The sequence below is a fragment of the Uloborus diversus genome, chromosome 2 (genome assembly GCF_026930045.1).
Source record: "Uloborus diversus isolate 005 chromosome 2, Udiv.v.3.1, whole genome shotgun sequence".
Taxonomy (NCBI): Eukaryota; Metazoa; Arthropoda; class Arachnida; order Araneae; family Uloboridae; genus Uloborus; species Uloborus diversus.
The window spans coordinates 163,615,400-163,754,105 of record NC_072732.1 but is presented as its reverse complement, the minus strand read 5'-3'; the positions used below and the strand labels follow the sequence as shown (position 1 = coordinate 163,754,105).

General features: G+C 33.7%; 1 protein-coding gene across 1 annotated transcript; it reads right to left on the bottom strand.

The window, feature by feature from the left end:
- Positions 1-24,165: 24,165 nt before the first annotated feature.
- On the bottom strand, positions 24,166-117,138 carry LOC129216640 (microtubule-associated protein futsch-like). Its single transcript, XM_054850857.1, has 3 exons — positions 116,918-117,138; positions 53,967-54,062; positions 24,166-47,390 (listed from the first exon to the last, which is right to left on the bottom strand). Exons 1-3 carry the CDS (start codon positions 117,012-117,014, stop codon positions 24,166-24,168), a joined length of 23,418 nt encoding a protein of 7,805 aa, XP_054706832.1. The 5' UTR covers positions 117,015-117,138.
- Positions 117,139-138,706: the final 21,568 nt, after the last annotated feature.

The window sequence follows — 138,706 nt, the reverse complement described above, 5'->3', positions numbered from 1 at the left end:
CAAACATAGATAATTTTTTAAAGCAAATAAAATCTTTAAAAGCACAAATGTGCAGGAACACTGCAGACACGTGTTTCTGTGTTGTGAGGAATGTCTTTTTCAGTGCATAAAGTGTAAGCTAATGAATGTAAAGACATACTACAAAAATGTCAGACTTTTGTTGGATGTCTTTAAATTCATAGGCTCACATTTTGTGCATTGAAAAAGACGTTCCTTGTAATGCCAAAACACGTGTCTGCAGCATTCCTGCACATTTGTAATTTTTAATGTTTTGTTTGCTTTTAATTTTTAAGCAAAGGTATTTTTATATTTCTTACAAATAATTTTGGTTTGCAGCAAAAATCCATTTAAAAATATAAAAAAATCATATTTTCTATGCTTACCTTTTTGTCCTATTTTTAATAAATAAGTTTTATTGACTTTGGTGACATTAAAATACTTACTCCATTGAAGCATAACAAACTTCATTATTCTCAAAATTTATATTTGACTTGTAAATGATTGCAGTATATTTCGTGCTTGCACTTTTTTATAAATTGTAAAATCTGTCTTGAACAATATTCCATTTTTTACAACTACTCGGTATTGGCCGAGTAGCTGATCAAAATTTGGCGGAGTACTGAGTACTCGGTAAATTGGTCGAGTACCTGAGTAGTTACCGAGTACTTGGTACGTCTCTAAATCAAAACATAGGGAACTTGTTTTTTTTTATGCATTTTTCACTTTTATTCACTACTTGATATCACTGGTCTAAATATTTATTATTAATTTAGTTTGTATGTGTATATATATACCAAAACTGTCAACCTGTGAGAAATAAAGTGTAACACTCTATATATGTGGATAATGAATTGTGTAAAATAATGTGCAAGTTTCATAATATCTAACTCTTATTTGTTATAAGAAACATTTATAACATTTACCTTAGTGCCATTAGCATGAAGATACTAATGTTATCTAAACCAGGGATGCAGAGTGGAGCAAAACTGACAGATTCCGACTCTGGGAATTTCAGATGCCTCGATTCTATCTCCTTTACCCCTGAATCAGTCGAACTCAAACTCTGCAAGCACCGGCAGAGTGGCGTACTTTGGAAAAATAAGCCTTTGACCTCCAACTTCAACCCCTTTATTTCCAAATCAGTCAGACTCCACAGCCTTGTTCTAAACTATGTTATAAATTATTTTTAATTAGATGAAAAATAAATTGTACAAGTGTTAAAGAAATTGTGAAAAAGGAAAAAAAGGGGGGGGGGGGGTAGTAGATGAATGATATTCTACAGTAATAAATTTCAAGTAGTTATAACTGGGATACGGTTAGGGTTCATTTTTTTCAGCATGACAATACTCCCTGGTATTGTTTGGCATGGCAGGGTTACTATAGGCCCTCAAAAGCCCATAATTAGGCCCTATTTTCAAGTAATGTTTCTAGAAACAATAATTAGTAGTTAAAAACCCTAAAAATTAATCATAGGCCCCGCGTGGTCACTAAGTCCTCCAAGTGAAGCAATACCTCTGGGGATGCTGGACCAGGGATTGCTCGGTTTCTGGTCTGGTTCAAAAAATCAGAGCTGTCTTTAGGGTCCCGTCCAACTGGTTAGGCCACAAATAGTGACAGGTACGGGGGACTCTGGAGTGAAAAGTGTGTGCTCTGGTGGATAGGAGGACACATAGGATCGAATTTTTCTTTTCAGTTGAGATATTTTCTACAAAATAATGAAAGCAGCTGGAAAAGATTGTTGTAGGAATTTCTGGCTCTGGCAAGACCTGTATTATTATAGACCATGCATGCCACCTTAAGAATGTCGGGGAGCAAATAAGAAGTTTTGAAAGCTACAGATTTCACACTGAGAAGAAGGACAATTGAAAGGAATGCTAAGCAGGTGGATCAAAATACTGGACTAGGGAAGCAATTGGAAAAGAGAAAGACCATAGCTGTAGGGATAACTGCAAGCTTCTCCCATGAGTGAAGAAGAGATAAGGGCCCCTCAATACATTGAAAAGGAACACACAACTTGTAAAATGGAGAAAAGAATTAGAAAGCGTTTTTCCACTATCAAAAAGTGGGGTTTGGCCATCAAAATCTGATCAAGTTCTGTCCAAATGTGAAGATTTCTTCTTGGTTTATTTCTTGCTGATAATTAAAGGAAACCCTTTATTTTATTTACTTAATAATCAAATATGGAAAGTAGGAGTGTTAAAAATGTTATTTAACAAGAAGTTCTGTCTAGAACTAGACGAGCCTACTTTCCCGTATACCCATACTACTTTCTAGTACCTGATAAATATTCTCAAAAATAGCTAAAATCACAAATATTTTCAAACATATTTTTAAAATACTTTAAGCTGATTTCTAGGAATAAAATATTCCTCACTCATCTAAAAAAATTAGATGCGTTAAAAAAAAAGGAACAAATAAAATAGCAGCAACTTTTAAAGCAGCTAATACACTTTTTTCCATTAAAAAAATCTTTAACAGCTTTCAAAACGAAAAAATAATAATTAAAATTAATAAGCTCATTAAAATAAATACATCATATCAAAAAAATCGTTTCTTTTTCCCCTGTTGCCAAAAACATTTTTTTAAATGAATTAATGCACTTACCAAAATAAATAAAAACAATAAAATGTCAACTTAAAGAAATACTTCTCATTTTCAAAAAAAAAAATCGTCTGTGCATATCTTTATGTAGAAACATAAATGACTTCGAGTTTATTCGCCGAAAACTGAATACCTAAATTAAAACTTTAGCATAAAAATAAAAACAAATCAGATCAACAATAATTGTTTCACAGTCAAAACCATAGCTGCGGAGTCTGAGTCAATCTCATTTTGGGGTAAAGGAGTCGGAGTCGAATATCTAAGAATTGGAGTCAGTCATTTGTCCTCCGTATATAAATTTTTGCCAAAGCTATGAAGTCGGGGAGTCGGAGTTTGATTAATTGTCGGGCACCAGAGTCGGAGTCAAGTGCCCCTAAATTCTCAGAGTCGAAGTCTGGAGTTTGGCGTCAAGAGCTATTTCCAAGAAAATTTGTTAGAAGTAAATTCGCCTTCAAGTACGGAATCTACATTGACTTTCAGTTTTCCCGTACGCGCTAATGTTAAGGGATTTGAACTGTTCACAATTGAATGGAAAATTGTTCAAATCAAAAAGATATTTTTATATACAAGTTTTTCATAAAAAACTTTTTCCTACAAAGTTTGTTTGAAGCAAATTCGCCTCACAGTTCGGAATTGCCTTGAATTTCCCCGTAGGTGCTAATGTTAAGTTTTTTTGAACTGTTCAAAATTGAACGAAAAATTGTTCAAATCAAAAAATGAATTATGGGAATGAGATGTCCTCGCCGAGATCTTTCTAACAAAAAAAAAAATTTGTTCGAATCGGACTATTCATTCAAAAGTTATTAGGGGGGGGGGGGGGGGGGACAGACAGACCGACAGACATTTTTTCCCATCTCAATACCCTACTTTGCAATTTTTAATTTTTCAATATTTATCTAACTATTTTATTTATTTTTGATTTTTTTGTTTTTCGGGATATTTTTAAGATGCATTAAGCCTTCTTTCATGCTTTTTTCTTCTTTCTCTGACTTTTACTGGGAAAGTAGGCTAAAAACTAAGTAAACTCTTATTAGAAAGTATTTAAGAATTTAAAAAAAAATTAAGTATTTACTTATGATTGTACTTTTACCCTTCAGTAATTCAGAACTACATTAGTTGAATCAAATTAAAAACATGAAACTATTGTATTCTTTATTAAAACTGAGAATTTTATTTCAAACTAATGTTTAATTACAAATTTTTTAAACTATTCCGGTTAGTAGGTTGCACTGGTTGTGATGACACTTTGTTGACACTCCCAAAGTTGACATGATAACAAGATTCGACTGTATTATACATAAAAACATATCATTTGTAATTAATGAGCAATTAATTTTTGAAATTCTTTTGAAAGCTCTTTGTTTACATGCTGGCAGTTTTTTAAAATAATGTTAACTCAAGTTGTATGATGCTACACAGAATTGTATGATAGCTTTTTTTGAAGACAATATGTACTCTTATTGGATATATGTATTTTAATGATTACATCCAAAATTTTTCAGTGTAGGACCATGAATTAATCAACAGTTATGGTAAATAATGTGGGAAAACATTTGCAATTTTTCTAAAAAAAATTTAAAACTATGTGTACCTAAAATACCATTCAAGAAAAAATTTCTTCCCGAAATTTTTAAACAAAATTTATGTTGCCCATTTCATACGTTTTCCTGCTTTCAATGTCTTTTTCCGCTGGTCTCTGAAAAAGGCTATAGTGGTAATATTGAGATATTCCAGATTTCATGTTATTTCAGAATGTCCCCTTGACACACACACACACACACACGTTTTTCTTTTTACAGATAACTAATTTTTCATCTACAAGACTCGCACAAACTTTTTTCTAGACTTCTATTTTTTTTAAAAATAAATTTGTTTTATAGCTGTTCGAAGCCACTTTAGCATTCTTTTTGTTCTGTGTAATTGACCGTGACTTGTCTGTGAGAGGGATTTCTCTGATTGTCCAATCTTCCTTCATGAAAATTGAGGGACTACAGCTGCTGACACTCTTCTTGAAATTTTTCCAGAAGTTTGGTAACGCAAGTATTGTCTCATCACTCATGAATTCCTTCAATGTCAGATTTGCTGCTAGTTTCGATGGTAATGATGAAGACAAAGAAGATTAATCGAGAGTGTACCCACAGCTGATCAAGCGATTCTAAGCATAAAAACTCTAAGACTATTTTTATTTATACCTATACAACAATTGTTGATTGATAAACTTTGCATTCTTTTATTCAATATTAGTAGCTATTTTCATCATATTTCATGATAATTGGTTTCAGTCATTTTAACTGAATATCTTTCAATATTTTTTCTCTTGCAAAACAAAATACTTAATTTTACTTTCTTTTTCACTACAGAATAGCCGACCCTGTTTAGAGAACACAAGAAATTTCATTTGTTTTTCTTTTTTAACAAAAAAGGTAATTTTTCACTCTTACATTTTACAATGTGAAGTACTTCATTTAACATTCAAAGACTTGAAGATTTTTTTTTTAATTCTGCATACTAAAACTAGACGTATCATCCCTCTAGAATATCCCTGTAGAATTTCATTGTTTTTTTTTTTTTTCATTTTAACACATATTTTTGTTTCCAATATGCTGTACATGTATTAAATCTACTATTTTTCTCTGTAATTATTATTGAATTCAAATTTAGTTTTCAAAAACTTAAGTGATGTATAGTTTCAGTATTTTTTTGAAATAAAATTGTACTTTTTTAAAGGTCCAAGAATAATTTGTATATATATATATTTAAAATCTGTAACAGAAAATAAAATTATTTTACTTCTATCTTGGCATTAAATAATGTCTGTTAATGTAACAAGCTTTTTAAAAATCTTTTTTTTTTTTTTTTTTTAAATCTTATTGCTACTATCAATTGTCTAAATTTAGGCTGGGAAAACTCTAGAAATACAACTGTGCGTTTTGAAAAAAACGTTCACACACATACAGACATTTTCCAAAAATGGTCGAAATGGATTCAGCACACCTCAAAATGTTCAAATTCATCAAAAGTTGAAAACCAAAAACTTGCCCAAAATCAATACTTTCTTCTAGAGATAAGATATAGAAGAAAGTAAAAAAAAAAAATTGTTAAATGAAATTAAACATGATGAGCAATTACAGATCACATCATTAATCAGAATTGAATTCATATACAGTAGAAGACCGCTTTAGTGCGCCTTGAGGCCAGAGGTTTAGGCTCATTTTATAATTTAGAAAATGTTTAAAATATATCAATATACACTGCTCGACATTGAAAATGCAACACCAAGAAGGAGTGTTCAGAGCTTTATGCAAATTTTAGAGTAGACATACATCACTGAGTTATGTAAATGATATGAAATGCGCAGCTCTCCGACGCACGTGAAGTAAGATATAAGGCATACAAACGTTGAAGAAACGATGTTATAAAGTACAAGTTAACTCTTATTTATTCTTAAAAATAAATAAATAAAACAGTAGTATATTGATGAGCATGTGATAGTGATGCCACATGATGCTGACAGTCTCATCAATATCCTACTGTTTTATTTAAATTTTCAAGTCATGTAATACTGATTTATTTTTCTCAAACTAGCCTGAACATCTGTGATAGCTAATTTTTTCAATCTTCACTTCATATTTTGAGATAGTGAAACTCGCAAAAAATGTTATCACTGCATCAGAGCTCATCCAGTGGGAAGACCCAAACCCCCTCTCGCCTAGAACTTTGAGTTGAATGTTTTTTAAAAATATTCTAGCTAACTGAAAAAAGAAAAGAATGCGTCATGTGAAAACGATGTTATTTCAATAATTTCTTACGTTTGGGAAAATATTTAAATTTAAAATTTTCAACAGCTTTAGATTAATGCTCAGCTAATTACATCCCATTTCCTCTTTTCTTTATCCCTCCACCCTTTTTTTTTTTCTTGTCCGTCTGAAAGTAAGGAAATCTAAGTGCTGTACCCCAAAGCCCACATTCCAAAAGTATTACACAGCGTTTCAAATTTTGTTTCAGTGTTACAATTTCAAAAAACTTTCCGGAAGCGAGGACCCAAAACACCTCGTTCTCTTAAAAACATTGTAAATTCTCGTATCAGTTCATTTTTTAAGCTTCAATTTTAAAACACTGCTTCGCCTTAACGATACTAAATACGCTCAGCAATCGCGTTTTTTAGACTAATTTCGAAAAATTGGGGGGGGGGGGGGGGGGGTCACCTACAAAAAACCTGTCATATCGTCAAAGGTAATAAAAACTGAACTTTCAAAACCCCAATTTCAAATTTTAGGGGTAGAGCCTCTGAACCAATCCTCCTAACATCACTGAAGATAATCCAAAACTTCAATTTTGAAAAAGTCATGTATGTACTGTGGATGTCAAACTTTGCACCAAATTACGATGCAGTTGAAAAAGTGAAGCAGCGTACCCCAAATTGCCAGCCTAGCTGGCACAAGACAACAACAACTCATTCGTGTTTGGAGGGGCTGTCATTAATTTCTTCAATACACAAGTTTGCGATCGGAAGTGTCTGGTTTTTGAAAGACTTAAGTTTTTGCGGTCGTGAATTTTTGTAAAGAATTCAAAAATGCCAAAAAACATCCTTACGTAATTAATGAATGGCTCCGTACTAGTTGTTACCTCTTCCGATTTCGACCGCGATCGACTACCGCTTTTTAGCCAAATTACCCGCTCGTCCGCTTCACAGTTTATTTCTCTCATGTTTTCTTCCCCCTCTGAATAATTTCCTGGCGTTTAACTATTTAGCTCTATGTTGACGTTGGAGTAAAATTTTTGACGGCTAAATTTATACTTTTACGATCGTTCATTGCGGTATTTAAGTGTGTGAGTTGAGATTAATGCAGTTATAGTCACCGATTATTGCATTAATCAAATTTCATGTCTCGTAAGATTTCCCTTAATTTGCACCATGAAATCAGCAGCAAATTCGGCCGATTGAAGGCATAGACAATCCATCGGCTGATCATAGACAATTATTCTAAAACCTCCTCTGAATTTACAAACTCCCTTGTTGTTTTTAAACGTTTAAAAAAATTATCTTCAATCAGCTGAGCATAGACAATTATCAATTTTTGATGCAAAAACACGTGCATCGCAAGAAATTTATTTCTCCTCATACAATTTTTTTTTAAATATTTTTGATAACCCTTAAATATTAAGAAGATTTGTACGAATTCTTTAAAGGAGATCGCTAACTTATGAAATAATTTTCTAAATTTCTACCTCGTGTAAAAAACACCTATATTTTAGAAGCATTTCAACATGAAATACATACTTCACCGATAGCTCCTGTCGTGTCTAAAGTTTTAATCCTATTGATCTAAAATATTTCAATTTTTTGGAGGTTGGAAGTAATTTTTAAGCGCGCTACTTTAAATCAGTTTATTTTATGCTAATTTACTCAGTGGTTTATTAATATAATCAGTGGTGAAATAAATGTCGAAATGAGAACTACATTTTAATACCTTGTAAATCAGTTTTTAATAAATAAAACAAATGTTTCCTATTATTTCTCTTACAATATGTTGAGTCTACGAAAGGTTTTTCGACTCTCAAATGATAACACGAAAGATGACAGTGAAAGAAGATGTGTGTACCATAGTATGAGATCCCAAATCCGGAATGCTCGAGACCGCGACGTTTCGGATTTTGGATTCTGACGCAAAGTTGTCACATTTTTCCTGGCTTCGTTAAATTTCTTTTATTTATTGATCAATCTGAATGATAGCACATTTCATAATGCTAAAACAAAAGTCGGAGATAATTTGCAGCGGCATTTAGTCCGTGGATATCGCTTTTTATTGTAATACGATGTGTCGATCGATTCAATAAATAAATCATATTTTTACTAAAAATAATTTTGTATTCTTGTTCAATAGGCTTTTCAATGCATACTAATGAGAAGAAAAAAAGAAGCATCGTTTGCCGAAAGTGGATGTTAAAAGATTGCTGCATAATTACAGTAAAACGCTTATTTACGCATAACACGTGGCATCAAAAAAATGATTTATTTTATTTATTTATTTTTTTTTTAAGGCTGATTTGAAAAGACTGTGTTTTTAACAACAAACGCTATCAATTTTGAACTTTTAAAACTGAAAAAATGTGGGATTTTTTGTTTAATATTTAAGGGAAAAAAGTTCCGATTTGGGGGTCTCATGTTTTTAACGTTTAGAATGCTTGATATATTGACAAATAAAAAAAAAACACCAAAATATTCAACTTCAATGCTTCAAAAATCTTAACTCCTTTTTTGAATTTCAATCCTTTTCCACCATGCTAAATTTTTAGTCAAAATTCTAAACGTGAAAATGTGCTCGTCAAAGCTTTTGAGGCCTATTTCTAATTTTCAATGTGTGAATGCGCTACTAGAGACGTTTAATACCACTGCATTAGTGATGGAGGTTTCAATTCTGCTTTATCTACATATTTGAAAACTTAAAAGTTATACTGAAGCTTAATTCGAGTTGTCTTATTCAGTTTTTATCTTAATATGTATTTATTTAAGTATGACGCAAGTTATTAAATTATTAATTGTAAATTCACATAGTGTCTTATTTTTTCTTTTTAAAGTATGACTTCATTCTATATACACTCCTGTTTGTGAAAATTGCAACACCATGAAGGAAGCCTCGTAGTTGAATGAAATTTAATACACAGTTGAGTGGTAATGGTACAAATAAATGATTAAATTTTCAAACCAAACAAACAATAAAAAGAGATAGAAATTAGTATTTTGTGTGGCCACCACGCGCCGCAATAAGAACTGCTACACGACTCGGCATGGTGTGAAACAAAGTTTGAATATCTGTCTGCGGAAGAGAATTCCATATTATTTGTGTGCGCAACCAAAGTTCGTCTGTCGAAGCAACAGGACGAGGATCACGAGCGAGACGCCGCCCAACGAAATCCCACACACGTTCAATCGGTGACATATCTGGGGAATATGCAGGCCAGGGAAGAAGTTGTACCTGCTGCGAATCAAGGTAGGATTTGACAGACATGTGGACGGTCATTATCCCGCTGGGATAGAGTCCCTGGCAACCCTCGCAGGAAAGGAATAGCTTGGGGCTGTAAAACTTCGTTTATGTATCGGGTGCTGTTCAAATTGCCCACAATTCGTAGCAATTGTGATCGTCTATGATATGCTATGGCACACCCCAGACCATAACTCCGACTGTTCGTCCACTGTGGCGTTCGATAATGCACTCCGGAATATGCCGTTCACCGGCATAGCGTCTGACACGAATTCAGCCATCATGGTGCCAGAAATTAAAGCGGGTTCGTCAGAAAAGATGACCTGCTGCCAATCAGCACGCCAGCTCCTATGTACATTGGCCCATTGTAGCCGCAATCGGCGATGGTTTTGCGTGAGAGGAATCCTTGCGCGGCAGTCCACGCTGCAGCAGACGTCTCCGAATTGATGAAGCTCACAATGAAACACCTGTAGCTGTTGACCATTGTGGTGCCAATTGTCTAGAAGAAGCTGTGCGATCCGTCAGCGCCATACGCACCAGGTGTCTGTCATTGCGAGCTACTGCACTATAAGACAATCCAACTTCACGAAAGCCGACGATTCTGCCCCGTTCAAACTATGAAATTTGCTCGAATTTCGCTTTCTTTCGTCGAAGAGGCATAGTAAAGATTCAATTAAACGTTTACTCTAGCATATAACCACCGATAATCATACACGCCTCGCTACAACCGTCTATTTATATTCGGTTCGATCCGCCGTTCAGAGGGCACTGCTCAGCATGCGCAACCGGTTTGCAATCCTAATCATTTGCATATCATGCCCTACTTTACATTTCCTGCATTTTTCAGCTCACTCGCATAAGCCCTTCGTGGTGTTGCAATTTTCACAAACTGGAGTGTATATATATATAATACTGGTAAAATATTAATTTTATTTCCTGCTAAATTCTGAAAGATTGGGAAATACTTGCATACGTAAATCAATGCAAAATAGAAAAAAAAGTTTGCATGCTTTCATATGCTTAACGTGTGCAGATTGTAGCAACGAAGAAAAAAATTATTTCCCTAAAAAATGCATCCATTAAGACTATATTAACGGATAGTTTCTCACCTCCGTGATAGCCCTTGTCGATGTCATTATTTCGAGGTGAAATACATCAATTTTAGACAGTCTGCCAAAGTTATAAATTACCAGTATATTTTCTAATTTACTGATTAGAAAATATATCGATATTATACTATTTTTAAACATGAATTTGAAGTTTACTAAAAGGATAACTAAAATGTGAGCTGTATTTTATCTAGAGAGCTTGATGTTTGATTCACACTAATCATAAAAATTACTCAATGTTTACATAGTTAACATAATTAATTCCTTATTATTAAATAGGCATTTATTTTCACTCAAGGGTTTTTTTTCTTTTAGAAAGGCAAAGGGAAAGAAAAATGTCTTTAAATTAGTGGTCAATGCATTTAAAAAAAAAATGGAATCGAATTAATTACAGTCAAATAAGGGCAAGAAATGAGAACTAAAAATGCAATTATGTGAGTCAATTACGAATGATCCACAAAAATATGAGGAACAGAAGCGTCACGAGAGAGAAAGACATTATGCCAGGAAAAGACTAATCAAGTTTCAGGAATACATTAAATGAATGACCGAGACCAAAGGAAAATCAAGAAAAAAAAAAAAAAATGAAGAGAATAATGCAAAAAATATTATCTTAAGAATAAGCGTGATGAATAATTTGAACTGACTGAAAGAAGTTAAGAGAAAAAAGAGAAAGAATGCACATTTCTTAAAAACTAAGATGGAATGGAAAACAAAACTTTAGACTGCAAAAATATTCATAAGTAAATATTGACAAAAACTTCTTAGAAGAGACAAAAAACACGGAATCGCTTTTACCACGAAAAAAATAGCAAACTAATAACTGATGGTCAATAAGTTTCTCCGATAGTTAGAAGGAAATTATTTTTCTGTGAAGTTAGTTGCTCAACTTAAAGAGAAATTCAAAAAAGGCAAAGATCATCTTTGTAAGCATAATTTGGCAGCAGGTGTTTGTGGGAAAATTGTAAAAAAAATATAGACAGTGTTATTGCATTAAAAAACTACTTTCTCATGGGACACTCAAAGTTATCTAGGATCTAAAAGGAAACAGTCAAGCCTAAAGGCCTATTGAAACAGTAAGAGCTACAGTACGATATTTTTTACAAGATGAATCCAGTCGTTTGTGATTTTTGTCCCGGAAAGAACGATACAGTAACATTTAGATATATTTGACGATTTGGTGTTGAATTAAATTATTTTTGTTCGATTAATTTTCATTTTATTTTGTATCTAACCTGATTAATAGTTTCCTTTTTTTTGGCTGTAATTATTAATTTGCTTATTATATCACCTTCGTGAACAAGGTAATTTTTATTTTTTTTTTTAAATTTATGAGTAAAATAATAGGAATTTACAGGGTGTCCTAAAATAGACTGGTTGTTTTCAAAAATTTATAAGAAGAACATATTAAAATATACGATAAGAGGGATCATCATATTTTAATCATAAAAAAATAATTCTTGCAGAAAATTCATATGGTGGGCTGTTAGTTTTTACTACACAGAGTTGCAAAATTTAGTTCAAAAGTTTTCCAACAGATGGCGTTGCAGATAGTAAGCCATTAAATGAAGGAAAGATAGAAAATATTATCATACTTTTTCAAAAAATGTATAAATGAACAAAATTACATAACAACATTTTCAAAATTTCTACCGTCGGCTACAATCACATGTCGTAAACGGAGAAAAATTCGGTGAATTTCAATTCCTTCTTTTTGATTTATGGGCTTACTATCTAAAGCACCATCTTGTGTAAAAATTTTGAACTAAAATTTGAAACTTATGGGGGGGAATTTATGGCCCATCATCATTTTCTGCAGGAATTTTTTTATTTATTTTTTATTTATATCATTAACCGTTTTCCTGTTATAAATTTTTGAAAACAGTCTATTTCAGGATACCCCGTAGTTGGGCCATTGTTTGTGGTTACAACTAGTACGTAACAGTTTCACGTAAGAATGAAGGAAAAAAAGAAAGAAAACAAAAGCTTTTGATCTTGAAAAATATTTTCATTCATAAGTTACTCGTTCTAGAGAATGAATGACAAACTCGCGTCGTAGTAGGTTTTTAGGCTTAGTTTTTTCGTCTTGTCAGAATGTGACTGAATTCTCTGAATTGAGCCGGTTTATTGATACTGCGTTCTCGAGGCTTTACAGTATAGTCGAATCGCTTATAACGAGCCCTGATTTAGCGAGAAAACGGATTTAGCGAGGAAAGCAGGAAAACTTGTAAATGTTCTTTAACATTCCAAAGTGTAGTGATAAATCATAAGTTCTGAGAACAAGTGCTGACAGCACTTTTTTTAATTTGGGAAGTAAAGAAACATTTAAAAATTATATATGTGTACATATGTGTATTTCTCAAAAACAATGACATGAGAAATAGACATCCAGACAGTTCAAAGCAAAGTAACGAACTTTTTTGGCCACTGTCAGTGATTAAAAAGAAGCTACTAAGATGAACTTTTATGAGTTTTTTCTCGAGTTCACTTTTTACGAGCACTCGGTTATAACGAACAGATATCACGGTCTCCTTGCGCACGTTATAAACGAGTTCGACTGTAGAATGCATGTTTATTATACAAGATAATAAAAAAACTGACTTTTAGTGAAGCAACAAGCAAGCTTTATTAACAGTCTTCAATAATATACAAGTAACAATCTGTAAAACAATTTATCACATAACCGCAAGCTTGAAAACAACGAGCACAGAAGAAAATGGACATCAATGTAGTTATTTCAACTATTTGGCACTAAATAAATTCTTTGATTTAAATAAAGCTAACAGGTACGGAACAGCCGAAAAGAATATCCTATGAAATGGAACAGTATATTATCACAAGCAACAAGCAGGAGCATGTGTAAGTCGAACCAAAATAAATATCGCATGAAGCATTAATTTGATAAAGCAACTTCTTACACCGGATCAGAAATTTCTTCCTCGTTATATAAGTATTTATGAAGAATAAAGGGAAGGAAGCTGGGCACCTCAGTCTCTGAGGTAAACATTGTTTCTTGCGTTTCTCCTCGATGAAGGTCAGAGGTCGGCACTCGGACAACGATAAATTCCTTTATTTAAAATGAAGTGGACGAAACATATAAGAGGCGTAGACTTTTTCATGGAAAGCTGATAAAACTGTGATATAGTTTTCAGTTTTTCCTTACCACGTTATGTTCCGCGGCAAAGTTTGATACAAGAAGTGCAAAACTTCGCTAAAGATGACTATTTCTAAGTAACATCCTTGTTTAATACTGCTTAAATATTAAAGGTACTATCAGTTTTTTACCAACTGAATCAAAGCAATAAAAATTACTTTGTTGCATAAAATGCATAGCTTGATGAAGTATCCGTCGACTTTTTGCTTTAATTACCGACCTCTGGATAAATCGTTAGCACTGAGTTTCGAGCTTTAGTCGTATTCTTCTTAGCATTCTTTTGCTCTTTCACAAGTTACTTCACTGGAAAACGATTGGGCCAAAGTTAGCAAATGTTTAATCGGTTAGGTGTTTTTTCTCAATTTTTCCTACATGATTCGATTCTGATTGTCAGTTAAGTAGCTACTTGGGGAAGAAAAATCAAGTTCAAAGCACCATGCTTTATATACACGCATGTATGAGGAGCTATTTTTAAAGTTAGGCTTTAGCATTTACAGTAGGAAAAAAACAGACACTTTTCAGTAAAAAACTATATTTTTTATATTTACTTCTATATGGATTTAGAAGTCATGCCTTCAGATCCTATCATTTTTTGTCACACTAACTAGAACTTATATATATATATATATAGGGGCATTCCAAGGTATTTTTGACATAATGTAGAGTCCGTAACGTGACCTTTTTTTGCCATAACTTTTTAATTTACCGTTTGATTTGCAAATTATTTTAATTTGAGCTGGTATGTTGGTTGGTAAAGATCAAAATAAAATAATATGCTAATCAAACAGTAAATTAAAAAGTTATGGCAAAAAAGGTCACGTTACGGACTCTACATAAATGTCAAAAATACCTTGGAATGCCCCTATAACTTTTTAGATGAATTCGAAACTATATTTGTTTTTAATTTGCGAAATTAATTCGCAGCTCACTGGAAACTAGAAAAAAATTCATTTTCAAAGCATATATTTTTCATAAACAGTAAAGAAAAAGAAATTCACTAATAGGCCGAACCTTCCTAGCCTTGACATTATCACAGTCTGGTGTACATCATTGGCAATGTAGTCTCACAAATTACAAGTTTCTTCGTAAAAGAATACGTTTAAAAATATAAGATTAAAAATTTTTCAGAGCTTTGAGTAACTGATTTTTTTTATGCTGTTTCTTTGAAATGAAATAAAATATTGATATTTTCAAAATTTTTAAGGGGGCACTAAAAATAAAGCATCATTCAGTGAATTTTCTGTCCACCTGAAAATATCACTTTAGATATACTTCCTAAAATTATGTAATATAAAAAACTAACCTAGATTGGTGAGATGAATGTTTAAGAGATTGAAAGATGCTAAATGAATTACAATTTATGTGTAAAAAGTAAAATCAAGTTACTTAAATCAGAGTTTTTCAACCAAACTTCTTTGATACATTGGTAAGGATTCCACAAAAAATAAAGAATGATTGAACTAATTTTTCTTAAAATTTCAAATCAAACTTTTGGTTAATTTAATTGGAGTTAACAACGGGGGTTGTGGCAATGCTCATTTTTATACCATATTCTGTTAACTTTAAGTGGGAAGACATTTCGATATTTTATTCATACACATTTAAACGTCTCCAGTTGAGTGATTCAAACGTGCAGAATAAACTGTGGGTTACCGCCTTTAAGACAGGGCTAAGGCAGAACTACATGCAATATACCGACAGCCTGGTTTTTCCATCCATAGACTGCACTTTCGTCCTTGTTATGGACTCATCAGTCTGGAACAGGGAGTAATCGAGTTGGACGCAGATGTCATCTCATTGAAGCTGAGAGTGATGTAGTGACATCTGCCTCCAGCTCGGTTATTCCCTATTCCAAACTATTCCAAACTGATGAGTCCACAACAAAGACGAAACTGCAACTTCTTGATGGAATAGCCAGACTGAACAAACCTCCGATTTTTTTAAATAAATTTTATCATCTTAATACTGCTTTCAAACTGCTTCGCTATACACCCTTGTGCGAATAGAATGAAGTTCGGAATATTTTAATTTTCGAAATTTTTAGGTTGTTCAATCTTTGTTTATGACAACGGTTTAGCCTACCAGTTAATTGATTGGGCGCTATAACCTCTCGTTTTTTTTTGTCATGAATATTGTGTTTTGTTTAAGTGTTATAAATTTCTACATATTTTTGCTGTTTTTTCTCAATCCAATCACTTTTTATCTTTTTGTTAGCCATGCGTATTTCTCCACGGAAGAGGCATACACTGACATTGAGTAAAAATCTGATTGAACAACAAAAGAAAAAATGATTTGTGCTTTGCTAAAAACATGGTTTTGAGATCAAGAACTCAAAGAAAAGTGCAAAACTTAAGTTGACTCTTTGCCCAGTAGAGTGAAAATGGTGCTAGACAAAAAAAAAAAAAAAAAGGTAGGGGGGAGGAGAGGGAATACTAAGTAGTAATTTTGAAATTATAATTAAATGATGTAAATAAAGGCAAGTTTGTAAAAAAATTGGCTTGATTCCATTAATTCGCACAAGGGTGTAGTGGTTTTTTTTTTTTGCTTATTATCATGAAATAGATTGACCTTAAAAAATATTTTGAAGGAATATTAGTCCATGGACGTTTTGATTCCCCGAAAATTGAACATTACCAGAAGGGTACCTTAAGAATGAAAAGGTTAGGAAACAGTGACCTAAATATGATATTCATTAAGGTTTCCAAACTTGATACTTCTGCGTCTATGTTTTTATGAAATAATGTGTAATTATTACTATTATTGACTCTTATTCCAGTGGCAACCCTAGATGCAATTGAAACTCGCGACTTTTTGTGGCAGAATATAATGCTTCCTGGGAAAAAGTCATTAGAAAACAGTAGCCACGATTGAGTTTCAGATTAAGGTCAAGAAAATAATAATAAAAAAATCTTAGAGCAGATGGCGGGACGTTATTGGCAAGATAAACTGATATTGAGCAATGTTACGCCGAGAATGGCTTATATATTCCTTTTCCATTAGTTGTAATGAGACGTAATTTTTTTAAGGCGCGTTATTCAGTTTAAGTAAACGCAGTTTTGGCTTCTTCAATACCGCCTGCTCTTAAAAATATTGATAATAATTTATTTTATATTTTAGTGATTAAAAATTCAAAAAAAAAAAAAAAAGTTTTTGAGTATGAGATTTTTTGTTTTCAGACAGATTTGATTTTAAAAAGCCTGTTAAAGCTATAAAAGGTGGAAGAAAATTCACTGGAATAAAATAAACGAAAATTTGCTTCCGTACGAATGCAAATTTTACATTCCCTAACGAATTAGTTTTGAATTATCTGAAAAAATAAAACAATAAATATACGTCCTCAAAAGTAAATAAATAAATTAAATAATAATAATAACAAAGGAAAATGTTAGACCAATGATTTACTGCTGAAATTGTAAAAATATAATTTTTTAAAAAAAGGACGCGCTAAACTAATTACTTACTGCTGAAATTGCAATGACAGACGTTAAACTAATCATTGCTGCTTACATTAATTTAAAAAAACTTAAGGTGAAATGTTAAGCTAATTGTATTTTCTCTTAAAATTCTTTTAATTTCTTACACTCAATTTTAAGACGATGCATATTATTAAGAACAAGTAACATTTAAAATAAATGTGCATTTATTTAATAATATAATGAAAATTAAGTGCAATGATACAATAGTAATTAAGTATTTAGGCATAAATTTACTTAATTGAAGCTCAAAGGAACTTAAAAACATAAAGGAACGAGAATGACAGTTAAAACTTAAAATAGGAACTGAATTCTAGCTTAACCATCTGAACATTGTTCAGTCATGTGATGGAAGACTACATAATATCTGTACAGGTCTTTGATATACCATGCCTCCATTTTGGTAAACGGTAATAAAACAGTTGTGAGCAAAGAAACAGGAAAATTTTACCGAATGTTTACAATTAGTGAGCTTTTATTGTGGTTCAAAAAATATTTTTTACTCAAATAAATTATCAGAAAATTCATTCAAATACTTGAAACTTAAATTTAGATTCCATCCACATACTTTTTAATTTATATTCTGTTTCACCGAGAACTAATCGCCGCACTTCAGTTATAAGATCTACATTTCAGGCTATTCCCTCTCGCAGTAAGTGCACTTATATATTAGCAACCACACGAAATCTTTAGCTTCAGTTTGTTCAGTTATTTGATTTAGTAATTTACTGATTGGTAACAACTACTATTTGAATGTCTTTCACATGCCAACACAAATATGATTCGAGGTTCGATTTAATTCTAGATGCGTTCAAGCGAGATCAAACATTGGTAAAAAAATTATAAACAATATTTCTCTGCATATCAAGTGTGTCCATTGCTCCCAAGCCAGAGATTATTACAAAGCTCCCCCATCCCAAAAATATAGAGGTAAGCATAAATACGTCATACAACAGTAAAACAGTTATGCAAATCAATTATTATACGTAAAAAATTGTGTCCTTTAAGTTGGCTAATTACAGACAATTAAAATTACCAAAGTGGAAGAACGAATAAAAAACAGAGTTCCAATCATTTGCATCTATATCGCGATTATTGCCTCCCCCCCCTTTTTCACATACACTAAGTTTTTTGCTATTACTCTTTATTAAAAAAAAAATCGTAAATTTTCCGTAGGAATACTTTTTTGTGTGAGGTTAATTTGGAAGCTTTTTTTTCTCTCTCTCTCATTTTTGAACCAAATCAGAAGAGATGTATCTCAACAGATTTCCAATACTGAATATCAGTAACAGTTATTAGAAATAACAATTTGTAAACTTGAGTCTCGCGTAAGGTGTATAGGATAGTTTCCTCATTCTAAGTTCAAGATTTTCTATGAGTAAAAAATAAATAAATAAAATAAAATAAAAACTACTGTCGTTCATAATAATGGAATTTCGTACGACACCTTGTACGGCACCTTGTTTCGTACGGCACCAATACTTTTTTGTGTGGGGTTAATTTGGAAGCTTTTTTTTTCTCTCTCTCTCTCATTTTTGAACCAAATCAGAAGAGATGCATCTCAACAGATTTCCAATACTGAATATCAGTAACACTTATTAGAAATAACAATAGGTACGCAAACTTGAGTCTCGCGTAAGGTGTATAGGATATTTTCCTCATTCTAAGTTCAAGATTTTCTATGAGTAAAAACTAAATAAATAAAATAAAATACAAACTAGTGTCGTTCACAGTAATGGAATTTCGTACGGCACCCCTTTGATGCAAGAGAAAAAAGGATAAAGTCACAGAAGTTTGTTAGTAAGAAGTTCTTGTCAGTATCAGCGACATCTAGGGCTGCCTAACTTTGTTTCGGAAGGTAGCTGAAAAACATCAAAGTAATTTTTGCAGCTATCACACTGTATCCTGCCAACTGTTACTTCAGTTTGCTCATGACTTGGTGGGAAATGGTCCTTTTCAAGTTGTCCACAGAGAGAAAACGCCTGATGTGAGATCCGGCGCTCGGGGAATCCGGTCATCGGGAAACGACAATCTTTTAAGGAGTACGCTGATGTGGCAATTGGAAGAAAAGAACGATTAGTATGCAACTGCATTGAGATTTGTTGGCAAAGTCTTTTATTATCTGCTCTAATTTGTGTCAATAAGAATTTCTTGTCGATATAGTATCGAGGGCTGTCTCACTTTTTTTCGGAAGGTAGCTGAAACACATCAAAGTCATTTGTGCATCGCACTGTTTATTCTGCCAACAGTTTTCTTTAAGTTTGTTCTTGACTTAATGGGAAATTGTCCTCTTCAAGATGTCCGCAGAAAGAAAGCGTGTGATGTAAGATCCAGTCCTTGGGAAACGACACAATCTTAGAAGGAGTACGCTGATGTGGCGATTGTGAGAAAAGAGCGATTAGTGTGTAACTGCGTTTTTGCTCTCGTTGAAATTTGTTTGTAGAACTTTTGTTTCCAGCTCTAGTTTACGTAAGATCTTCGCTGATGAGGTGATTAAGCTGTTAATTATTTTGTGCAGTTTTATCAGAAAGTTTTCAAACTTCCTCTATTATGCACACCTAATAGGGACTGTTCCAAAGTCCTCATGCAGTTGGTTTACGTACATGTCCCACTTTTTTCTCATGCAGCAAGATAAGTCCGTACAAATTCCATTACATAGTGGCGAATTATCTTTCTTCCATAGACCAAAAATTAAGAGCAGAACGCATAAAACACCGAGTGTGTGAAAAATTATTGTGGTTCGATATTCTCTTTTTATGAAGATAAAAAATGTATATATAAATATATGTATAACATTTAAGTGGAAACAAAAACGGAATGTTTATGTACCTATTACTTGAAGTATGATGTATAGGGACCCTTACGCACTTAAATACAATTTATGTGTAGAAACTATGAATTGTTAAACACGAGTTGCCATCAACTGTTTGATACCCGAGTCACCAAAGAGAAAACGGACATTAGAGTAATGCTTTCCTAAATATTTGTATTATCAACCCCGAGATTCTGCGGTTAAGGGTCACCGAAGAAGTATTAACTTAGTGAATCTCTGGTGATCTGGGAGCAGTATTGGACAACCCTGTTATGCAACATGACCCCCTTGAACTTTTGCATTTCAATAACATGCAATGGTATGACATTTCAATAGCAACACACTTTGCAGAAAAAGTATAACAATCTGCCAAAATGAAATACATATATATTATATTGTGCCAATTTCAATTCTGTTTATATGAGACATCTATAATTGAAAGCGTACAGAAAATAATTTTAAGCTGGAAAATGCTTAAGTATGTAATTGTAAGCAGGATATTTTTTTCGCCAATTTCAGGCCGTCAGGCTGATGCTTTCCTTTTGCTATTTTGAAGATTCGAATGTATCGATTATTTTATGCCCTATTTGTGCAGACGTATTTGCTAAAGCTTGACCACTGAAAGATGGCGGCTAACCTTGAAGCAGAAACATCATTTGTAATAGGTAGAATCGGCCAGAAAAGTGGCGAGTTCTCGCTGATCCTATCTGTTACAAAATAATAACAAAAAGCCAATCATCATATTACAAATGATGCTTCCGCTTCAATTTCACCCGCCATCTGTCCATGATCAAGTTTTACCACTACAAAAGAGTTTCAGATGTAGGTAACACAAAAAACGATTCAGAATTGTATATAAGAGGACGAAAATGCCTTCTTCGTGAAATAGAGAGAGAGAGTGTATATTCTCCACAAGATTTCGGGTACTCAAAATTTTTCCTTTTATATAATGAATGCATTAAAATAGCAGTAGGCTATGAATGCGTTAAAACAAACTGTTTGAATGCATTCATTACCATATTTCCATTTGTCAATAGTACTTTAGTACCCAAATTTCCCTCTGCACCATATAAAGAAGGCATTTCCACTCCCGCAGTGCTATTTATTTCCAAATCGTCTTTCTGTGCTCCAAACCTCCTGCAAATGCACGGGCAACAAATCCGTCTTCTTTCAAATAAATATCATTATGCAGTGAATGGTTTTTGGATAAATTATTTACTAATGAAGTAATTACATCAATGAAAAGTAAGGTCAAAATTTAAGGCAGATGAGAGGGCACATACCATTTGTGTTTTCTCTTTTCTCTTCTTCTATTTTTCTTCTTTTAATTCATTGTTGTGAATTAAAATGAGGAAATTTAACAGGCCAACTTTAAAATGTAACCCTTTTTTATTTGGATGACAAAAATTTTTTCATAAAATGATTTATTTCAGCATTTAAATTAGAAATCTAATAGTAATAACTTGAGTTATGTGACCCTTGAGTGAGTTGAAAGCACAATAATAAATATTTCATATAAAATTTACGTGTAACAGTTTTTCAAAAAATCAGTCTTACTGCAATGCTGACATAATTATTGGAAAGCGTAATTTAAAGAAGTATTTCTTTTCTTAAGGGCGTAATATGAAAAAAGAAAAACATACAACGGCTCTGTTGTTTATTAATTAGTTCTACTCAACGTAATGATATACCGTTTGATAAAATATATTTATGTTAGTTTTATTTATCATAAGGTCACATGAAAATAGGGCTGAAATTTTATAGTTAAACAGGGAAAAAATTATCCCCCAAATGTAACAAATGACACTACATAAGATTAACTAGAACTTTAAGCTTATAATTGGAAAACAACAAACGAATTTAAGAATTTTCATAAGCTTTCAACTATAGATAACATTCAGTTATCCTCTGTTTTAGTAATATTTAATTGAACAATCGTTTTAGATGCAGCATAAATCACAGATACATTTTTCTACATTTTAACTAGTTTTTTAGCAACAGAAAAATTTCTTTTCGAAATCAACCTCTTGGCACTTTCTAATTCGACAATTCATAGTAATGTAAGTGGCTTAGTTAACATGTGAAAAATGTGTATGCATAATAGAAGTCATCTGTTATTAGCAACCATAGAAAAGGAAAGAACACAGTATACATAGAATCAGAGCATATGTAAATAATAAAAAATATACATTTAAAACTTCGTAAAAAATGTAATAGTGTTTTTTTCTAAATATATCTAGGTCGAAGTAGATATATTAGGCATAGTTTTTTTCTTCTGATGATAGACACACAGATTAATAGATATATTTTAAAATATAAAAAACTAACTAATATTTCTGTCGATTTCAACTTGGAATGCACTAAATACATTTTTTTTTTAAATATATATACGAGGATGAATCGAAAAATAAATTTCCCCTGGTGACTGTGGACAGAGATATGCATGAAGGTCAAACAATAAAGAGACATGAAAGGTACGACACAACTTTATTTGTTAACATAAGCAACAAACACGTTGAGACGTTTGTCATACCGCTTGGTACGCTTCAAAAAGCCATCCGGGAAAACATCAGGGCTTTGCATACGGAAGATGCTACGCGATACTGTGACACCCTGGCGAAATTGAAACAGGTGATTCGGAAAAAGAGACCTGACTTGATCTCGCACCAAATTACTTTTATCTATTTCCGGCTTGGAAGCAGAGTCTTGGCGGAGGAAGCTGTGGAAACAATGTTGAAGACAAACAAGCAGTTAAACGCTTCTTCCGTATGCAAAGCCCTGAGCTTTTTGAAGCCTGGAACGCTTTTTGAAACTTGTCAAGCGGTATGACAAATGTCTCAGTGTCCTTGGTATTAATGGGGCAAAATAAAGTTACGCCTTGTCTTTAATGTCGCGTTCTATTTTTTGACCATATACAATGACCACAGTCAGCAGAAGAAACTTGATTTTCTACTCTCCCTTGAGCTATATATTTGTACAAATGTATTTATATATGGCTCGCACCGATTACCGCTTTAAATGCGCATCGTCGACCTCTTTTGAGCATTCGCATATATTGAAGATTTACTGCCAAAATACTTTGCTTACAAAAATGCATTTTTAGAAATCAGTAAAATCTGCATCAAAAAAAGAAAAAGAAAAAAAAAAGCCAAAGTTTTTTTTGACGACATATATAAATACACTTAATTGTCAATTCATACTTTTTGATGCTGTAACATTTACTAATAAAATAAATAAACAAATAAAAGAAGGGAGCAATGAAAACCCCTGACATATGTTGCGGCATCGTTTAAAAATATTTTTTTTGTAGATAAGATTCTTTAACAGTTAACTCTTTATATATTACTGTTACTTTGAAACTTGTACATTGAGCTCTTTCCTTTTTTTTAAAGTACATTTCCCCATCATAACGAGATATATTTTTTAAAGTAGGTGATACATTTAAGGTATTGATATAGAAAGTATGATAAAAAAAGTTTTAAAATTTACATAATTCTCATTTTATTTCGCGGCATTTGTGTGCATTTTGTTTTCTCGTCATAACGGAGGAATGCAAATACGTCTACTTTATTCGAAGGAAGGCATTTGCAGATATCTTTAGATCACTTTCCTGAGAAACTTTCAGTCATGATTTTTTTCTATTACGAAACATTATCTCGCCGCCATCATCATTTCCAGTAGTAGGCTCTTTGAATTCATACCGTTTTCTGATATCACGTTTGCTTTAGGCACTAAGGGACATGTCACATATTCTAGATTCAACCGTCGCCTTCGTCTCTTCTCATTTAGGCATCTTTTCGATAATTTATATTAAATTATAAGCGCTAAATGTTAAAGCATCTAAGATAAATCTTTCAAATTTCGTGAGTATAAGTCAGTTTGTTTTCAGTATAAGTTTTGTGTCTTTTCTCACAGTGTTGTATAATTCGAAGATAAAACTAATTATGGCAGTTTCAGTAGTTCCAGAAACATCCATCCATCCGCTGACATCATATGTTTAAATTCCAGCCAGTTTGTTTCAGAAAAAGTACTTTTACAACTCCAACCGATAAGCTGAGCAACTAGTTTCATGGTCTTGCAAATTGATGGTACACCGGCTTGCTGATGGAGCAACATCGATGTTATTATCTATCAACGCATCGTGGTTAACAGCCATCCAATATCCTAACGTATCAGTTTCATATGTTGGTATAATTGTCACTTTAGCATCTTTGTCTTTCCATTCTTGCTTGGCCTCTAATAAAGCATTGAAAACTTCTTTACTTGGCTTTGTTCCACTGAAAACATAATAACGAGATCTAATGCGTCTGAAGAAATCCGCATTACAATAATGTGGGTCTCCGAAGTGAGGAACATAGGTTAAATCTATATAAACAGGTTCTGTACTTTTTTCTTCGCTTTTATTACTTGATTTCCACTGACTTTCTCCATCTTTTCCTGTTACGGAATCCGAATCCTTGTTAGATTTGATTTCTTCATCTGACTCCCTTGAAGATATGTCTTTAATACCGTTTCCGGTTTTCTGAGATTTATTTTCTACGTAGCTACCGTTTTGTTTGTTGGTTTTCGTTGTGCTTTCTCTAATGTGGAAATCTGTGTTTTGACCAATTTCTATAGGGTCAGGTGGGGATGGGAGGCCCATTGGTTTGTCCCAATCGTCAAGATTAAAGGAAGTTTTCACACGCTTTTGTTCAGTTTCATCAGATTCTGAGTCATCTGAATCGCCTTGATGCCTAACTGATCCCGATGTCCGCCTCTCAACGCTGTCTGTTGACATGCTGTGAGTTTCACTTTGTTGAGAAGCTGTAGCACCAGACGGCTCACCCTTTTCCGTTGTTGACCTCATCATTTCCATAGCTAATTTCTTTGCATCCGTCGCCACTTTTTTCTCTTTGAAGTCCAAACTGCTGGTATCAGTATCTTTTTCTTTTATGGATTCTTGAAGTCTTTCTTTTGAATATTCTCCTACTTCTTTTGCATCTGTCGATCTAGATTCAGTGATTTGTTCACTAAATTGTTGATCCAGCATTTTCTTTCTAAATGTTTCCTCAAGAGGTCTGGTTATTAGGGAAAATGGATCGATTTCTAACTGTTCTAATTTTTCACAGGATGATTCGACTTTCGTTGATGAACTTTGACTTGAATACACATCACTAACAGAAAAAATTTCACTAGTATCTTTTACTTCGATAACATTTTCGTCTCCAGCAAAACTATCGAAATCTTCTGTTGTTCCGGATGATAAAATTCGCGTTACAGATGTTGATGATGCTTTCACGCCTGCCCCAATAATAGCTTCTCGAATTTTGTCTTCTGTGAGGAATTCTTCAGCTGATGTTTCAGGACCTGTGTGGTACACTATGATTTTCTTCTTAACAATTTTTTTCTTCCGCCTTGGTGATTCTTCTATTTCAATGCCATCCGAAGTAAACGAAGATCTAATTGGACTTTCACCATGATCATCTGTTGTTGAGCTGTGTATATCTTTTAGAACTTTAGTGCTCTTATCCTTTACAGTCGTTTCATCCTTTACTACGGAAAATACTTCCGTTTCTCTTTCACCTTCTTTATGTTCTTCTGAATCATCATCGCATATTTTCGTTACAGAAGGAAAATCGGACTCCTTACCATCCAGTTTAACTTCCACATCTTTTGATATTGCTTTAGAAACAGATTCAGAAATGTTTGACCCGTCTTTAGTAACTGTGTATGTTACAGTGACAACTGAACTATCTCCAGCATCTTGCTGACTGGGCACAACTTCTGTATCACCAGAGAATGTTCTAATCGTTTCAGTTTTCGTGGTTGTTATTATTTTTCTTGTCGTAAAATCTTCATCTTCTTCAGGTGTAGATTTTATTTGTGACGTGAAAATCTCCAGATCACCATCGTCTTTAGTAACCGGGTCGATGAAGTTCACTTCATATTGCTTGGAAGTATATTTTCGTATTTCTGAGCTCGTTTCACTTACTTCTTTCGATACCATTTCTTCTGTCTTCTCATCTGAAGATGTACTTCGTTTGATTAATGTGCATTCCGTATGCATTTCATCTGAGTATTCCTCAGGTACCACTTCTCTTGTAGATGAAACTACAATTGCTTCAGAAAACTGAATTGGATCTTTTGTTTGAGATTTTAAGTCCTGTTGCTCATGTTGCTTCGTCGCGACCGTTGAGCTAACTGTTCCTGATATCGAGTCTCTAACATCCTCTGTTATAACTTCAGCAAACTCATTTTCTTTAGGGTCACACTGAGTTCTGGTTGAATCAGCTTGAATAGGTTGTATGTCGGTTTCTTTCAGTGTTATAATTTCTGTTGCTTTTTCGATTTTGCGTGATCCATCAGCTGTCACAACAGTTTTTGTTGAGATGGAGGATTTAGATGTACTTTCTTCAGACGTACTTTCCATCATTTCCATGTCTGCGTTTTCCTTTTCCGCGGTAAGTATTTCTGAGATTGTAATTGTTCTTACCGTTTCAGAGCTTTTGGAATCAGTTCTAGAATCAGCATGTTCTAGGTGTTCCTCACTACTCATCATGAATTCATCAGTATCTGAGGTACACTTTCCTACAGCTATTTCCTCGTTTTCTGATGATTTCATAACCACTTCTTTGATTTCAGTTTTGGTGGAGAATTGATCTACTTTGGTATCTTCAAGTATTTCTATGGTCTTTTCTAAGTCTGAACTAATTTCGCTTGAAATTTTATAACTTACAATTTCAGCAGACTCAGTCTTTGAATCTATTTGGGATCTCTGTCTTTCTTCAGGAGTGGATTCACACGTGTCCTCAAACTTTAATTTGGAGTCATCTTCAATTTTTTCTTTACGTTCTTCAGCTCCCAATTCCAAAGAAATATGCTTGGCTTCAATTTCATCTTGTAAAACTAACTCGGTCTTCGATTTTAGAATCACCGGTGACGTTTCAGCAAGTTTAAGATTTTCTTCAGAAGAAGCATCGGATTTCACTCCCGTCGTTTCTTCAGAATGCTGAACAGCCGAAGTTGGCTGACTCTGCTTAATTTCATCTGAATCACCATCTGCTTCATGCATTATCACTTTCGTTGTGGTTCTTGTTATAACAGTTTCTGTAATTGTTTTTCCATCGTCACTCATGGTAACTTTCTCAGTAACAACAGATTCTTTGCTCGAGTCTGGTAAATTATAATCAGTAAATTCTTTACTAATTGTTTCTGGTGAGGAAACTATCGTTTTGGTTGTAGTTTTAGTTATTTTAGTAACTTGGGACCCATCATCCAGGAAACTAACTTCAGATGTGACATGAGATTGATCGTGACCGTCGTCAAAATCTCTTACTTCATCTTCACTTTGTTTGACTTCTGTAGCTATTTGAACAACTTTGGAACTAACGTACTCCTGTACTTTTTCAGCAACTTGATCTTCGGTACATTTCAGCAATTTACTTAAAGTTCGATCTTCAGAATCAACTGTCTTGGTAGGAGTTACAGTGTCGATAACTTCTTTCACAGGTTCAGAAATTTCATCAGCAACAATAGAACCTCCTACTTCCTCTTGTACAATTTTACTATCTTCCTCATCTGATGCGAATGAAACAGGTGAAATACTAGCATCATGTGAAGTAGTTTTTAGGACAGTTGTAACTATTTCATCATATGTTTCCTCTTCTGCGCATTTAGCTTCTTCGGTTTCTTTGTCAAGGGTAACAGATGAAATACTTTCATCGTGTGAAGTAGTTTTTATAATAGAAGTAATTGTTTCAGATATTTCTTCTGAAACTTTATCTTCTGCAATAATAGCACTTTTCGTATTACTGGCTGTCTCAGAGTCAGAGCTTTCATATGCGAAGTCAGTTTCTTGTGTATGCATGGTTACAAAAATAGTGGGAGATTTTGATCTTTCTATAACTGATTTTTGTTCAGTTGTTAAGCTAATGGATGCACTTATTGCTTCTTTACCCGTTGATATGTCTCGTACTAAATCATCAAGTTCATCAGTCGGCGCTTCCTTTCCTTCTGTTGTTTTTGTTTCCACAACAGTTTCAATTATTTCAAAATCGTCATCTGTTTTTGACTTTGTTTTCGTTACGACTTCGCAGTGCGCATCACCAGATGAAATGAAAGATTCCTTTACTTTATCTTCTTCACAAAAAATTTCACTAAGTGTCGTGACTTTAATTTGAGAACTTGAATCTGAAGATATCTGTTCAGTTATTTCTAACGTTTCTTTACTTGACATTGTACTTGAAGTTGGGGTAGTAAACTCTCGTGTTTCTGATTTTGTTTCTTTAGAATCTTGCCTATCAGTTTTCTTGCTTACCATAGAACTTTCTGAAGTGACTTTGCCTTCACTTATAGTTTTTGACACCGTTTCCTCTCTTATTTCTTCCGTTGTGTCTGCTACTAAAACTTCTGTCACTTTCGATGTTTTTGTTACAGATTCTTCATCCCCATGTACTTTTATAGTTTCCTCGTGCATGCTTGCTCCTTTTTCCAATGTTTCCGTTTGACTACTTGAAAGCTCTGATTGAATAGTCGTCTGAACGGAAGTTCTTTCAGTTGAAACTTTTTGCTGCACTTCATAGTCTTTATGTGTTCGGTCTGTTTGGATCTCAGATGACTCGATAACGATGCTTTTGACAGTGTCCGTTTTTCTTTCATCGGGGGATTTTTCGCTTTCACCTGATGCACTGGAAGATGTGGCAGATTCTTCTATCTCAACTTCTACGTATGTGGCCTTCGTTTTCGCATCCGTCTCCAAAGTTACAGTTTCTTTTTTGATTTCCGTTTGTGAAAACTCCCTAAATGTTTGTTTTTCAATTGTTTCTGTATACATTCGTCCTCCAACTTCAGAATCCTCAATTTCATCTTCTTTTTCCTTATTCTCTTCTTCATATGGTATTTCAGGAAAATCAGAATCTGGTGATGCATCTGCACTCAAACTTGCCGATTCCTCCACTTCAACTTCTACATACATAAGTTTTCGTTTTCCAGTGGGAGAGATCTCTTCATCAATTTCTTCTTTTTCCCCAGAACCTTCTTTCCTACTGAAAGTGTCAGATCCAGTGGCTTCTTCAGATATGGAACTAGATTCAGGAACTGTATCTGTTTCGTCTTCTACTACAGTTTCGGCAAAGATATGTCTAAATACTTGTACAGCTTCAGGTTTTTCATAAACGTTCTTACGCGTTGTGGTATCAATTTTTTCTTCGCTAACGATCCTCTCATCCAAAACTGTTTGTGTTGAAGATACTTTTGGAAGATCAACTCGTTCTACTGTATGCTTCGTTATACTATCTTTTGTCATTTTCTTAAAAAGTATATCGTCTGTTGTTTCTTCATCAGACGGAGATGCGTCTGGAATTGAAGCTTCTTCCCCAATAACACTTTCTGCAATTGGCGAAATTTCTTCTTCTTCATATTGAACTTTATAAAATGTTTCTGTTTTAGAAATTATTTCTGATTTCCTCTCAGTTTCATATGATGATTTAGAACTTTTCTTTGCAATAGAAATAATTTCTGAATACCTCTCACATGCAATTTTAATAATTTCAATCCTGTACTCGATAACAAATTTCAGAATAGTAATTTTATCAGGGACAACATTTTTTCTTTTCATTTCTTCGTAAATAATTTGATAAATGACAAATCTACATTCTTCCACGGGAATGCCTTCAACTCCTATTTCTTGAATCATTGAATCAATTTCTTCCGAAATTTCTTGAGTCAAATGTTCCTCAATTATGTTAGAACTTTCTGTTAATTCATCATCTATTTCTTTTTCTTCCTCTGAGAATGTTGCTGTCAAATGTTTTTCTATATCAGTTGCATTAGTTTTAACGTAATTCAAAACTTTCTCTTTCGTTACTAATACTTCCGTTCTATACAGTTGTTCACAGACATATTCTATGATAAATATGAAAATTTCTTGAATAGTTGATTGACTAGAAACAAATCTCTGTGATATATTGTATATTAACTTCTCAGTTTCGGGCATTAAATACTTCTTAAGTTTACCCACGTCCACTTCTTGAGCTTCTGGCGTAGAAGCTGTTATAGATTTGGAAACTACAGCTTGATCTGATACTGATACTTTGGAGGAAGTTTCAGTTTGCTTCATGACTTTAGCCTCAATATGTTTTTCCCCGTCTAATTCAGAAGCATAAGTTTCTTTCTTTTCAGGTGAGAGATCTTTACTAGCACTAATTGGGCTCGTTTCTGAGGAAGGTTGTGCTTCAGATGGCGATTCTTTTTCTATTTCTTTTGTGAAATATTTCACCAAATCTTTCACAGGGGATATTTTTTCCTCCTCTTCTGTTACTTCTTTTGTTGAAAATGATTCTTTGGCCGATTTTATAGACGAGCTTGCAGATTTATTCTTAATTGAAGTGTCTTTTGCACTTGTTTCCACAATCAAATCAACAGCTGGAGAAATTTTACTGTCTAATCTGGAATCAACAATTTCTGCTTTTTCTTGAAGGGCAGAAATCTCCGTTTCTTTTTCTGATGAAATTGAAGCTTTTCTGTTGGTTTTAGACTGTGTAGTTTCAGTTTCATCAGGTGTTATCCCTTCGACAGTAGAAATGGTAACTTTTTCTAGCGTTATTATTTCCTCCACTCTTTCAAGTTGACGAAGCTTTTCATCCTGCTCTTCATGCTCATCTGTAGGAAGTTTCTCATGTTCTTTCTCTGTGTCCACTGATGGGGTTGGAATTTTTTCCGATACCTTTTCCATCGTTGTCGAAGGCTGGTATTTATCATCATCCTCTTTTCCTTTTGCTTTTATTAATTCTTTCTCTTCATCCTTCTTTTCTGTCTCTAATAATAAACTTTTTTCAGAAATTTCAAAAACTGCTCTTTTTTCTGATATACTTTGCGATGAAGTTGCGTCAGAAAATATTTGCACATCATCCATTTCATCCTTTAAAGGGGATAATAAATTTTCTTCAATCTTTTGTTCTAATGGCAATGCTTCTTTTGCGGAATCTTTTTCTTCTGTTTTCTCTTTCTTTACAGAAAGATCTTCCTTTATTTTCAGTTTTTTCTCTTTTTCGTCTGTATCGGTTTTGATTTCTTTCTCTATTTGAGTCTCGGTTTTTACTTCAATACCAGGAGCAACTTTGGTTTCAATTTCAGAAACACATGGCATTTGTCCCTCATCTTGTTCCAATGCGTGAGAACTTCCACTTCCTAGACTATTTTCTTCACAAGTAAGAATTTTTTCTGTAAGAAGATTTATGATGGTCTTCCGGTACTCAATAACAAAATGAAGGATTGATTCTCTTGTTATACTCAATCCTTTTTTATGCATTTCTTCCTCTATAATTTTAAGAATTAAATTCTCTTTTTTCGATGAAGAAATGGTTTCAGTTGTCACTTCAGATAAAATACCAGAAACAATGTTTTTCACTTGCAAAGTATAGAACTTTTTGACTTTACTGCCGTCACATAACTCTTCAGCTATACCTTCCGTTGCTTCGACTGGTGAAATTTCACCTTTCTTTCCTGGTGTTGTAGTTTCTAATTTTTTGCTAAAATCTGTCTTTTCATCTGTGACTGGAGTTTTTTCTTGAGGTTTTCGTTCAGTTTCGATCACCACAGATGTTTTTTCTAATGAGAAATCTTTTCCTTCTTCCAATTCTTCAGAAAAGTCTTCAGGTGGTTGTTTAACATCCAATTCTGTTACGCTTGTCGAAGTTGTTTCGTCACCGAATTTGTCTACCTGTTTTTGAAGCGTTTCTTTTTCCTTTTCAGTTTTTATGTCTTCCATACCTTCCTTTGACGCAACAGGGCTGATTGGCTTCGTTTCAGCTACAGATGCTTCTAATTCATCACCTTTTTGGGCGAGGAGTACTTCATGTGGAATTTCTACTTTGGATGATTCAGTTGATTCAGTTACTTCCTGTTCTACCTTTTCGATTATTTTTTGATCAGATAGACCAATCTTGCCTACAGTATCTATTTTTTGTAGTTCGTCAACGTCATCTGTTCTGAGATCTTTTGTTTTTTGCTCGGCAAGTGTTACTTTTTCTGTTTCTTGAGAAACTGGATATTTTACATCTAAACTTGTCTCTTCAATAGTTTTCCTTTCCTTACTTTCAGTTTGTGTCAAAATGATAGTACTTTTTTGGCTATCTATTGATTCAAAGACATCTTTTATTGGTGATGACTCGGGTTTTTCTGCTGTCATTTCTTTCGGAATAAGAATTTTCTCTTCGTCTTTAATTTTAAGCTCTTTTTCTTCTGTTTCTACTAATTCGCAATTTAGTTTCTTACAAATAATTTGCATTATATACATGCGATACTCAATAATGTACTGAATTATAGTTTCTTTGCTTAATATAATTCCTTTCTTCGGCATTTCTTCTTGAAGTACTTGAATCACAGATTCTGTCAATAAATCATTGTTAATGTGTTCTGAGCTCATTTCGTTTATTAAACTCTGCACTAGTTCATAAGTTTCCGTTGAGAAGTGCTTTAAAACTTCAGCCTTAGTGAAGAATGGGACCAATATATCTCCTTCAGCTTCATCACTTTTCTCCATCACCTCTAAATCCCGCTTATGCTCTATTTTACCAGTTGATTCATCTTCAGGAGTAACTACTTCCGAAACTCTTTGCTTTTCTTCGACATCGTCATGAGTCTCACTTATTTTTTCCTGTTGTATTAGGTCTTTGCACATTTCTTCTGACTCAGATTTATCAAGTTCTGCTAGGCATCTTTCGTGCACCAACTCATTAATTTGCACACGATATTGAATAATATATTTGGAAACAGACTCTTTTGTTAAGTCAACCTCATCTGCTTTTATTTTATCGTACACAGTTTCTAGCACAATATTTTCAACATTCTCGCTCACATCTAGTAACTTAATTTCTTTAATCAAAGTACAAATTACGTTTAGAGCTTCAGGAGACATGTATTCGTTTATGTTATCAAAAGTCAAAATGTCTTGTGGTTTTTCCTTTTTGCCTCCTGTTTGTACTTTGCTCTTACCTTCTTCTTTAGTTGTCATTATTTTTTTCCTAATAATTACAAGAAGTTCTTCTCTGTATTCAATAATGTATTTAATGATTATCTTTACAGACAATTCTACCCGCTTTTTCTTCAGCTCCTCAGCTATTAATTGAAGTATGATATCTTCATTAATGATACCAAAATAAACTTCTTCGCTGCTTAACTGTTTTACTATTCTATCAATTTCAAGTTTTGCTTCTGGAGAATAAAGCATGTTTAACAACTCTTCATGTAGTTTTGCGTCATCTGCTTGTTCTGATTCTTTTTCTGAAGTAGGTTCTGTCTTTTCAATTTCTTTAAGCGGTGGTGTTTCTCTGTCTATTTCATCCCCATAAGCTATCACTTTTTTCACCTCTGTTTCTTTTTCAGGAGAGATGTCTTTTGCTATTTCGCTTTCTCGAGATGATCCTTTCCCAATTTCTTCAACAATGGATAATTCTTTTTTAATTTCCTCTTCATGAGTTGTTTGTTTTCTTATTGCCGTTTCAGGAAATAGTTCTTCTGCTTTTCTTATTTCGACAGCTATTCCTTCTCCAATTTCTCCCACAGGTGACACTTCTTTTTCTATTTCCTTTTCGGGAATAACTTCTTTTGGTATTTCCTTTTCGGGAGTTACCTCTTTTGATTTCCCCTTTTCCGGAGTGACTTCTTTTGGTACTTCCTTTTCGAATGTGATTTCTTTAGCTATTTTCTTTTGCGGAGTAACTTCGTTTGCTATTTCATTTTCAGAAGCAATATCTTTGGCTGTTTCTTTTCCGGATGGGACTTCTTTTGCTGTTTCTTTTTCGGATGCGACTTCTATTGGTGTTTCTTTTTCGGATGCGACTTCTTTTGCTGTTTCTTTTTCGGATGCGACTTCTTTTGCTGTTTCTTTTTCGGATGCGACTTCTTTTGCTCTTTCTTTCTCGGATGCGACTTCTTTTGCTGTTTCTTTTTCCGGGGTTACTTCTTTTGGTAGTTCATTTTCGGAAGTAACTTCTTTTGATATCCCCTTTTCTGGAGTGACTTTAGATAATTCCATTTCGGGTGCGACTCCTTTTGCAATTTCCTTTTCGGGAGTGACCTCCTTTACTATTTCCTTTTCAGGAGTGACCTCCTTCACTATTTCCGTTTCAGGAGTAACTTCTTTTGCTATTTCTTTTTCGGGAGATACTTCTTTTACGATTTCCTTTTCAAGAGTAACTTCTTTTGCTATTTCTTTCTCAGGAGAGATTTCTTTTAGTACTTTCTTTTCAGCAGTCACTTCTGCTCTTTCTTTTTCAGGAGAGACCTCTTTTACCATTTCAATTTCGGACGTGATTTCTTTTGTCATTTCCTTTTCGAGAGTAACTTCTTTTGATGTCTCCTTTTCCGGATTGACTTCTTCAGATATATCCTTCTCGGGTGTGACTCCTTTTGCGATTTCCTTTTCGAGAGTGACATCTTTCGCCGCTTCCTTTTTGGGGGTGACTTCTTTTGCTATTTCCTTTTCGGGAGTCACTTCTTTGTCTATTTCCTTTTCAGGCGAGACTTGTTTCGGTACTTTCTTTTCGGTAGTCACTTCTGCTTTTTCCTTTACGGTAGAGACCTCTTTTACCATTTCAATTTCTGGTGTGATTTCTTTTGTCATTTCCATTTCGAGAGTAACTTCTTTTGACGTCTCCTTTTCCGGAGTGACTTTTTCAGATATTTCCTTCTCAGGTGTGATTCCTCTTGCGATTTCCTTCTCGAGAGTGACATCTTTTGTCGCTTCCTTTTCAGGAGTGTCTTCTTTTGCCGCTTCCTTTTCGGGAGCGACTTCTTTAGCCGCTTGCTTTTCGGGAGTGACTTCTTTTGCTATTTCCTTTTCTGGAGAGACTCCTTTTGCCATTTCCTTTTCGGGAGTGATTTCTTTTGTCGCTTCCTTTTCGGTAGTGACTTCTTTCGCTATTTCCTTTTCTAGAGAGACTCCTTTTGCCATTTCCTTTTCGGGAGTGACTTCTTTTGTCGCTTCCTTTTCAGGAGTGACTTCTATTGCCGCTTCCTTTTCGGGAGTGACTTCTTTTGCCGCTTGCTTTTCGGGAGTGACTTCTTTTGCTATTTCCTTTTCTGGAGAGACTCCTTTTGCCATTTCCTTTTCGGGAGTGACTTCTTTTGTCGCTTCCTTTTCGGGAGTGACTTCTTTCGCCGCATCCTTTTCGGAATTGACTTCTTTTGCTATTTCCTTTTCTGAAAAGACTCCTTTTGCCATTTCCTTTTCGGGAGTGACTTCTTTTGTCGCTTCCTTTTCGGAAGTCACTTCTTTTGCCGCTTCCTTTTCGGGAATGACTTCTTTTGTTATTTCCTTTTCTGAAAAGACTCCTTTTTCCATTTCCTTTTCGGGAGTGACTTCTTTTGTCGCTTCCTTTTCGGTAGTGACTTCTTTCGCTATTTCCTTTTCTAGAAAGACTCCTTTTGCCATTTCCTTTTCGGGAGTGACTTCTTTTGTCGCTTCCTTTTCAGGAGTGACTTCTATTGCCGCTTCCTTTTCGGGAGTGACTTCTTTTGTCGCTTCCTTTTCGGGAGTGACTTCTTTTGCCGCTTGCTTTTCGGGAGTGACTTCTTTTGCTATTTCCTTTTCTGGAGAGACTCCTTTTGCCATTTCCTTTTCGGGAGTGACTTCTTTTGTCGCTTCCTTTTCGGGAGTGACTTCTTTTGCCGCTTCCTTTTCGGGAATGACTTCTTTTGCTATTTCCTTTTCTGAAAAGACTCCTTTTGCCATTTCCTTTTCGGGAGTGACTTCTTTTGTCGCTTCCTTTTCGGTAGTGACTTCTTTCGCTATTTCCTTTCCTAGAGAGACTCCTTTTGCCATTTCCTTTTCGGGAGTGACTTCTTTTGTCGCTTCCTTTTCGGGAGTGACTTCTTTTGCTATTTCCTTTTCTGGAGAGACTCCTTTTGCCATTTCCTTTTCGGGAGTGACTTCTTTTGTCACTTCCTTTTCGGGAGTGAATTCTTTTGCCGCTTCCTTTTCGGGAGTGACTTCTTTTGCTATTTCCTTTTCTGGAGAGACTCCTTTTTCCATTTCCTTTTTGGGAGTGACTTCTTTTGTCGCTTCCTTTTCGGTAGTGACTTCTTTCGTTATTTCCTTTTCTGGAGAGACTCCTTTTGCCATTTCCTTTTCGGGAGTGACTTCTTTTGCCGCTTCCTTTTCGGAAGTGATTTCTTTTGCTTTTTCCTTCTCGGGAGTGTCTTCTTTTGCTATTTCGTTTTCGGGAGTCACTTTGTCTATATCTTTTTCGAGAATGACTTCTTTCGCTATTTCCTTTTCTGGAGTGACTTCTTTTGCTATTTCCTTTTCGAGCGAAATGTCTTTTGCCATTTTCTTTTCTGGTGTAACTTCTTTTGCTTCTTCCTTTTCGGGAGTGAGTTTTTTTGCTATTTCCTTTTCGGGAGAAACTTCTTTTGCCATTTTCTTTTCGGGTGTGACTTCTTTTGCTTCTTCCTTTTCGGGAGTGAGTTCTTTTACTATTTCCTTTTCAGGAGCTTCTTCTTTTGCCACTTCCTTTTCGAGAGACTCTTCTTTCAATATTTCATTTTCGGGAGTAACTTCTTTCGGTATTTCCTTTTCAGGAGTGCCTTCTTGTACGATTTCCTTCTCGGGACAGACTTCTTTTGCAAATCCCTTTTCGGGAGGGATATCTTCTGCTTCTTTCATTTTGAGTGTTATTTCTTTTGCCATTTCCTTTTTGGGAGAGACTTCTTTTGCTATTTCCTTTGCGGGAGAGGCTTCTTTTGTTGCTGATTTTTCAGGAGTAACGTCTTTTGCAATTTCTGTTTCAGGAGTATCTTCCTTTGGTATTATCTGTTCGGTTATCATTTCTTTTTCCGGAGTTACGTCTTTTGTTTTTTCCTTTTCAGAAGATACTTTTTTTACTATTCCCTTTTCTGGAGCAACTTCTTTTGAAATCTCCTTTTCGAGAGACACTTTTACTATTTCCTTTTCAATAGTGACTTCTTTGTCTATTTCCATTTCTTGCGAGACTGCTTTCGCTATTTCTTTTCCTGGAGTGACTTCTTTTGCTATTTCCTTTTCAGGAGAGATTCCTTTTGCCGTTTCCTTTTCGGGAGTGACTTCTTTTCCTATTTCTTTTTCGGGAGTCACTTCTTTGTCTATTTCCTTTTCTTGCGAGACTGTTTGTGCTATTTCTTTTTCGGGAGTGACTCCTTTTGCTATTTCCTTTCCGGAAGTGACTTCTTTTGGTACTTCCTTTTCCAATGTGAATTCCTTATCTATTTCTTTTTGAGGAGTAACTTCTTTTGCTATTTCATTTTCAGGAGTAATATCTTTTACTATTTCCTTTTCAGATGGGACTTCTTTCACCTTTTCTTTTTCTGGAGTTACTTCTTTGGTTATTTCCTTTTCAAGTGATACTTCTATAGCAATTTGTTTTTCGGGAGTGACTTCTTTTACTATTTCCTTTTCAGGCGCAGCTTCTTTTGCTATTTCCTTTTCGGAGGACATTTCTTTTGGTATTTCTTTCTTAGGAGAGACTTCTTTTGCTACTTTCTTTTCTGGGGTTACTTCTGCTGCTATTTCCTTTTCAAGAAAGACCTCCTTTTCCGTTTCATTTTCGGGTGCGATTCTTCTTGTCTTATCCTTTTCCGGAGTGACTTCTTTTGCCGTTTCTTTTTGGGGAGTGACTTCCTTTGATGTCCCCCTTTCTGGTGTAGCTTCTTCGGCTGTTTCCTTTTCAGGTGTGAATCCTTTTGCTATTTCCTTTTCAGGAGTAAGTTCTTCTGCCATTTTCCTTTCGGATGTAACTTCTTTTGCTACTTCTTTTTCGGGAGTGTCTTCTTCCGCTATTTCCTCTTCAGGAGCTAATTCTTTTCCGGTTTCTTTTTCGAGAGAAACTTCTTTTGATTTTTCCCTTTCAGGAGTTACTTCTTTTGGTATTTCCTTCTCAGGAGAGACTTCTTTTGGTATTTCCTTTTCAGGAGTGACTTCTTTTGGTGTCCCCTTTTCAGGAGTGACTTCTTTTGGTGTCCCTTTTTCCGGAGAGACTTCTTCAGATATTTCCTTTTCTGGGATGACTTCTTTTGTTATTTTCTTTCCAGGTGTGACTTCTTTTAATATCTCTCTTTCCGGAGTTACTTCTTTAGATATTTTCTTTTCTGTTGTGTCTTCCTTTTCTATATCGTTTTCTGGTGTGACTTCTTTTACTATTTCCTTTTCGGGACTGACTTTTTTTTGTACTTCCTTTTCGGATTTGACTTCTTTTATTATTTCCTTTTCGGGAGTTATCTCTTTTCCTATTTTCACTTTGGAAGTTACCTCTTTTTCTATTTCCATTCCGAGTGTGATTTCTTTTTCTTTTTCCTTTTCGGGTGAGACTTCTATTGCTACGTATTTTTCGAAAGAGTCATCTTTTGATATTTCCTTTTCGGGTGGGACTTCTTTAGCTATTTCCTTTTCGGGGGTGCCTTCTTTTGCTATTTCCTTTTCAGGAGTGACTTCTTTTGCTATTTCCTTTTCAGGGGTGACTTCTTTTGCTATTTCCTTTTCGGGAGTGACTTCTTTTGCTACTTCCATTTCAGGATATCCTTCCCTTGGTACTTCTTTTTCGGATGTCATTTCTTTCGCTATTTCTTTTCCGGCAGTCGCTTCAGTTGTTTTTTCCTTTTCAGGCGATGCTTTTACTATTTTCTCTTCGTGAGAGACTTCTTTTGCTATTTCTTTTTCCGGTGTGATTTGTTTTACTATTTCCTTTTCCGCTGGGATTTCTTTTAGTATTTTCTTTTCTGAAGTGACATCTCTTGATATTTCCTTTCCTGGTGTGATTTCCTTTTCCATTTGCTTTTCGGGAGAAACTTCTTTTGGTATTTCTTTTTCGGAAGTGAATTCTTTTGGTGTTTCCTCTTCAGGAGGGACTTCCTTCGCTGTTTTGATTTTAGAAAAGTCTTCCTTTAGTATTTCCTTTCCGAAAGTGATTTCCATTTTGGTAGTGACTTCTGTTGCTACTTCCTCTTGAGGTGTGACTTCTGCTATTCCCTTTTCTTGCGGGACTTTTTTTACTATTTCTTTTTCGGGAGTGAATTGTATTTCTATTTCTTTTTCGGGAGAGAATTCTTTTGATATTTCCTTCTCGGGTGGAATTTCCTTTTCTCTTTCCTTTTTGGAATCGACTCCTGTTGCCATTTCCTTTTCTGGTGTGACTTCTTTTGCTATATCTTTTTCGAGTGTTATTTCTTTTACTATTTCCTTTTCGGAAGTGACTTCTTTTGTTATTTCCTTTTCTGGTGTAACTACTTGAGATGTCCCCCTTTCCCGGGTGACTTCTTTATATATTTTCTTTTCTGGAGTGTCTTCTTTTTCTATATCCTTTTCAGGTGTGACTTCTTTTGCTATTTCCTTTCCGGGAGAAACTTCTTTTGCTACATCCTTTTTGGGAGAAACTTGTTTTGCTATTTCCTTTTCGGGAGAGATTTGTTTGTCTATTTCCTTTTCAGTAGTGACTTCTTTTGGTATACCCTTTTCGGAAGAGACTTCTTTTGCTATTTCCTTTTCTGGTGTGACTTCCTTTTCTATTTTCTTTTCGGTAGTTACTCCTTTTGCCATTTCCTTTTCGGAAACTACTTCTTTTGATGTCCTTTTCTCCGGTGTGACTTTTGTAGATTCATTCTTTTTGGGAAAGACTTCTTTTGCGATTTCCATTTCCGGAGGGACTTCTTTTTGTATTTCCATTTCGGTTATGATTTCTTTTTCTGGAGTGATTATTTTTGCTTTTTTCTTTTCTGGAGTGGCTTCTTTTGCTATTTCCTTTTCTGGAGTGCGTTCCTTTGCTACTTCCTTTTCGGAAGATACTTCTTTGGCTATTGCCACTTCGACCGATACTTCTTTTCTGGTTTCTTCGACAGGTGATGTTTCATTTTCCATATCAATTTCAAGTGACATCGGTCTTTCAATTTTTTCTTCAGGTGATATTTCTTTCCCTATTTCTTTGACAGGAGATATTTTTTTTCCCATTTCTTTTTGAGAAGATATTTCTGTTTCTTTTTTCTCCTGAAAAGATTCTTCTACGTGTTGTATCTTTTCAAGAGCTTCTTTCTTTGCTGTTTCTAATTCTGGAGATAGTTCTTTTTGAATTTCATCGAAAGGTGGTTTTCCGTTCGCTTTTTCAAGCAGCATTTCTTTTTCTGTCTCCTTTTCGGGGGATACTTCTTTTGCTTTTTCTGTTTCGGGAATTGCTTCTTTTCCGGTTTCTTTCACAGGTGATACTTCCCTTTCAGGAGATAATTCTCTTGCTATTTCTCTTTCAAGAGGTAATTCTTTTGCTATTTCTTTTTCGGAAGATACTTCTTTTGCTACTTTCGTTTCCGGAGGTATTACTTTTTCTGCTTCTTTTTCGGGAGATTCCCCTTTGGTGATTTCTTTTACTGATGATGCGTCTTTTTCAGTTTCCTTTTTCGGTGCTATCTGTATCTCTTTTTCCTTTTCAAGAGCTACGTCTGTTTCTTTTTCGTTTTTGATTTCTCCCTCGTCTAATGCTTCGTCTTTAATTTCCTTTCCGAGATCTTCTTTTTTTACTGTTTCCGTTTTGAGAGCTATTTCTTTTCCTATATCCGCTACGGAAGTTTCTTCTTTTTTTATCTCTGTGACAGGGGATGCCTCTTTTTCCTTTTCTTTTTCGAGAGATAGGTCTCCTACGACTTCCTTTTCAGGAGGTGTCTCCTTTGATATTCCAATTTTGGCAGATACCTCTATTTTGTCTTCTATGTCAGGTGATACTTCTTTTTCTATTTTCTTTTCAATTGATGTTTCTTTTTCTAATTCCTTTTCGGAAGGCGCATTTTTTGTTTCTTCGATTACGGTAGATACTTCGTGCGCTATTTCTATTTCAATAGTTTCTTCTTTACTAATTGTTTTGACATCTTTTTTTTCTTCCTCTATTTCCTTCACGAGAAGCATTTCTGTTTCTATAACTTTTTTATGAGATACTTGTTCTGATATTTCCATATCGCGAGGTATTTCTTCGGCAATTTCTTTTACAGGTGATACTTCTCCTGCAGTCTTCTCGAGAGGTACTTCTTTCTCTGTATCCCGCACGGGAGATGTTTCTTTTTCTATTTTTGTTTTCAATAACTCTGTTTCTTTTTCGTCATCTGACAACCTTTCCTTCTCTTCTCCATCTACTGTAGGTTTTTCTGTCTCTGCCTCTTCAGAACCCACTTTTTCTTCCCTTTCTTCTAGCTGAGTTCCTTGTCTCTCCTTCTCACTTATTGCTTCCCGTTGCAGCTCTTCCACTTCATACGAAGATATTTCTTCTGCTTTTTCTTGTGCATAATCTATTCCCTTTTCTTCTGCTTCTTGATCTGGTCTGAGTGTGTCTCTGTCTTCTGGAGAGCGTTTTCCATCCTGAGTGCCGATTTTGGTGGATGAAATTAAATTTCCCTTTTCTTCTTTAGTAGCTTCTGTCATTTCTTTCTCTAGAATCGTTTCTTTTTCATCTACCAAAGGTTGTTCTTTCTCTTTTACTGAATCTGCTTCCTTTTCGTCCTCTGAAGATTTTTCTTCTATTTCTTCCTTAGTCACCTCCAGTTCTTTTTCCCGATCTTCTTCTTTCATAAGGGATTTTTTCTCATCTTGAGCCTCTATGTGTTCTTTTCCAGAAACTATAGATCCTGTCTTCTTTTCTATAGAAACATCTTCTGCTTCAATGACATCTCTTCTCTCTATTTTCCCCTCCGGATAGAACTTCTCAAAAAGAATGTTGATTAAAATTATTCTGTATTCAATAAGGTAATGTGTTATAGATTCTTTAGTGACTAATAACTTATTTTTCTTCATTTCCTCTATAACAATTTCCATAATTGATTCTTCATTCACATCAGCTGAAATTTCATGCTGATACAGTTCATCTAAAATTGATGAAACTGTTTTCATTGCTTCAGACGAAAACATATCCTTTGTTTCTGCAGATACGATTTCTGGCATTTTCTCATCTAACAGTTCTTTCTCATTTTCTTTCGGAGAAATTTCTTTGTCTTCCTTTTCATCCACTAGCAATGATTCCTGTTCTTTTTCCACACCTTTAACGGCAGTTGCTTCTTGCAGGTCTTCCACTGTTTGGAAACTTTCAAGAATAATTGTGAGTATGACAATTCTGTTTGTAACGATAAATTGTGTTACAGATTCCTTAGTTATTGAGAGTTTAGATTTCCTCATTTCTTCAATTACAATTTCTATAATAGCTTCTTCATTTATATCTTTTGAAACACCTTGTTTGTAGACTTCCTCTAAAATTGATATCATTTCTTTTCTAGATTCCGAAGAAAATAATGCTTTTAAGTTTTCTTCGGGAAGTGTTTCCTCTACATCTACTTCTGTGGCAATAACGTCTTTCAATGATTTTTGCAATGCTTTTTGTTCTTTTTCCACACTTTTAACTGGAGTTGCTTCTTTTTCTTGCAAGTCTTCTACTGTTTGGAAACATTCAAGAATAATTGTGAGTATGACAATTCTGTTTGTAACGATGAATTTTGTTACAAATTCCTTAGTTATTGAGAGTTTAGACTTCTTCATTTCTTCAATTACAATTTCTATAATAGTTTCTTCATTTATATCTTTTGAAACACCTTGTTTGTAGGCTTCCTCTAAAATTGATGTAATTTCTTTTCTAGATTCTGAAGAAAATAACTCTTTTAAGTCTTTGGGAAGTGTTTCCTCTGCATCTACTTCTGTGGCCGTAACGTCTTTCATTTCTTTTTCTTTCAAGGATATTCTCCTTTCCTCCTCTTCTACGAGTGACACTTCTTCTTTTTCTTCTTTTAATGAAACCTCCTCTTCTCCTTTTTTACTTATCATTTTCTCTTCATCTTGAGGTAATGAGAGTTCCTGTTTTTCAAGAATTTCCCGCTGTTCTTTGTCTTCATCTGCAGTAGTTTCTTCTAAAGTTGTCGCTTCTTCTTTTTCAACTTGTATAGAGTATTTTTGGAGTAAAACATTGATTATAGCAGTTCTATGTTCAATAACATATTTTGATATAGAGTCTTTTGAAACGATGGAATTTGCTTTTTTTAACTCATCAATTATGATTTCTATTATAAGTTCTTCGTAATCTCGATCAGCTTCTACGAGAGAAATTCTTTTGTTATATATCTCTTTTAAAATGTCCGAAACTTGATTCATCATTTCCTTATCAAAAAGCTCTCTCTCTTTCAGCTTTTCTTCAGCTGACTCAATTTTATGAGCGTCAGTAATTTCTTCTTCATCTGTTCTTTTAGGTACTTGGTCTTTTTGTTTTATTTCCTCAGATATCTGTTCTTTCACTTGTAAAGGTGGTAACTCCTGTTCTTTTGATGCAACCATTTCTTTTTCAGTAACCGATTGCTCTTCATAAATTTTTATTAATATGCTTATTATATATATCTTATGTTCAATTATATAGCTTGTTATTGATTCTTCAGTGATTATGACATTTTTCTTCTTTAATTCATCGCATACAATTCTAACAACAATGTTTTCACCATCTTCAATCACAGCCCCTTTTTCGTTCAATTCTTTCAAAATAACAGATATATTTTCCTTAGTTTCAGCCGAAATCAATTCTTTGACTTCTTCGCCAGTTGGTTCCTCTACGCTTAGTTCATCTTCAGAGTATTCTGCTGTTTCTTTCTCAATTTTCTTGCTAATAATGTACTTTTTATGTATAATAGTAATGAGTTCTATTCTTTTTTCTGAAATATATTTCACAAGGAACTCTACTGTTAATGATATTCCTTTTGCATGAAGTTCTTCACATATCGTTTCGACTATGACATCTTCATAATCTTCTAATTCTACTCCTTTCAGCTTTAGTTCTTTTATGAGAAGCTCTATTTCAGTTTCTGCTTCAGGAGTTAAACATTCTTTCATTTGCTTAATTATTAACCCCTCATCCAATGAACTTTCCATTTCTTCTGCTTTACCAACGGGAAGTTCTTCCGCCAGGGAAGTAGATTTTTCAGACAAGGTCTCATCTCTTTCTGATGGTGCTTTTGTTTCATCAAATAATTCTGGTTTTCTTAGAATTTCTTCAGCTGGTTCGCCGGGTAAACTTTCTTTTAGGTCTACCATCGCCTTAGCTTTGTCTTGAATTTCTGTCCTCATACCTTCAATGAGTTCATCAACTGCAGCCTCCACCGCTTCAATTTCTTTCACAACCATTTGTTCGTCAAATACAGGTTTGTCTTCATCTGTTTTAGGAGATATTTGTTTTTCTTCAGTGCCAATTTCGGTTTCAGTCATTTTCTCTTCTGAAATTCGTTCTTTATCAACAAAAGCCTCAGCGGACGGAATATTTTCTTCCTCGGCAATCTTTTCGCTTTCTTCTCTTGGACTGGATGGAGATTCTGCATGAACAATATCTTCTTTGGTGGTTTCTTCATTCGGACTGGATTTTTCGGACGGAATGTAATCTTTTTCTATTTTAATTGGTCCCTCTGCTTCTTGTATTTCAGCTTTGGGTTCTTCTTCGGACGGAATGATTTCTTTCAATTTTTCGGGTCTCTTTACAGGTTTAGGCTTTGTTTTATCCTTGGATGGTTTGGATGGTCGGGAAGATAGAGCAACAGGCGCCTTAGGTTTCTTTTTAGGTGATATTAATGGCGACTTTTCTTTTGGCTTTTTGGTAGGGCTCTTCGGAAGAGTAGACGGAGGCTTTGCTTTTGTTGCATCGGACTGTTTTGAGAGCAGTAAACTTTCTGCCATTTTTTTATTCGCAACATCCTTTACACCTTTTGTTTTAATTTCAGCCACTGCTTTTGATGCTTTAGTTTCAACACGAGCAGATATTTTTACTACTTCTGGAGGTTTTACTTCTTTACTTGCTCGTGAAATCTTTGAGTCAGTAGGTTTTATCAAACTTTTTGTAACTGGTGATGCAGGTTTGGCAGTGTACTCAGTCGGACTGGCAGGACTGGTTTTTGATGTAGGCTTCGGTAATTTTGCTGGCGCTTTTATTTTTGGCTCTTTTTCAGATTGCTTCTTTATTAAAGGTTTGCGTTCTTCGGATTCCCTCCGAGGTTTAGTTTTGGGTACCCTAACTCCAGTAGTTATCAATGATGATTTTGCAGTTATTGAGCTTTTTGAAGTAGATTTTACTTTTTTTGAAACTTTTTCTGTTGTTTTTTCTTTTTTTACAGTTTTTACCTTCGGTTTCTTTTCATCGACAGCTGATTGTTGCACCGGAGACACAATTTTGCTTTCAGCAGTAGAAATAATATCTTCTGTCGTCTCAGGTTTCAGTTCTTCTATTTTTGGTTCTTCACTAGTTGCATCTTTTTCCTCTATATCAGGTCTATCGAGTTCCAGAACTACACCTCCCTCATCTTTAGTTTCGTCTTCCGTCAGAGCAGCTGATTCTACTATTTCCGCTTTTTTACCAGTGTCAGATATTTCTTTTGCTATTTTCTCTTCACTTAAATTTGGATCAGCTAAATCATCTTCTATCTTTTCCCCAGAAGGTTCTTCAGCCTGTATGCTTTCAGAGCTAATTTTTTCTAATTTTTCATCAATAGTACTTTTCTCTTTTGCATCTTCTGTTATTGAATCCTCTTGATAGTCTTTTAATTCTCCCGAATCCTTTACCTCTTCACGATATTTTTCTTCTTTTTCAACAGCACTTATTTTTGCATCGGTGTCAGCTTTTGGATGAACGTGTAAGGTTTCTTCGTCTACAGAAATAATTTCAATTTCTCTTTCTTTTGATTCATCAGTTTTTTCTTCTTCAGCAACAACCTGCTGCTCTTTTACCTTCTTTTTTGAGACTTTCTTGGAAACAATTTTGACTTCTTTCACAGTTTTTTTCGTCACTTCGTCAACAAACGTACTCTTTTTTTCATCTACTTTTTTAGTCGTCTTTTTCAATTTCCTTATGGGAGATCCGAAACTTTTAATCGGAGACTCAGCTCTTTTCTTTAACGCTTTTAAATCCTCTGCGTCCCTTATCGCCTTGACTGGTGAGGACGGTCGAAGAACTTCTGTTTTTCTCTTAGCTACAGATGCTTTTATAATTTGTTTCCTACTAGTTTTTACCTTTACTCGTTCTTCGTATTTTATACCTAATGAAACTTGACTACAAGTCCGGAATTTTAATTCATCTAAGTGCCTTAAATGTTCTAAACCTTCAAAAATTTTATTTTGAGGAGCACTTCCTGGCAGAAGAACTCTTGTTATCGTATCAGCGGGGTTTGCTGGCTTCCAAACCAGCAACGCACATATTGACATGGCATGAGAAAGAGGAATTGGAAATTCACTATCAGTCCTTTTTACACTAAAGTGTTCTTTGTAAGAAGTCCATTGTTGAAAAAACATTTTCATTTCTTTACTGTCTTTTGGAGGGCTTAAGACATACATTTCTAATGTTCCATGCCCAACTTTGTGGAAAAGTGTTAAAGGCTCAACAAGGGAATCACGAAGACATCGATGTGGTTTTAGACCCAGTTGGTGGAGATTCTCGCTAAACTCGTGACCTTCGCGAATAACACTCACGAGTAAAGGATCTCTTTCTGAAGTTGAAGCTCCTGGACTGATGGGACTCTGCTTACCCTCAGCAACATTACAGAACACATAACCAACCTGTGGATAAACTCGTTTCCCTTCTTTTTTACGACGAATGACGTTAGTTATACCACATACGTTATTCTCGTTAAGTCGGGTGATCATAATGGCGTCTAAACGATCTAAATGTCTGATGAACTCCCAAAAGCAAGGTTTGCGATTAAAACCGCCATCAATGAGCATAGTAAATCCACTGACTCCAAACAAAGCACAATCTCCTTGACCACCTGGGAATATGTACAAAGTCGGTCGGTTAAAACGAATGTTCCCCACCACTGGCGACGACTTCATCATTTCAGTGAGAGGTTGAAATCGAAGAACACAGTTCAAGTAATCCAGGAATGCTTGGGAACCAGGAACTTCAGATGCTGTACTAGGAGGGTTGAAGTGAAGTGATTCGTGTAGTTGAGTTGTTGTGCCACAATCGTCGTCTTGCGACGCCCATGGTCCTTCAGGAATACAATGAATGTGAATGGTGCAACCAGGGTGCCGCCGAAGCTCTTTTTGGACTTCCGCATCTTGTAAAGTGTCCAGGAAGTCATCGTAAGAAAAACTTCCATCTTGTAGGATCCAAGATCCAGAACCAGTGAATGCATACCCGGCATGGATCACATGTTTATGCCCAACGTTGGCAGCTAGCAAGTTCTTTAGGCATTGCTTCAGAGTATTTACTTGCGGATTGAGAAGTACTTCAACTGCTAGGTTTTCTGTTGAGTGCTGAATGAGAAGTTCTGAAAAATAAAGAAATGTTTTTTAGAAACTTTATTTAAATAACAATCCTACAAGATTTAGACTTATGGGAGCAATTTTCAACATTTAACAAGCATTTAGGGGCATAAATAATGAAAAAACAAAACAAAAAACATTAAGTGCATGTTTAAAATGCAAATATCGATAAAGCAGCGGATACAGATTTCAGAGTTGCATGGAACCCCCTTTTTCAACCTGAGCTTTTGGATGAAAACACAACAGCTGGAAGGTTTTTTTTTCTTCCATAAGCTCATTTCTTGATCTTGAAAAGCGGATTCCCTGTGACTCAGAAATTTGCGTCTAAAATTTGATTGTTACTTATGTGTTTTAAACGTTCTTTTAACGTTTTCTACTTTTCTACATAAATAAGCATTTTAACCACTACTGCAGTGCTTTGGTTTTCTCCCAAAGTCTTAGAGTTTCATCACTGTAAAAAATTTGTGTAAGGTTACCAGTATTAATGGGTGTAACGTTACACGAGTTCTGAAGTGTGTAGTATATCATTGATTTAAAAACTCAAATTGTTGGAATAACCTTGCACTATGGTTTGTGTAGAATTCAAAGCGCATGCGAAAAGATCATCATTAACGGATAAAAGAGCTGGTAAACTCATATTAGCGAAACGTAAACCGGCCTTAGTGGCCGAGCGGTAAAAACACAGTGCTGCGACCTGTCTGTGAGACTCGCGTTGTGAGTTCGGACACCGATCTTGGGATTTTACAATCTCGCAGTTTTTGACAAATTTGTAACTTTTTTTAATGAGTTTATAATTTATTGCATTGTTGAAAAACAGGGTTTGTTTTAAAACATGTGAAATAAAAATATGTACTCATAATCGTTCAAGTTACATAAAAAAGTGGCGTATTAGATTCATATAAAGTTAATAGAAATCTTTCGTACATTAATGAAATTAATTTTCGTACATTATGCAAATGACTAGAAATAAACAAGGGCAACTCAGCAATTTCGGAATGTTTAACACAGATAAACAGAAGGTTTTGGAGGAATGCCAAATTACAGTACAGTAAATGGAATTAATGAAAATGGAAATAGCGTTAAGTGCTAGTTAGTTGCTGAAAGGAATGATTACGTATTCTTCCAAGTCTTGCTTTTGGGAAAATTTCCAAGCACTTTCGTTAACTAGGGTTACTTCCAAGGCTACGGATTCGAAATCGGACTGATTTTGGGGTAAAGGAGTCGGGAGTTGAAGGTTTAAACTTCCAAGAATTGGAGTCAGTCATTTTCCCTCAAAATCCGCAACTCTGCCAGTACTTGCGGAGTCAGAGTCTGAGTCGAAGTCAATCAGTTTCTTCCAAAGTCCGCAACTCTGCCAGTGCTTACGGAGTCGGAGTCGGATTGATTTTGGGGCAAAGGGAGTCAGAGTCGGAGTCAGTCACTTTCCCTCAAAGTCCGCATGTGTGCCAGTGCTTGCGAAGTCGGAGTCAGGGTAGGAAACGTACTGATTTTGGGGTAAAAGAGTCGAACTCGGGCTGATTTTCGGGTACAGGAGTCGGTGTCGGGATTCGAAGGTTTAAGTTCCAAGAGTCGGAGTCCGACTGATTTTGGGACAAAGGAGTCAGAGTCGCAGTTGGAGTCAGTTATTTTTCCTCAGAGTCCGCAACCCTGTCAGAACTTGTAGAGTCGGAGTCGGACTAATATTGGGGCAATGGAGTCGAAGGAGTTAAAATTTCCGGAGGTGGATTCGGAGCTTTAGTCGATCATTTTCCTTCCGACTCCGCAGCCCTGGTTATTTCCACTGTAAGAATTACAGTCGGATCTCGATAACTCGAAGTCTCAAGCGACCGGCTTAAGCGTTCGAGTTATTTGTCGTTCGAGTTAGGAGAAGTTTCCACAACAGTCTCAAGAGTTTGGGACCCATTCGAGATAAAGAAATATTCCATTTATCAGCTTCGAGTTATCGAGATCCGACTGTAAATATTGGTTCAAAATATTTTTGAGCAAGATTTGAAACATTGATAGCTGTACGCACATGCCCACATTCATTTTTAACCAGCTGAATCTTAAAAAATGGGTTAGCATCATCAGAATTTTAAAAAATTGAGGAAATTTACACAAATGTTAAAGAGTAATACAAATAATGCACATAATTCGTATTTTTATTGTCGTATGCGTCGTTTGATGAAAAGAAGTCGAATCTAAACAATACCTTTTACAGAGTTAGCGTAATATAAAGCTTTTGAGAGTTTGTAAAAAAATCATTTGGCGAAAATTCTCCTGCAATTTTCAATTCAAGAAAAATTCAAAAGTCGAGTCTGGATCCTGTTTTACTGTTTCCCTTTATAAGGGACAGTTTTGACTTCATTTTTTAAGTCTTGGAACTTTTGACTTTTGAAGCGCCCTCTCGCGGAAAAGCTTTACAAAAATTCAGTTGGGAACTTGATTTCACGAGATAAAGACACCAGTCTGGAACTTGATTCACATCTGTTTTACACTGTGCTTCTGTTTGAGTTTGGGATGTTTTTGGATGAGTGTTGTGTATTTCATAGTTGATAATCGTGCATTAAAATATGTTTTAGAAGAAAATTAGTTTCGTTATTAGACTTTCTCTCACGGAACATATATAGGATTACTATCCAGAACAATCACACCCCCCTTTCCCCTCAGGAAAAGAAAATTAACGGTAGAAGTACGCGGCTATAAGAGGTAAGAATTTTTTTATCTGACTTTTTTATTATCCAGTGCCTTACGTATATTGTAAACGTTAAATAGATTTTAGGATGTTTCTATAAACTTCGGGTGTGCAGAGCTATAAATTTCGAAGACAAATGCTTTGCACGGATCAGCCAGAGTATATTAATGTTTTTTAAACAAAGGGGGGGGGGGGGACATTTGTCAATAATACTTCAAAATTCATATATAAGGCAAGATCTTAAAAGTTTTTTTCATCGCTTCCGGCGAAAAATAAAAAGAAAACTTACATTGAAATGTATTTAAAAAAAAGAAAAGTTTATCCTGTTTCTATTCTAAGCATTTCCTTGGTGTATAGATACCGTACGAGTAGTATTGCGTAGTAGTACGAGTTCAGGTTGTTAGAGCATCGTGTTAGAAACGTGAACGTTGTTGGTTCTATCCTACAGCGGGTTTTGTCGTTTTCTAATGCATTTTTTTCTTCGGCTTAATCTTGATCCAAATTTGTGAGAATATGTAATCTAAGTTTTCCCTGCAGGAGTCTGAACCATAATCGTGAACCATAAAAATAATGGGGTTGTTTCCTTCAGTCAGAAGTAGTACTTTTAGTCACTGAAATTGACAGAATAAGCAAAAAAAAAAAAAAAAACTTGGACCCAGAAAATTCTTTTATTTTCCCAACAGTTATTTTTTAATTAATTTTTTTAAAATGTCCGATTTTGCAAACAAGGTGTGATCTTAATGACGTCACAAATGATGCTCTTTGGCTCATTTTGTACCGCGTTTCCACGTCATGATAATCAAGAAACGAATTAAAATTGCGCTCTACGCTTGCTATCAACCGTATCGTTGCCAATACACGTGAGTAATGATGCGATTTAAATATTTTGCTTTGGGAATGGCAACACAGAATGGCATTTTATCATTTGTGATGTCATCGACAAGAAATGTAAACAATGAAAGCGCACCGATTTAAGTAATTTTTTAAACATAATAAACTTAAACAAATTGTTTAAAAAATGGTTAGATCCTATGTTTTTAAGCATGTTTTTTCAGAAAAAAATGCTCTTAAAATTTTGGAAGCGACCCCATTGTGGTATCATAAATAAAACTTTATAATTTTTTTTGGCGCTTTCTTAACACTTCATAGAACTACAAATGTAAGGCATTATAATATTTTATTTTTCCCCACTATCTGAAAAATAGAAAACAATTCACATTGTGACTATTTTTGAAAAATTACCATTAAAAAATCGTATTTTAGAATTACCGCTGTCAAATGCGAATGCTTCGCGCTGGTTAGCTCTTAGATTTGTTATTCTTACGGTTATTTTCACGCCCTTGTTATACTTTACGAGTGCTTTATGATTCACACACACTTTTAAGGGTTTAAAGTATTTTCAGGATAGTTTAACAAGATAATCAAAAGTAAATTTTCTATATTTTATTTTAAATGCCTTTAATGTAAGTCAGCGGTTAGCAACCCGTCGATCGCGATCGACCGGTCGATCTCGAGCCTATTTTAAGTCGATCGCGGCAATATTTTTTCCTTGGTTTCTTTCAGAGTATCATTTTCTGAAACAAAATTAGGCTGAACGTCCAATTTATTTGAAAAATTTCCAAACTTTTTATGTTCATCGGAACTTTTTACGGTCGCTATTTTATCAATTTTAAAACAAGCAATATAATTATGGGGAAAAATATTTCTATGTGAGTTAATAGGTGTTCATATAATTTTATTTTATCAAATTAAAGCAACTATTTAATAAGTATTAGAGTCTATTTTGAAATGATTTGGCCTATAATTTGAAGTCAGCATTATCTCAACTTAACCACGAATACAACACGACCGTTTAACCGCTCCCCCCCCCCCTCCAAGTCGATCTTCGTATTCACCGAACTTGGAAAGCAAATCTTCAGTCAATTTAGGTTGCCGGCCACTGATGTAAGTCTTAATTACCCAAATGTGATTCCCTCACTTGCCCCCACAGTTAGTAAAAAATAAACAAAAAATATTTCTACGCAAACAATAAGTTCACATTTTTGTAGGTTATTTTTTTCAAAATAATAATAATAATAATAATAAAAAAACTGTTGAGGTTTTGGACGTTTGAAACTGGTTTTGGACAGGACAGGTCGTTTTTGCCGTTCAAAATTGGCGGAAAGGGTCTCAAACTGTCCAAAAGTGTACTAAAGCGAGAGAGGTCTAATCTGATCATTTCATATTTACTGAAATGTCTTATATTAAGGATAAATATAAATATTAATTAGTTTTGATAAATGAATATTTCATACCGTTTTTCTCTGAAATGTTGATAGAAAAAAAATATTTTATGTATTTTTTCCCACCCCTCAATCGTTTAAAAACTTCCCAAAATAAGAGTTGTCGTGTTATGAAAATAAAATTGGAAACACTAGTTACCAAAGTAATTAATTTCAATTATGTTTATGGAGTTCAAAGGAATGCTATTAATGCAATTTTTAAAAAATGTTTTCTGCATAGTACTTTTGCACGATGATTTAACATTTTTTTTTTAAATCACAGAATGAAAAATAATGAATTGATGATAAAATGTAAGCACTTATAATTTAAAACCAGCGCAATTTTTATTTTCAATTTATATTTTTAATTTAATGCATTCTGTAAGTAAAAGAAACAAGTAGCTTGATAAATTTTAGAAAAATTGGCAGTATCTTCCTAGAGTAGATCGTGGTAATTTAATTTCAGATATTTTCACTATAAGTGAAAATATCTGAAATTGAAAACCACGATCTACTCTACTATTCACCACTATAGTTAAGAAAAGAAAAACTACTCGAAAGCTGTAAAATAGTCTCAAATATTTTTTTTTCTTCAGATGATAAATTATCATTTATTGAATTTGAAGCAGTTATTGCACTATATTTTGCACCTCACCCCCTTCTACCCTCATTTTCACACATACATATATACGTAGAAAATTTGGCTATTGTAATTAAAAAACAATCCTGTGCACTAATTGAAAATTTTAATGAAGAATTTGCAACTTCTATGTATTATGTAGATTGTAGATTAGAATCAACAATTTTACATACGTTCAAATATATGTACTTCAAGGTTCACATTCAATTAGTTTTTAATGTGAAATATTATTCTGTCTTTAATATTTTAGTTTTTATTACGTCTTTGATATTTTCTCACAAAATACAATTTTACAAACCACATAGTTTTGGACAGTTTTGGACACAAGGGTTTTGGTCAGGAAAGTAAAAACCAAGGTATTCACTGTGGTTTTTACCGTAGTGTACAAAACCTTGCCAACGCTGAAAAAAAAAAAAAAAAACATTTAAAATTGAAGTTTTATTAAAAATAGGTTCTGCAATAATTTTTAAATTTGTCTCCAGCAGTTAGTGTCATTCCCTCACAACAGTCAATTTCCTCTCCAAAATCGCAACGAAATAAATTTGTTTTGTAAAAAGTGCTTTAAGTAAAAGTAAACTTTACAGATAGAAGAGTAGCAAAATATTGCAGCATTTTTGCGTCTTTAATTTGTCGAAAAATTTTACTTGGAATCTATGTGAAAGCATAAAACCAGGTAAGGTTTTATGCATCCGTCATTATTTCACGTCTGTTTTTATAGAAAAAAAAAATCATGCATGGAAACTGAAAAATCATAAGTTACTTCCTCGTTTGAAATTATTTGAAGGCAAATAAACTCGAATATCAGTTAGGCATAACGACTAAGAATACAATTTTAATGAATTCGTCGTTCAGTGAAGGAAAGACTAATCTTGGTTTTCAATTTGTAATACTGAACAAAACCACTGGACTCGCAGGTCAGTTTCGCGGGTCACATGTAGGACGCGGGCCATAAATTGGGCACCAGTGGTTTATTCAAACACAATATTTAATCTTAAAATTGACTCACCACTTTCAATATCCTTTGAGGCCTGAAGACCAGAACATACTGCTTCAAGGGCTTGCAGGTCGCACCTGGTGCTTGCCACATCCCACGACAAGAGACCTGGAAAAGATTTAAAATAGAAATTATTTCATACTTGCGGCTCTTGGAAACAAGCAGAAAAAACGAAACATACACATTTTATTATTTTTATATTATATAACCCATACATTTTCGTCTTTAAAAAAATTATTCGACAAAAATTAAAATAAAAGTTGCCTCTAAAAAAACTATTCGAGTCTACTTCGTAATATATAAAGAATAGGAAGTGAAGAAACAAGTGTTAATAACTATTGAAGGCATGGTATGGTAATCAGATTTAATCTAAAGTAAAAATAAGGATAGAAATTTGAAAAAGAACATCTGGAGCAGTGGCGTATATAGCACCCCCTCTACTCCCGCAGCGCGGGGGGGGGGGGGGGTGGCACAAGAGATAGGAAGGCGCACTATCTGAAAAAATAACGCTATGTTGGAATTAAAACAAATAATTCTTTTGGGGGTCGCACTTATAAAATTTTGCGGGGGCGGGGAGGCGGGGTACGCTACTAAGCTACTAGTCTAGAGATTTTTTAAAAAATTCAATGAATACTTTTGAAAAATGTTAGTTTATCATGAGATTAGAGAACTATGCATTTTCGGGATTTTTTGGTAAGATTTGTGAAATTAGCTAAGTCGCAGAGTTAAGAAGTAGGAATTTGAGATGAAAATTGAGCGAATTTTTAAGCATTCCATTTTTTAGTTGGGTAAAATGTGGTCAATGATCTTATGGAGGTACATGTTCCCGCTCCAAGGCGAACTTTTTAAAAAGTAAGTTTTAAGTAAGTGGATTTCAAAAGTGTGTGGCTTTGCATTGAACGTTTTCTAGAGAACACTAGCCGCAAAGATAAATTATCACATTCGCCTCAATGGATTTATTTTGATTATTTTGGTGGTTACCTGGCTTTCTTAGGGGGGAATTACGGATATTTTTATTTCAAGTCTTACATTCAAGTTCAAACCAACACTGTTATTCATCGTATTTGAAAAAGAAAACTATTAAATCAATTTTATTTTCACTGAATTTACAGTCCAATTTTCTCAGGGAAAACCTCGACTACTTTGCGGATGCCTCATGTCTGATTTGATTTTATCAAAATAGGGATGGTCGGTGATTATTATTTATTTTGAAAATCAGGATTGATTTCTATAGCAAAGTTTATAACCGTACTGAACGAAGTAGAAAGATGAAAGCTGGAAATGCGAATCAACATCGACAGAGACAAAGAGACAGCAAGTACCTGGTTGAAATTGAAAATATCGGAAAATGCTCACCTTCAACCTATCCCCCTTGAAAATCAAAATTGATTTCTATAGCGAAGTTTATAACCACACTAAACAAAGTAGAAGGATGAAAGCTGGAAATGAGAATCAACATCGACAAAGACAAAGAGACAGCAAGTACATGGTTGAAATTGAAAATATTGGAATGTGCTCATCCTCAACCTATCCCCCTTGAAAATCAGGATTGATTTCTATAGCGAAGTTTATAACCACACTAAACAAAGTAGAAGGATGAAAGCTGGAAATGCGAATCAACATCGACAAAGACAAAGAGACAGCAAGTACATGGTTGAAATTGAAAATATTGGAAAGTGCTCATCCCCTCAGCCTATCAACCCTTTTCAAAGTAGAATAGTTTGAGGGTGTTGAGAGCTGCTTTCAAGAACTGACAGTACACAAAACATATATTTACTTTTTACGTGTTAAATTCCTCAGTAGTGTCAACGATCTCATCTTCTATACTGCCGTGGTTAAGTAAAGGGCAGTTTCTGCAAATTTTACATTCTTTGTCTTTTTGCATTTTTGTCATCCATTGTGCGTTAGCTTTATTGTACACTAGTGGTACCCGCATGGCTTTTCCTGTAGTAGAAAAATTAAAAGGTTTTTTAGTTCGTCTGTATATTTACAAATAATGTATGGTGATTTTCTCGCCAATTGGCTAGCCCATGTTACGGTTCCACGTTATGATAACTTGGTAATTTACTCGTGCATCTTATGATAGTTTTGGTCTTGAAAATGCTCTTAAAATTGGAATAAAAAAAGAACAAAATCGAATTTTCGAAAAATCGCTTCGAGGTGCACGCTACAAACTAACTTTGTGCCAAATTTCATGAAAATCGGCCGAACGGTTTAGGCGCTATGCGCGTCACTGAGATCCAGACATCCCGACAGAGAAACTTTCAGCTTTATTATTAGTAAAGAAGCTTACTTATTTGGTTTCCGCTGAAAAAAAAGCGCGGAAAAAAAATTAATTTGACTTTTGACATCTTAAATTCAAATTATGTTTTCGCAATCACGAGTGTGTGTATATAGGCCTCCGTGTTTATGTGTGTGTGTGCGTGGGGGGGGGGATGTTTCTTTGTGTGTGGGGGGTATTTTTGTTTGTGTGTGTGGGTATGTGTATGTGTGTGTAGGCATGTGTGTTTGTGTGTAGGGGAGGGTAGTTGTGTGTTTGTGTGGGGGGGGGTATGTTTAGGTGTGGGTAGTTGTGTGTTTGTGTGTATGTGTAGGTGTGTATGTGTTTGTATGTGTGTGTTTGTTAGTGTGCGTGTATATGTGTGTGCATATGTGTATGTAGGTGTGTGTGCGTGCGTATGTGTGTGTGTAGGCAAGTGGCGCAATCTGGAGACGGTTTTGGGCTAGAGGAGCAACATCGTGAGGCGATCGGCCGACGCGACGGTGGTGCTGCAGAGGCAGGAGGGAGGAAAATAAAATCATAGGACATCAAAACAGTCAAGTGAGAACAATAAGCAATGTGATTGCTCAAAAAAAAATCCGTCAAATTCCAGCATTTTTCTTCGGTTAGTATTGAATCCAAAACGCGTTTCTTCAAATATCTCGAAAAATCTTACAGAACTGCCGTTTACCTGCCCACAGCAGAATAACGCAAAAGCCGAGCCTGATTTCGTGATTGTTTCGCTCTACTGTACCTCCAATAAAGACCACCTCCCAGAAGGATTTCTGAAAGTGGTTGGGCCGCGTTTGGATGTCTGTTGTATTTCTACGAACGCTACAAGTGAGTGGCAACACATCAAACTGGGCACCGACTCATGCAATCAATCTAACAATGGATTCACTCCATCAACCATCGAATCTATGCTGTGCTGCATGGGAGCTCTATCGAATTGTTATCGAATTGTAGTATTTACTCAAAGTTAATTGTTTCTTATGTGTGCTAAATGTTAGTAATAAACGTGTTTCTTGTGCTACCTTGGAATTATCTAATCAATACGCGGAACTCGGACACTTACGTCACAACAATGTCTGGCTTAGGGAACAACTAAGAAAGCCAGGTAAGTTGTTAACAACGTGCCACAACTACTACCTCACCCCTTGTTATCATAGCAATGACTGCAGCACCGATATTAGAATTCTGGATCTTCTCGTTCCTCGTCAAATATGTTACCCCGGCGTTACATTTTATTAAAAACTGGTTCTTAATTTATAATAGAGTACTACCTTTAAAAGAAAAAGCTAATATTGTTGCATATCCTCTGTGTTTATCAAACCTTCAATCATATTTGTTCTAAATATAAAAATTTTTTTTTGCCATCTTTGAAGGATCTTCAGTGGGACACACACCATCCCAAATTATTCCTTTTACTTCAAAGGATAAGGCTTCTGTTTCTAACTAAGTGTCCTGTGGTTTTAATTACGTTTCACAATTGTTTTTAAATTAATATTTTAATCTTATTCAAAACTAGTTTCACTATATTGTCTCGGCCGGCTATTTAAAACTTGTAATTGTTCATGTCGGCAATGGTTTCAAAATTTTAGAAACTTTATTTCTCCAAGCTCCTTTACCATTTTAGTAAATCTTTTCTTCCTTTTATCTTCTTCAAACTATTATTTTGCTCAGCAAGGCCGTCCGTATGGAAGGGAAAGTTTAGAAACTATCTTAAAATTCTTTATGCTGAAAACGAAATTTAATATGCTTACACATTTGACATTATTCCTCATCAGATATACATTTGAAGCATCCCCCCCCCGTCCTTCTTCCCTTTAAATAAGCTGTAGATGACTAGATACACAAATTAAATTTGATTGATCATAATCATAAGTTTATCAAAAAATGTTTGATATAGCTCTTTCCGAAATAAAAGTTTGGTTGGGGCCTTGTTTCTCAGTATTGCCAAGAGGACCATTAAAATCAATGAAACCAATCAAATCAAATTCAACGAAAATTATTTTCGTTCCGAAAAACGAAAGCGGCAAAAGTAATAATGAGAAAGAAATAGAGTTAAAAAAAGACAGAAATCCTCTGAATCCAACTAACTCGATTCAATTCTAAAAATTCAACTTGATGCCCAGTCAGCGTAACGGCAAAGTTCTATTAAAAGCAGGGGAATAAAACTTTCTGACCGTTTGGGCCGTCCCATAAATCGTCGGGACATGGAATTTTTGAAGAATACTAAAAGCCAAGCACACAGAGAGAATATCTAAAACGAAATCTTTTGCTTAGCTGGGCCATGAATGACGATGACTGACTCTGCTTCTGTTGTGAAAAGGCTATTTGAGCGTGGATGACTGAGCGTTCTGCTCGCACGAAGCTCTGCGAACGTGGAAATAATGTTTCAGCGATCGTGTTTCTTCGGGTTGAGCAATCTCCCTGTAATTTCTATTCTATTCTATTCAAGAGTCACAACTGACTTCAACTGTATTTTATGTCGAGGTCTGCATACTAGTGCCTTGCCTCCATTATTTTATATACCGATAGATGGCAGCACCATCACCGGATCGAACAGTTAATGAGAATTTAGAACTAGTCCAAGAGCTAATAGCTACCTGGTACTAGCACCCCCAGAGGTATCGTTTCACTTGGAGGACATTGAGACCACGAGCATATTTAACGTCGCCCAGTCCCCTTTAATGACGACGGTGGGTCTTCGACCAGCGGGGATCGAACCCGAGCCCCTCCGGCCCCGAGTCCAATGCCCTACCGATCAGGCTACCACGGCCCCTCCCTGTAATTTATAATTGCTCAGAAGCGTGAAGTGTTCGGACAAGTTACCGCTGCCATGAGTGAAATGAAGTAATTATTTCTTCATTTATTTCGTTTTTCATGCTCTTTGAAAAATGCTGTCTTTCTGATTTTCCGAAAGGGGGCGTTCAAAAATGATGTCGCGCTTTGAGGGGGAGCGAGTTTCATGAAATTGTGAGTTTGTGACAAGGAGGAGGGTGGGGGTAGAAAAAATGTGACATATATTACACTTTTTTCAGAACAATATGCTCATGTGACATGTGACCGAGGAGAGAGGGTAAGGTGGAGCTTGACACTTTGTGACAAAAGAGGGGGAGGGAGAGGGTCACATTTGTAGAGAAAAAGTGTGACATCTTTTCTGTACCTCAGAGCTAGACTGACGTAAGTCAAAAAATTGCGATTTTCCGTTTATTAGTGCATTGTAAGTACGAGTAGTAGCCTATTCCGCATCAATCTATGTGAACGTAATTCATAAATAAAGATCCTTTTAAATTTTTCTGCCGGATTAAAAGAGCGCACGTCTCTTCTTTTGCAGAAAAAAAGTTTTCCTTTCTCCTGTAAAATTACCATAGCGTGACATGCGTCCTTCTGGCTCTGAGGTACCGATTTACTGACAGCCCCAAAGTTAGCGAGGAAGCTATTGTTTAACACGGTGGTGCTCAACCGTTTTCTACAGAAGAGCTGAACCGCTTCGCATATTAAAATGACTCTCACGGCCCAGAACACATATGAAGTTTCAAAATATTTGTAAATTTTCTAAGTAACACGAGAAAGCACGGAATTGGAAAGAAATTTGTAAGTCAAGAACTGTTGTTCTCGTTACTTGATGTTAGCGAAACCTGTGTGAGTTGATTACCTGCGGTGCACTACTTAAGTGGTCAACTTAAACAGGTGATCAACTTACAGAGGTTGATTTATATGAAAAGGATTAATTCCGTGTCTGAAAAAAAAAGGTCAACTTTGACAGGTGGTCAACTTTACAGGTTTCACTGTACTCTGTTTTCCAGAGACTAATTTCTGAATATATGGCCCACTGAAGAGTGTTTATTCGTAACTTCCGTTCGTGAATCCTTTATATTTAACTAGCAAAAATACCCGGCGTTGCCTGGGTCAGTAATAATTGTGAGAAACAATCGCTACTTTCTTTCGTTTTCTGTTTTAACTGAAAAAACTCAACACACCGCTATGACGTGATTAAAAATCGAGCTTCTTCCTTACCCATAAAAGTAAAATAGCAATAAGTATAAAGAACGAATGAGTATTCATTTAGAAACGAAAGCACGAATTGAAGCAGATAAAAATGTGAAGAATTTCCAAAATATGAACTGACAAAAACAAAGATCACTAAAAAACCGTGCGCTTTATTTAATTAAGTAGTACACACACACACACACACACACACACACACAAAAAGCTCTCTACTATGTTTTTTTAAGTGTGCAAAAAGTAGAATTTCCAAATGCTTAAATGACTTCAAACTCATGTTTGCTCCGGAGAAGCCTTGATTCAAAATTTTCATTATGATTACTTTTAATATTGCTGTTGTAAGGCAACGATTTTTCGTAACAATGTGTTTTATATTTAATCATTAAATGGGGAAATTACATGACATTTACTGTTTTCCATCATAACGTTTCTAAACAAAGTTTTTTTAGGAATAACTTATAGCCTAAGTTGCTCCCTGATAATGTAGCTATCTATGATGAAAAAATAGTTTAAATCGGTTTAGTGGTTTTGAAGATTACCCCGGACATACATACATAATTACACACAGAAGTAGCCATCTATGTATAAAGATATGAAATGATGCATAGTAAACTTAGTAATGCTATATTTCATATTTTGTCTTTCAAATCGCTCTATGCGTCAGCAAGTAAATATGAAAACTTGCCATCAACTGTCTTCTAATTTAGTATTTTCTTTTGAGCAGTGTTGATGAGAAAATCAAGATAACTGTTTTCATTTTTAAAAACATAGCATCTTTCAAAATCTAGCTCAATAATTCATTTTAATGCAAACTCTAAATTTCGACTGGCAGCTGCAAATGTACAAAAGTTAATCCAACTTAAAGAATTTTTATAATTGCTAGAATCAGAAGCAGAATTTTCAAACATGAAAACAATCAAACACACAAAAAATTATGTACATTTTAATAGTAAGAGAGGCACAACTAAAGAAATATTCGTTGCAGAATTCAAATTAAATAATGTCCGAGCCATAACTAAAACAATGCTTTTCCAAATTCAACTGAATTACTTTCAATAAAATTTACCCAAAATTCTCAAATATCTATTGAAGAAGATAAGGTCGAAACGTGCAAACAAATCTTTGATTCGAAAGAAGTCGCCTTTAAAACATAGCTTTAAAGACGAAATAAAAGAATAAAAACTCTTTATGCAACAGAAGAACTCTTTTACCAAATGCCATTAAAGCAAGAACTAATTTCAACTCAATTAGAACATTGCGGAAAATAAACAAATATTCCATTTTATCTTATCCAATTTTCCTTTTACAAAACCATGCTGTTGCATTATAAATTTTTCATTCTTAGCCTTCAAAATGTTCTTTCGCCGTTTGGATTTCCAAAAGTTGATTCAATCAACTAATGGGCTTGTTGCCGCCAGTGGTCTACATTTACCCACATCAAGACCAAGAGAGAAATCCTACCAGACTATATTTGATCAAATCATAATCAAGTTTCGGATTCTGTTGGCACGTGTCCCGCTTCCATTAAAAGCATGGGTTTATTGTGTTAAAAGATGTACATTAAGTTCGAAGTCAATTAAGTGCAGGGCTGATTAATTCTTGTCAGATGCAACCATCAACTTCTGTAATTAAATGCTGTTGGAGAAAATGATCGATAAATGGCTGGTATCAATATTCTTCAGTCTCCTAGTGAGGGGTTCTATATATAGAAAGCAGACTCGGCCACCGAATAGATAATTACTTCATTGCGAAAACGATCATTTTTTTTTTTGTAACAACTGTTATTGAACCAATTGCAACGTTTTTGTGTCTTACTCTTTCGTCAGTTGTCGTAATTAGGGACTGTAAGTAACAATTATTTTTCAACATATTTGACCCATCCCCCATTGTCGCAAAGTGTCACATTTCATCATACCCCCTCCCCTTGTCTCACGTTATTCTATGTTTTACAAAAATATTTTCATTTCAATCAAAATGTGTGATGTCACACTTTTTATCTCCCCAAATCCTCCGCTTTGTCACAAGTTGTCGCAAATTCATGACTTCCCTCCAACGCAGAGACTGACATAATTTGTGGATCAATCCTTAGTTGTTATTCTTTTGACTTTTTGGCTTCATTTAAACCTTGAACAGTGCTTGAACTATTCTTAAAAGAAATATGTGTTACCTGCGGAATAGCTGTCAAGTCAAAAATCATAGTTCTTAGAAAAAAGCAATTGAAAAATGCCGACTTTTGGAAAATCAGATGTTTACACTCAAAATAAGTAGCTCAGTGCTCTATTACGTACATTTTTGGAATTTTCTATTGTTGAATATGAAGCATTAAGTGCTTGATTGTGATGTTGTTGTTTTGTGCCAACTAGGCTGGCAATTTGGGGTGCAGTGCTTCACTTTTTCAACCGTACCGTAATTTGGTGTTAAGTTTGACTTCTACAGAACACACACGCCATTAGGACCCGTTTTGTAGGGTAGGCAACCATTCGCAGCTCAACTGCACATTAGTCGCATTTACATGAGACTTTTGTACCTCGCATTTCCTCGCTCCAACTCCGAGAAAAGAACCGGTCGAAAAGTATACCGTTCACATGCAAAAAGAGTTTGTACCCTGTTTCCGAGAAAGCGGGTTTACCCGGCATCCTTAGCGGCTATGCCCAGCTAATAAAAAACTCGTTTCGCGATCTGCATTCTGGGTAAAAACCCCACATTTAATTCAGTCGATAGCAAGAGGAAGAAAGATCCACATTTACCCCGGAAATAACCGGCATACGGTTAAAAGCAAGTTTTTTTCCTGGGTAGGAAAGGTCCATGCAAACGTTGCTATTCATGTAAAGAAAGAACAGGAGAGAGAAATGGCATCCATGCCCGAGCATGAGGGTTCAAACCCGAGAACTCTCCATCACAGTTAGACTTTCCTGACCACTAGACAAGAGGGCGGATTCTGATTATGATAAAACGCGTATTACCACAAATATATGAATGGGGCAGTCTGATCATTAAATGACATTTAAGCGCTTTCATTTCGAGAAATTTCTAAAATTGTTAAATTTTGTACGCGGCCTTAAAATGTTTTCATTAATATGCGTTGATGGTTAAAAATAATTAAATAAATGGGAAAACTTTTACGGTTATTCTTCAAGTTTCCTTTATGATGGAAGAAGTATGGGTAGGATAAAAATGAAAAGTGGTGCAGAGACAACGCGTCTAACCAGTGAAGAACTCAAAGTTTTCTAGTTGTTTCTTTTTAGGAATTGCAAAAAAGAAAGTTATTGTTCCAGTTTATCAAAAAAAAAAAAAACCTTTTTTTTTTACTGAGGTGTGTTAGTTTATTGGTCGGACATCTCAATTCGCTTTACAGATCTAAACTGCTTTCTAATAAATAAATATACTCTCAGGACGAAATTTGGATTTAGTTCTCTCTACATCAAGAAAAAATTTACACTGTTGAGGGTAAAATTAAATTATGAATTCCTGGATTAGGATTACTGAATGTAAAAGTTTAAACTAGTAATTTTAGTTATAAGTTTTATTTGTTTACATTGCGTGACTCCTATTACTGTTAGTATTTCATAAATCAATTATTTACACTTCAAACAAATGATATTACTTTTCGATTATTACAAGCACAGCCTATATGAGCCTATTTGTGGCGATTGTGATACCGAACCCACTAATCGCATGTATTAATTATGCTTGAAAAATCTGTACTTAACGTTAATACAGAGGGATTACTTATGAAGTTATAATTTTTAACGCTTAAGAAGAACTCTCCAACCTGATAACTATGGCACAGTAAAAAAAAAAAAAAAAAAAAATCGAACTGGAAACCCCTATAACCACCACAATTCCAACTTCTGCCACTTTCTGTAATATGTATCATAACTTTATATGTTTCGAAGCCTTAATATAGTTTTCTATTTTGCTACCAAGGCGATGAAACATAAACTAGATGTTATTTAAACCAGTGATTCTCAACCTTTTTTTTTTTTTTTTTTTTATCCGCGGACCAGCTATAGCTTATGAAAGAAATTCGCGGTCCGGTGATATTCTATTTTCTTCGTATTTTCCTATCTTTCTTTCTATTTTTTCTCTCCACCAGCCTCATCGCTTATTGTTAAAAACCTGATTCTCTCCCCCCCCCCCCTCCGGATCAGTAAGGATATTTTCTTTTTTTATTTTTATTATTATTATTTTATTTTTTTTTGCGAAAAAAAAATAAATAAAAATTCGAGGACTGTTAAAGACTCGTGAAATTTTTTTGCAAACGACTGATTTTTTTCCCATCTTTACAATGTACTATAATAATAACAAATGAATTAATAAACATGTAAATAAAATACTAAGCGTTGCTGAAAAATCATTGAAAAGTTTAAAAGTAATAAAAAATTCAAGTTAAAATGAATAGGATATTTGTTTTCCATTATCATAGTGCTTTCTTTTTTTGAAAAAGGATTTTTTTTAACGTGGACGAGCAAAAATCTTTGTGGACCAGCAAAATTTTTCTGCCGACCGTCGGAAAATCGCTGAATTAAGCTACTTTTTTCTAAAAAAAAAAAAAAAAACCCATACACACACACAAGCCCCTTAGTGCTGCACAAATGTATTTTTAACGTTGTTTTATCTAATTATACTTTCGCTTTACTTAAAATTTTAAGTTTTACTTAAACAATAATTTAACTTCCTTATATATACAGTGGCTCCCAAAAAAGTGTTCGTACACCTACGACTTTCAATGAAATAAGCCCCTATCCAATGGTAAGAATTAATTTTTTGGAATAGGTTTTTAATTATAAGATCTATGACTAATTTTTAAAAAACTACATGAAAAATTTTAATGAAATATTTAAATTAATTTTTTTTAAAAACCAAAAAGTGAAGGAAATTATGTCTCACAAAAGTCTTCGTACACTTTAAAAAATGTCTATAATATAAACTAACTATAATCTAACTTTTTATTAAGTTATTATTTAGTAAAATGTCATTCAACATCCACAACAGTTTTTGAATGCGTGCGAATAGATTCAAAGTTTTTTTCCTTTATTTTTTGGGTAATTTCTGAGTAAATGTTCAATCCCACTTCGAGTCTTATTGTTTCTAGCTCTCTTTTCGTTTAAAAGCCGTATTTTCGTAATCTAGACTCCTGATATCTCTAAATATGTTACATTAGGTTCAAATCTGGAGATTGAGGGAATTTTTTCTAAACTTTAGAGACTAAACTTATTTTCGAGACACTAGACACGAACGTTAAAAACCGTGTGCTTGTTATCGTTATCTTAATAAAAAGCAAAGTTGTTTGCGATAACCAAATTTTTGGCTAAGAGTTTAAAATTGTTTTTTTTTTCTTAATATATAAATAAACAGCATGATTCATTATTTCATCAAAGAATTTCAAATTACCAAGTCCTGATGCTGATATGCACCCTCACACAAAAACACTTTCACCGCCCTGATTAACTGATTCAACTAAGTTCTTAAGATTAAGTTTCCTCATTTTTTCTTGTATTTACAATTATACAAAAATTCAACCAAAAAGGTAGAATTTTTTCATCTGTAAGTAAGACGTTATTCCAAAACGTTTTGAGCTTATTTATCAGTGATTTTGCTACGAAAAGCGTAAGATTTCTGTTTTTCGCACGAACAAGGAAATTTCTGCGGGATGAGGTCCCATTTAATCCATCTAATCAGACAACTTAGCGAAAAGGTGAAAATTTAATGTAAAATGTTTCATTAAATTCTGCAGAAACTTTTACAGCACTGAAATGCATATTTTTCATAAATTTTTTAACTGTACATCTCCGGTCACGCTTTGTTAACTATGCCGGTTGACCTTTTCTTACCTTGTTTTCGATCCGATTTCTTACTTTAAAGTATTTTACCAATCACTTTACTATAGAATAGAATAAATTAACTAATTTAGAGACATTTCAAACCAATTTACCGCTACTGTGAGGAAAAAATTCGAATTTCGAATGGTGTTTGTTGTTTTTTTTACGAATACCAGCCATTTTAAAGCAATAAGCAAAATACTGAAGAATAAATAAACAAAAAATTAAAGCCAAATGACTTTTAAGTACCGACACAATGCAAAAATAATAAAAAACTACAGATATGATAATTTTAATCATGAATTTATTCGAAAATGTTTGAGTGTGCGATAATTTTTGTGGCGTGTTATTTCCCTGTTTTTCGGCTCATTTCAAAAAGATGATCCTTCAGTATTTTGAAAAAAGTACAGGGTTCTATTTAGAATGAGATAGGAATGATGAGAAAAAATATTGAACTTCATATTCGAATTCAGCTTCGCGTACTTTGGTTTTGCTAAAAAATTTCAAAGTGTGCGAACACTTTTGGGAGCCACTGTAGCTGAGGACCATACCAAAACCTTGAGGAACAAACAGCAGGGGTGCCCATCCTCCCCCCCCCCAAGTTCGATGGCACTAATCCCCCCTCCCCAACAAATTTTTATCAACCAACTTTCCCTTTTTATTTTTTCAGTTTTTAGCTCTCTTTTTTATTTTATTTATTTTTAAAAAATATTTTTTAGTTGCTTATTTATAAATTTTTTAAAAATTATTATTATTATTTTACAAAGGTTCTGTTCTACGCCAATGACATGCACACACACACACACATACAAACTAAATAAATGAAATGAAATATAAACAGAATAAAATAAAATAAATAGTTTAAATCAAAAATAAATCAATAAATATATTTAAATAAATAAATAAATAAAATTTTTTAAAATCCCCCCACCCCAAATTTTGATGGCGCAACTGAAGCAATAATCCCTCCCTGTGGGCATCCCTGACAAACAGAGAAGCAGTGTAATAGGAAAACACACACACACACAAAAAAAAAAAAAAAAAAAAAAAAAACTGAAAGAAAATCGGCCGTAAAAGAACCTATCTATGAAATATTAAGAATAATCCACTACAAAAATCTTTTCGCAGACAGCAAATTCTTCTACTGGTGTATTACGCCGCCCGCTACCATAAGAACACGTAGCAAGTATTTATGAGCCTTATCCCTTTGTTCTGCTACCCAACGGGTTCTGTTGATATAAAATCCTGTTTCTTGGTCTATAAAAGTGACTCACACAGGCATTGTACTTGCAAATACATGTTTTTCGTCGTCTGAGGAATGAGGATTTCCTTTTTCGAAGCTTGCCTGGTTGATTATGCTGCATCCCCAAATGCGTATAATGAACGTCTCTTGAGCGTCTATTCCAGATTTCTTTTTTATATAGGAAAAGGTAAGAGGTGGTTTTGAGTGCACTGGTGTGGTCAAGCCCGTATTTAGACTGCTCAGGCAGAGGGTGATTTTTTCTTTCTTTCCGTTTTTTACCACTGTAGATTTGCAGTGAGGCTAATGCGATGCAGGAAATCATTTTTTCTGCGTCCAGCAGGGGAGCTCTGTCCTAAAGTTTTTTTGTTAGATGAAACATTTTCAATTGGACGAATGAAATTCTGATTTTAACCGAATGATAAAATATGATCATGCACAGTGTACATATTACCAAATACACAACACCTAATGAGAAGAAATTTTAAGCATCATTGAAAAACAATTTAAAAAATTGAAAAAAAAAAAAAAAAAACAATGTTTCAATATCTATCTCCAAGTTTGCCAAATCGTCAGCAAAAATTGTCGAATAAGAATGTTTCTTGGGAGGTCATAGTGACCTCCCGTGACTTTCCCTAGTGTTCGAGGGAGAATCCACAAATCATTTTTAAAGGTGGAATCTTGCATTTGAAACAAGTGAGTTAAGCGAGCGAAGTAGAGTTCGACTCATATTAATCGTACAACTCCACTACTGTAAATTTCTGTCAAAAAAGGTTTTATTCAAAAATGTTTTTGTTTATTGATTCTTTCTTTCTTAATTTTTTTACCCATAAGTTAAAAGATTTTTTCTTTGACTTTTAAGAAAACAATGAAAAAATATTTCATGAGACAGTTACAAATCTATTTTATCCCTTTATTGATGGTATTACGCCCCCCCCCCCAAACCATGCTTATGCGAGATAGCTATTTGTTTTGCTTTTCTTTTTTGTAATTTATGTTTATCTTGAGGGAGGAATAACGGACTTAATGTTTTATTTTTTTTTAATTACCTTCTTTTCGCACGTTAGAGTCGGGAGTGAACTTGAAAATAACGACATAAAAAAATGTTCCACCAGCTACCTTCAAAGTCAACTCATTTCGCAATCGGCAATCGCGGTCGGCTGTTAACTGAAAGGTTGATGGTTCAAACACACTCGGAAAAATAGCATTCTTTTATACTTCCTTTTACAAAAATGGAAGCATTGTATTCGCGAAAAAATTTTCACTCAAAAATCGACCTTAATATCCATTTTGCTCACCTTCGAATGAATGACGAGTTTTTTTTTTCGACTCGACCACACGTGGATAAGTGCCTAAGAACGTATAGACACGCGAAATATCATTTTGATAATTTCTGAGTAAACTACATCGAGTTTTCTCGTGACATCTGTATGTACGTATATGTATGAATGTGCGTATATGTATATGTGCGGATGTGCGTATGTATGTTTCATAACTCAAGAACGATATGTCCTAGAAAATTGAAATTTGCTACGTAGACTCCTAGTGGGATCTAGTTGTGCACCTCCCTTTTTGGTTGCATTCGAGTGTTTTTAAAGGGGTCTTTTGTTCCTTTTTGGGGGGAAATCATTGTCAATTTTGATGTAAACTCAAGTGGTGTTATAATTTGGCGGACACTTGGCAATATATAGCCAGTCTTTTGGTCGCCAAGTTTTGTCGCCAACTTGGCGACAAATTTGGCGATTTTTTTTTAAAAATCTGATCTTAATTTGGCCACTGTTGGTGATATTTAGAGAGTAAACTATTGAATCACATTAAAATGGCCAGTAATGGGGAAATGACATTAAATTGGGGTAAAAGGAAGTCATGTGATGCGCACAATAGCTCGTTTCATTTTAAGAGAAAGGCAGTGGCGAGACTGGCCAACAGAAGCTATGCTTTTGTTGGAGAACATAAGTTTATAATGTTGAAGGTGCGCTGAAACAAAAGAAAAAAAAGCAACTTACTTCTATTGAAATGTTTTATCCACAAATAAGTGACTAACACCTATTTTCGTACCTTTTTTCGATTACAGCGGTCAATCTATCAGTTATTTTACTTACCTTTCTCATGAGTTTTTTTTTTTCAGAACTTCCTTAATACTTAATCAAATGAATAACACATCAATTAAAGATTTTTTTCGCCGCTATCGGCGAATAATATATAAACTATTCAAGTTTTGCCAATTTTTAGGAAAAAATACACTCAAAAAGTTGAATTTTTGGATTTCCGCTGCTGACCTAGAAACAACGGGCGCCATCCATTTAAAAGAAAGTGAGTTGTTGATTTGACCTTTTGTTGATTGATCGAAAAAATCTTCTCAAGTTTTCTTTTTCTTCACAAGGGCAGAAAATAATTATAAAAACTGGAGAAAAATATGAAAAACGAGAAACCGAGAGACAGAAGTCATGTTAAAAAACAATCGATCACTTATCAAGAAACACTGAAATCGAATCAATATCGATTTGATGCGTTTAATATTTTATTTCGTATTTAATAATGATTTAACGATACACTGACTCTGCTAACTAATCACTGACTACTACTTGGAGTCTGTTCGAGCGCGAATCCTTCTCCGGGTCAGCTAATTTTACTTTAAAGGTCTTTTCATCGAAAAGATCCTTCAATTGTAACATAAAAAGCTTTAAAATCTATATCTATCATTAAAGTTTTATTCAAGACTTGATTAGCAGATACTGTGACTAACGGTCTGCGTTCGGAATGAAAATGTAATCTTTCCATCAAACAGACCATGCCCGCGTGCAAATGGCGACCGCTAATCGACTCCCACGAGTTGTTTCAAAAATAGAAACCGATGAATCGTTACAACCGAAGCAATTGCAAAGCGATACGTCTAGGTTGGACAGCCAGGTGTCTGCTGTCCTTTCTCTGATCGATCAAAAAACAATTAGGGATCCAATAAAATCTGAAGTTATGTTGAGAACTATTGTCAAACTGAGAATGGCAGGCTTTTCAAATTAATGATTTTTCTTCTAGAATGTATTACTTTACCGTGGGCAAGTAAACCGCACTACATGCAGAAATGAGTTTTTGAGATATTTTCAGAAATGTTTGTTAAGCAAGTTTGTATACTTTTAAGTTAACGTAATATAGATGACAAAATGCAAAACAATGAAAAATAAAAAAATTGCAGTAACTATCCTTTACGGCAGTATTCAACTGAGTTTGAGCGCAGAAAGAAAATAATTTCAAACCAGCGTAATTTTGTCTAATAAATATTTTATATTTGAATATTATGTAAAATTATATAATAAAAAGTATACTCAGGCTTTAAAAACAGAGAAAAAAAAAAAAAACTTGCAGTTGACAGTATGTAATAAGTATTACTGACTCAACTTGGGTGTAAAATAAAACAAATGTAATGCTACATTATGCATGAATTTGTATTTGTACAAGAAATATGTGTTGCAGTAGCAGTGGTGAGTAAAAAGTGATTTGAAACATGTAGTAAAGCAGTGGCTGTTTAAAATTATTAAAATTATTTTTCAAAAAAAAAGATAAATAATCAAATAAAAATAATGATTAAATAAATAAACAAAAATACTTGCCAGAAAAAATCACGAGGAAAGATGAATCCAAGAATAACAGAAGATACATCAAATTAACTTTTAATCGCTTAGTAAAATTTATTGATGTAATTAAAATACAAACGTACGATTTCATTCACAAAATAATGTAACTTGATAAATAAAACTGAATGCAAATTTTACGAAGGTTATAGTAATTTGCAACATTTGCATGCATATTGTATTGTATTACTGTTTTTTTTTACATTGTATAAGAGCTACTACTACAGCGAAAACTATAATTACGATGCTTTTTCTTAATTTGCAACTTGTAATCTGGGCAAAAGAAATTTTCTAGAGTCGTATTTTGCTAGCATTTTGGTTTAATTTGAGTTGGTTTGAAACAATTTAACTGAAAATTTTCTTTACTCAAAATATGTAATATAAACAAATTTCGTAAGCTGTTTTTTAAGGAATTGAATAATGATTTGTAAATTCTAGCAAACTCAGGCAATAACATCTTTGTTGAGACAGCATTTTTTACTAGTAAAAATAACCACCTGATTACCACTGACGGTAGTATGTGACATTAATATTTTTTCCCCGCCCAGAGCGAATTTAACTTCTATCTCAATTTTAAGCAAACAATTAGCTTTTGCAGAGAGCATAAATTTATGAGTTGCTATTAAACAAAATGTTTTTTTTTTTTACAACAAGTCTTCGTTATTCACTGTAAAGCGTCCAGATTCTTCTGAGAAAACGAAAATTGGTAAAAATTATGTGTCATACTGCCCCATGGGTAATAAATCGTTTTGAGATTATTTTTTCTCAGAAAAAGCTTATGTAAAAGTAAAAATACTAAGCGTGTGCGAAAAAAGGAACTTTAAGCGATTTTCACAACAGCTAATCTACATTTAAATTATAGAAGCAATTTATACCGTATACAGAGTGAAAACCTTAATGCTGCTGAGATTAAAAATCCATTCACTAGGTTAGCTTAGAATAAGTTTTAAGTGTGCATTTTTGTCGTGTAAGAACTTAACTCTTTATACTCGAACTCATTTCGAACATGAGAAACTTGAAAGAAACTGAGAATAAAACATGAGAAAGGGAGATCACAATCTGGGGAGAGGTAAATAAAAAGTTCAAAGGGGTAAAATATCGCAAATTGCACACAAAAACAAAACAAAAAAAAAAACCGCACAAATTTCGAGCGACTAAGCTAACTTTTAGTTTAAGATTTCACATCTTTTGCCTCGGAAAAAAAAAAAGGATTTTTTTAAAATCCCAAATACTAGTTTGTGCAAAATTTATTGCTCTATATGTTTCCATGATAGATTTTCCCCCCATTTCATTTTAAGGTTAAAATTTTTAATGGTGTTAAAAAATAAATAAAATGTGAATGAATTTTAGAATTGCTGTTTCTGTTATTTAAATACTCATGTTTTTTTGAAGAAAAATAATAAATTTTGAAGCAATTTTTACTATTAAAAATCATTTATTTTCTATTATTATTATTATTATTATTCTTATTATTATTATTTTTCTTTTTGACTTCGAGGTTTGTTAGTATTACAAGAACCTGCTGTATTTCTTGCAGTACATTTTTTTCCTTTAGTGTCGTATACAATAAAAGAATTAAAAAAATTTTTTATTGGAAACTTGTAGCCTGTTTGAACTTTTATTAGATTGATAAATAAAACAGCATGAATATCTTTTTTTTTCGTATTGTTGTCACTTAATTACATCAGATTCTATAAGCATCTTAAAGTGGTATTTCTTCTTCTTCATCTTCTTTTTTTTTTGTAAAATATTACATTTTTGCGAAATAAATAAAACATTGCCAGTACCTTAAAAAATAGTCCTAGAAAATTTAGGCTGAATTGTGAACTTGTGTGAACTTCTTATGATGATTTTTAATGATATATATATATATATATATATATATATATATATATATATATATATATATATATATATATATATATATATACAGTGGTGGACAAAATTATAGACTCATTTTTTTTTCTTTTGTTTCAATTACAACATGACTCAGTTTAAATTATTTTCATTGAAGTAAAGATGAATAGTTGAAGAAATAGTTCTAAAATTAGTACATCTTATCAATTAAATTAAAAAATTCATAAAGTTAGAAAATTTGCAAATTTAATATTTTATCATTACGTGAAACCTGGACAAAAGTATAAACTCAGAGGTAAAAAGTCCTGGATTACGAGAAAGTTTCGTTCCAAAATGTTAATTTAACTCCATAGAATGAATAAATGTTGCCATCAGTGATTGCTAAAAGTTTCGTTTTTTGGAAATTTATGAGAAACATACAAATGCACCGCTGGACAAAATTATAAACTCATTTTTCTTTCTCATTTTTTCAAATATAATTTAACTCAGTTAAAAAACGTTTTGTTCCAGTAAAGATAAATAACTGACTAAATAGTCCTAAATTCAGTATAACTCATAAACTTTATAAAATAAATAATTTAATTAAAAAAATCTCAACTTTAATATCTTTATAATACATGAACCTGGACAAAAGTATCAACTCAAAAGTAAGAAACTCTGAAGTTTGGTAGAATTTTATTCAAATACTTAATCATTTAATATCCAAAAATGAACCAATGCTAAATTACAAACTTGCAATACTGCGTAAACACAATTATAAGATGACAAAATTTTATTTATTTATTTATTTATTTTTATTTTTTTTAATTTATTTATTTATTTATTTATTGAGTTCAGTTAAGTTACATTTGCAATTACTTCAGTAAAACAAAAACATAGATTTAGGAAAATGTAATTTTACTATTAAAATGGATAAATTGAAAAAAAAAATCAATATTTGAAATGTTTTAAAAATTAACACTGCATTAAATCTAGCCATTAGTGTAAACTACAAACTTTTAAAAACGAGTTGGGTCCTCAGTTTTCTGAATTACCTCGAACATGCGGCTGGGCATGTAGATTTCACAAGAGTTTCCAACAGCTGCAGTGGCATATGGTTCCATGCTGAAAGTATTGCCCTTTTTAATTCCTCTGTGGTTTGGTACTGGTGCCGATCATAATAAAATTTGCGAACCGTGGTCCTCCAAAGATTTTCAATCGGATTAAGATCCGGACTACGAGCTGGCCATTTGATAACTTTGATACCCCACGCTTGAACCATGTACTTTTGTGCTTTTCGCTGTGTGTACACTCGCGTTATCTTGTTGAAATAACCAGTTACCTTCAGGAATCAGATGAGCAAAAGATAAGAGATGATCTTCCATTATTAATTGGTAATCTTCAGCGTTCTATCTTCAATTAAGAAATGCCAATCCTGCTTTACCATGCTGAGAGAGTTATTTATCTTTACTGAAACAATTTTTTTTTAACTGAGTTAAATTATGATTGAAAAAATGAGAAAGAAAAATGAGTTTATAATTTTGTCCAGCGGTGCATTTATATGTTTCTCATAAATTTCCAAAACCGAAACTTTTAGCAATCACTGATGGCAAAATTTATTCATTCTATAGCGCAAAATTAACATTTTCAAACGAAACTTCCTCGTAATCCAGGATTTTTTACTTTCGAGTTTATACTTTTGTCCAGATTTCACGTAATGATAAAATATTAAATTTGCAAATTTTCTAATTTTATGAATTTTTTAATTTAATTGATAAGATATATTAATTTTAGAACTATTTCTTCAACTATTCATCTTTACTTCAATGAAAATAATTTAAACTGAGTCATGTTGTAATTGAAACAAAATAAAAAAAAATTGAGTCTATAATTTTGTCCACCACTGTATATATATATATATATATATATATATATATATCATTAAAAATCATCGTATGATCAAACCCTCCACTTGGAAAAATCCTGAATACGCCACTGGAGGGGGGGGGGGGGGCCTCATTGCTCTATATGGATCAGTTTGGCGTGCAACTGCCTTTCTAATAGTAATATCCTGAAAACGGAACTAAATAAATTAAGCTCGCTATTAATTGTGAAAATAATATTGTATAGGAGGAAGGTGTCAGACAGGCCCAAAAGTATAGGAAAAATATCCGGTTTTGTACTTTTACCTAATACAGATTAAATTAATTGGTCAACTATTATTACTACAAAAGTACAACAAACAGGGAATTTGGGTTAAAATTCGAATCGATTTTTTCTTCGAAACGCATTTTACTTTATTCAAATACATGCTCAAAAGAAAGAATGCTTCTTCAATTTTATATTTTAGATTTATTTATGTAAAAGAAATGGTATTGAAGGTTATTGCCATGGCCATAAAATCAAGTCGCATCTTAACTATTTCCTTGAAATCCGCCATAATAGTTTCAACGAAAATTATTGAAGCATATTGTTTAACAGAAAAGCGGATGTAATCAAACTTCTTTCACTTCATGGTGTCACGGGTGACTGATTTCATTCCATTTCTTTTCTATTAAGCTGAATTTTCTGTTACATAAATAAAATATTTAAGAAAGAGTTAAAATCCACGGTTTTGGGCAAAGACACTTCCTTGTTGTTCTTCTTTTTTTCTAATAATAATAATAATAATAATAATATTAATAATAATAATAATAATAATAATAAACCCTTCGGTTGTGAAAAGGTGGAACGTTATTTTGTTTGATAATATTTTGTTAACTAAAAGTTTTCAGTACTAGGTCATTCCGTTTTGTGGAACAGGACATTTTTCGGTATATTTTGTGTTATGAATGCAAGTAAAAGAAGCTGGAAAGTTTATTTTTGATAGCAACAGTAAGGATTTGTCATAAGAATTCCGTAGATCATTAAACTTACCGTTTCTAAATAAAATAACTATTATTTGTATTTATGAAACAAAATCTTGTGGCAAAACTACCCAAAATGTCCCGTTCCGTCACATGGCATGGTTCTACTATAGTAACTAAAATAAATAAATATTATATTCAAATATATTGCATTAAAATCATGAAAGCATTTGAAGAAGAATATTTTTTTTTTTCGACATCTTGTGGTGTACTGTAGTAAACAATTGATGATGTTCTGTCTCCAATATTCATTCTATCTTTCAAACTAAAACTAAAATACTGTAACAAAAGACTACAAAGACACCTGTGATAATATTTTAGTTCCGTTTCTAATTTCACTTTATCAACTTATGACTGAAGACGAATATTTTTTAACAACTGGATGCTTTACTTAAATTTAATACTTACATAAATATTTTTAAAAATTTGTTAATCTATCTAAGCAATGTAGTGCAAATGATGGATTAAGAAAACATACTTGAATGTTATAATAGCAAAATTATGTAAAAAAAGTTTGCTGATGAAAAAAAAAAAAAAAAAAATAGTTTTTTTAAAAATTATATTTATAAAATATTTATATCCAATTCAGTCACATACAGAAGGCAGATGCATTTTATTTGTTGGTTAAGGCAATTATGCTACCAGAACGTTATCCTGGGGTATTTGGTTCATAGTCTGTATAATTATATATGTCAGTGCACTAGTAGTACTGACAATTTGGTATAAAACGAAGGTTTCTGGAGGAAAGGTAAATTTCCAAACCCCCTTCCTGGTTGCCCTTGGTTTAAAAAATACAAATAACTTGATGCGCGGTCTTTTTTAATGTAAAGAAAATTTTAAAACAAATAAAAAATATAACGAACAAAATTATGTAAAAATGTGTCTGATGATATCGGTGGCAGAGGCAGCGCTGCGACATGTGTCACAGATTCCTGAAATAGTCTGTCGTCTATCTCTTAGTTGAGGGAGGAAAAAAAAAAAGAAAGAAAAGAAACGTTTAAATTTTAGCTAATGAAAATGTGTACCATATTTTTGGGACATTAATTGTTTGGGGTTCACAAAATTGGTTGAAAAATGTGTCTAAAGATCTCGGTAGCACATCGTCTCGGTAGTCTGATGATCTCGGTAGCTCGGCGGCAGTAGCAGAGTTCGCTGCGACGTACATCGTACATACCTAAAATAGTCTGCCGACTATTTCTTAGTTGTGGGAGAGAAAAAAAACTTTAACTTTCAGTTAATGAAGATTAGTACCATATTTTTGGGGGGATATAATTCACAGGTAGAATGTAGTTTTGTTAGCATTTTTCTTTATAGCATTTATCAGTACCGATTTAGGTTTTTCAGTTAATCAAAGGTAGTTTTATCTTGCAGATTATTTTTGATTTTTAATCTGCGTCGCATACTGCTGAAAAAAATCTGCTATTAGGCCGATGATAAACGAAATTCTACAACAAACCGGTGATTAAATTTCATTTTGATGATAGAAATCAATGAGTTGCTTTATTATCAGGCGTTTGGCCATATACTGTACCGATTGTTCGTATGATAAGAGAATTTTGTGATAGAATACGATGCAAGTATTTGTCAAAACGTTGCTGTGATGTTTTGCCATATGCACCTGTGTTACACTTGCGTTAACTGTGCTGTTTTCAACTTGTATTCTAACGAAGTTGAGCTGTACACTTTTTGATATTTCTGCTTCGTGAGCTTAATTTGTTGACAAAGTGTTCTTTCTAATAATTGCTCATTAGGCTTGTGACCCCTTTTTCTATGGTAGAAAATAACATGTTTTCGTATGACTGACTTCAACGTTTATTTTACGGACTTCTGAATAACATTGTCCTGGGAAACATTCTGTACAATTTATGACCTCTCAACTTTCGGCAAGGCTGTGACCATTTCGAGGTTGAACGTACCAAAGCGGTTTCAAAGTTTTTTAAAAGCTTTTTCCCAATAGCGGATAATTTGTATGATGGCACCTGTCACGGCTTTATATAAAAAAAGTTCTTATAAATTTATTAATGTACAGTAGACCCTCGTTTTACGCGGGTTTATTTTACGCGGTTTCGAGTATACGCGGTTTAAGATTTGACACCTTTGTTTTATTTTACGCGGATGAGTTTCGGTTTCATACAGATGTGGCAATGCAAACAGATAAAATTTTTCCCTCTTTCAAAATCCAAACTTCTAAAGGTTGCAGATTACGCGTAATCAACTGCATTTTCGCGTGCTAATAATCGAGACTGGGCCACAGGAGACATTTTATGCGATTTATTCCAGAGCTCTTACCGGAAGTAAAGTTATTAAACCCACACAGTTCGGAACTCACCGGAAGAAGAGCTTTAAGGAGAGACAAAGAGCCAAACCCAACGAGGATACCGACGTCGGTGACGCACAACCTAAAACGTTCACATTGAAAATTTTGAGCCATTCCTATAGATAATAGAAATTATCTTTCTGATTTGTTAGTGAAGGAAGATTCTATCATGGAAATGACGCAAGTGATCATGAATGCGTTAATGCTCTGCAAAGAATTACAGAGAAAAATTTTTAATGACTGCCAAAAAACTATCCGAGTCGGCTACTCTTTATAAACAGAACACGAAATTAATTTATGGTTCTTTATGCATGTTGTGCATGAAAGTCGATACAAGTACACATTAAATTTATTATACAATTACTCATCACTAGAATAAAGTATTTTGTTATCTGCGGAACCAAACCCCTATTTTAAAAGTAGTATTAGGTCTCAATTTACGCGGTTTCGATTTCCGCGGCATTTCCATGGAACGTAACTTCCGCGTAAAACGAGGGTCTGCTGTGTTAACATTACACTATTTAAACACTATCAATCACAACCATTTAACTAGGTAACCTTAAACTAAGAGAGATAATTTATCTTTTCATTTCGAACATATCATTGAAGTATTGATTAAAGTATTGAAAAATCAGTTGAAAAAATATGTAGCAAAAAAAAAAAAAAAAAAAAAACACTTTAGTGTTTCCAAATAAATAAAGAGGCAGTAACAACTGTTAACAAAGAAATTTAATTTCCGATCAAGCACAAGTTCATTATAAAAATGAGAAGACGAAACTATAAAAGAATGAAAAAAAAAAGAGAAAATAAAGTATAGAAAAAAGAAATTGGGGGCTGTCCATTAATGATGTCGCACTTCCACCCTTGTCACAAAGTGTCAAACTGCACCGAACCCCCTCCTTCACCTTGTCACATGTGACGCAATACTACATTAAAATGTTGTAATAACAATGCTTTTATTTCCCCCAAAGGTGCGATGTCCTACTTCCTGTCACTTTGTTACTAGGGTTTCCAATCCCGCGCCGAATTCAGTCCCGCGGGATTTCGGGATTGTAAAGAGCAAATCCCGCGGGATCCTGGGATCTCGCAGGATTGACTTTATTCTTACAAAAATTTAAAAAAAAATATGACAAAGAGAAAAAGTTGTGCTTTTTAAGATGGAGTGATTTTATTACTTGATTTCCGTATAGCAATTGTAAAGCACTATAAAGTCAGGACAGTAAAAGATTTTTACTCTAAAAATAATGTGCTTGATGAAAACACGTGCCGTGGCTCCACTGCAATTGGCTTTACTAAAATTAAATAATTGTGGACAGTTAGAAAAAGATCCGCATTAGCTTCATCACTTTCTGAAATAGAGTTTTCTTTTCTATTGCTGAGTTTTTGCTTAAGAACCTCAAATTTCGAGCAAAAACCATCTCTAAATTAAAATAATCAATTATCCAACGTTTTGAAGCACAGAAAGTGCCAATTACAGCAGACACGTGTTTCGGTGTTATAAGGAACACCTTTTTCAATGCAAAGAAGTATGAGCTTCTGGATGAAAAGTTATCCGAAAAAAGAAATCACTTTTCTAAATGTTATTCACTAAATGTTAGGAATACAAATTATAAAAACAAAAATACTTGAAGGAACTTTTGATTCAGATATTTTGTCCGAGAAATGTTTTGCTTATCTTACAGCACATTCATTATTCATCGAATCTTATGCTGCATTTTGTAGAAAATGTCAAAGTAAAAATGTCTCCCTTAAGCTTCACAGTGAAATATGTCATATCTTTGAAGTGTCTCATTATACGCGTTACCCATTGTTTTATTTAAAAGACTGTTTTATATTCATTCAAAAAAGAGGATTTAAAAAACAACAACAAAAACAACTTCATTAATTGGCGGAAAAGAATCCAGACTATACTTATAAACTATGTCTAAAAAAAAGAAAGATCAAAGCAAAATGTTAATAAATATATTGTAGTTGTCACAAAATTTTGAGAAACTAAAAATCTGAAGGAAAAGAAGAAAAAACAACACTTCACTAATGATATTGCACTTATTAATATGTAAGAGAAGCTGAAAATTTTAACTGTCGTGATACGCAAAAAACAATTGATTTGCTCTTTACTTTGCTGTGTCAAGTGCATTTCGTTTTGTAAGTATGATTTTCTTCCTTTTGACGACATAACACAAGCCGAAAAATAAATGTTTTGCTCTATGTGATTTAAGATTGCGTTGTAAAATAAAAATTCGTTACAATGAAAACTGAAATATTTTGAACATTCCTGAAAGTATCATATTTATTAGTTTAAAGAACTTTTGAAAGAATGTCGCGAAAGAAAACCATTCTTATACAGGACATAAAAAGGCTGTTTGTGACGTTTTGCATTCCAGGTTTATGTTGTGGGAAATATAAGGAATATAAATTACGATATTTACTTTTCAACTTTCGTTCTTAAATAATTCATAAACAGCTCTTATTCTTCCAAATTCTTTTAGAAGCGCCATTTCTTGAATCAAAATAAATTTTGAAACATAACAGACTCTTTTCGACGCAAACCAGTTTAAAGAATGCTTACTAAATCAAGAAATTCAACGGTTATTAACATTTTATTTAAAGTTTTTTCATCGTGCTGAACTTGAATGTTCAATTCTACACTCAAAATTTCGAAGAATACTGAACCATAATATCAAAAGCTCATATAAGTGCTTCGAACTTCATTAATATTTCCTGAAGTGAAGTGCTCTTGAGTTTACATAACTCGACGATCTTGCTACGAAGTGTTTATTTTTTCAAAAAATGAGCTTCAACGTCATTGAAATTTGAATAGACGCATCGATTCGTATGCGTTGTGCAATTTAGTTTTAAATATTTATCAGCATAATATAGATATATTTAATCGAAATCCACGAATTAAAACATATTTGTACCCAAAGAACTAACTTAAAATGAAATGTAATACTTATTTTTTCTCTTAATCCCATGTTTCTTTCAAGCACAACTGCATAACCTTGATACAAAAAAAAAAAAAAAATTCATCATTTTATATCGTTTTTTCCGATTACATTACAAAGTCCTCCATACTTATCACTACACGTGGTTTAACTGATTGGATGGGGTCCTGAAAAAAGCTCCGTTTTTTGTTCTAGCCCAAGAGCCGAACAACTCTTGATCCAGAATCTCTTGAGGTATTGATTCAGGAACTTGGAGAACATTTTCGCCTCGTCAGTCCTAATGTGCACCAATAACCATTATCGTACAGGGAGGATTCGTTTGACACGCATCGGGCCCGCAACTCTTCAGTTAAAAATAGACATCTTACTGGTCAGTACACCACGGCCATTCCGGGCACACTGCCGGGGATTCTTGTGAGACCAGTCGAACATTTTTCGAAAGCTAGTACAGTAGAATCGAAAGATTTTTGCGCTTTCAACGCATTGACGTCTATGTAAATCAAAAACATTTTAACTTTCACTATAGTACCAAGTTTTAAAAATAATTAAAACGAAAATGTGTCAGTATTCTATGGATGACTTGACCAACAGAGTTGAGTGTAATATAATAACAAAAATTGTTCTCTTTCAAAAACATTAAAAAAATATATAAAAATTCGGGGAGGCGGGGGGGGGGGGGGTTGTTCGTCAAAGGTTTGTTTTGGAAATTCGATTTAAATACATATTCTACCGTAAGCAAAGCTTGGCTCAAATTGGTAGCAAGTGAGAAGGAAAAATTCTTTTCAATTTTAAACTTTTATACAATTTGAAAAACTGAATTTTTCTGCTTAAAATAAAAGTTGTTTAATTCTAAATAATTCACATTGACAGCTGTATCGTCACAGTAAGAAAAACAAATTTTTACAGTGATGATACATCAGTCTTTTTTTTTTCCTCCTTTTCTCCCCCCCCCCTTTTTTTTACAATGACGTAAAAAATTCTTAAATCTATGAAGTATCATGGCGCAAACTGCACGACAACTATTTTCTTTTCTGTGAGTTTTAAAAATGCGTCAATGAATTTTCGAACACCCTGAAAAAATTAAGATAAATTATATTTCATTTCTAAAATCAAAAATGAAAAGTTTACATATATGGCGATATTGAACTGCAAGTACGAACTATACGGTTTTGTTCATTTATCACACACACACACAATAAAAAAAAAAAAAAAAAAAAAAAAAAAAAACATTTTATGAGGTGTGAAGTGAGCTTTACCTTTGAACAATTCTATCTCGTAACGACATTTTACCTTCAATTCATCTCATAAAACAACAAGAAATTTTCATTCCTAAAAAGAAAACGTTGTTCTTTCTATGGAAGCTGATTAATGCATTGCTTGCTTTTTACTTTTCTATTAGATGTACGTTTCTCATTTGTGTTCACGTCTCTGCATTTAAATAAGAGACACAGAAAATAACAAATCTTTTTACACTTCTCATTGTTGGACTTGCTGGAAGTATCCTTGGAAAACAATTCACTCGAAGGAGAGAAAAAGAACGCTTTCTCTTCTCTAATTGAAGTCATGAAAGGGAAAAAAATAAATATATTGCTATTGTGTCGCGGTAGCAACAAAATTCTGGAGTACGTGTTTCGTTTGCAGTTAAAGTTTTGTCATTAAACCTAGAATTTCTTTTCTAGCTGATTTTTTTTTTTTAAGTTTATACACTGCTCGACATTGAAAATGCAACACCAAAGAAGGAGTGTTCAGAAATTTATGCAAATTTTACAGTAGACGTACATCACTGAGTTATGTAAATGATGTGAAATGCGCAGCTCTCCGACGCACGTGAAGTAAGATATAAGGGAAGGAACTTGCAGAATGGGCAATATTCGTGTCGTTATTTCTGACTGGAGAATCATCGAAGAAATTTTGTTTTTGTCTTGGAGGATACCTGTAACACGAGATAATGCCAGGCCGACGTCAATGAAGGCACTTCCAGCAGATAGACGATTTTACGAGGGGTATGGTGATCGGACTGAGAAGGGGTGGTTGGTCCGTACGTCAAATCGCAACTGATGCGAGCACGGTGCATCGGCTGTGCTGAAGATAGTTGGAACAACGAAATGAGGCAATATTGAGGGGTGCAGGGGCAGCCAGAGTGACGTCAGAACGCGTGGATCGACGCATCCACCGACAAGCTGTAGAAGACCCACAACTCACTTGTTCCTCGATTCTGCAGCAGGTGCAAGATACCCTGAATGTTGCCGTGTCAACCAGAACCATTTCCCGTCGTTCGGTCGCGCGTGGTCTGCAATCACGGCTCCTGCTAAGAAGACTACCATTGACCCCACAACATAGACCGCAACGTTTAGTATGGTGACGAACTAGAGCGACGTGGATAAGAGAATGGCGAAATGTCGTGTTCTCAGATGAATCCCGCTTCTGTTTATCCTGTGATAGTCGCCGCATACGTGTGTGGCGTCGACATGGAGACAGATCTAATCCGGCAGTAACTGTGGAACGTCCCACCGCACGACAACGTGGCATAATGTTTTGGGGCGCAATTGTGTACAATTCCATATCACCTCTAGTTCGTACTCAGGGCACTATGACGGCCCAACGATACTTGGATAATGTGCTGCGGCCGGTCGCAATCCCTTACCTTCAAGGGCTACCTAATGCAATTTTTCAGCAGGATAACTCTTGACCACACAGTGCTCGCACTGCCAACATCCTCTCCAAGGCACACAGCTGTTTCCCTGGCCACCATACTCTCCTGATTTGTCACCAATCGAACATGTGTGGGATGTGATTGGACGCCGTTTGCAGACTCTATTCCCGCCTCGTTCAGAAGACGAACTGTGGCAAATGGTTAAAAGGGAATGGAGAGTCATCCCTCTGGACACCATCCGCACCCTTATTGACTCTATGCCTAGACGTGTTTCTTCGTGTATCGCTGTCCGCGGTGGTCCTACATCCTACTGAGCCGACGCCGTTCTCGCTATGCATTCTGCCAATCATTTTGAAATGAAGATCATTTATTATTCCTTGTTGTCTCTGTCTTTTTTCCAAACTTCATCACTTTCTGACCACTCCTTCTCGGTGTTGCATTTTCAATGTCGAGAAGTGTAATACAGTAAACTTCCGATTATCTTAGGAATAAGTTGGCACGGTAAACGTGGATAAGCGAAAACCGCAGATAATCCTTAAAAAACGATACTTTTGTAAACAATAGAAAAAAATATGAATAACACTCACACCTACATTTAAATTATAGCTAAAAACATTGATACACTGTATCTGCTAAGATCCAACGTAAAAAAAAATAATTTAAAAAATAATAACGAACAATAGCATAATCATAAGTTAAAAACACATTTACTGACAGTTTAAACAGAAAAATGTAAAAAGACCCGCGGATTATCGATAATCCGAACCGCGGATAATGCGACCCGTATATTTTGATATTTAAAAATTAACGCGGACGAAAACAGAAAGACGTTTTATACGATTTAATAGAAACAGCTGATATATTAAACATTTTTTAAAAATTTACTGCTGTTGTAATTTTTGTGGTTTTACCAATTAAAGGAAAGAAATATCACTAGCATTTCTTAAATCGAATCAAAGCGAATGGCTTTTCCTGCATTAAAATGTTTATTCCTCGAAACCCTGAAACAGTGTATGCCGTGTGTTGAAAATTTGTAGTATTGGCTTTGTTTTTCTTAATATTATTTTTCAGCACTAAGTTATTTATTTCGCATTGAACAATCTATTTAATACACATATGCATAGTAAAAGAATATAAAAGAAAGTAAAAAGCACGAGCATGCAAGAAACCTCATACACGAGTTTCGGGATTTGAAGTAGCCCCTTTTCAATGCAAAAAAAGTGAGATCATGGAGGAAAAGGTATCCGACAGAAATTAAAATACTTTTGCTGAATGTCTTTTTATCGATACGCTCATTTCTTTTTCAGTGAAAATGGGTACCTTGTAACTCCAAAACAAGTGTATACATTTTCTTAAAAATACGGACCTTTTGCGTTGTTTATATTCTTTTACTATTTGTACTTTAAAAGTACAATTCAATTTGTATAAATACATCTTCGAGCGTTGCAGAAAATGCTTTGGTTGCTTTGAAACGACTTTTTTTTTGGTTTATACGTAAGGTTTTTCGTTGAATGCATCTGCAAACAAATTAGAAAAACAATAATAACATACTACTATAAAGCCTATAAAATACAAGAAGCATTTCTAAAAATAACCGAGAATTATATCTCCGGCTTAATATTTGTATTTCAATCAATGAAAGTGCTACGTGTGGGATTTGTCAAAAAGAAATATCATTAATATCTCCTAGTGGGATTTGGACAGTGTTAAATTCTTTGTTTGCTACGTCCATTTCCTTCCTTTTCATGAAATCCACCCCCTAGCTGTGTTTCAAAGCCAAACCAATTCTACTAATAGCTTAATTCACTGCCAGAATAATAAGCGCGCATTAATTCTTCCTCGTATATGACGGATCAATCCTTTCTTGGCAAAGCTGGAACTCTTTACTATTCTTTTCCCCATTAACTATAAATACTAAAAGTGAAATAAAAATAAATGTGTTTTCCGTTGCCGGGGCGTGGGGTGTCGTAGGGGGGTGCTGACGCATGGGCGTGGTTTTGTCTTAGCACAGTGGCGCAGTCCGGTCTTCCCCACTGACCCAGTAAAAGAGTCTAGGTCAGTGTTTTGCGCCTAAAAAGTTTTCTAAAGGGAATACGTCACCGAGAATTTGACTTGGTGCCAGTGGGGAAAAAATGTCGAGTGAAAAATGGTCCTTATATGTAAGATATATTATTTTATTAAAAATCGGTTTGAAGTCAATCATTGTGAGAAATGCTCCGTCATGTACGAATTAAGAAAGTAGTTCTAGAAGTTTCATTTGAAAGTTATATCGATAAAATAGATTTTTTTTTTTTTTTTGAAAATTATGGAGAAGAGAGGGCAGAGTTACAGGAAAAAATAACTCTGTTGAAACAAAATGTCACGCATAAACTTTTTGCAGTTTTTTCCCACATGTTGTTTGTTTTAGCGATATTTCTCTCCAATTCACGCTTACTGGCTGCTTGAGCGATCTTACTTTTAATTTTTCATACCTTCACTACAGAGCAATAGTAGGATATCTTAGTGTTATTCCTGGGATTAGAAGTTTTAATGTTGCTCTGAGGCGACAATATCTCGTATTTGCGTAAAGACGCTTGTAAAAGACAAAGAAATGAAGGTTAAATCTTTTCAAGTTCTATGCGTCCCGAGAGTGTTTATTGCTCTTTTTTTCCCTAAATATTTTCTTTTCTCCTGGCAATTTACTTTTGAAAAATTGGTACTTTTTAAAACTCGAAAATAAACGCATTGCTCAAATAACTCAATTGTATTGTAAAATTCCCATCAAATTATGACATTGAATCATATTACTTTATTCGAATGAGAAGCTTTCTACGAATGTCTCCAAATACAATGATTCAAATGAGGGTTTTAAAAATGTTTGATATAAAAGAGAGCTCAGAGATTCTCCTTCCTCTGAATGAGTACATTTTTATGCAGATTTAAGATTTCATACATGAGACTATTGAAGATATTTAGGATAATATTGAAGATTACTCTTTACTGACTGCTTTATTTTTAGGCTTTTGAATTTTGTATCAATTATTTAAATCTCTAATTTAGCCGAAAACCAAGCACTCTGTATCAAAATTTCATTTTTTACCCGTCACTAAATTCACCAACGTACAAATGTACTACGAAATTCGTCTCGGTTTAAAATATACACAAGCTATATAAAATTAAAAATTAAAAAAAAACTCCGACTGATTCGCAAGTGTAGAATCAAGAGGAAAAATTGAAAATCCTTTTAAATGCCTTATATTATTAAAAATCAATGTCAAGTATTTTATTTGCTATTAAATAGAAACTGGCAACAGATTAAAAATTTTAAATTGGTGCGTTTGATTTCCTTGTCGGCCAACAATGAATTCGGTGATCAATCGCGTGAATAAAGGCTAAGCCGTTATTAAAATCTGCTTTTAAAAAACGTTATAATTCGAATTCTATGTAACATGGAAGTTCCAAACATATTCTATCAGACGCGGAAAAAAATTCTCTTTGTTTTGGTATTAAATTTGAAATTGTTTAAACTATGTTTTCGCTGTAAAAGTCACGAAAAACCTTTTAGAGGCTTTTAATTAATATCTTCGTTGATTAATGTCATCCAAAGACGCAATCTAGCTAAGAACATTCTCGATCAACTCTCTTTTCGAACAATTTTTTTTCTTTCAAAATCGGTCCATTCGTTTAGGCTCTAGAGTGCCACAGACAGATACATATACACACACATACATAAACGCGTCAAACTTATAACCCCTTTCCTTTGTGTGTCGCTGGTTAAAAATAATAAAGTTAGTAAAGCCTTAACAGAAAACGACTAAAAAATTTGTGCACAGATTTATCAGACAAGAGTTAACTAAAATAATACAGCCGAATCATCATGTTTCATTACTTCTTGAGGTTTTAGAATCTGAGGGTTTATCACTGTTCCTTATAATGCCAGTAATGAGATGAAATTCAGCATTCTGGTGAACAGCAGTATCTTTAATTATACGGAATTCTTTATCCAAAACAATTTGATTACAATTGATTGCTAAAAATATTGTCGCAAAAAAAGAAAAAAGAAAAGAAAATAATCTTAATAAATGATGATCGAAAATCTTTATTGAAGCAAGTGGTAAAAAACATGAAAGTAGGACTCATAAAATAAAATAGTTTTTGAAAACTCGATTTAAAGAGGCAGAATCAAGCTCCAACTAATCCGAGAATGCCAACTTTCTATCCTTTTCAAGCTCAGCCATAAACTTAATATGAGAATCAATCTCTTTTGATAACTTCTAGCAGTTTACCTAAGTCGAGCTCATAACCATGCTATAAAAGAAATTGTGTCTTCAACAGAATCTCAGACGAAAAGATTGTGGGAAGTAATTTACAAACAATTTAGTTTCGAAAACATCTCTAAAAATATCTCAATGAATTGATAATAGTAGATGCTAAACCATCTGTTTTAACGAAGAATCTATTTTGAAATGAAAACTCTTTTTGTGACATGTAAGTCAATCGACAAATATCTTCAACTTTAACTCAGAAGTAATAAAACATTCGACGCGTCACTATTAAACCCCCAATCGGAATATCTTTCAATAGGAACCTCCAATAATCCGAATACTACAACTAAGAAACTGCAAAAAGTTTTTTTCGAGAAGTGCTGAGCAAGTCAAGGTGGTTTTTTTTCTTCTTTTTTTGACAATTTTTGGAAAATGATTTGATTGAATGTCATTTTACAACTACAGTGCAGGTTAAAAAAAATTGCATCACCCTCGCACTTTCACAACAATGGGATTATGTGAGAAGTTTTTGTTGACCGATTAACGATGAATATATGTGAAATTCTGCAAAACTTATGAAATAAACATTTAATAGCAGGAATCCGATAATTGGTTACATAGATCGGGGCTGTTTCCGGGCCAAGGCAAACTGCTGACCCGAGGCTCATTTTTCCATTTCTGAACCTGCGTATGAGTTTTGAAAAAAAAAATTACTTAACTCCATGTTAATTTAACATAAGGCAGGATAAAGGTTCTTAAATTGTTACTAACTAGTTTTGCCCTATGGCACGGAGCAGAATCATCCTGGAAAATGACGTTTGAAACTGAAGTAAAGTGATCCCGGATAGTAGGAAGCAATTTCTCTTCCAAAATGCCAATATACACCTGAGCGTTTAGTGTTCCTTGCACAAAGTGAAGCCGACCAACTCCTTCATCAGAAATACATCCCCAAATCATCTGGGATACGGGATGCTTGACTGTGGGTTGAATGCAGTCGGGATGATATTCCTCTTCTTTGTGGCGCGGGTGATGCAATTTTTTTTTTTACCACCACTGTATGTACTTCTAAATATTTAATTTAGTTGGAAGTGGCTGTGCGGTAGAAGCTTCGTGTTTCAAGCCGGAGGTCGTGAGCTCGATTCTCGCCCGTGCCCTGGGTGTTATTTCCTTTTCTCGTGTTGTAACTATTTCCTGTGTATTTTTGGAGACAAGGCACTTTGTAAGCAGTCCTCTATGGATGTGGAGCTGTTTTACTTCAGAATAAATAAAATATTTATGTGTTCTGTCGAACAAATATTTCAACAAAAGCAAAAACGTCTTTTTTCCCACTAAATTTGTAGTATTTCTCTTCACTTGTCCTAATTGTTTCTTACAACTTTTAGCTATAAGATTGCTTACAGATTTGACTTTATGGTGTCTTGGTACTACTTAAGTGCAATTCGTGATTGGTGGATAGCGAGTAATATGATCCATTGCTTTATGTGTCGAGAATACTTTAGGTAAAAGGATGTCGTATCATTTACCCAAGGTCCTTAGATACGGATATTATAAATTCCTACTCTTTAAAGTATTAAACTTAAGAATTTCCTATACGAGATTCATTTAATGAATTCTTTTAGAATATATTCACATCTTTTTTTCTGCTCTAAAATAAATATTTTTTTTTCTTTATATTACAATCCAATGCGGTATCTTTTATTCGTCGTAGTGGCGGCCTCATTTGTAATGCGTCGGTCTCGTAATTGAACGGTTCGATGACAGCCGGTCGAAGTTCCTCCGTGCTCGTTAATAGTGAATGGGGGCACGTTAAATATGCCGTGGTCACAAAGTTCCCCAAGCGAATCAATACCTCTATGGGTGCCAAAAAACCAAGTTGTCTTCTGGGCACCCTTATTGCATAGATACTTAATTTTTTGATGATAACTTAATGTATTATGGTTATAGTTTATGGAATTTTAAGATTTATTACTACTACTCTTTCTGCACAGTATTTAATATGAATAAAACATCTGAAAAAGTGAACTGAAATGTATGCTAAATTGTTACTCTTATAACTACAGAGTTATAAATTGTAAAAAATGGAAATTCTAAAAGAAAAAGAGTAGCGTTTATGATAAAAATAAAATAAGTAAATTAATGCCACCTGCCTAGTCTAGAGGTCAGAGAAGTCTGACTGAGACAGGAAGGTCCGGGTTTGAATCCCGGGCATGGACGTACTTTCATTCTCTTGTCCTTTCTTTGTGCGAATTTGTTCTTGTGCTGTGAATGGTTGCCTACCCAATAAACGGGTCCTTTTGGCAAGTGTGTACTGTAGAAGTCGAACTTTACATCCAATTACGGTACAGTTGGAAAAATGAAGCAGCTCACCTCAAATTGCCTTCCTAGCTGGCACGCAACAACAAGTAAATTAATAAAATTGGAAAAAAATACAGTAAAAGGCAATACTATTTCAAAACCCAGTTGCCATCCTCAAGCGTCAGAAACAAATTATTATTTTTCTTTTTATGATGTTAAAAGTATTTTGAATATTAGCTATTAATTGCGTACTAGAAAACATACTCATATTCTCATAATAAAAGATACTTTGATTATTTTGTATATATTTTTTTTAAACAAAAATAGCATTAACACTGTCATTTTAACTAGGAAGCATTCACTACATTCCCGCATGACTAAACTGATGCATCTAAAGTCAAAGACATGCTCCGAAAATATTTTACCCTGAACGAGTTCAATGATATGAATAATCATTTGTGCTACTTCATCCCATAAGGAATCGCTCAAATCTTCTTTTTAAAACATTTATTGATTTTGTGATTAGCTTTGACGTATGCCAAAAAAATTGATTTTGAATCTAAAAGCGTTGAAACGCTATCTTGTGAAGAAGCGTTCTAAAGCTTAAAAAAAAGAGAATTTTATGGTAATGTTGTCGGATTTAATGTATCAGCTGGTTAAGCATGGAGTTATATTTTCGTCAAAAAAGCAGTAATAAAAATTATCGAGGGAAAATATAGTTTAAAAAAGAAAGAAAAAGTTCATTGCTTCTGATTCGAAAATGGATTTGAAAATCTCTTTTCGCTCTATAATTGATTTCAGGAGTGTCACAGATAGTTGTTTTATCTTTAAAATATTGTCACATTTTGTATGATTTAAATTACTAATCTTCTACATTTGTTTCATGCTGCAATTGAGCTTGGTAAATATAACACAGATTTTTTTTTTCGTTTATCGTTATGTTTTTTTGTAGCACGATGGATTGTTTTCGTGTGTTCTGTGATCTGCTTCATTGGAAGTTTGTTGGAAGTTACACTTATCAATTTATTCAGGAGGGAATGCGAACTTAAATATTCATTCTGATTGACTACTTTGTCCCCAAAACAGTTTATAAACCTGTATAAGACATGTTTTTGTGCCAAATAACACATTAGAATGAAAAGTATCATTAAGTAAAAAATGTATTGTTATAAGCAGATGCATAAAAAGTTTTCAGGGGGGTGATTTTGAGGATTACTTCTAAGAAAATCTCATAGCAAATTTCGATTTAAAAAAAATGAAAAACAACCATAAACACTGGGGGGGGGGGGGGGGCAACCCGCTGAACTGCTCTCATAAGACTTAAAATATCAACCTATAGTAATCACAAAACTTCTTTTGATAATTTCTCAAAAATTACTCCGAGCGAAAAGTTTCAAGATTTACGAAAAGGGGCATTTTGAAATGGTACACAGAGCAGACACTAATGCATTACACTAAGAACATTGCAGACACTAATACATTATACTTAGGACAATGCAGACACTAATGCATTACATTAAGGACAATGCAAACACTAATGCATTACACTAATGGCAATACAAACACTAATACATTACACTAAGGACAATGCAAACACTAATACAGTACACTAAGGACAATGTAGACACTAATGCATTACAATAAGGACAATGCAGACTCTAATGCATTACACTAAGGACAATGCAGACTCTAATGCATTACACTAAGAACAATGCGGACACTAATGCATTAAGGACAATTCAGACACTAAAACATTAGAATAAGGACATTGCAGACATTAAATGCAATTGCTGTTTCACTATTATTGAATCAGCTGGTAGCTAAGTCACGAGTCTTGGAAATCTTCATCACTTTCATGAACTGTGTGCTAGCAGTTTTTTTAACTTACGATCTAAAGTATTCCCTTATCCAATACGTTTTAATAAAAAAAGAGTTCTTAAAAAACACCATTGCATGCTCATATAACTCGGAATGTTTTATTATGATCATTTCTTCTCTTTCAAAATAAATAAATACTTTTCTGCTGTAAAGTAACAGTATGAAACACAATGTTGACAAAGCACAAATTAGTAACAGAATGCAGACAATTGTTTCGGGTTTTAGAAATTGCTTTTATCGGAGGACATTACATCCAAAACTCATATGGGGGAGGGGGGGGGTTGCATTGAAAAATGGGTTTCTTGAAACTTCGAAAGACGTGCTCTAATCGACTCATATTTTCTGTACATCAGAGCCAGAAGGACGTAAGTCACATTATGATAATTTTACAGGACAGAGGAAAAACTTTTTTCTGGCGCATGCAAAGGAAGGGACGCACCCATTTTTAACCCTGGTAAAAAATTGAAATTAATTTTTGAAAAAGAATTACGTTCACATGGCTCGAAGCAGAATAGGCTTCTTCATACAATGCATTAATAAACGGAAAATAGCAATTTTTGGACTTTCGTCCTTCTGGCTCTAAAGTACAGATTTGTGCTTTATCAACATTGTGTTTCCAACTGTAAATTCTTTTCTTGTTGCATCGACAAATCTAACGCCGTTTCAGTGCAAATTTGTGATAAAAATTGCACATTGAAAATGGAACTTCCATTGCATATTTGCTTCAAATAACGTTGTCTTTTTTGATGTTATTCAGCTAGCGAAGAGCAATTTGAATTATTTATTGGTTTTGAAGCATCCTCCAAGTTACAACTTTTTTTTTTATTATCAGGGCATAATAGTTGCAGGCGCTCGTTTGGATTAAATGGATTGCTTGAATGACGAATTTCTCTCTATCTGATTAATGCTTAGAAAAGGATTGTAAGAAAAATACCATTCTCAAACTTTTATTGTCTTTCTGAAGTGTCATATACCATCAAAGTCGAAAGCAGTTATGTCTTTAATTCAATAGCTCTTAATTTTCTCTCGATAAATTCAATTTTATTGAGTGAAGCGTTGACTACAAAAGTTTACAATTTTTAATGTTGACCAAATTAGTTTTTTTTTTTTTCACTTTTACGAAAGAAAAGGAAAAAAGTATGTTTTACTTTTTAGTGAAGCATTTTCATGAATGAGTACGTTTTTTCAAATACCGACATAAAAATGACCTCTCGAGGCCAATGTTCCTCTTCGGTTTAAACAGTAACTTAAATAGGGCGTGTAACACTATAATATACAACGGAAATTATTTATTATTGTGAGAACAGTATATTATCTTATTATATCAAGTGTAATATATTTCAGTTGAATTCAGTGACCAAGATTTTTAACAGCGAAATTTTGTATTATTTGAATAGAGTATTTTTCTCGAGTTAATTTATTGTGTACGTATGTATACTGTTAAATATATTAGACAAAACCGAATATAAAACTGCATTTCATAAAGGGGTACTGCTGTGGGATGGTAACGCGCCGTATCTGCAAAAATGGGTTTTTATATATTTGAAGAAATTATGCATAAAAAAAGCAAAATTTGAAAAATTGAAAAACAACAAATTTAGAAAAGTGTAATGCATTACTTTTCCTGAAATTTAAAAGTAGTTAAGAGTGAATTACGTATGTTTACTCGATTAGAAGCAAATTTATTTATGTATGTGTTAGTCATTGCCACTCAAAACATACATAATAATGCCAATCATTAGCTTATTTTTTTAAATCCCAATATTCATTATTTTGAGGAAAACATTTGCTACGCGAATTGAAATAATATTCACAGATGCAGCGTCTTTCAAAAAGGAACAATGCGGTGAGAAAGTAAAACGCAGTATCTGCAGAAATAAGTTTTTGAAATGTATGAAGAAACACGTTTTGGATACCGAACTAACTATGGGGTTGTTCCCATCAGTCAAAGTTACTACTTTTAAACACTGAAGTTGATAGAATGAGCAAAAAAATAACATGGAGCAAAAGAAATCTTATTTTCAAAACGTTTAATTTTTAATTAATTTAGAAAAATGTCCGATTTTTCAAATAAGGCGTGGTCTTCTTTGGCGCGCACTCCACTGGCGCGCTGAATGCTGACGCTTGCTATCTACCGCGTTTCCAGGCTATGATAATTCAGAAATGAATTAAATATTGCGCTCTACGCTTAATATCCAAAAAATCGTTGCCAGTGCATGCGAGAAACGAAAAGAATAAAATATTGCGCTCTGCGCTAATGGCATCAGTGAATGGCATTTCATCACTTGAGATGTCATGTGCAAAAGCGTAAAAAAGAAATTGAATCTGCGCACCGATTAAAATATGTTTTCACAAATATTAAACTTTGACAAATTATTTAAAAAATGGTAAAATCCAATGTTTTTAAACATGCTCTTTCATAAAAAAATACTTTTAAAATGTCGGTAACAACCTTGGGAAATGTTTAAGTATGACGCTTTTTTCGTGCTTTATTTTCTGTGGAAACCGAATAAGCTCAAGCACAATAGATGAACCCCCCCCCCACCCCCCCACCCCCCCCAAAAAAAAGAAAAGAAAAAAGAAAAATTGTAGATACTGTGCTTTACCTTCCCACAGTGAAATAGAAGTCAGCATTTTACTGGTCTAGTCACGTATGCAGTCAAGTTTTTTTTTTTTTTTTTTTTTTTTTTTTTTTGTAATAGAACACGTTTGAGATATAAATGGCACGTTTCCCGTTGTTATTTATACCTCATTAGCTTACTTCTTGAAGTAATCTGCATTGTTTGGTCATTTTTATGTTTATGGAACATTGCTAGAAGACTCAACATGAGTATAAGGGTACATAAAAGTACTAAGATATAAAAATGTTTTGAAAGTTGTTGTGTGACATACAATAGAGAACTAAAAACGATAACGCTTCAAGAATCATGACTTTTTTTATGCTGTTTTCTTACACCAAAAGGGGAAGGGAGCAAGATTTCTGCATGATTCTCTCTTTTAAATGAAATAAAGTTACTTTATCAAAAAAGTTCTCGAAAGAAAATTTTGTGATACATGCTTGGTCAAGTTCCAAATTCAACCAAGTATCGCTTATCTATAGGTAGAATTTCTGTATTTCTTTTTTTTTTAAGCAAAATGGTTACTATTAAAATTTGAGTAGGGCAGCTAACCAGAGTGCCCATTTGGGGAGGCTGGGGGGGGGGGGGGGGCATGGAGCAAACTGCTCCATTTAAAGTAGGGATGTGGGAGTGTTTTTAAGGGAGCTTTTCACTTTTTGGTTCTGGGCTGTCGTTTTGGGGGGGGGGGGGTTCGTAGTACTGGGAGGAGGTGAGGGGCGATGCGCCACTACACTGGGGCGGAGACGGAGGCGGGAAATGGGCACTCCTGACTTGATAGCAGAGAACTTGAAGATCAAAGTTGCAAAATACTAATCAAAAAGTCAAAGATTTATCAAATAGGATTCAAGAGCTTCAAATTAATTTGGCAAAGTTATTCACTTAAACATTGAGTCCAATCTTTGTTTTTTGATTAAATACCAGAGACACATTACCTTTTCCCCAGCACAAGTAATGTAGGGGGATACTTCTGCCATTACAGAAGCTTAATGGGTTGCTTAAAAAAATGATTCTCTAATTGCTCCATTAAGTCAATGGGGTAATTGGGGAAAATGAGACAGAAGCGAAAAAAATGGTACGACGACTAACAAAAACACTTTGGAGTAATCAAGCGTAAAATATTTTTTTTTTTTTTTTGCCGAGGTGTTTTATGCCTTCCAAGTTCTAAGTTGTGAATTGCGCCTATGTTTAGTTGTCATTCAAACAATTTATTTGTGTCGAGTTTTTTAGTCACCTTTACACGGTATTATGAAGCAGGTCCGTCCGAAGAACTGACGGTGCCCTGGGCGAAGGTTTTATGCTGCCCCCCCCCCCCCCCCCGCCCATACACACAGAAAAATCAAGTTAGTTAAAACACTAGTGCATAATACAAAGTTGAATTTTTCATATATTAATGAACAGAATAATCAGAGGGCTATTCATAACACTAATTAAAACACAAGCAATGAATATGTTTCAGATATTTGTAAAACGTTAATGAACCAAAAACTTTTCGAAAAATGGAAATTTTAAAAATACAAATATTTATCTTGTAAAATGGTATCCCACTAGATAAAAACCTAACAATTAAAACTGAATTGGTTATTCATATTGATCAAACCAAGAACACGAATAAATAATTTGCTGATTATAAATAGAAAATGTATTTATCGAAGTAAATTTCATCAAAATTGAATTTTGATCTGGACTCATCCAATGATTCTTTTCAAGTGTTTTTTTGGTTTTACTTGTACCAACTTAATACCAGCTTTCATACATGTTATAAACAACGATGTTATTTTTTTCATCAAATATTTGTAAGTTTTAGGGGAAAGCCCAAAAATACTCAAAATCATCGAAAATCGCTCAGAATTGCATTTTTGGAGCTCGAAAAATCACTGGCCCTAATATTACAAAATATGGCCTTACAAATAGCGTTTTAAGACGTGAGGTTAAGAAAATATTCGTTCAAGAGTTTCCCATGCCGCCTTTCTTTAATATGACAAGCAATGGGTTTTTTAAACGACACTTGAAAAAAAATTAAGTGAAATAGCCCCTGAATGTGAAACATTGCTTAAATTTTTTGAACCGTAATTTTGAACAATTTTCCTGGGAAATGCTCCAGATCCTCATATCCATAAAATCTTCACAGTTTGTCTGAAGTTGCGTTTTTGAAACTTCAATTTCGAAAACTTGCAGGGAGAGAAGGAATTGATTTCAATCAATTAAAAAAAAATTATCGATCGGAAACAGTCTCTGAGCTCTCTCCCTTACCCTATCGTCAATAAACATGACGTATAATCGCGTTGTTAAGGCTAAAATTGCGTTTTTAAAACTAAAAGTTTCAAAATTTTAACCGGACACCTTTTAACTGTTTCCTATCTAATCAAAAAACATTTTTTTTTTCTGTTTTTCTTTAATGTGCCCCTTAAAACTTTTTTTCTGGTTACGTCACTACACGCAAGGGCAGAATTCAAGTAAAATTGGTGAGAACTAGGCAAAGGAGAAGTGCCTTTTGTTTGACTCTAAACAGTTATATTCTCAGGAATTGTATTTGCTTCAATGATACAAAGGAAACTAATGTTTTGGATACAGAGAGAGGAATATTTTCGTGCCCTAGGAAAAAAATAGAGAATCATTGCAATGATTCTGTATTTTGTGCGTTTCTGATTGTGCATCTATGATACACAAAATTAGGGGGCGTCACTAAGCGTCCCTCATTACGTGGGAATGTCTTCGTGTTCCGTCAAAACGAGGGGCACCTTGCGGCGCCCCCCATTTCGTGGCGCCCTGGGCGATTGCCTCGCTCGTCCCCCCTCTTGGGACAGCCCTGTTATGAAGTTTAGTTTTATTACTCGACTTATGAAGCGCTGATACCAAAGAGTCAATAACTTATTTTCAGCTTATTTTTGTATGCCAAATTTTTGAAAAGCGGATCGTGGTCAACCTTTTTTTTTTCATGGTGTCATTTTAGTGCTCCTCTGAAACGTGTGATGTTTTCTGACATTTTCATACATTAATGTTTTTGCAATAGAGCCGTGATGAGACTTTTACCAATTGAGATAGTTTCAGCTGTTGTACCACACATACACACAAAAAAATAATAAAATTAATTAATTAATTAATTAAAATTAAAAAAATAAAAATAATTTCAAATGTCTAACTTTCTTTTTCCAGAATAACAAAAAAAAAAAAAAAAAAAAGGAAAGAAAAAGAAAAAAGAAAAAGATGAAAAAGGGCACCCTTCAAATGTCGTATTTTCCTTTTTAGCTAAAGGGGGGGAGGGGTATGGGTTAGGTTTCAGAAATAATTGCACGAATATAAACGAAACGCATCTGAATTGATTGTTGTCTTCACCAGGAAGAAATTAAACGAATATTTTTCTCCGCTCCTGCACATTGTGATTCATCTCCCAATCGTATCTCTTCCCCATGACGTCATACCGGAGTCAAATGTCGCTCCGATCGTTTGACTTGTGCATCTTCAGTAAAGATCGAGCGATTTGAGAGAAAGATTGAATGCGAAAGATTCTCTCTCACCCTTTTAGTTCGATTTATGCAAAAGATACCATCTTCACGAGCTTGAGTGTATCGCCGCATCATGTCGCAAGGCAGCGCTATCTAAAGTGTAGCGGGACTTAGTAGAAATGACATTGACACATTAAGGATATAAATTCTGCCCCAGACATTATTATCAACGGATGATTCACTAAATGTAAATGGCTGGAAGGGATGAAGTTTATTTTTCGACTCTGAGTTTGGTTTTGTTTTACTGTCTGATCATTTTAACAATAAAAACAAACGTCTTTGTTCTTATCAGGGCTGCGGAGTCGGAGAAAAAAAAATGACCGACTCCGACTCCAGGAATTTAAGAGCCTTTGATTTCGACTCCGACTTCTTTACCCTCAAATCACTCCGAGTTTGACTCCGCAAGCAGTGACAAAGTTGCGGATTTTTGTGGGAAAATGACCGACACAGACTTTGACTTTTGACTCCGACTCCAATTTCTTTGTCCCGAAATCAGTTCGACTCCCACTCCGCAAACCGGGTTCTTATGCAGTATAAGACACAATACAACCGCCTTCAACGTGTCAAATTCATCGATGAGCATTGTTAAATTGAAAAGAGAGAGAGAGTGAAAGGAAAAATAACACTCAAAAAAGAAAAGAAATGAAATATTTCACTTCCATTCGGAAGAACGAGACCAAACCAAACGAATTGAATTCCAAACGAGAACTACGTCCAAAACTTGCAATGGAAACTTTTTTTTTCTTTTTGTGCAATTCAACGGGAAATTTTCAAATACTTCAAATTTCCTTTAGAGTTTTGCTTTCTTTTGCTTATATAGTACAACTCTCACAGCAGATTACAAAAAAAAAAAAAAAAATAAATAAATAAATAAATAAAATAAATAAATAAATATAAATAAAAATAAAAATAAATAAATAAATAAATAAATAAAAATAGGGAACTTAAAAAACTTCTGACGATTGGAACAAGCATAGAACTAATTTCGTACTTGCAAAAACATGACTTTGCCTTAATGTTAACAGTGTACATTTATTTATGATAGAAAAATGTGGCTCATAGATGTCCATTCACCTGGAACGTTTGTGGTCCACTTTCACGGCACATGCGCAACAAGGACTTTGCAAAAAAAAAAAAAAAAAGCAAAAACGTTGGAAAAAATCGTAATAAAATGAGATTATTAACGAGGTTTTGCTATCTTTTTTTCTTTGTGTTCATGCTGTCTTTTTTTGGTATGCTTCTAAGACCATAAAATTATATTCTCATCACGTTTATTTCGTCTTTTCGCTTAGCTGTAAATGCTGAAGGAATTTTGACCTGTGTTACTCCGTATATTACACCTCAGTTTAATAAAGAAATCATCACACACACACACGAACAAACGCATGTAATATATAATGTATGATGTATTAAGAAAATATGCTGCCGTGTGCAGGTAAACGGCAGTATCTGCAGAAATGAGTTTTCGAGATATTTGAAGAAACGCGCTTTGGATTCAGTACTAACAATAGGGAAACGTTAAAATTCGATGTTTTTTTCGCAATTTTTTTCAGCGGAAACCAATATGCCAGCTTGTGCTATAAAGCTAAAGCACAATAGATGATAAAAATGCAAAAAGATGAAAAATGAAGAATTTGCAATTGCTGCCCTTTACCGGCCTACAGCAGTATAATTTTATGTCTTTTTAAAATTCTTGAATGAAGCGTCGCCTAAAGATGAATATTTTTCTCTAAATTTCTCTCGGACAAAAAGTGCACACAAACAAGTTACAGTATATTACAAAAGTTATTAAACAACTACTTAATTTTTACTATGTTTTACAATTTCAAAAAATATATATGACTGATTTCTTTGTCGTTGCTTCTGATTGTATAAACTCCTAACCAATTAAAATAATTAACTATTTTAAATCCATAATTTTTTTCAATACTGTTGTTCTATTATGAATTATAAATCATTTAAAAGCTACAACGAACGAAATGAGTTTCCTAATCCTATTATAAAGATTTGAAACAAAAATAGCTAACAAAATAAATAAATATCCAAATATTCAGTAAATTACCGCCCATTAGCAAGGGCTAAAGCAGAAATACATGAAATTCACAGCCAGCTCAGTCATTTCCAGCCGAGGACTGCAGTTTCGTGCTTATTAGCACTCATCAGCCCGGCATAGGAAAGTGTAATATAGTGCGAATATTAGCTACCAGTTCGTTTGGCACTCTTGGCTTTCTTAAGAGGATTTCCATTTCCAGCTCAGTCACTTTCCTATGCCGGGCTGATGAGTACTAATAAGCACGAAACTGCAGTCCTCGGCTGGAAATGACTGAGCTGGCGGTGAATTTCAAATATCCAAATGTTTTAAAATTTTGCCAGTAGTGGTTATTCTGTGATATAATTTTAAAAATGAAACTAAAATTTCAAGTTTTGTTTAGTTTTATTGTTGTTTCTTCAACCATATTCCTTAATTGCCTAACGTATACATTGGCATAAAACATCAAAGGGCATCAAATAATGTCACTGCCAGTGTAGGTCAAGGTATATTTTTCTTCAATGCTCAAACTTTGAACACTTAAATACTTAAATCATACATCAATGTTTGTTGTAGGACTTTGCTAGCTATAAATAAATATTTGATTTCTGAATCAAAAAACAACAATTTAGAATTTTACGTTCAATGCATATGCAAGTTGATTTGACGTAGGTTGGCGCTATTAAAAGATTTTAGCTGCCGATAGTTTAATAGTTTGGCGGCAAGTTCTTTCTCATGATGCCATGACGTCCATACTTGTTGTTATGAACAAACAAACGAAAATAGTGCGTTCTCGCCAAAATAAATACGAAATTTTCAGTGGTATGCTAAAAGTACACCTGTAATAGAAGTGCTTAGATTTTTCAGAATTGTGTACAACAGCAATCAACCCGATGCTAAAAATTTTGAACGAAGTAGATTAAAAGTTCCTTTGAAAGTGTAATTTATAATTACTGAAGGCGTTCTACAAGGAACATGTCCGGAACTGGATACCCCATTGGACATTCTGATGACAACTAATGGAGTACTTTTTTAATAAACATTGTAAGTACTTTAAGCAAATTTTGCATTTTCTTCATGTTTTTCGAATTGTAGCTATATCTCAAAATAAGGAACATTTGTTTCGGCACAGTGTATAATTCCATTTCTAGCTTCTAATAATATTATTCGATCTAGGTTGTTGAAAGTTTAACGAAAAACTAAGGGGAAATCAACTTAAACATAGCATTTAACTGGGTAATTTGATTCCACTTAAGGATAACTGCTTTTAAATGACGATGGTTAGTTTTTACAATATAATTAAAAAATAACTTTGTGCTACTTCGGTGATATTTTTACCCTTGTTTTTAAGGAATGCAACTAATACTGATTTGGCCTAATAATTCACTGCTGAATATTTGGCTAATCTCTCAGGCCGATTGCCAAATTTAAATTAATAATTAATTCAAATTAAACTATTTCTATTGTGCGTTTTTTTTTTTTGTTCAAAGACGTTTCGTCACGATGTTTTAAAGATTATACAAACGAATATTTTTATTAATACTGTGTTCTTTTAATTATTTACACTTATATAACGGTTCATAGTGTGTTTATTCAAAAATATCTCACTTTTTATATGCATTTATTTAGACCACTAAATGAAATTTTGTACAAAATACATTTTATGCCTAAATAACTTATATGAATGAAATTGCGTGCTTGATTAAGCGTTTGTAGATGTACAGAAACAAATGCTGTCATTTGAAAAAGTATATTTTAGAGTTACATGACTTTTAATAAATTGCCTTTTACGTACATTTCCCCCGCCTTCGCTTTAGGTGTTATTTCCTTCTCATTGTTATGTAAAATTACGTTTTTACTTGTGCTATCTTTGCCGTGAAGTACTCACTGTACAGCACAGTAAGATGTCTGTAAATATTTTTTAAAAGGTGTTTTGGTGAAATAATCAAACAGTTTGATAGCTCATTAGTAACGGAATGTAATTTAATCATTTAACTAACTATAAGTAAAATTAAAAACAACTTTCTTGAACTTCTAAATAACTGAAATACTCATATAAATTGAAGCCTGAAAGGTTTGTTCGGGAAGCAATAGTGTAGTTTGCGTTGTATAGTTTTAATTTGCAATGTAAAAAAAACTGTGTTACCATGTTTATTGATTCCATTTAGTGCATGAAATGCACTACGATTTATCAAGTTCGGATTCACTAGGAATGTACCGAAAAAGGTCAACGTACCTGTTTTAATAATAACACATCATGCAAAAAAAAAAAAAAAAAATTTGAATTTTGACCTCTTGAATTCAAAGTATGTTTTACGCAATCACGAGTGTGTGTATGTAAGCATGTGTGTTTATGTGTGTGTGGGGGTATGTGTGTTTTTGTGTAGGGGGCATGTGTATGTGTGTGTAGGCATGTGTATCTGTGTGCAGACATGAGTGCAATGAGTGTGTGGGTAGTTGTGTGTAGGTGTCTGTACGTATGCGCGTGAGTGTATGTATGTGCATGAGTGTGTGTATGTGTTTGTGTGTGTATGCGTTTGTGTATGTGTGTGTAGGTGTATGTATTTGTGTGTGCGTGTGTGTAGTGTAGTAGTGTGTAGTATGTATGCGCTTGTGTGTAGGATATGGATGCAACCTGGAGACGGTTTTCGCTATAGGAGCAGCATCGTGAGGTGCCGGTCGACGGTGATGCTGCAGAGGGTGCTAGCGGGAAAATAAAATGATAGCACATCAAAACAGTCAAGTGAGAACAATAAGCAATCGTGATTGAAAAAAAAAATAATTTGAACTTTGACATCTTGAATTTAAATTATGTTTTTCGCAATCACGAGTGTGTGTGTATTGTTACAAATTCTGTAAATAGTAATTATTGTAGTAACGTAACCTGTAAATAGTTTCCCGTAATGAATATACAGCCCTTATACATTCGGCTGAAGTATACGATCTTCCTATTCTTCTTTTTTCATTGATAAAATTTGTGAATGAAATAAGAAAGTGTAGAACGGTGTAGCATTTTCTGGAATAGTTGAGAGATCCCTTTCGGTGTGTATAAAAAGCCGTTATGCATGATAAAGAGTTGAGTTTCGATTGAGAATTTGTACTGAGAGTGTATTAGCTCTGTATATTGCGAGGCATTTCGCTGTGTTGTTTTTCGTATTTGGAAGTAAAAACGTGTGTAACCGTTGATTTTACGGTGTTGTGTGATATTTGCTTATTTGCTGATGATTAATTTAGCAGTTGTTGACGCTCTTTCCTGTACATAGTGTAAATAAATTTCCTGTGTTTCCCTCAAGAACTGTTTCTTTTATTTCAAGAAAGTTGAAGTCGCACCGGATCCGTTATAATATATTCTACAACTGATCATTACATTTTTAAAGGGAAACTTATTACTCTAAAAATTACTGTCCCCGAGGTGAAACACTGCCATTTTGCTTTTTATCTCAAAAAATATGAGATAAAACATTGTGTGTGTTTGTGTGTGGGCGGTTTGTGGTGTGTAGGCATGTGTGTGTGGGGGTAGTTATGTATGTTTGTGGGTGGGGTATGTGTGGGTAGTTGTGTGTATGTGTAGGTGTGTGTATGTGTTGGTGTGTCTGTATGTATGCGTGTGTTTATGTCTTTGTGTGTGTAGATGAATGTGTGTGTGTAGATGTGTGTAGGTGTAAGTGTAGGCAAGTAAGTGACGCAACCTGGAGACGGCTTTCGCTAGAGGAGCAGCATCGTGAGGCGGCCGGCCGGTCGACGGGGGTGCTGCAGAGGGTGCTGGCGGGAAAATAAAATGATAGCACATCAAAACAGTCAAGTGAGAAGAATAAGTAATCGTGATTGCTCAATAATAATAAAAAAGAAAAATTAATTTGAATTTTGTCATTTTGAATTCAAATTATGTTTTTCGCAATCACGAGTGTGTGTGTGTGTGTGTGTATGTAGGCGTGTGTGTTTGTGTGTAGGGGTATGTGTATGTGTGTGTATGCATGTGTGTTTGTGTCTTTGTGCAGGCATGAATGTGTGGGTAGTTGTGTGTATGGAGTGTGTAGGTGTGTGTATGTGTTTGTGTATGTTTGTATGTGTTTGTGTGTGTGTGTGTGTAGGTGTATATATGTATATGTGTGTGTAGGTGCTTGTATGGGTCTTCGTGTAAGTGTAGGACATGGACGAAACCTGGAGACGGTTTTCGCTATAGGAGCAGCATCGTGAGGAGCCGGTCGACGGTGATGCTGCAGAGGGTGCTGGTGGGAAAATAAAATGATAGCACATCAAAACAGTCAAATGAAAGCAATAAGCAATCGTGATTGCTTCAAAAAAAAAAAAAAAAAAAAACAACTTCCGTATAAAATAAAGTAAATAATATTAACGTTTATTCAACTCACAATTCTCGAAATTCATCGCAATCTTGCAGCTAGAAACTCATACGTACTATTTTCGTATTTAGCTTGCTCAAAACAGTGTTAAAGACTTTTGATAGTCATGGTGAAGGGGTGAAGTTGCAGCTTCAGGAGGTAAATACCTTGAGGCACCTTTAGGTTGAAGTCTGACTTTGCCTCATGCCTGCAGACTTTAGCTGAGCATAATGGAGTGGCCTTCACGCCTTGGGTGACCCTACCAGGAGTATGCACTCCCGACGTTCTTCACCCACTCCGCCCAGGGCCACCCCCTCGTCACTTTGAGACAGCCTGCTAGGACTTTGAGGGGGAAGGTCATCGGCTGTGACCTGAATCAGCTGTATTCCGACCCTTCTGCTGTTTTGGAGGGACTTTGTTTGCACGGCTTCATGGACTTGGTATGATGTTTCTGTCTGCCAAGTGGGACAAGCAACAACAACAACAGACTTTTGATAAAAACAACCAATATCTGCTGCTGATTCTGGTAAAAACGTTTAATGGAATTCTTACTGCTGAATCAGCTTGCGTTTTACAATAATGGTTTTCAACCTTTTCTCTTCTGACAACAACAAGTAATATTTAAAGTAATGTATAAGTAATTTTTTGTAGTATTTCTACAATATAATATTGGATGAAATGAGATTCATTCAAAAGTTTTCTTTAAGAAATATTTTCAACTGTAAAAATGATATAGATGAATTTTGATGAGATCGCGAACCACTGGTTGCGAATCACTGTTTTATAAGACAAAGTTATACTCTCAGCTAACAGGATACAGGCTTGTTTTAGGGAACATTATGGAGTTAAAAAAAAACTTCTCATCAGACCGGATTATAGTAATGATTTTAAATCATTGTTTTTAAATTTTTAGTATATATCTAATTAAAGTGTTCAATTTTTTAAGATATAGCGAAAGAAAAATAAATATTTATCCCTGTCGGATAAAATTTTATAGTAATAACAACGTCGTAAAGCACAAACATGCAAGTCAAGTGACAGATCCGTGTTTAACGGCTTCAAGACGTCCAGTTTTCAATGCAAAAAATGCCTGCTCATATATGAATGAGCGTCTTCAGCACTACAAAAAAGGTTCTTTGAAACTCTGAAATACATGTATGCAATTAATTATGCATGATTGTGTCGTTAAATGGCTGGTACCACTAAACGAACATTTTAAAATTGTTTAAAAGACTATTTGAGTGTTGAAACCAAAATTAAAAATTGTAGCATTTTAGAATTCCGCTACAACGAACTTCAAAGGATGGCAAATGTTGTTCGTTGTAACGAGAATTTCATTGCAACGGAATTCATGCAGTATAATAGAAACTAAAATGTAAGTCAAAATTTTGAAACTGATATTTCGTTGAACTGGTGTTTGTGGTAACGGGATATCACTGTATGTTACTTATATTGTGATATTTGCAAAACAAATTGAAGTGTTTAAAGCATGTGATTATCTTTTCGTTTTCATTTAATCGTTACTAGTGAAATTACATGGCCAAATACGGTATCAATACTAGTTCAAACTATCTAATCTGTATTCAAGAAAACACACCGAATATTCCAGGGCTGTGGAATCGGAGGAAAATGACCGACTCCGACAATTTTAGAGACTTCGACTCCTTCACCCTAAAATCAGTCCGACTGTGACTCCGCAAGCACTAGCCGAGTTGCGGATTTGGAGGGAAATTGACCGACTCCGATTCCGACTCTTGGGATTTTAGCCTTCTATTTCCGACTCCGACGCCTTTTAACCTAAACATGGCCCCACTAAATGGCGCTGACGCTTAAAGGACCTTGACAATTTATGACTTTTCTGTGTTAAACCTATGCAACTGTGATCCACTCATGCATCCACCAATCAATGTCAATTTTGACCGCCAGAGGCGCTGAGCGGAACCCCTGTATCTACCAATGAATGACAACGTAATGGAAACAAGGGTTCCGTGTAATGCCCTCTTTGTTGTCATGAGTTTCAGCGATTTTCACGGCCTATAAGAATTAAGTGGGGCCATGGCCTAAATCATCCCGACTCTGACTCTTCGACGCCGAATCCGCAACCTTAGAATATTCTGCTAAAAAGGAAATACCGTACAGTGGACGTATCGAAAATTTACTTCCATTATTAGTTTCTTAAAATATTATTCAATCTCGTCTAGATTGTTAAATTTCTGAAAAAAAAAATGTATCCAATTATCAAAATACTACTTTTGAGAAGAATAATGGTTTCATTTCATAGTTCAGCAATAAGTTCCTTGCAAGAGGAAACATCTTATAAATTGATCGGTCGATACTTCATAGATTATATTCGAGGAAAAGTTGATTTTGTGTACGCTATTCTAATGTCGTGTTTCTTAACTGCCGGAAGTCACGGAAATTCGTAGTAGTTTAACCAAAAACATCAATTTCTACGCCAGCTACAATGCGTAAAAAAGCTCGAAAATACTTTCAGCAAGTGATCTTTGAAATTTCTTTTTTAGTTTGCAGGTTGCGAGACAAATTTATGGCAGAGCAATACATTTTTCTTTTATGAAATCTTTTTTTTTTCTTTCATTTTACATGAACATGATTTGTATAGAAAATAACGGATTGCCACAACATTGACTCAATTAGTAACACATTGACATAGTAGTAAAAAGATATAAATTGTAATTTGTATATTATAATTGATGCAATGTTTGTGAAAGAAAATTGCATGTCTTAGCTAATTAACCGAATAAAGATTTTATGACCTATTTTGATAGTTGTATGATTTTGAAATGCTACAAGATATTGTTTTTCATAAATATCAAACCTATTAGTTTTATATTACCAACCAATGTTTACAAAAGTAGCCAGTAAAGATAAGGCCCTCTGGGGTACAATAAGGTCTGAAACCAACTTAAAAACTCACGCCTTGAATGTTCCGTTAGTTTTCTTCCATTTATTTATTTATTTTTTGAAAATTAAAAAGGTTTCCCTACTATCTTGTTTAGAATAATTTTTATCTAAAACAAAATATATCAGCTCATGAGTTAAATGTAAAAATTGGGAATTTAATAATAAATACCTTGGTCTGTGAACCTCGGCCTCATTTTACTCATATACAGCAAGTAATGGAAAAATTTTGTCCGTCCCTGATTACAGTAAATAAAAAGCAATGCATCACGACTACATGTTTCTACAGTTTTAGTGGGAACATATCTTTTATGCACTGATGAAGGGACTTGTTTTGATAGACTCGAAACTGTTATTTTACTGAAGTTTTTTTTTTTAAACCTTTTACCCGTATCATAGTACAAAGTTTCGAATTTTTTTTACAAAAACTAAAATATATTAAAAGTAGTGTATGAAAGTTATGCAAATAAATAAAACTGTGCTCACAGTTTGTTATCAATATTTATCAGCTGCAAAACTGTGTCTTTTTATAAAATAAGAAATGTAATTTTAGAAAAATTTTATCCATTAACAGCAATTTATAGTAAGTAATGGAAATTTTTTGTCTGGACCAAAGTACAAGAACATGATATAAAAAGTAATGTATCACGATCATATCTCACCCCGGCAGCACATATGATGAATCTCAAAAATTTGAAAAAAGCGTACTAATTACTGATTTAAAATACAATTTCAATGCCCTTTCTTACCACAAAACTAGTTTACATAACTGCATGGTATGTGGTGACGTATAAATAGCAAAACAGGCGTGCTGAGGTATAAACGGTACACTCAAAGTACCGCATCATTGAAAGTATTTAGAAGAATATTTTTTGAACTTTTAAATATGAACTTTTGACTGCAAAAGCCAACCAGTAAACATAACATCATGTATGTTTTACGTGTATTGTAGTGTCTGAGAACAAATTAATTAAAAGTAGTACTGCGTATATTCGAGCGAGCTGGCGCATAAACAGTATAATCAATAGTGCCACATCGTCAAAATTTCACAATTTAGAAGAAAAATTTTCTTCCGACTACAAAAAAAAAAAAAAAAAAAACAGTTAACATAACATCATAAATATTTTTTTGCGTATTGTAGTGTTCGATCACAAATCAATTAAAAGTAGTATTGCGTAAAACCTAGCATGTTCAATTCAATTCAATTCATTTTATTTCATGTTAGCGCATAAACTGTATAATCAATAGTAACACAACATTAAAATTTCATACTTTAGAAGAAATGTTTTCGAACTTTAGGTATATACTATCAGTTCAGACTACAAAAGCCAACCAGTAAACATAACGTCATAAATGTTTTACGCATATTGTAGTGTTGGAAAATAAATTAGTTAAAATTTGTACTATTGCGTAGAACCTTGATTTTCTCCAATGCTCTTGTTTCTTTTCTTTTTTTTCTTCTGAGTTGTGCTACTTTTGTTGGAAGGGTACGATACTATAACTTTTTTTCCCTCACAAAAATTTCTATGTTGGTGTTAGCTTGTGAATTTATTTTTTGTGCAATACAATTTAACATAACTTTATGAGACATGAAAACAAAACCAATTTATGTACGTTGTTCATAATATTACAGTAAAACAATTCACTATTATGAATCTAATTTTTCCATTGTTATGTCAGCGAGTAAGTTTGTGATTCATGAAAATGACGTATTAGTAGCGTGAACAATGATATTTATTTCTAATTTTATCACCGCATTGTAGAGTATTCAGTCAGCTCCAATGTAGTTCCTGAATTCCCACAAAATAAATTAATAATATAAATTCACAATGGTACTATGTTTGAATTGGAGGTTTGAATTTATTCGCTTTTAAGACAAAACAAATTTAAGGTTGCTACTGTTTGTCATTAAAAATATTTTTAGGAAAACAAATCTTTTGTTAAAATTTTAATGCACACGGAACAGTTTGAACAGATTGAAAAATAAACACATAGGGATTGACAATAAACAAAATTGGTTGAATTCGGAACCAGAAGGGGTGTTACTAGTAATGACAATGGAGTCGTTTCCGAAATTTTAAAAGTATTCTTTTCTGAAAGAGCATGCTTAAAAACATAGGATTAAACTATTTTTTAAATAATTTTCCAAAGTTTAATATTTTTAACAATTATTTCATCGATGCGCAGATTGAAATTCACTTTTTGCGCTTTTACACATAACATCACAAGTGATGAAAGGCCATTCACTGATGCCATTAGCAGATAGCACAATTTATCATAACCTGGAACCGCTTTTGACAGCAAAGAGTAAACATTTAGCATGGTACCGGTTTAGCACGCCAAAGTAAATCACTTGTGACGTCATAAAGACCACGCCTTATTTCAAAAATCGGACATTTAAAAAAATTTTAAAAAAAAAATGACTGTTGGGAAAATCAAAGTTTTTTTTTTTTTTTTTTTTTTTCTGGCTTCATGTTTTTTTTTTTTGCTTTTCCTATACATTTTAGTGACTTAAAGTACTGTCCGTTCTCGAAAGAAAAGATTCATTCGGGATAGATTCCATTTTAAAAAGAGGCGATAGGTTGAGAATGGACACTTTCCTCTCGCACTTGCTATCTCTGTCCTTTGCGACACTACTTTAGAAGAACTGCTAAACACTTTATTTTGCACCTTTTACTTTCAGGTTTACCTCCCTATTTTGATAAAATCAGAGCAGACCTGACGCATGCGCAAATTGGCTCTAGCTCTCAGCTAAGGAAAACAGTACTTTTGACGGAAGGAAACAACCCCATTGTGCAATCATTATCGTGATGTCTCGATAACATATCCACTACGCAGATGCAATGCTCTAAACGTTTATAACTGGCCTCGTTTACTCTCAGGTGAGGCGTATTCCTGATTAGTGTGTTTATTGTAATCAAGCTAATAATTGCCTTTTTTTTTTTACATAAGGTAGGGGAATGTGGGGCAAAGTGAATTTGTTAAGATAACTGAGCTCTTTCAAAATGATTCTTTTACAATGAAACAACTTGCATTGAAACAACATTTTTTATTTTTAGCAGCAAATTTGCGCGTTAAAAAAAAAAAAAAAAATGTTCACTTTTTTTTCTAGGGGCAGAATGAAAAACAAAATATTTTGCAAGTGAAATATTTTCCATTCGATAATATAAAATACTTCCGATCAAATGAACCGGTGAATAAAAGGTTGAATGAAAAATGAAAACATGCGAAAACAATAAAAAAATAATTAAGTAAATAACTTCATTAATGTATGAAAAAAAAATAATGAATGAGAGTAAAAGAGTGAATGAAGAAAAAAATAAGTGAATGAATGAATAAATAAGTGAATTACTAAATAGAGGAACGTTAATGAACTAATTAGTAAATGAATACTTAAGTGATTTAGTAAATGATTGAGTGAGTAAACAAAATAAACTATTTCATTTTGCCTCATCTACTTTGCCCCGCATGTACGTACTTGACTAAATGTACAAAATATTTAAATGGCAAATAAGAAGAATTTTAACTAAATAGATATTGCACCGAATTTTAGAAGATCTCAATAAATGTTTGAAAATGTTTAAAACAAGAACTTGACCATTTTATAATAACAAAAATAATTTTTGACTTGCAACAAAATATTACAATATGGGGATCAATTTTTGAAAATAGCCTATATTATCATATGATTTAATCTTCGGCGGTATTTTTTTTCCTGACTGGAATAAACCGCATGTGTTACTACATAGTTAAAATATTACCGCTTAGGCAGCACTAAAAGCAGAGTAAATATTTCACTATTTCATGTTGCTCTGCTATTTCACTTTGCCCTACATTCCCCTACATTACATTTTAGTGTTTATTTCCTTAACATTGCCAGATTTTTAATAGAAATCACAGAACTCCAGAATATTAAACTCCAAAGAAAACTGAAGGAACGTATCATATGCATAGATGTCTAGAGATTAAATTCTCGGAAAGGAATTAATCCTCAATTTACCGAAAGAAGCCCCGAACTTTACTAAATGATACAATACGGGCATGCATTTTGCATGCACATCTGAAGCTAATGAGAAGAGACATTATGCACCGTTTAAAACACTAATCTAAAAAATAATAATTTAACGGACTTAAAATAATTGTTTCTCGGTTCTCAGTGAACTATTTTATAACAGTGTTCGGTAATACCGATTTGCTTGTAAAAGTAAATTTATTTTAAGAAATTCAGATTGTAAAATCTGTGACAATACAATTTGATGAATAATAATTTAGATTGATGCAAATAGCATTCACACTTTGTCAAATCTCAAGAAAAAAAAAAACTCTGAATGAACTTAAACAACGTCTTTTCACTGATAAGAACGTACATCTGCAGATCGTAAAACAATTTGGTTGCTTAGCAATGAAATATACCGCCTTTATGTTTTATTTGGCAAAATACCAAGAGATTTTGAGGTTACAAAAAAATCTATTCATTAGAGAAGTGATTTATATGAATATTCAGGGTATACGCCAGTTATATGATATGTATAACTATGAAGTACAAAATTACCGTTTTCTTACTTTTTAGAAATTTTAGCTTCAGAATCATCTCTAATCAAATTCTAATTTTGAAGGGGTCAATCTAAGAAAGAAAGGGATGGGTTCAACGTGCAATTTTGGGACAGAGATACGGGGTTTGGGGCAAATTTTTTGAAATAAAAGTTCCCCAAATGCGATTTTTGGCTATATTTGGTCTCTTAAGGTCTCTTAAGTCATGACCCCCATATTTTAATGGCATATTCTAAAATGGAAAGCAATAAAAAGTTTTAAAATTTAGCATTTTTTTTTCATACAATAGTTATGAATTCACCCCTCTCCTCAAATAGAACATTTAACAATTTTAGACTTTTGAAAAATAGCATATTTTTTGTAGTTTGTGCTTTATTGTAAAAAAGAACAGAAATGTATACTTCAATAAAATAGAATTGATGTAGAATGAAGACTTTTTAATGTGTAAGTTTTCTTGAGTACGTTTGGTGCTGATTTGAAATAAGAACGAAATTCATGATATGGATTTCATATAATTTTTTTGCTTACGATTAACGTTCCTTGAAGGTTCGTGATTTTCCACTGTGCTTTTCTGCTAGTCCACACATTAAACAAAAATACCTTTTTTTACTGCAACAGTAGGACCAAACAAGCATATAATATGACCAGTTGTTTGGCAAAAGTACGTGTGATTCAAATTGTTTGTACAAAAATGTTTAAATAATTCCACGCAATGACTTTTGGTTGGAACATTTGCAGTGTTCCATTCTGCCGCGTCAGAAAACGGGACTTTTTAGCGTCCCGGGAACTTTGTGTGGTGGAAACGGAGTTGACCTGAGCATGGCTACCTGTGGATCATACCTATAGGATCGCAGGTAGCCATGACCTGAGCAAGGGAGGTTTTTACCAGTTCAAAACGGGGCTTAGATCACTTTAGTTAATCATAAAAACTGGAATAACAGAAATGGTCCTTAAGAAATAGGATTGCTTAGCTCAAAATGGGGCTTATTTTTTACCTTATTTTTTCATAAAAGAACAAAAATAACAGTAATGGTCGTAAAGAAGTAGGGTAGTGTTAAAATAATCGTGTAAAACTCTTACATTAAAACTCTGTAAAATGCTTTTAAAGAAAAGTTTTACTCACATTTTTCGGATTTAGTCTTTTAGAAAGATGAACTTCATTCCTAAAATAGATTCATTCGGGAATTGCATTAAGAATTATGTTTTACTTTTCAGGGCAAGCAGTGTTGGAAAATTCTTTAATCTTTATTTACAATCTTACAAATAATGTCTCCTCTTGAATGAGCTTTGGTATTTATATAAATATTCCTTCAAACTTTAATGCATTTAAAAAAAATTTTTAATAAAAAATGCTAAATGCTTTTTTCAATAAAAAATGCTAAAATTGCTAGCTGTAGCCAAATTTTTAATTTTTTTTTCTCAATGAAAATTCGGATCAAAAATATTTTTGTGCGCAAAGTTAACTAAGAGCAAATTATTTAAAAAAAAAAAAAAAAAAAACTTGATTTTGTAAGCTTTTGAAAGGAAAGTTTTATTTTGTTTATATGGTTCTACAAAAAATCTTTTTCTTTTTTTTCGTTTTGAGTTCAACAATTTATTACATACCAATGCTGCAAAAAATGAATTCATGGTAATCGCCCGATACTGGCTATTATAATATTAATCTTATTGCTAACAGCTTATTAGAATAAAAACTTTGAAAAATTCAACGTCTGCAAAGTACTAAATGGGAAAGGATGTTGAAAAATATTATAAATTTTTGCATTCCTTATAAAACGCTGTCAAATGCAAAAAAAAAAAAAAAAAAAAAAAAAAAAAAGGGCGAAGAAACAATTTAATCTAATTGACCGCAGTGCATGTTGAATTATTACTTTCTGGGGATAGGCGATTTATAATAACTCTTATGGGGGTAATTGTTCATTGGCAAGTAACCAAAAGGCCTAAAAGAGACCCTACCCTGAAACTTTCTCCTCAATTGCATCTCTGCTTCTCGCAGCAGGGCAAAATAATTATAATGCTTCTCGAAGCGATTTTTGATAAAGTTTTGCCAGTTAAGTACAGTGAAACAAGAAAACTGACTGTTCATTTCAAACCTTATTCAACTGTTAGAAATTAAATTCTCTTTCTACTGGTTACGCTTTACAATTAACCAAGACTTGTTTCAATAGTCTAATTAAGGTCTTCTCATCTAGATTGGATTCAAATTCAGTGTTGGAATTTATCCTTTCAAACCAAAATAATGTAGCTTTAGGGTATAGTTGGGTGACATCTTTTTGAGGAAAAATATTTGCCATGGAGGGGGAGGGGAGGGGCACTGGAGGATACAAGGGAGGATCATGGGGCCTTCCACCTAAACCGTCGACAATATTATCATTCCACATTGTGTTCAAACATTTTATGAATAAAATGTATGTAATTTTAGTAAACTTTTCAATTCATAAATCATTTTTTAAAGTAAATATTTAAAGTACTACTACTTTTTGTTTCTCATGAAATTAATTAGTAGCGTTTATGCCCTAATAGGTGCCTTACTCTTGGCCGATTTGGTGCTTTTTACTGACACCTAAGCAATTTCGGAAATTTTCCGTACCCAAAACTGCAGGTATCCTTCAGGGGGAGGGGGGGGGGGGGTCATTCTTCAGCATGACCCTGCCTGAAATGACAGTCTGTATCCACCCCTGGGGGGATCAAGAGGGGAAACGACTTAATAATTATTCATTTACTTAAATTTTTGCGAATTAAAATCAAAAAGTACATAGTATATCAAAATTTTATTCATTTTATGTAATTAAAAGAATGAGCAGCATATTTTTGAATAGTAAACCAAAGTTTTTTAAGGGATCGTCCACAAATGATGCCACGCTTTGAGGAGGGGGGACAGATTAGAAATTTTTCAGTTTGTGACAAGGGGGACGGAAAGGGTTACCAGAAGTGTGACATCATACTTTTTTTTAATAATATGCTCATGAAAAACTGCCCAGACTTCTGATATAAAGAGCGGAGGGGTAACGTGAAGTATGACACTACGTTCCAAAATGAGGAGGGGTCAACATTGTTGAAAAAAGGTTGATATCATTCATGGACAGTTCTTAAAATACTTTTTGTTTCAACTAAGTACGGAATGTTAATTAGTTATCAAAAATCAAATTTGAAGCTAACTGCTAAGAGTTCGGGTATAAAAGACAAAAGAAATAATTATTAATAGCAACATTTTAGTGCTTAATTTCTTTTACTTATTTATTTGGAGAAACATGTTGAAATGATTCCAAAGGAGCGAGGGATGGGCGGAGAAAATGTCATTGATTCCTTCCCCTCGCTGCGGGTGAAACTGGATGGGACAATAATGTTTTCTCTAGATTGTGCCTTATTACCTTTTCATGGGATTGAAAAGCGGAAAAAATGACGTTAAGATATAACAAGATATAGAGATGGCTTAGTACAAGCAAGAATATAGAATGAGCTTTTCATTTTCTGAAGTAAGGAAAACTCATTTAGAACAATGGTACCGTTTTAAATAATTGTTTTATTTAAAAATATCAGGGCACTTTATATTATATGCACAATTAACTTTGAAAAGATGAATCAATGGCGAAAAAAGAGAAACAACGACGGAGATATTCAGAGAGATTAGTTTAATGTTTCATGTTAACAGTTGTTGCTGAAAACATTTTGAAACGGTATAACAGTAAAGCAAAATTGAAGAATAATTTTAAAATGTCAATGATTAAACTGAAGTCTTTTAACCTTTAACTGGAGAGATGAGGTGTGCGCAAAAAAATTGAACTTTTGCATTCAGTCGTTTTGCAATGTTTACGTAATGTTTATTTGCATGTCACTTACAGTACTGTTTCAGTTGTATTTACAAAAATAAATAATACAGAAACAATTGGACAAAGACACACAGACAGACGCACACAGGTTTTAATACCATAAATGATTGTTATCTATATTCAACCACTTACGTTACAGAAAAAAAAAGAATCCCTTCAACAGTGAAGGCCGTTATTTCGAAATTTTCCAGGGGGAGGGGGGGGGAGCAAAATGTATATATTCAATGTAAATTATACCGACAAATAGTAAAAACTACGCTCACTTGTATGTAAGTACATTAATATCCCAAATCCAGGGAGGGCACACACTTGTCCCCCTCCCTTACATGCCTAAATGACGGGCCTTTCCTCAGTCAAGGATTAAAACTGTGGTTTGCAATCTGTGGGGGGTGACTCCCTAGGCCCTTAAAGTTACTGTGAAGAGATCACGCAGTTGTTGTCAAAGTGTTTCAAAAAAAAAAAAAAAAACATTATAAATTCTTGGTTGGAAAATAAAAATCTGGAAAATGTCATCGCCAGCGGTAAGAACGGTGATATACATTTAATGACATTACGTTTGAGAATGTTTGTACTCAAAACAAAATAAATAAATAAAAATAAAATGAATAAGTAAATTAAAAAAATAAATAAAAAGAAACAAGGCGTTGGGGGGGGGGGAGAAGCACACAAATCGCATTAATATTTTCTTAATGTTGTATTTTAAAATGTGTTTTTATATACTTCTATTTACTATTTAATTGTCGCAAAATTATACTCAAATTACTCAGTGCTCAATTTGGTGCAATACTATTTTATATAAAATATGACACTTTTTTTAATCCATTCAAAAAATTATGACACTAGGACAGCATTTATAAAATTGGATTATTGGGATGCTTGAGGGGAGGGGCAACACTATTTCCGCATGAAAAAAGAGGGGCGCAGGTATATGAAAAGTTTGGAAATCACTCTGTTAAAACAAATTTCTCAACACATTCTGAGATGGGACATTGGAGAAGGAAAACTGAAAATTAATATACGAATTGAGTGTCATTGATTAAACTGTTGTCTTATAAATTATAACTGCCTCTCTGGTGAAATTAAATGTGCAATTGTTTCGATTTTTCAATTGGGGGGGGGGGGAGAAAAAAAACTCACCTTTTTCAACCTTGCGGAGGATTTGATCCTTGTGCTCCTGGGCACAGGGCTGGCCCAGGACGAGCAAAAAGTAACATCCCGGCGGAGCGGAGGCCATGCTGTAGAGCAGGCTGTAGAGGGCGATCAGGCGCTGGGCCGGCAAGGGCCCGCCTGCGGTGAGGCTGCCGGCGAGGCTGGATGTCGAGACAGAGAGAGAGAGAGCGAAAACAGTCGGAGGCAACTCGCAGCTGTTGAGAGCGATACTAGAGTCTGGGTTTTACTGCAAAGGCCGGCTTCTGTCTCAGAGCGCCGCAGTGACGTAGAAAGGGGTCGTCACGTGACTGAGGGACTGCCGCACGCAGCGGCGGGACGGCGGATGGATGGATGGAGGCGTGCGCCAGAACAATAATGATGGAAAAAAAGAATTTTTATACGGAGTACCACACCCCCTTTTTCTCGTGGCTTGATTTCGTCAGACCTAGCACATTGCTCAAACATTGATTGTCGAGAGATGAGTTTGAAAAAAAAAATAAAATAAAATAAAAATAAATTTTTTTTCAAGCACTAGAATGGGAAAGAAATACTCCTATCAAAATGTCAGGCAACAATTTTCGACATTTTTTCTTCTTCTTTCTGTCAACATTTGATATAAGAAAGGTAAAAAAAAATCATACTTCAAAATTATTGCCAACCAAAAACGAAAAAACAATTTTTTCTTCTTCGAAACATTACTCTTAAAAATGTCTAATAGTACAACTTCAATTCTATTTCGGTATTGTATTTGTTAAATTACTAGATGTATATTACGAGTGTCTGGTTAAAAAGCTAATTTTCCATTTCATATTTAAACCAAAGAAAGACAAAATACTATTTCATTGAAATTAATCGAAAGCTTATCGAATTTGTTTATCGTCAAAATGGGGGGGGGGGGGGAGAAACCGTTTAACAAACTTGTTTTTCACAGATACTTTCCATTAGTCACATATTGTATTTACACAATTGATTGAAAGGTTATTGCAAATGAATCTGTCTCAAAATTTTGATTGGTTCAAATGAAATAAAGGAGGTGAATAACAATGTTAAAGATACCTTAAATCCTCTTATTAAGAAAATCACAACCAAATTTAAACGTAGTTAGATTATTTCAATAAGAAATATATATATCACTGTTATTTAGACCTATATAGAGAAACTATATTGGTGGAATTAATTGAATTTTACATTGTAAAAGTTGTTTATTGAGATAAAAATAGGCCTTAGAGGGAATTATGTTGCTGAAGGTGGTCCGTCATTATGTTTTCCTTTAACAAATCTTGCAACTTTGTTACCACCTTTTCGAAATTCCTCACACCTAATCATTTGAATAAAAACCCGATTAAAGAGCAAATGTATACTGATTCTTCATTGTCTGTAAAGTTTTTATTTTACGAAATCTGAATTTCGAGTTTACTCATCTTTTATTTCAGTTTTTAATAAGAATTCGGAGAAAAAGAAGAGAAACCTGGAACTCAATTTATTTACTTACTGTTATGTGAAGAGAAATAAGCATCATACACCTCAATTCGTTTCGTAAAAAATACCCATTTATACATTTGATAAATTGTAGCAACGTATCAAAAACATTCGAATCCCACTTACCCCAAACTAAAGAAAAAACAATGCAAACACCAGTTTCAGAAAGTTAGACCACATTTTTGTTTGGTGTGGATTATTATTATCATCTTTTGCAATTAAGCTGTTTTAAAAATTAATTGAACATATTTTCACTTGCACACTTAATATTGCAAAATATTTTTCTCCACTATTATATGATAATTTAATACAGCTCATATAGCTGTTATAACTATAGAACATTGAAGCAATTAGCAAATGTAAACTTTTAATCTTCTTTAAATAGAATATTAAAAAAATCTTTTTTCATCATACTAGTTTTGTTCTTAGCAACTGACAATAATCTAAAGAAATGGTAAGAGAAAAGAGAAACTAAATTCATTACAATCAAAGCAATTTAGTTAGTATGTGTTGTTAAGCACAATGTTTTAAATAATGACAATTGTTATGAAAAATGCTAATTCAAAATCAAAAAGTAACTGCCATTAATAATAATTGAATAGATGCCTATAGGACACCTAAGGGTACAAGTTGTTCCCTCTCTCATTCATTTTTTTTATAACCAGGTTTTATTCGATTCTTTAAAAAATATTCTTTTGGATCCTTTAAAGTTAACTACTCAATTATCGTATGAATCCGAATTACAAATATTTTCCATTGCATGTTTCTTTTTCTACATGAACATTCGCAAGGAATCACCAACAGTCGAAATTCCAACCATCCAAAATGTCCGATTATACAAACTGTCCAAGTATCTGGAATGTCCAGTTCTTCAAAATGGCCAATTGTCTGAACAAACTATCCCTTTCTTGCTTTATGACTGAGCATGCAAAATTGAAAATATCCCTCAATGAATAAGAGATCAGGGACTAGAAAAGTGGAATAAATCAAAGCTAAAACAACGGAATTCTAACCTAGTCTGAATATCGTGGGAGAGAGAGGAATCTTTAAAAATTTTTTTTTCAAAAATCAAGATATTTCTTATTCAGATTATTATTGTTATTATTTTAATATTTTATGATAAAAATAATGTATTTCTTCATCATATAAGCCCAAAATCAAAACTATTTTACAATTAAACTAAATATTACGTAAACCTTTAAAAATGCTAATTATTCCTGTCCAAACCCACCCCATATAGGGGTATCCCAAACAAGCAAAAAGAATGGTTCAACAAATTTTTATCAAAAACCACATTTTTAAAATAATTATAAATTATTCAAAATAAAATTACACCACTTCATTTATAATGAAACTAGGTGCGTTGCCCGGCTTTGCTCGGTCTACCTTGAAAAAAAAAAAAAAAAAAATTGCGTCAAGTGAAGTATCATCAATAACCAGGATTAAATGAAAGAAAAAAAACCATCATGAAAAATTTTCTCTCCAAACAATGACGACAGATACTAAAATACTTTTAAGAAACTAAAATAAAATGAGAAAGATGGATTAAAAAGGCGTAACCAAAAATAAAATAAGTTTAAGAATTGAAAATGAGAAAGATGGAAATTCGCAACTCCAACGAACTATAGGGGGGCACTGCAGTCACTGTCTAATGGCCGACTTAAAAACTAAAACAAACGTATGTGGTAACGAAGAAAATGCTAAAAGTGTTGTGATTTTTGCTCGTATGTATGATATTTTTCACTTTATTCTTTTTAAATTAATTTTCAAAGTCTTGTGGATATTCTGGCCCACGTAGAAAGAAAAGAGAATTCAAGAAGCATTACTAAACGTCAAAGATTAATGCAAACTACGTAGTTCATAGTTCTAAGCAGCTATTTCCACGATGTTGAATTCGATATTTATCAATTCTTGATAAAATTAAATAATAATTGTAGCCTGACAAGAACAACTATTAATGCTAGAAAATTCAATATGACATTACAAATTATTATCGAAAGAAGATGATACTTCTTTGCCTTGCTTGGTTAGCGCTTGTTGTTTTGCATTTGTTGCTGAGTTATTTCTCTCGAATTCCCGAATCGGTTAATTTAAAATTTTTCTGTTTCGATTTTTCTAATTTCTGAGTTACGATTTAATTATGTCAAGTTATGCAAATCATCTACAGAATTCTTACGGATATATGGTAGTAGTTTTCTTTTCAGTTGATTGACCATTATTTCTTTTTACTTATCGAATTCTGTAATCTTACTACCATTTTATTCCACTCATGATAAAAATTAAAAATGGTTTAACTAAAAACGCGAAATCTCGCCAAGGCTACTTTGCTCGCATAATACTAAAACTATAACCCTAAACAAATTTGGCGAAACCTTTCAGCTGAGAATAAAAGGAATAAAGTAAATTCTTTCTCGGTGAAACATTTTTCATTTTGTTTTACGATAATATATTCAAGAAAATATTTTGCATACCGTCCATTCCAACTAAATGCTGCTGTAAAAGATGGTTAGTTAAATTAATTTAAGATTAAAAAAAACTCATATTCTTACAAATTCATACAAAACAATAAAATTTTTTACCTTGTATAACGTTATCCAAGTTTGTTAATCCAGTTATCGCTTTCACCATTTTCAATCAACTCATATTTTAGAAGGAAATAAGGAAAACTAACATTATTTTGAGAAGCTCGAGAATACTACTAAGAGACGAATTAATTTCTGTAGCTGAAAGCAAACTAAGACTCATCGATTGCGTTAATAAATTCTCAGAACAAACTGCCTGTGTTTACGTCAACAGACACACGTGGAACGCAACGTGGCAATGTTTTAGTTTCATCGGCAGTTTTGTAAATCACCGCATGGTAGCGTATTCGAGCGCTGGAGTTCCGAATAAACAATGGATTCAAAAAGTGTTACCGTGGAAACGCAAAATGAAATGGTTAAAGATATAATAGAATGAATATAGAACAGATTTTTGAACTTCATTTAATTCGCTTGTAACTTTTTTTCTTATGGAGATAGAGGGTTAAACTTTCGACCTTTGGTCGAGCTAGATCTGGATTAAAAAAAGCAGCTCTTTCCAATGCTGTCAAAAAGAAAACTGTGGGACAATTCATTCACTTTTTATTGATGGATTTAATGAAGAAAGTAGTGCCTAAATTCGAGCTAAGCCTGAAAAAATTCGAGTTAAAAACGTAAAAAACTCCCGCCGCAATTAAGTTAGAGCATTGGGACAAATTGCGTAGAACGCGGAAAATTCTTCCCTTTGCAATGATATATAATATTACTATTTGCGAGTAATTTTTCGCCCCCATATGCGGGAATTTATGTGAAAATTGAGCATAAATTGGAATAAAAAAAGAACTATTCATCGAATTATTTTCGAACTGGTCTGCAAACCTTCTCAGGACATAAAGGAACAAATTGTGAAAATTTCAGCAAAATCGGCAGGGTAGTTCTCGAGTTTTGCGAGTTCAAACACACAGACGCTTTTTGAAGACTTCATTTTATACTATGTAGAGATTACAAAAATTTTATTATTTAACCTAATTATAAGTTAGTGCTTACGTAAAATCGAATGTAAGCACAAAATTGGTTGGTTTTCATAAAGCAGAGCCCCCTTGCGTATAATGTTTTGTCTTGTTTAACCAGGTTTTTTGTTCAGCTTCAATTACATTTTTCTCAGGGGTCAATGTCAGTATTCTACATCGTCACTTCTTATACCCACCTCGATTGTTTTTTTTTTTTTACTTTTTTTTTGTCGTTCGGCTTTCAGATACGATCATAGAGCAGGAATTAAAATGGAGGGAGCAAGTCCAATCGTTTGCTTTTCAAAAGCTGAATCAGAGACCCCAAGCAGAGACCCCAAGTCACGTGACTCAACAACGACGAATGGTTGGCACGTTTTGCGTGAAACAAGCGAAAGAAACCTGATTTCTTCCAATGCTTTGCTTTAAAATCTATATCACGTTACTTGGGGTCTTTGTTTCATGATTGAAAGTCTTCACCCCCCTCCATTTTATTTCTTTTCAATGGATATGATCGTGTACATTCATGAGCAAAGAAGAGATGACGTTGAAGCTCACTAAATTTTCTGGAATTCCGAAGTTAAATATGAGGACAAGTTACTTAAATGAGCTTAAGAGTTTGAACAAAACGAAGCTTATAAGTTAAATCTAAAATGTAACTTCAAACATTTTCTTATTCATTTTTAACACTTACTTTAGGAACGCATCTGGTATATATTGAGTTTTAATAAATTTAAAAATATTATTTTGTTGGTTTATTGAAAAAAAAAAAAAAAAACAATATTTTCGAATTCTTATTTAAAGCCTTTCAAAAGTAAACTTTTAGCATGAATTTCAACATTTGTAATTCGGAAAAAAAACTCTGCTTCTTTTAGCATAGAAAAAAGAAAGAAGAGAAATAGAATTTACATCTCAAATCATGAAAAAGACAGTGTTCGGAGTTTAAATTTACTGCTCGGGACTAATAAAAGTTCATGTCAGATGTAGTAAAAAGTTCATTCCGATTTGGAAGACTTACAGGAGTATTTTAAGGGAAAATGTTTCGGAATGTAGTTTTTCCTGATACAGAATGGGGAGAAATATCGCTCGTCTGTTGCGTAGAATAAGGTAGAAAGGTAGAAATAGAATTAAAAAAAACCATTCGTAGTAAATTTGCATTAGAAATGTTTGAAATATTCTGAATTGATGTGGATTGCTTACATTTGAAATTGTCGACTTTTAAATTCCATGTTTACTTTTAAAAGCTCAGAATAGTTTTTGAGCTTTAATTATGCATTAATAATTTATAATACGAAAACTAACCAACAAACATGACTTCGCGTGTTATAGAGTTTGAGAATAAATTGCGATTAATGATATGCCATTATTGTCACCTATGAGGGATGCATTTTTATTATCTCAAGTTTTAAATCACGATGAGTAAATTTAAATATTAATGAACATAACTTTTTTTTTGCCACCGTTTACTACATAACTGGATTAAATTAAAAGTTTGAACATTTTTGTTAAAAAAATATAATATCGAACGTTTGTTGGTTTTTCTTAATTGTGTAAAAAGTTTCTGTCCGAGTTCGCGTAAACAAATTATATTCAAACATGATTTTTTGATTGCATACCTCTTAATAAAATCTTAATTTCTAAGAAAAATAAATACATGTGTGCTGAGCAGTAAAGTAAGTAAAAACAACGTCAAAAAAGCACAAATTGCCGCTTTTTTGACGCTGTTTTTTCTTACTTTTCTTAATTTCTATTCCTGCTCTTAGAGATCATTGATAAATTAAAAAATACTTATTATTTTATTCAGTTTCATTTCTTTTTCAAACTTTTATGCACCTTGTAAATTATTCTTCCTTCCGATAATATTGTGCTCTTATGTGAATCTGCTTTGAATAATATTATTGCTCTTTAATGCCACAATAAATTAAAGATATACTGTTTCAGTGTCTTCTAATTATACAAAACTATGCACTTACACTTCAGTTAAATAGACATTTACAATACCATGGCGGTTAATTGAGTTAAAACTCTGCAGCATTTTTCCGCTTCTTAACCAGCTAAAACTCAAGTCGTGTTTGATCCTTCATTAACTCAACTACAACTGTGACTGTATTTCCCAATAAGTAATTAATCCACTGAATCTTTTGGGAAAATAAAATAGGAAGTCATTTTTTATGTGATATTTCATTTATTTGAAAAAAATTGTTAAAACTGTTTGCTTTGCATGGTAAAAGGTATAAAAAGCTCTTTTCTTCACTAAGGTTTAATACATTAACTTTTCTACAAAGCATACTTTTTACTAAAAATTAAATATTAATTTTTTTTTCCTTAAGTCCCTCCACTTTGCTGTTAAGAAACAAAAAAATCCCACCTTTTCTTCTGAAACCCAGTTTTAGAAGAGTTTTTAGAAAAATTCTTAAGAAAAACACAAAAACCCTGTGTCCACGACATTAAAAAAAAAAAAAAAAAAAGCAGCCTTTTGCCAATCCTGTCATTATTGCATTTCATTTCAAACAGTTTAATGTGTATTCTTTGTCACAAAGAAAAAGTAGTGTTCCATCAAAGTTGCGTGAAAGTGTAACTTATTTCACTCCAAACTCTGATTAATAGGTACCATGAAACTTACAGTCTTATTCACTAGCTCGACGGTTTTCAACCTTTTCACTACTTAAAACGACTTGGTATCCTTCCGAATCTAAAGCGGACGACATACGATATAAATGGTATTTTCACAACAGTTATATTAGATGAGATGAGTTATACCCAAAAGTTTTCTTCAATAAATTCAATTATAACCACGAAAAGATTCATTTTTAAAATTGCTCACGGAAAACAGTTTGAGAACCACTGCACTAGTTAATTTGAACCTCCGTCAGACGCCCGAACCACCAATAAAAGTATCGGTCTATCTGCATACAATATATCGATCCTGTCCAGTATGTTGCATGTGGTTCTGCCCTGCCTTAGTCCTGGCTTAGGGAGGTAACTTACTGCTAAATACCCTAGCTTTGCTTTCAATTCATGAGTCGAACCGCATCATGCTGTGAACACTTGCTGGTGAGATAAATTTACTTTATCTACTAGTTTGTTAGCACTCTCAGCTTCCATGAAATGACATCTGCCTCCAGCTCGGTTATTAACCAATACAAAATGATGAGTTCTAATAAGAATGAAACTGCAGTCTCTGGATGTGATAGCCGGGCTGTCTGGTATATTGCATGTAAACCCGATCAAAGCATTCTTCAACCGATAAAAAGGAGGTTCAGCGGTTCGGGTTGTTGTTGTAGTGTGTCAGCTAGGCTCCCAATTTGGGGTGCACTGCTTCACTTTTCCAACTGTACCGTAATTTGGTGGGAAGTCCGACTTCTACAGTACACACATGCATTAAGGACCCGTTTATAGGGTATGCAACCATTCACAGCATAACAGCACATTCAGACGAAGAAAGGACAAGGACAGGAGAGAGAAAGTATGTCCAAGCCCGAGCCAGGATTCAAACCCGGACCTTCCTGTCACAGTCAGACTTTTCTGACCACTAGACAGCGCAGGAGGCAGCGGTTCGGGTGAGTGACAAAAATGCGAATTGACTGGCGAACAAGGCAGTTAACGTACGGTTGCATTTTTTCGCTTTCTTTTCCACAATGTAATTCATTGATACATTATTTGTGATTTTTTTTTTTCAACGGAGGCTATACGCGTTTGCCTTCAGTTTTGATACAAGTTTATTTCCAGATTTTCACCACAACACAAAGTTTTTGTCTCAGGGACTTAACGCACATATGTGTGCAAAAGGTGTATGGACTATATATATATATATATATATTTTTTTTTTTTTCAAAACGAGGCTTTTATTTCAACTAGGAGGGCATTTTATATTACCAAGGATTCAATCAGATGAAATATGCAGATCTTAAAATTGCCATTGAAGATTTAATTACTTACTAAAAGATAAATTAAAAATGAATTTTAGATGGTTTTTCGCAAAGCATATTAAAAACTAATTGCCTTCAGAAAGAAAAAAAAATTAAATACTTCAAGTTAGAAATATTTCCCTCTCTGACGTTTTATTATTTTTCAACAATTCCGAGAAATAAGAAATAAAAAACGTTCTTACCTTTGACATTTCAGAGCAATTTAAATAAAATTTTCTGATACCGAACAACTAAGTCGGAAATAAATAATCCCTCCTATTTGGAAAGTAATGTTTGAATAACAGTAAAAAAAAACTTCCTCGTGGAAAAAAACGAATAATTACATTCCACAAAGAAATGACACTTTTTTATGACAAATTTCAAGGAAAGGGAGAGATTTTATCCATAATAAGAAATAGTTTTTATGTTTTTGCGCTCATTAAAAATGTCAATTCTTAGCAGCTTTAAAAAATATTAAGTGTTACAGACATTCCTGGAGAAGATATATTCCTAAATTGACACATTTTTTTTTCTTAAAATAATTTTACTCATTTAAAAGCAAATTCCTTCAACTATTACTTTAACTACTGCAATAAACTACAGTCTTTTTGTTTTTTGAAAATCTAGTACTCAGTCTGTCAGTTCTTAAGAGGCAGAATAATGATGCCGTCTAGCGGTTGCTAGAGTATGCGTCACAGCTTGACTCCTGTGACACCTTTGTCACATTGTGATTAAAGTGATACGCAGTACCTCTTTAATTTTTCTGCGTCATGTTTTGCTATCAAGATAAAGAAACTTTCTTTAAAAAAAAAACAGTTTCGATTCAAAAACTTCCAAACATCTTACAACACGCAATTCACATAAAGTTAAAACGATGATAATTGTAATTTCAGGTGCTTCAGTATGATATCACCACACTTCCACAAGCAATTCCTGGATTAGACATAGACGTTTCTCAATCAGCAACTATTTTACCTTAATATAAAACTTACAAACATCTTACAACATGCAATTCACATGAAGTTAAAACGATGATAATTGTAATTTGAGGTACTTCAGTATGATATCATTACAATTCCACAAGAAATAATTGGATTAGACATAGACGTTTCTCAATCAGCAGCTATTTTACCGATTGAGTGTTTACCGATGGCCGTAGACATGCAGAAAAACTTCTTACAAATTATTGCACAAATTTAAGCAATATATAATTGAATCATTTATTTCAAAAACCAGTAAAGCGACAAAATTGCTAATTTTAGGAAAACATCTATATTACCATATTAAATTATTCAATTATGATTACAACATTGTTTATTAAAAGAAATATACCTAAATATGTAGCCCTTTCCGTTTGAGACATTGTAATCCTTTTAGAAAAATTTTAATGCGAAGGTAAAAATGCTTTTTGGAAATTTTGGATTTTTTCACTTGACTGGTTTTGAAAGTAGACGGTTCAGTTAAGGGAGCATGTAATCCAACGAAGTTTAACTATTTTCTGTTAATTTAATGTTTAAAAAGCCGCCTTCAAAAATACAAGCTATTTTTCTACTTGTCAAATGACAAGTGATAAATATGGATGATTTTCAAAAGTACGGAACCAAAAGCTATTCAATCATATATGTTATTCTCACGCAATCAGATCGTGGTTTACATAATAAATTAATTTTTTTTTTCAAAGATTGCTTCATAATATGTTCATAAGAACATGTAAGAAGAATCTGGCGAACATTTTTCGTGTATGAATTGTAATTTATTTACGAGAAGTTCCAATCCACAAAATATAGTGACTCAAAAAAAAAAAAAAAAAAACTTTACAAAAACTACGCTGCATAAGCACACTTTTTTTTTAAAGAAATGATACATAACTTAAAATAGAACAGCATATTATACATAAATGTATATTTTCTTTTTATAAAACATTACAGGTAGCATTAAAAACAGTGTTTTTATTTACTTTAATTGAAATTGATGTACCCAGAAGGAGAAAGAATAATGCGTCGAGTTTGCTATTTACCGTAAAAATGAAAATAAAAATCAAAACTGAAATGAAACTCCCTAACCAATTATAGCTGAGTTTTGAAGCTAATTCACCGAAGTTAAATCAAATTGAAAGAAATGTTTTTGAAGAGAGTAAGAAAGGAGAAGAAAAGAAATTCTTTATTAGAGTCATTGCCAAAAACAAAATAAATATTGTGCTCTTTTTTTTTCAAATTGTTTTTATTACGATTTTTCTTCAAAAGTTTTTCAAATACTACTGAACTTTTATCTACGAATAAAATGTCCGACTAAAACGTTTAATGCAAAAAAGTGGGCTGTAGCATTAATGTTATCATTCGTACACTGATTTAAGTTACGTCTAATGTCACAAAACGAAAAAATTAAAGGGAATAAAAATATTTTTAAAATAAATATTGTTATTAAAATTATACGGAATGGCATTGAACTAGTACTTATAAAGTCCTTAAGTAAAAAATTATTGAAATAAAAAATAAGCATCGAGTCCAAAGTGCATGACTCTTTCTGAGCAACTAATACTGGGGTAAATGATGATAATAAAGCCATATCTGCTGTAAAATTTGTTCGATAAGCTCTCTAACTTGCTAACATCACATTTAATTTCACTAAGTTAACCTGCTAGGCTATTTTTCGTAAAGCACCTCAAAGGCAAAAGCAATAACTGAATTAGCCTAATATAGATCTCAATCGTTATTTCAGACCAAAATTTCTTTAAAATCTGTACATAAAATATTTTTATCTTATAACTAAAAGATACGTTTCATCTGTTAGTTTTTTAAAACTCATACTTCATGACCTTTAGAATGTTATGCAAAAAGGGAGTATACAGAACATAGTCGGTGGAGGAAATTATTTCGATGCATTCTGTGCTTGAAGAAGGTAAGTTTAATACACACTATTGCTTCATAAACACACCTAAACCAATTGAAACGTAGTAACTAACTTGAACAATTCCATCTCTTAAAGTAGAGGTGAAGAATGCCGTATTGCGGTGAGATAACGATTATTTGCGTTGCGCTAAACTTTAAATTTCTTCTCTTTCAACTCGGGTTTCCAATCTCGCGCCAAAGTCAGTCCCGCGGGATTTCGGGATTGTAAACAGTCAATCCCGTGGGATTGACTTCATTCTTCTAAAAGTTAGATTTTTATAACAAAGAGATACAGTTGTGCTTTTAGGAAGGACTGCTTCGATTACTTGAATTAATCTTCTTGAATTCCGTACAGCAGTTGTAAAGAACTACAAAGTCAGATCCTAACTAGCAATTATCGTTTGTTAAGCATAAGTGTGCCGCTCGTATGGGATGGTAAAGGATTTTTACTCTAAAAATAGTGTGCTTGATGAAAACACATACTGTGGCTACACTGCAATTGGTTTTAGTAAAATTAAATAGTTGTGGACATTTAGAAAAAGATCCGCATTAACTTCATTACCTTCTGAAATAGATTTTTCTTTTTTTATGCTGGGTTTTTGCTCAAGAACTGCAAATTTCGGACAAAAGCGATGCCTGTTGGATATATGTGTTTTGCTGTATCCAATTTAACTTGCATTGATATTGAATACCTTTGTTGCTTCATTAACGTTGTTCATTGTATCAGTGGATTTGATTCACTACAGCAAGGGCTACATGCTGCTTGATTTCACCAGTTCACTAAGTCGCAGTCTCAGTAAAAGTGTTTGGATAACTTCACTAATTTTACCTCTCTTTTTAAAGAGGAATTCAAAAACATAAGCAACTTCACTTACTGCACTGTCTTAAGAGTCGTTCTGTGTTCAAGTAACAAACTGTATTCAAGTAAGTACAAGTTTATGTCACCGTTTTTAATGTCGTGCTGGATGTATAAATAATGCCAGTTTTTTCACTGCTTTCATCTTCGGAGTGCACTTTTTGTAAGTTAAAGGTTTTGAATGCATTATTAAAACTTACAAAAGTGCTCCAACATTGCATTCAGGCTACTCAGCGGGTTTTAGAATGTGTAATACATTTTCTCTATTTTTTGAGCGTAATGTACTGGGTTTTAAATTTTAGTGATGACTTTCAAAAATTCCTATAAGTTTTACGCATTTTCTCAATTGCTGAACGTATGAAAATTGAAACCTCAAATGAGAATTCCAATGCATTCTCAGAAAAATATACTCTATTTTTATTGCATTCTGAAATGGTAAATCCATTGTTGGTCATATGAGACACACAGTTTTACTTGTTCTTCTTGCAGATATACGAGGAAACAGATTCAAACTTCAGATGATTCTTGTGAAAATCATCGTTTTATCACTAAAAAAATTCAGAAATTTTACCGGTTATTTCTGTGAAACGTTTCGTTACTTGAGAGATTTTCACCTATTTCCCCGTAAAATCGGGTATTTTCGCAAGAAAGTTTACTGAATTGCTGAAAGAGGCACAAATGCAGACTCTTCACTGGTGTTAAAAATATTTTTTGCTACGAATTTAAAAATCTACCAAGCGTGTTTATTAAATGCTTGAGCGTGATTTCTGGCCCTGTCCGGATTGACTAAGCTTCTACTGGGAACAAATAGGTCTCTGGATAGCTGCCGCTTTGCGATGCAGGAATTGCATTCAGAGTATGCTTGGCTCTTGCTTGCAAGTCTCGCGTAGCTTTGGCCATGGTTGCTCTAATGCTTCTGAAGCTTTCTTGGTATACCTGGAAGGTTCTAGTCAATTACTATAATCCTATTTAATATTACTAGAAGGTTCCCGATAGATGACTGGTTTTAACAGGGGATATTTTCAATATTTCAGAAATGTTACTGCCTTTTATCAGAAAACGTTCCTGGTTTTTTCAAAATACGTTACTGGCTGTAATTGGGCACATCAGCTGCTTATTATTTTCTAGGAACGTTTCTGAATCGTTTTTACAGTGATGAGAGGCAAAAGCTGGAAAACGCTTGAATGGAAATTTTTTTGCGGAATTATGAATCCCGCTGGATTGAGAGCGAAATCCCACGGATCAATCCCGCTAAATATCCTGCGGGATCCAGCGTGATTCGTTATCGGAATTTCGTGATTGGAAACCCTACTTTCAACCCAAAGCTAAATAGTACTAGTCCAAAGAGAAGATTTTTTTTTTTTTTTTTTGAAACAGAAGACGATTATCATCACAGCAAATTAGTTTACGTATGTACGCACATTAGTGCTCTGGCGGAGCTTTAAATACAGTTGCATTGCAAAAACTATTGTATTAAAAATATTTTAATTAGAATTTTTTTTTCAAGACACCTAATTCCATTTATTAGTTTATTGTACTATCTCAGAGGTGTTCAAACTTTTGCTTGTCTATCTCGCTTTTTAGAAACATTTCACACTATTTATCTAATCTATCGAGACTATTAGTCTAATCTACAGTGATCCAAATAACCGCCGATGCATTGAATGCTTTCATGCTGTGGCGTATAAAAATGTTTGACCTTATGTAGGAGTTTAAGTCATGGAAATGGTAAATGTATAAGGTCAGCGCACGAGTAGTGGCCAGAGCTTCAGTATAGTGGCAACTTCAAAGTTACTTATAATCTTTGAAGAAAGAAATGAACAATAATAATGTGGTTTAAATATCATCACTTAATGTAACTATCATAATGAATTAATTTTATTCATTAGTTATGTGAATTTAAAGTAAGTAATGTAAATTCTTCGGATGGGAGAATGTTAGATGGTCACAACAGAAATTTTCAGATTTTGGAGTGGCCACTACTGGATCAAATTTGAGGTTCGGGGAAAATAGATAAAAAGTTAAACAAATTGAAGTTCTGCCATTTTTCGAAAAAAAGACTATAAAAGAAGAGTTGGGCTGTAATAAGCTCATTGAAATTCAAGAGAGGTAATATTGTCGACCCACAGTTTAAAAATATTCTTCACTGTGGTCATCAATTGCGTTGAAATCTTGAAGTGACCACTACTGAAGTACTGGCTACTACTGGTGTGTTTACCTTACACATCATACGAAAGATTTGTTGTTTTGAAACCTACGTTTAATTGAAACTAAATGGGGCTATTTTAAATCTAAAAAATAATAAAAAAAAATAGTTTGTGATTTAACTAAAAAAAGAGGGGGGGGGGATTGGTTTTAGGTTTTACCTATAATATATTATTTGAGTTTTTTCTAAATACAGCTCGATTTAGTAAAGGAAAATAAAAACAGTTTAAATTGCTGTAACTGAATTGATAATACATCATAACTTTTTTTGGACCAAATTGTATCTATTCATATATTGTCACACAGTTCTGATGCAGTTTTACAAACGCTGATCTAGCTTTAACTTTTATAAAGCATACGTAAAGCTAACACCTAGCATCTTAGGTAAACGAAGGTCATCTGACTGAAAAAGAATCGCTACTCTCCAGAAATTGGCAAAAAAACCATTGATAGATCACAAACCAGATTTGGAAGCATTGCTCTAGCTTTCAGTATCAGAGAGTAGGGGAGACCGGGACAGGTTTTCTCGCGGGGCACGTTTTCGATTTGACTTTAACTCGTTAACGAGCCGGTAGAACCAAGCACCGACCAGACTATTTGAAAGGCTGCGCCACTAGACGACAACCTGTGAGAGTTTCAGTTGAATGGCTGTTCACATCGTTGCGTAACGTCAGTTTCACTTGTTTTTATACAGGTAAGTAAATTTTGATGACCTCATTTAAACTAAAAACAAACATATATGTCTTAAGTTAAGTTTTTGTCTGTTGTAATATTTCGAAAGAGCACATTTAGGAGCTACCTGTGATGTGATAGTTTGTCCATAAAATTCTTTTTCGAACCGTCTGCGTGAAGTTTAAGAAAAAACATGGCGACGGGGCACGTTTTCGAACACGAAGCGGGGCATATTTTCGCATCGAAAACGTGCCCCGTCGTATCGAAAATATGCCCCGCCCCCTTCGATCGCTACTATTTATCGATGTTTATTATATTATTTACTCTTAAATGAAGCCTAAATAGTTAAATACACATGAAAAGGTAAGCTTCTTATTTGACAACTTATATTTTTAAACAAAAAACAGACAAAAAATAAATCACTATCTCAATCATTCATGAGAGATACATGATAAAAAAAAATAGGCCTAAGTGTTTATAAAAATAGCATTAAACTGATATGTTCACAGAATAACTTGATTATTATGACTTGATATTGATCTGTGTGTTGGGTTTTCAGATTTGTCGTGGTACGACACTACAAAAAGAAGTCTGAAAGACGCAAGTACGCCATAGAAACTATGGTAGAAGCTGTCAGCATAGTAAAAGAAGGAAGAAGTATGAAGAGTGTAGCAGTGTAGTAAAAGTGTAGTACCCCAGAAGAAGTGAGACTTCTGGAGAAAGCGGGTCCGAGAAAACAGACCGGCAAAGGAAAAAAAAAAGAGAAAGTCGGCCATTTTGACCGACACTCCGGTCAAAGAGCAACTTAGACTAGAGCAGCAACAAGCTAAGCAGAGAAAACAAATGAAACATGAGAATGAAAAGAAAGATAAGAAAAATGTAAAAAAGAGTTTATTTGAGAGACAAATTGGAAAACCTAACAAACCCGAAGAAAATGAAGAATCAAGTGATGAAGAGGAAGAACCTGTGCTTGCATTTACTGCATAAATTGTACAGTAAATCTAAGGCTAAAGAGATATGGGTAAAGTGCACTCGTTGCAAAAGATGGGCCCATAAGTCTTGCATCAAAGAAAAACCCATGTTCTTTGTATGCATTAATTGTGACAGTGACGATGACGTTTAGTGCTTTTAACAGTCCTACATGTATTAAAATTATTAAGTAGCCAAGTTGGTGATGAGTTTTTTTCAATGTATATTTACTGAAACAATAAATAACCTACCTTGAAAATATTTTGTTTGATTTCCTAAATTATATTGATATAAGTGCATGCGAAAACTTGCCCCTGTCTATTAATAAGGTATTCGAAAACTTGCCCCGGTCACGGGGTACATTTTCGCACGTGACATAACGACACTTAAAACTATTTTTCTGTAAAACAAAGCTTAATTAATTGATGTAAGTAATTCCACGTTGTACCCAAGGTTTCTCTAAATGGTGTAGAACAGTTTTTTCAAATTTAGGTAAATAAATAAAAAATAAAAAAAATAATTTAAAAAAGCGCGAAAACCTGCCCCGGTCTCCCCTATGCCAAAATCCCAGAGTTTCAAACTGAAATGATAATACGTTGCTGATATCAGATCTTAAAAATAATCTTCGTTTAAACTTTTAACAATGAAAAGATTAGTATTTCATTATCGTACCCAAATAAAGTTCCAATCCTTATACGGCTTATAAGATTAACCAAAACACAACAAAGAAAAGTGAAAGGTATTTATTAATTTAAGCAGTTATAGCTTCAGCCTGTAAATAACGCTGTGTCTCAAGTTCTGGAAAAGAAATCCTCTTTTAAAAACATTTTCGAAGAAACAGTATTATGTTTCGATAAGATGCTGAAACATGTGAAACCATTTATTAAATATTGAGATATTTAAAGGAAATTCCTCTGTGTACTTTTAAATATTAAAATACTTTCCCCATTGTCTCATTCTTCAGAAAATCTCTTGGTTTATGCCTGAAAACGGCAATGCAGCGCAGTGAAAAATTTTAAATCTATGCTGAACTATGCCGCACGGAATATTTACTGCTATTAAATTTCCGAGAAAGATTAAGCAGACATTTGAGAAAACGGTAAGCACCACAACCAACTAGACTGTTTACATAGACTCAATATCGCATTCAGTTTTACGAAATGTCTCTGAAGTGAAAAGAATTAAAGGAGACATTTCTTAAACATTTACTAAACCTTTTAACGGACTACGTAAACACATTGAATTGATTTATCTATTACACAGTCTACAGAATATTCTGTCTTTCATATTGCAGTAGCAATTTCGTATTATCTACGTAATCTTCAGTACGTATCACGTGTATAGTCTAATTTAGATGTAAAAATTCAGATGAGGGTTAAATGATCCAATTGTTAGAAAAGTTAACCTTAATTGTTCTGTATTGCAAATGAGTTTGATGGTGTCTAGCTTTTAAATAATCATCAAGAGAAATTGCATAGCTAAAGAATCTAAGCAAAGATTATACGAGAGAGTTTTAAAGAATCAAAGTTGTGTTACATCTTGAGATAAATTTTAAAAAATAAGAAACCCAGACTTTGATTTTATTTTTCCTTATGTTTTAAAGATATTTTAAATATGTAACGTTTGAATAACACATTTAAAACCTGGCATTTTAAAAGCATTATATTTTGGTACATTATAAAGTTTTAAACAACATTTATTTGATTTTAAATGCTGGAAAATAAGTTTGAAATTGCTATTTTGTAAAAATTATACGTAACCTTGTTTTTGAACTTTTATTTATTTTAGTAAAATGTGTTTACTAATTCAACTTTTATTGTTAAATATTCAATGTCCATTTGCAAATAAGGTATTTACTTAGAAAAAAAATATCCTAGAAGAAAAAGCGCAAGGAAATTCTCTCATTTGTTCATGCATTGAAAGAATTTCGCAAGCATAAAACCCTAGACGATAACAATACGCTAGCGATGCTTGAGGATAGGTTTTATCGGAAATAGTTTGCTGAAAGGAAGTTACACACATAAACCTAACCATACCGCATGAGCCTAACGAACAAAGACTACAGATATCAATAAAATTGCCAGCGACATCTGTTCGAAGCATACTCTTCTTTATTATTTATGGAATGCAAAAAATTTTGTGCGCGCAAGGGAAGACAAGGTTTTATTCAAACAAAAGATAGTTAAAGTATAGCTTTTGTCACTGTTTATTTTAAAGACTTGTAGAGATAATCTAAAACGTTTTCAGGTAGGCAAACATCCGAAATATTCTTTTCTGTGCTATTCATTACAATATAAATTGTACTTTTTGTATACTGATTAAGAAAAGCATGATTTTGTAAAGTGTTTGTCTTTGTTAAAAAGATCACATTTTTATGCATAAAAAAAAAACTTTTCCTTAACACTTCCTAGTTTTCTTAATGATTTATTGACGGAAATATAATTGTGGATTTTGAAAAAGGCCGAATTGCATTGTTTTGCTTCACACCGCTAATGAACGTATTTTTATTGCAATTTCATGCGCCAACTGTAATTCGACTTTTAAAAACATGAAACAAGCTAGCAAGCACTTGGTTAAGCTTATAAAATACGGCTTTATAAGCTTTCACACTATGTAACAGTTTCACTCGTTTTCATAACTATCCGCTGAAAAAATAAATAAAAATTTAAAAATGAAAATAATGGTGAAGTAAAAGAATTTTTTTTAAATCTATACTTTTGTTGCTATGTAATCACAGCAAAATCAACTGATAAAAAAATACTTTACGCTTCATAATGAGTGTGGATGTGTGTGATAGTGTAGTATCGGAAGAAAAAACCAACAAATGTTCTAAATTTCCTCATTTAAAATTAAACTACGTTTGCAACTTTAATTACCAAGCATTTTTTATGTGACTAAAAAAAGAAACATTAAGCTTGGAGGGGCAGAAATGAAATGTTTGTACAATCTTCTCATGTTTGAAGTGTAAATACTTGAATTCAACTGTTGTCAGAAAGACTGTGAAAGAAATTCGTTTTACGAAAGAAACTCATAAGAAAAAGATTTGTAGCCTTCTTACAACACTCTCTGAAGAAACTCAACAGTTTAATGTCTCCAAGAAATGGCTGATGTTTTTTGAAGTATAAACTTGTCATAAAAATAAATTACATTTTTTTTTCCTTTTGAATTGGCTCTAACGTTAAACGATGTAATATCGAAGAAAAAGACTCATAATTTATTGCGCTTTTTTTCATGTCTGAGCAAGGAAAGATGCATTGATGTATCATACATTGAAAATTTATTTATTCATTTGTTTATTGTTATTGATGTAGTTTCATAAATTATTATGAAGCACTTATTGGTCCTTCATATTTATAATTTTTGATTCATATACTAAACCTACTTTTATAAAATAATTAACTAACTGAAAAATCAACATAAAAAATGCACAAAGTGTCAATAATTAGCTTTTGTACTCATTTCTTTTACATTGAAGAAGGCATTCCTTGCAACGCCTCACCGCATGTCTGCAGTTATATGCAATTTTGTGCTATTACACGTTGTAGTATCTTATTTTAATTTGTGCTTTATTTACGTTAATTTTTCAGTTGACTAGTAATTTAATTTACCCACCTACAAATTGGTACCTATAAATTTGAAAAAGTTGATAGTTGTTGAAAGTTGTTTATCTGAAGTTGACATTAACAACAATATTAGTACTGAAATACAAAGAAGAATTGGTGCTGCCATTAGATGCTTCTACGGATTAAAAAAAGTACTCAAAAGGAAAACTAAACTTTTAATCTATAAATCTCTTATCAGATCTGTACTCGCATACTCCTCAGAAACCTGGACATTGACACAAAAAAATGAAAATGTCCTTGGTGTCTTTGAACGCCGCATTTTAAGGGTCATCTTTGGAGGAAAGGAGGTTGATTGTATTTGGCACAGGTGCTCTAATTTAGAGCTGTATCATGCTTTTAGAGAACCTAATGTAGCCAAATTCATAAAATTCCAAAGATTCAAATGAGCAAGTCATGTTCTAGGATTAAGCAAAGAACGAAGAACAAACAAATTTTTTTTTAGCTAAACCTGCAGGAGTTAGAATAAGGGATCGATCTAACCTCAAATGGGTTGATTACCTTGAAAGGGATTTGACTACCATAAAAATGAAAAATTGGCATGCCATGGCCAAAAAGAGAGAGGTGTGGAAAAAATTGTTGAGAAGGCCCGGGACCACCCTGGGCTGTCGTGCCACGGAGGAAGGAAGGAAGTAATTTAATTGTTAATTGCGATGAGAGAACAATGATGTGATTCAAAAAATTGGCAAAAAAAAAAAAAAAAAAAACTTTAATGCAGGAAGCCTTAGGAAGACGTAACAGTAAGTTGCACGTCACCTGCAATCCCTTGTTGTTGTCTTGTCTAAGGATAAACAATAATTTAAAATCTCCGAATGTACGTAGAGCAAAAATGGCAAATTTTGGTACTCTTCGGGTGATAAAAAGCTGTAGTTCTGTAAAAGAACAGCTGAAATGGCTTGAAAGCTGAAGAAATGTCCAGGAGTTAACTTGGAGTCGGTGCATTGTCTGCAAATGAAGTATGTTTTGGTTTATCTGGATCTATTTCAAGTCTTTAAAGTGACCAGTGCGAAGTCTTGCGATAGTTAAAGACAGATTTCGAGGACAGTTGAGATCAGGAATAGTGGGGTTTTCAAAGCTATTTTTGAATAGTTTGCGTTTCGCAACTGCATTTGCGTCTTCCGATGTGACGATATTTGACTGAAACAAATCTCGAACTTCATTTGCTAGGACATCTGCAGACTCCTTTCTGTCGATACCTACATGTACAGGAATCCACTGGAGTGTGCAAGGTTTTTCTTTCCTTTACTTTGTTAATGTTTCAAAAGTAAGAAAGACTGAAGTCATCTCTAGAAGTCATCTCTACATAGTATAAAATGAAGTCTCCAAAGAGCGCATGTTTGTTTAAACGCGCAAAACTCGAGAACTACCCGGTCGATTTCGCTGAAATTTTCACAATATTTTTTTAGCACCGGAAAGATTTGCAACCAGTTCGAAAAAAAAATCAATGAGTAGTTCTTTTTTTATTTCAATTTAGGCACAATTTTTACATAAATTACCGAATATGGGGGTGAAAAAATTATGTTCCACGCAATTTGTTTCAATGCTCTAACTTAATTACGACGGGATTTATTTGTGTTTTTAGCTCGATTTTTTTTAGGCTTAGCTGAAATTTAGGCACTACTCTTTTCATTAAATACATCAATAAAAAGTAAAA

Excerpts from the sequence above, each read along its gene's own strand:
- LOC129216640 (XM_054850857.1), bottom strand. The coding sequence starts at position 117,014 with ATGGCCTCCGCTCCGCCGGGATGTTACTTTTTGCTCGTCCTGGGCCAG. Across the intron at positions 54,063-116,917 it reads CCTCCGCAAGGTTGAAAAAG|GTCTCTTGTCGTGGGATGTG; the intron begins GTGAGTTTTTTT and ends AATCTTTTCCAG. Across the intron at positions 47,391-53,966 it reads CTCAAAGGATATTGAAAGTG|AACTTCTCATTCAGCACTCA; the intron begins GTGAGTCAATTT and ends TTTATTTTTCAG.